Source organism: Tamandua tetradactyla, chromosome 9, assembly GCF_023851605.1.
Source record: "Tamandua tetradactyla isolate mTamTet1 chromosome 9, mTamTet1.pri, whole genome shotgun sequence".
NCBI lineage: Eukaryota > Metazoa > Chordata > Mammalia > Pilosa > Myrmecophagidae > Tamandua > Tamandua tetradactyla.
Window position 1 is genome coordinate 28,621,261 of NC_135335.1, and position 135,737 is coordinate 28,756,997.

At 43.7% G+C, this 135,737-nt stretch overlaps 2 protein-coding genes and 1 non-coding gene across 15 annotated transcripts; 1 reads left to right on the forward strand and 2 right to left on the reverse strand.

Annotated features, from left to right (window-relative positions):
- Positions 1 to 4,132: 4,132 nt before the first annotated feature.
- CFAP100 (cilia and flagella associated protein 100) lies at positions 4,133 to 68,014 on the forward strand. Of its 8 annotated transcripts, none has more exons than XM_077116300.1 (17): positions 4,133 to 4,234; positions 5,223 to 5,323; positions 14,140 to 14,220; positions 22,009 to 22,109; positions 24,309 to 24,501; positions 27,239 to 27,306; positions 27,394 to 27,557; positions 27,780 to 27,860; positions 38,024 to 38,205; positions 38,579 to 38,620; positions 38,698 to 38,824; positions 47,096 to 47,147; positions 47,284 to 47,381; positions 63,616 to 63,751; positions 64,812 to 65,017; positions 66,122 to 66,215; positions 67,214 to 68,014. In XM_077116300.1, exons 2-17 carry the CDS (start codon positions 5,290 to 5,292, stop codon positions 67,325 to 67,327), a joined length of 1,773 nt encoding a protein of 590 aa, XP_076972415.1. In that variant the 5' UTR covers positions 4,133 to 4,234; positions 5,223 to 5,289; the 3' UTR covers positions 67,328 to 68,014. The 8 variants fall into 8 exon arrangements, with proteins under 8 accessions (XP_076972415.1, XP_076972414.1, XP_076972416.1 ...); XM_077116299.1 differs by having other exon boundaries at positions 38,701 to 38,824; positions 47,230 to 47,381; XM_077116301.1 differs by having other exon boundaries at positions 24,365 to 24,501; positions 47,230 to 47,381.
- ZXDC (ZXD family zinc finger C) lies at positions 64,820 to 111,949 on the reverse strand. Of its 6 annotated transcripts, XM_077116289.1 has the most exons (12): positions 110,816 to 111,948; positions 107,974 to 108,126; positions 107,795 to 107,873; positions 106,740 to 106,870; positions 101,952 to 102,122; positions 97,182 to 97,870; positions 95,853 to 95,915; positions 95,118 to 95,202; positions 91,064 to 91,189; positions 73,327 to 73,496; positions 70,797 to 70,898; positions 64,820 to 69,510 (listed from the first exon to the last, which is right to left on the reverse strand). In XM_077116289.1, the coding sequence occupies exons 1-12, from the start codon at positions 111,816 to 111,818 to the stop codon at positions 69,424 to 69,426; spliced, it is 2,859 nt and encodes a 952-aa protein (XP_076972404.1). In that variant the 5' UTR covers positions 111,819 to 111,948; the 3' UTR covers positions 64,820 to 69,423. The 6 variants fall into 6 exon arrangements, 5 of the variants coding, with proteins under 5 accessions (XP_076972404.1, XP_076972405.1, XP_076972406.1 ...); XM_077116290.1 differs by lacking the exon at positions 95,853 to 95,915 and having other exon boundaries at positions 64,821 to 69,510; XM_077116291.1 differs by lacking the exon at positions 91,064 to 91,189 and having other exon boundaries at positions 64,821 to 69,510.
- Positions 96,318 to 96,422, reverse strand: LOC143647477 (U6 spliceosomal RNA). Its single transcript, XR_013158104.1, has one exon. It is a non-coding gene; the product is annotated as a U6 spliceosomal RNA (small nuclear RNA).
- Positions 111,950 to 135,737: the final 23,788 nt, after the last annotated feature.

A 135,737-nucleotide genomic window follows, 5' to 3' on the forward strand; every position in this document is an offset into this window, starting at 1 on the left:
AACTGTTGAGCTCTGTTCAATAACCAATAGCCTTGATTCTAGAAGACAACTGTATAACTATGTAGCTTTTACAATGTGACCATGTGATTGTGACAGCCTTGTGGCTGATGTTCCCTTTATTCAGGGTATGGGCAGATGACTAAAAAAAATAAAGACAAAAAATAAAAATAATAGGGACGAGGATACCAGGTAAAAACAAAATTGGGTAGATTGAAATATTAGTGGTCATTGAGAGGGAGGGGTAAGGAGATGGGATGCATGGAGTTTTTCTTTTTTCCTTTCATTTTTTATCTGGAGTGATGCAAATGTTCTAAAAATGCCCATGAATATACAACTATGTGATGATATTGTGAGCCAATGATTGTATGCTTTGGATGGACTATAAGGTGAGTGAAGATATCTCAATAAAAATATGTAAAAATAAATAAATAAAGTGTTACTCCAGTTAAGCTGTGCCCCACCCAAATCAGGTTGCTAGTTGGGCTTTAATCGAGATGTCTGGAGTACTTTATAGGGAGAGTGAAAGTCAGACGGAAAGAGAAGCCATGGGGTAAAGCCAGGACTCAACAGTACCTGGAAGAAAAAGCATTGCCATGTGCACTGCCATGTGGTGGAAAAGCCAAGGACCAAGGATCGCCAGCACCAGCCCCTGGAATGTCACAGTCTTCTGGGAGAAAACTTCTCCTTGCTGATGCCTTGAAGTTGAACTTCTCCTAGGCTCAAAACCATGAGCCAAAAAATTCCCTTGGTTTAAGCCAACCCATTGCATGATATTTGTTTTAGCACCCAGGAAACTATAAAACATTTCAACTGGCTATAGTAGGTTTGCTTTGTGGGTTCCCAAGAACACTGACAGATGCACCTTCTTTGAGGAATGGAAAACAGGACATCGGAATATAAAACTCCCCTTTTATTGCCCTCCCCACTACATAGGACATGACATCTATGGATGAAAATCTCCCTGGCAGCATGGGAGATGACCCCCAGGGACAAGCCTGGCCTTGGCACCATGGGATCAACAATGGCATCCTGACCAAAAAGGGGGGAAAGGAGTATAACAAATAAGGTATCAGTGGCTGAGAGAGTTCAAGTAGAGTCGAGAGGCTACTCTGGAGGCCACTTTTATGCATGCTTCAGTTAGACATTGCTATCTATCATAACTTGCCAAACCCCAACCAGGACCATTCCAGCCAATCCTAAAGAACACCTAGGGCATTATATAAGAGTCTACAAAGGTTCCATGCACTAGGGTAACTTTCCAGAAAACTACAACCTCCAGATGGGTCCCTGGACCAGGTAAGTCCTGAAATGCAGAGGTGCCAGCCTCTCTAGAATATCAACTAGTTCCACCCCTTATCCCATATTATCAACAGCCCCTTCCAACATGAAAAAGTTACAGTGGGCATAGCCCAAATACCCCTAAAGAGTGAGAGAAAGTTCAAAGGTGATGTTGGAGTTATACAGAGAAGGTCAGGTTTAACAAATGAGTATGACTCATTATACTGATATTTCTTTCAGCCTCTAGTTCCTTAGAACAGCTAGAAATAAATCCATACCAAACTCTGAAATCTGAATTGTTTCGATGTGCTTTGAAATTTATTGCTTTTATGTTTATATGTTATTAAAAGAGAAGGAGGAGTCAAACAGAGAAGATAGGATTTAACAAATGAATACGACTGCTGAATCATTATATTGGTATTTCTGTTGTTCTCCAGTGTTTTGGAGTAACTAGAAAAAAATGAAAAATTGTGGAACTATAACCCATACCAAACTTTAAAATCCATTCTATAACTACTTGTTAAAATGTACATGGAAATTTGTTTTTTTGTGTGTAATATTTCACAATTTAAAAAAAGTTTAAAAAACTACCCTTTTTTATATCAAAAGATATAATTTATGGAGTCTTGTGAATTTCTATATTAATCCTTACAAAGTGATTTCTATGGGACTTTCCCCTGACATTTTAGTATAAACAATGTCAAACATACAGAAATGTTGAAAGAACTTGATAATTAACTCCCATATCCCCACAACATTGATTACATCATTAATATATGAATATGCCTGCATTATCACACATCTCTCCATCTAGTCATCCCTGTATTGACTTGTATTATTAGCTCTTTAATTACACAAGTTGGGGGTTTACAGAAAAATCATGCAGAAAACACATTGTTCCCATACGCTGCCTCCATCTGTATTATTTTGAAAATTAGCTTTTAATTGGCAAATCATTTTTCTAGTTAGATTGATTAGGCTAAGATTAAAAGTTTCAAACCAGGCCACAATTTTGCTCTAATGAACTGACAACCATAACAAAGAATGCAGAAATTTACTAGAGAACTTGACTTTATGGTAAAATGCACATGTGGACCCCTTGGGCCTTTTTTTTCAATGTTTGTGTATCACTATTTTGGATAATTGCATAAAATTAGAAAAGCAGTCTCAGTGGTGTCAGTGCGTATCATGGCAAAGAGCAAAGACAGGAGATGCAGTGCACAATTTGCAACCCCAGCTCTGCCACTCACCAGCCACATGTGGCCTCGTTTCTTAACCTCTCAGTGAATTATTCTCCTCATCTATGAATACCAGGGCAGTAACAGAACCTACTTCATAGGGTTGCTGTATGGATTAAATTAATTTATTTAAAGCACATAGAGCAGTGGGCATAGAAAATACTCTGTATGAGTAATGCAAAAATTCACAAGAGTTCATAACTTATAGCTATTGATATAAATGAATTGGCAATAGTAGGTTTTTCTCTCATCGGGTCAATTAGTTTCTAGATTCCTAAAAATCTCATTATAACTCCCAGTGTTTAAGATAAACAATTCCAAAAGGATTTGCTTTTCGACCTGGGTCTCTAGTAAACAAAGTGCTTCTCCAACATACAGCTTTATGGTCTGCTCTTCTTTGACAGTTTGTGGGGAGATAAGGCCAGATCATTCCAGACTTTGAATGACAAAGGAAGGAGCCTGGTCTCTATCCTGAGGGTAATGGGGAGCCACTCTTCTATTCAGGGTGTTAAACCCTAGCTGCTGTGACAAACATCCCACATAGACACACACACATGTGAATCACATATGTGGCTTAACACAATACAACTTTCTTTAACCTTGTACAAAGTACTCTGCAGATTGGGAAGCTGTCCTCCTAGTGATGATTCAGGGATGCGTGTTCCTTCCATCCCAGGGAGCTGCCCTCCCCACTCCTACCCCTGGCTCCACCAGACTTCCTGATGTGGAACTGGCCTCACCTCCCAGGGCCCTGACTTGCAAACCTTGCCAATCTATAAATCCCCATACAGAGTTATGAATTTCATTTGCCATGGAAATTTAAACTTCAATCTGAGAAACTCTGGTGCTCATGATCAGAACTCAAGGTGGTGTTTCCAGCTGCTTTTAGTGAGGACAGGGACACTAGGCTGGTGGCGGGAGGCTGTTCAGAAGGCAGACCCCAGGGTCCCTAGCCACCACTGCTGGTGGGTCTGGGCCATCTAAAATTGCCCCCTACCTTTTATGCCCTCCTGCCCTCCCTCTTTTTCTTTATTGATAGCACTTGTCACCATGCGTCTTTATTACATGTCTCCTTTACCCTCTGGGACAGTGAGAGAGATTGTTCCATTACAGAAAGCCCAGACACACCCCAAAGTTTCTGATTCTGCAGTGGGAAGGGAAGTCTTGCTTTTCTAATTCACTCCCAGCATTTCTGATGCTGCTGGTCCCGGAGTCACATTTGGAGAACCAGCCTTCCAGAAAGTGAAGTCCACTCCACAGGGAGAAATCAGGTCTGGCTTTGCTCCATGTCATCGGGAGCCTCCAGCTCAGTGCCCGGCACCCAGTAGGCCTTCAGGGAAATACACGAATCAGAGACTGAAGGGAAAAGAGCTGGAAGGAGTACAGAAAAGTAAAGACCTAAAAGGAAACTCCTGTTTCCCGGAGCACCCACCCCGAGCAAGCCCGGCCCATGGGGCACCAAGGCGGACACTGTGCTGGGCGTCCTTGGGCGGGGCGGTGGGGAGCGCCGCGGGACCGGAGACCCTCTCTCCTCCGCCCTAGATCCCGCCGCCCTCAGGCCCCCGCAGTGTGAGCAGCCCCACGACTTTGCTGAGCCTTGGGGCCCTCTATGCCGTCACAGTCCCGGCGGGGACAATGGTTGCCATAGTGACGTAAACTGAGGGCCTGGACGCTTAGAGCTGAGAGCTTCTCGGAGCAAGCCGCTGAGCGCGGGGCGGGTGGGTGCACGCGGGGTCTGGATGCGCGCGGGACCGGTGGGTGCGCGCCGGGCCGGGGTGCGCGCGGGGCCGGTGGGTGCACGCCGGTGGGTGCACGCAGGGCCGGGGGTGCGTGTGGTAGGGGGTGCGCGCGGGGTCGCGGGCAGGCCCCTTCGTACCACCTTCGCAAGGTCCCCTTGTAACGCTCCCCGCCCTTCTTTACTCTTCATTGTACATCATTACATATATTTGTATGTCCCAGGCGCTCGGGGATCAGGCGCTAGTTAGGAGGCGAGTCCCTCCTCACCCGCGGCTCTCCCGGTGCCCTGATTTTTCCCAGCAGCCGGCTGCAGCCCCCAGGAGATTAAAAGGCAGGAAAGTCTCAAGCTTTAGAATCGAGGAAGCCTCGGCTTGAATCCTGCTCCTGTCCTTCCTGGCTGTGGGACCTTAGCACCTCGCTTGAATATCTATTTTGCTTTCCCCTCTGCAAAGTGAAAATTCGCTCGATGACTAGTTAAGGAAGCGCCAGGTACATGCCAGGCTCTCTGATGGGCACCACCTCTGCAAACCAGAAAAGGACCCTGCTCCGGTGGCGCTTACATTCTAGGGGGGAAATAGGCGATAAACGGAAGCTTTGAAGTGCTAAATCAGATGGTGGTAATCGCACAGAAGATAAAGCGCATATGGGGGTGGGAAGAAAGAAACCAGTTTGGACTGGGAGGTAGATAAGGCCTCTCTGAAGGCGCCCTCTTGACTTCACATCTGCCGGGAGAGGAGGACCCACCCCCAACCCCATCTCCCAGGCTGTGTGTGGGAAGAACCTATTTTGGTCGAAAAGGTGGCAAATGCAAAGGTCCTGCTGCAGGAACAGAATGCTCAGGCCAGAGGGGAGCGGGGAGGGGCCAGCGAGGAGCTCAGCAAGCCCTGGGGCTTGGCCCGGCCACGGGGGGAGGGGCCTGTGGGCCTGCGCAGTCACCGTCACCCGTTCAAGCACCATGTCGCTTCCCAGGTGGTGATCTCCTCTAAGTCAAGGCCAAGCTTTGCAGCGACCCTTTCGTCCTCAGCCACTGTCCAAGATGTCTACCATGGTCAAGGACATAAACCCTGATAGTAAGTACCCGGATGGGGGTGGCCGGTGGCTCGAAGCAGCTTTCTCCTGTCCACCTTGGAGCCTGGGGCGGTGGGGTCCAGGCTTGAGCTGGTTCTAATGCCAGGCCATGAGGCACAAATCAAGTTTCCAGAAGAGGCCCTGGGAAAGGTGGCACAGTGTAGTTCAGCATCTCAATTTCCCTCCAGTAATGGCTACGGGGTGAAGCCATCAGCTGGGAACAAGTCCTTTTGTGAAACACCCTCTTTACCAGAATTACTACATGGGGTCACGCCAGGTGCTGGCACAGTGATGCATGGAGCTTAGGTACAGCTGAGGCCACATTTGCTGAGCGATGGGGTGGACGAGGGGGCAATATCATCCACCTGTCCATCTATGTCCATCTATGTGTGTATGTGTTTACTTTTGACCATAGTAACAAATGTACAACCCCAAATTTCCTATTTTAACCACTTTCAAACATAAATTCAGTGATATTTATTACAGTCTCAATGTTGTGCTACCAACACCAGTATCCATTACCCCAACTTTTCCATCACCCCAAAGAGAAACTCTGCACCCATTAAGCAATAACTCCCCCCATTCTATCACCCCACCACCGAGCCCCTGACAACCAATAATCTACTTTCCACCTCAATGAAGTTGTTTATTCTAGGTATTTTTTATCAGTGAGATCACAAAATATCTTTTTGTGTCTGTCTTATTTCAGTTAACCTGATGTCTTCAGGGTTTGTCCATGTTGTAGCATAGACCAGTACTTCACTTTTTTTTGTAGCTGAATATTCCATTGTATATATATTCATATATCTCACATTTTTTTACCCATTCATCTATCAATAGTCTCTCGGGTTGCTCCTACCTTCTGGCTTGTGTGAATAATGCTGTGTCCAACATTGGCGTGCAAATATCTGTTTAAGTTCCTGCTTCCAGTTCTTCGGGGGTATATACTTAGGAGTGGGACTGTCAGGTCATATGGTACTTTCTGAGGAACGCCAAATTGGCTTCCCCAGTGGCCGCAGCATTTTTACATTCCTACCAGGAATGTATAAGGGTTAGCAATTTCTTTACATTCTTGCCAGTGCTGGTTATACCCCCCCACCCCCTTTTTTTTGTATGCTGTATGGCGGGGATCACATTTCATTCTTTTTCCGTGTGAGTATCCCATTATTGCAGCGCCATTTGTTGAATTTTTGTTTGTTTGTTTTGTTTTGGGGAGGTGCATGGGCCCGGAATCAAACCTGGGTCCCCAGCAGGCTGGGCAAGAATTCTACCACTGAACTACCCTTACACCTCCTATTTGCCACTTTTTTTAAAAGCACCCATTCTAGTGGCTGTGAAATGGTATCTCACTGTGGTTTTGATCTGCATTTTTCCGATGACCAGTGACAGCATCTTTTCATGTGCTTATCAGCCATTTGTATATCTTCTTTGGAGAAATGACTATTCCAGACTTTTGTTCTGCTTTTAATTGGATTATTTGTCTTTTTATTGTTGAGTTGCAGCCATTCTTTATTTATATTCTGGATATTAAACCTTTATATATTTTATATATTTTTGGATACTAAACCCTTACCAGATACAGTTAGCAATCAATTGTGTTTTTAATTCTCTTAGTTCTGAATAGATAATTTAAATGCGAATAGGCATTCTTATGGTTCAAAATTCAAGAGCATATTCAAAGTGTCCCCACACTGTCCTCAGACACCAGTGTCGAGAGGACACAGAGGCAGCCAGGGCATCAGGCTCTTCTGTAACCTTCCAAGTGTGTTCTGTGCACAAGCAAGTACATATGTATAGATATAGGTTTTCTTTTTCTGTGATAGATGGTCGCTCACTGCATACACTGCTCTTCACCTCACTTTTCTCATTTCACCTGTATATTGTGGAGATGGTGTCTCCCTAAGGCAAACAGAGTTTCCTTATACTCTTTGTGTTTTTGATCGGAACAGCAATGCCACAGTCTGGATGTGTCATAATTTAACCAGTACACTACTAATGGGTATCAAGCTTATTCCCATCTATTACATTTGCCCTCTTTCTCTTTGTGCTTTGCCATAAATTGAAAAATGAAGAAAAGCTGAAACAGGTTTACAGGAAAGTGGTAGTTTGGAAATGTTTACAGATAACAAATGAACTCTTTGTGCATGCATGCAAACCCATGTGGGATAATTGGGCTAGCATAAGGCAACTGAAGGATTTACACAATACATCAATTCACCCTGTAGCACAAGGTGAGTGGCTGGATGGAGGGAACCCTGGGACGCCGTGGGTTTGGGTGGTCCCTTGAGACTGGTGTATAACCTCTCAGGAGATGATATGTCAATAGGAGGCTGCCCTGGGCCGAGTGTTGGGTTGGGCCCGGGGTCCCACTGGGCTAAGGATCTGTGTGTTTGTAAGGAAAACCAGGCCAGGTGGGCATGGCTGACCAGTCAGAGCTGGGGGTCCGTCAGGCCCAGGCAGGACAGTGGAGTCAGCCTGGCTGGGGTGCATGCACAGGGCCCTCAGGCCAGGAGGACAGCGGAGATCAATGTCCTGGGGTCACCTGCAGGAGCTGTGGGACAAACGATGGGGAGCTGAGCTCCAAGTCTGAACCCCCGTCCCAACTAGAGGGCAGTTTGTTTATCAAGGCTAGAGCAGGACTCTGGAGCATTCCTTGGCTGGCCCATCTAGTCAAGTCACATCACCGCTCTGAGCCTCAACTTCTTCACTCGTGAAATGGGAAGAATCCCTATTCAGGGCTAGAGTGAGGATTAATGAGAGTTCAACACCTTGCCAGAGACGTGATAAATGCTCTATAATATGAATATTGATCGGACTACCAACCTGCTCCTCCCATCCCCACAGGCTGGTCTTCAGTGTGTGAAGCCTGTGATGGAGGGAGGGAGAGAGATGCTGAAAGAGGAGTGGGGGTGGTCTGGACGCAGGGCTGGGGGTGCTGAGATGGGGACACAGCTGAGGGCTTGCCTTCACAGTGCATCCTCTGATGTTTCATACCATGATCTTAAAGACCTTTGTGCCATTATACCGAAATAATATGGGAAGGACATCTCTGGGGAGCTTTTTCTTTCCCTACTCAGGGTCTAGGACCTCTAGGGGGGATCATACAGTTATGCCCTTGGACAGCTCAGAGCTTTTTTCCCCTCCCTTGGCACAGCTCCTCTGTGTCCCTTCTCTCCTCATTCCAATATCTTCACACCAAGTTTATCCTTTAGGACCTGGCCCAGGCCCAGCTCCTCCAGGAAACCCTCCCTGTATCCCTGTCACTCTCTTCATCATCACCTGGCTCAGGTCCACTTGCCTGGGTTTCTGAGGAACCGTCTTCCTTAAAAGGTTGGCAGCTCCTGGAGGCGGTGCATGCCCATCTGCACCCAGCAGGAGGTGCTCCAAGGTGCACGTGCTGGCTGTGCGATGGACACGAGGGGCACGAGAGGGGCGCTCCGGTGGGCTGCCCTGGCTACACAGTAGGAGCTCAAGATGCTGGGAGTGTTCCGTGCATGCCTGCTGGCTGTGCAGTGAACATGGGAGGTGCTCTCCAGTGTACACCCACTGACTGTGCCGCTGTGAACATGGGGTGCCCTCGGTGTGACCCCGCCGACTGCGCCCCGGGCGCATGAGACTGGGAGATGGAGAGCTTGTCCTTTCATTCACAAACATTTATTAAGTGCACCAGGGATCTAGGATTGAGTAAAACCAGTGGAGTTACCCACTCATGGGCCTTACATTGTGATGAGGGGGCCAGACACGGGAAAATAAACAACCAGTCTTTATTGACAAAGGGCAATAAATGGTATGAAGGAAAGAACTGGCTGCTTTGAGCAAGTTTTGGGTGAAGGGAATAATTCAAATGGAAGAAGCAGTCAGCGGAGGAGTCTTTGAGAAGATGGTATTTCAGTATCAATGCAATCCTGAAGGATGAATGGGAGCAAAGCAGGACATTCTTGGCCGTGGGAACAGTCCAGACAGGTCTCCCTGAGGTGGGAATGAGCTTGAAGCATTCAAAGAAGAGACAGAAGGCCAGTGTGGACACTGTGCACCAGAGGTAGGACTGACTGTTCAGTTCTATTCCAGTGATGGGAAGGGTTCAGGCAGGGAGATTGCCCAGCTTCTGGCTTCTATGTCTAGGACTCCATCCCTATGACATAGGCAGGGGGCCTCCTGGAGCAGAGCCCGGAAGGACAGGACTCTTGACAGGAGAACTTGGACCACACAAAGAGCCAGGGAAAGCTCAGAGGAGACCATAAGGGATCCCAGTCACGCTCCCATACCCCCACTCTGCAGCCAGCCCCAGTGCCCTGAAGCTGGGTCCCCTCCATCTCTGGGGGTCCTGATGTCAGAGATGGAACCCAGCCTTCTGGGGCTGGAGGTGGGAGGTGTCCATTCAGTGAACCAATTTATTTCCTAAGAGGTCAGGCTATGGGTACAAGTCCTCCAGGAAAGGAAGTTTGAGCGAGGAGCCTCCCAGCTGCAAGAGCCTTGCTCTGCCAGGCTGAGGGCGCCTGAGTGCTTACTGCCCTTTCCGAACAAATTTCCCACACTGGGAAGAGGAAAGAAGGACGTGGGGGTCCAGAAAGCCTTGTCAGACATACAGATTGCCAGACCTTTTCCTACTGCTTCTGACCATGTAGGGATGGGGCGGGGGGAGGAATGGGAATGCTGGATTCAGTACTTATTTTGACAATTTGGGGAAATGTGTTAAGTGACCCAACTTTCATCTTGGGAACTGCAAAACTGAGCAGGCTGGAGCGCTGCCCAGTGGCCCGGGGTGAGAAGGGGCCATCTGACTGCCCATCAGGCTATTCTGGGGGCCACACTAATTCAGGCACTCACCAACATTTATGGGATCCGGCAGTCTGCTTGGTTGGGGATACAGGGGGCCAATGGACAGAGGTAGCCCCTACTTTCAGAGAGTTTGGGGGAGACAAGTAAACAGATCTCCCTCTTGGCTCACTGTACTCACGCACGCCAGCACGCCTCCCCTCAGGCCCCTCTCACTTAGAATGCTCTACCCCGGATTCCCTTGTGGCTCCCTCTTTCATGTCCTTTGGGAATTTATTCGAAGGTCACCACCCACCATCCAGCCCCACCTCTCCAACCTTCGCGTTCTCCCGGACACTTCCCACGTCTTTAACTGTCCCTCTCTCCCTGGGGAATGTATCAGCTCTGGATGCTCAGAAGTATTTGTCTATCTCGTGAATGGTGTCTTCTCCCAAAAGCCTGGCACAAATGGTTACTCAATTAAAAATTTGTTTACTAAATGAACAACAAGTAGCAGAAAAAGGGTCCAATAGTGATAAGTAAGGACTATGTCAAAAATAACCTGGCTACACCCGCTCAGGGGCTCAGATCCCTCTCCCCGGGCAGCCCAAGGGTGTGGACAGGGAGATGGACTGTGAAGGCTTAGAGCTACGAACCCCGGGAAAGCAGGTTCTTAATCTTCATCCATTCTTGTGGGTGTGAATGCATTATAAGTAGGACCTTTAGAAGACATCATTTTTAGTTAAGGTGCGATCCAGCCGAATCAGGATGGGTCTTAATCCTGGTACTGGAGGGCCTAGAGACGAGGCCAGGGAGAGGGAAACGCCATGGGGAGCAGAAGCTGGGAGTCAGGGGAGGGCCCGAGGGGTGGCTGTCTCGGCAGCCGCCTGGCAGCCTCCTTGCCTCCCGGCACTGATCCTTCAATGGAGGTGGCACAGATGCTCTGATGCTTGGAACTCATCCCTGCAGCACCAGCCTGCCTCCCCCAGGGCCCCCTCCGGTCCTCTACGTGAGGGCCCCTGGCTGCTCCTGAATGGTGGAAGGCTGCCTCCTTTCTCCTCCATTCGGTCCCCCGGAGGCTTACGGGCTCTCCCAGTGCCTTCTCAGACACAGAATCAGGCCACTCTTTGGGCCAGTGGTCATAGTCCAGGTGCTAAGGACTCATAACCTCATTCTTAAAACCAACATTTGATTTCCTTCCTTCCTTCCTCCTCAAGAAAATGGCTTCATTTTAATACAATGTTAATATCCTTTTAAAACATTTCCCAGGGCATATATATTTTATTGCTTTTCATGAAGACATTGTATAGCAGCTCAGTCTAACCCGTTTCTCCAGGAGAATTTTTCTAAAAGTAGGCTTAAGTTTTCAAAATCGAAAAAAATAATAAATTTTGTAAAAGTAGCAAAAGAAAATGGATATTTTAACATTTTTATGTTAATGTATTTAATGTTAATGTTGAAGTTTAATGTATTTAACCTTCAGAGGCAGAATGCAAGACACAAAACCCCAACCCCTTTTTCACTAAGCAAAAATTAAAGTGTGCTGTAAGGAAAACACATGATCGAGTCAAAAATTAATTGGTGGGTGGGCAATGGTGGCTCAGTGGCAGAGTTCTCGCCTGCTGTGCTGGAGACCCAGCTTCGATTCCTGGAGCCTGCCCATGCCAAAAAAAAGTAATTGGCAAGTCACCTGGAGGAAAAATATCTCAGTAGCTCTGGCAAAAAAAAAAAAAAAAAAAAAAAAGAGCCAGTGTCCTACAGAGAGAAGTGAATGGATCATAATCTCATTCACTGGTTGAATTAATAAATTCAGTTAAACTGGTTGCTTCTGTCCCTATCAAGTTGGTAGAGTTCCAGGCATATGGGGATGCAACCCAGCTAACTGTGGTGACAGCAGCGTTTTTAAGTGTTTGGAAATTGCAAAAGACTAGGAAAAACCTCAAGACCCATCGAGAAGACTTGCCTAACCAACAATGAGCTGGGCACTGGCGCAGATGTGTTTCTGTGAACAGTCACGGTGCATGAGTGTGTGTGTGCAAATAATACCTCTGTTTGTTGCAGGGCTTGGGGCGAGGCCCTAGCTACCTGTGTTTGTTTGAAAAGTTAGCAATGTATGGTTAATGCTTTTTTAATTTTAGAAAAGGTTCATTTTTAATGGAATTTTGACTTCTTTGTTTTGGGGTTTGGTCTGCTTAAAGAAGTGGTACCTTCTGATGTTTAGAATGTGTATTAGTTTCCTTGGGCTGCTGTAACAAAATAGCACAACCAGGTGGCTTAAAACAACAGAAGTGTGTTGTCTTAGGGTTCTGAAAGTCAGAAGTCTGAAATCCAGGTGCCAGCAGGGCCATGCTCCCTCTGAAACCTGGAGGGGAGGATACTTCCCTGCCTCTTCCAGCTTCTGGTGTCTGTTGGCGTTCTCTACCTCTGTCGCCCTGTGTTCTCTCCCCTTCTTATAAGAACGCCAGTTATGCGAGATTAATGTTCCCCCACCCTAGTCCAGTAGGACTTTATTTTAACTTGACTAATTCCATCCGTAAGGACCCCATTTCCAAATACAGTCACATTCTATGGTTAGACTTCAACACATCTTTTGTTATGGTTAATTAAATTTTACAACCTGGAAGCTTAACCATATACCTGCTAAAAAAAGAGAAAATTAGAAAACAATAATATAATCAACCCACTCCAGCTTCTTCACACTTTTTTTTTTAATACAATCTACCTGTGGTTAGAGTGGGAGGCTGTAACTGCCTCTGGCTGCGAGGTCTCCATGAGGGCTCCCCACAGCCCTTCAACTCACCCAGAGGAGTCTCTCGAGGCTGCTGGCAATTTGAAGGGAGGCTGGTCTGGGCCTGTTCCACTGTGCATCTAACACACACAGACACAGAGCTTGAGAGGTGGGAAAGGAGCAACAGGGCAAAAGACTGGGCCATTCATGGGCAAATCCACGTTTCCAGTTCTTCCTGAAAAATCAGAAGGGCTGGCAACCTGAACCACAGTTAGCAGCTGACATTCCCGACTTCTCTGCAAGCCTCACCACTCCCTACTGCCTCCCCCAATCCTTAGAGCATTACCATTGTATATTCTGCTGGGCCCTGAAGGCATCTGAGTTTTCGGCCCCATGTCCCTCCCTCCTTCTCACTCTTCCCTCCTGCCATCTCCCATCTTTTGTGGGTCTGAGGCTTTGCATCATATTCCCACCTCTCTGGCCCTCCCTTTTCCCCAGCATCCCATGATCACCATCCCTGAAACCTCCTCAGCAACCTGAGACCGCCCACCAGAACACACCTCTGGCTGCTCCTGCCCCCTGTGCTCTTCTGAACTGGCTTGACTGGAGTCTCCAAACTACAAATCTTCCCTGGGGTGATATGGGAGGAGGTCTCAGGTCAAATGGCTCCTTCCCTACAAGCACCAGTGGGAGAGAGAACAACATGGAAACAGGAAGGCTGAGATGGAATGTCACTAAGGAAGTAGGAGTGACCCTCTGGGAAAGAAGTCAGGGGCGTGGTTTCCAGGCCAGCCTCTTTGATTTTCTGAGGTTGATCATAAAGGTCAGGAAGGCTAGAGCAGCTTCTCCAGTGGAGCTCCATGAGCTGCCGCTGGGGTGGGGGTGGGGGGCAGGGGGGCTCTCTGTGAGTCCTTCATCTAAGCCCCAAAGGAAGCCCTGGAGGCTCAGTAGCAAAGGAGCTGGCCAGACCAGGATCCTCCCCTCCCTGGGTCTTGGAATGTTCATCTATACAATAATCCCACTCTCTTCAAATGGAAGTGTATGCAAAGAAAGGCACAAAAACACCTTCTGTACACCAGGCATATGTGCCAGGAGCATTCTCGGCTATTTTCTTACACCTTTTTCACAACTTCTGAGCAAGGGCAATACAAGTGTCTCAGGTGAGATCATGCCTCAGAGAAGCCAGGTGACTTGTCCCAGCTCAGCAGGTAGGTGATGAAGCAGGGGCTGGAACCCTCTATTTTTGTGGAGCCTCTATCTGTACTCACACTGTGTCCACAGTTCTCTTGTGTCTGTCAGATTCATTGCTGTGCCCTCAAATTTGTGTCTCTCCAGAGGGCAAGCTGGAATCCATGGAAAATAGCTCTTCTTCAATCATTGAAGAAAAATTGAAGAAACGGGTGAACAAAGGCAAAGGTAATCCTGAAACTGGTAGATTAAAGTCTGAGTTCGTGGGAGGTACACCCTTTCCCTTCTGCCTCTTAGACCTAGTTTCCAATTCTAAGGGCAGAGATGAAATGCTTCCTGTTTGTATTAGGAACTGGGTTACTGACCAGAAAAAAATAGGAACATTAGCAAGTATGATTTAATTTTCCCTCCAGTAATGGGAAGGCATTCCAGGGCTGGAATAGCAGTTCCACAAAGTCCTCCACGTGACTTCCAAATCCCTCTGCTCCGTTTTCTTTAGCCTCAGGGCTTTCACTCTCAAGGTTGTCTCACAGTCACAAAATAGCTGCTGCAGCTCCAGCCACCACATCTGATTCCAGGCAGAAAGAAGGAGCACAGAAAAAGGCACAACTGCCCAGCCACCAACTCAACCCTTCCTGGGAAAGGATTCTTTCTAGAAGCCTCACCCAGCAATTTCTGCTTACATTCCATTAGTGAGAAATCTGTTACATGGCCATTGGTCTCTGTAAGGGAAGTTGAAAGATGTAGCTTTTCAGCTAGGCACATTGCTACTGCCTGTTAGGAATGAAGAAGGGTGGGCAGCTAGATGCATGTGCCTCATCCTTTTAACCCGACCCACATGGGGCATACTGGGAAAAGTAAGTTCTTCAGCTCCAGTGGCTTTAGGGAAATATGTTTTGGGTCCCTCCAGTAAGACCAATGTTGGGCCAAATATTCCCCAGCATAACAGCTTTCAGTGGGGGGAAGAAAAAGGATTTCTTCTTTTGTGGGTTGGCACTGGGGTTGTCCAGGGGCTGGCACAGACAGCTGGAGTCTGGACAGGCCAGTGTGGGTGTCCCAGAAGATAAGGGACCAGCTATCCTGGGGGCACTCAGAATCAGGTGTCTTTGGATTTTGCTTTTGGCAGCAGTCCCATGGAACACTGCAGTCTGCAGACATCCATGCTACTGGAGCAGAATCCCCTTCACTTACATACCTCTCTACACAGGGAGCTTACTTCCTCCTGTAGCATCAGCTCTGTGCCTTGGCTTACCTGGACTCCTGTCCCCTGGACCTATAACATATTCCCCAAGTCTGCTCTTCACCCAAGCAGACCCCCACATTTCCCTTCCAGGCACAGGTGGCTGGTAGCCTCCCTCACCTTTGTTCCTGCCCCACCAGGAGCCAAGCTGTCCTGGCAGGTTGGGGAACACCCCTCTCTCCTGCCTTCACACCCTCTGAGCCCACGGCCTTTTTCACACAGATTCATACCTATTGTGTCTTGTCCAAAGACTCAGTGGAAGAAGAAAATGTGACTTTATTTCTTCTGGTGCCAACTATTCAGCCTATCTATTGAGGCTCTGTGTGGGTGGTGATCAAAATAGCTTTTAATACTCTCAAAGTAACCAAATGCCAAGCAAGTGCCAAGTCTTCAAGATCCTAAACTTACTACCATTAGGGACCTCTTTATTATTATTATCATTATTATTATATTATTATTATACATGCACAAAAGTAATGTCTGGTGAACCCTCGTTTCTAGCATCAGATTCAACGGCAAAGCAGATTTGCCACATGTGCTCCCTCTGTCCTTTTCTCTTTTTGTCTTTGCCAGAAGATTTTAGTGAAAAATCCAGATATGCCGTCTCATCCCTACATAGCTCATTATGCATGTCTCAAAAGTAGAAACATCTTCTTAAAAGCCCACAATGCCGTCATGAGCCCTAACAAAATTAACCAGTGCATTTAATACCTGGCCCCTAACCAAATTTACCCAATGAGCTTAGAAATGTCTTCCTATAGAAGGTTTGTTCTCAATAAGATTCAATGAGATCTGAACATTTGGCCATTATATCTCTGCCATCTCTTTTATTATAACAATACACCTCCGCCTCAATCCCTGGCCATATCTTTTTCATGCTTTTAATTAGTTAAGAAATCATGTCAATTATCCTGTATAGTGCCCCCCACCACCACGTATTTGTGTGCTTCCTGGCACTGGCACGGAAACTTGTAACTCGTTTGAACGTTAACTCTTCTCTTCTCTTCTTCCTCGTCTCTCTCACTCTCTTTTTTTGACATTAATTCTTATGTTGGGTGTGGCTGACCAGAAGCCTTGCTAGGTGGGCTTTTAGTGCACCTCCCCCAGCTGCCCCTGCTGCTGATGCTATGTGTGACCAGTGCATTCAGACGGCAACTCCTTGATCCCTGCCTTGGAAAGTTTCACATCAACTTTCACCAAATAATTTCTACTGGGTTATCTGTCTTTTTATTTTTATCTTTTCTAAGAGCTCTTCAGATATTCTAGATACAAGCCATTTGCCAATTATAAGTATTGCAAAGACCGTCTCCTACCATGCGGATTACCTTTTCATCCTCCTGGTGGTATCTTTTTAATGTACAAAGTTCCTTCTTTTAATGTAATTCAGTTTCCCAATCATTTCCTTTAGGGTTAATACTTTTGGTGTCCTCTTTAAGAACTCTTTGTTGACCCCAAAGGTCATGAAGAGATACTCTTATCGTGTCTTCTAGAAGTTTTGTTTCAATTTCACAATAAGATCTATACACCACTTCTGATTGGACTAATTATAATCATTTTGTTGTATGTTCTTTTGGATTTTTTAGTCTGCAATCACGTCAGATTAAAAAAAGACTAAAAGGTCAGACTATTTGGCCTTGAATAAAACTTTTCCCCTTCCTTTTCTCCCCTTATACCTTTTATTTCTTTTTTGTGCCTTGTTGCCCCAGCAAGGACCCTCATCACAAGGCTGTGTTAAGAATGAACAACCTGGGTGGGCCACAGTGACTCAGCAGGTAGAGTTCTCGCCTGCCATGCTGGAGACCCAGGTTCGATTCCTGGTGCCTGCCCATGCAAGAAATAAAAAGAATGAACATCCTTGTCTTGGTTCTCAACCTTGAGGCAAATCATTCAATAGCTCACCATGAAATATGATGTTAGCTGTGGAATTTTTGCAGATGCCTGTGTTAGGTTCCTAGTGTTACTGTAACAGATTATGACAACCAGAGTGCTTGAAGCAACACAAGTGTATTATTGTACAGTTCTGGAAATCAGAAGTCTGAAATGAGTCTTCCAGGGCTAAAGCCAAGGTGTCAACCGGGCTACATTCCATCTGGATGCTCTGAAAGAAGAATCTTGCCTTTTCTAGATTCTAGAAGCTGCCTGCATTCTTTGGCTTGTGGACCCTTCCCCCATCTTCAAAGCCAGCAGTGCAGTATCTTCAAATCCGCAACGCAGCACTCCAACCTCAGCTTCCAGGATCACAGCTCCTTCTCTGCCTCTGGCCTTCTGCTTCCTCCCAAAAGGACTTGTGTGATTACAGAGGCTTAGCTGGATAACCCAGAATAATCTCCCCATCTCAAGATCCCTTACTTCATCACATCTGCAGAATCCATTTTACCATGTAAGGTGGCATAGTCATGGGGTCAGGGGTTAGGAAATGTCATCTTCGGGGCCATTTTTCAGACTTCCCTAGGACCCTTTATCAGACTGACGATGTTTCCTTCTATTCCTAAGTTGTTAAGACATTATAAAAACTAAGTTTTGAATGTTATCAAATGCTTTTCCTACATCTATTTAGATGATCATATGATCGTCTCCACCATTCTGTTAATGTGGTGTATCATACTGATTGGTTTATAAATGTCAAACGAACTTTGCATTTCTAGAATGATTTGCTTTGAATGTTTGTCCTCCTTGGATGTGGGCTCATCTTCTTATTAACCATTCCCCCTTCACCTGACTGTAAAAACAATTTTGTTTTCCAAAGCCTGCTTCCACTTAGCTACTTATAGTTAGCTAGGGGAGTTTCTTAACTGTTGGTGCCTCAGTTTCCTCACTGGTAAAATGAGAATGGAAATAATTCTCATTTCCTAGGGTTGTTAGAAAAATGAAACCAGATAAAATACTCAAACTGGCACATGGTAAGAACCCAGAGCTTACCTATCACAATTTGGGTTTTTATGAAAGACATGGGACATGCTGCCCAAGTGTGCTAATGGCCAGTTTTGGGGACTCGCCCTACCTCTCTGCCCCAAGCACTGGTCCTTGCCATTCCACACTCAGGGTAATGCCTCTGCCCTTGGTTGCTGACCAAGAACAGGGAGTCAAAGAAAGTAAAATCTGAGGGAAGCAAGGAGCGTGCCTGGCTGCTGCAAATTCTCCTAACTGACAGTTCATGACGGCACTTGTCCTGGCCCCCCAATCCCACTTCTGCACTCCCAAGAAGCTAGAGGCCCTATTGGGGCCACCCTAGCTTCCACAACTCTCCTTCCTGCAACTGTTGTGGGCTGTACATCCTCCTTGGCCCCATTCCATCTGCCTTCCATCCTTCAGAGACGTCTACACATTTCTGGTCTTCTAGAATCACCTCTTTCAGTTTCCAAAGTGGTCAGTCTTTCAAATTTCTTTTCACGTCATTTCTGGGGACTGGGGTAGGGCTTGTGCTGGGAAAGGCAAGCTCGTGTGCCCAGTTCACCACCTTGACCTAACTTCCCAGCTTCCCTGGGTCTGGCAGAGACCCCCTTTGGCAGTCTATTGTAGAATCTCTCTCAGGATCAATTCGTGCAGTCTTAGTTGGCCAGGACTGCTATGTCTGATACTCTGCAAAGGATTGGCTTGGACATTGAGAATTTATTGGGTCAAAACGGAGGCATGAGCAAGGCCAGCTCTCTGTTGGGGCTGCTGGCGGCCGTCCCTCAATGCGGCGCCATCTCCTCCTGTGGCCTCTCTGACTTCTGACTTCTTCCCCTTTCCGGTCTCTACTGGCTGTGTCCAAATTGTCTTTCCTCAAAAGGCTCCAGTCATATGGGATTAAGACCCACATGGATTCAAGTGGTCGCAACTTGTAATAGCATCTTCAAAAGGTCCTATTTGCAAATAGGTTCACCCCGCAGACATGCAGATTAAGATTAGAATGTGTCTTTTAGTCTGGACTTGATTCAACCAACCATGTGCAGGGGCTGGGAGTGCACCAAGAGTCCCCTCTGAAACCACGCTTTCACGAGGCCCTCCCAGGCCCCTGGTCCCTCTGACACCAGACTCCTGATGGACCACCTCTCAGCATCCTGCTGCTCTGGCCTTTCTTGGCACAGACTGCTGTCCATGGGCATCCTCCAGGGCCTGCCCCACTCCTTCCTCACAGCAGCCAGACTGAGAGCTGACCAGAGGGTCTCCACTGACCACTTCCTACCAGCACTCCCTGTCTCAGTCCAAATCCACCGACCACTTCCCACCAGCACTCCCCATCTCAGTCCAAATCCTTTGACCACCTCCCACCAGCACTTCCTGTCAGTCCAAATCCTCTGACCACTCCCACCAGCACTCCGTCTCAGTCCAAATCGCAATTCTCTTTTCTTCATGCTTCTCACTCTCAGCCTCATGACTTCTTTAAAAACTTTTTTTACTGTAAAATATAACATTCATGCAAAGCAAATAAATAAAAAAGCAATACTTTCAAAGCACACTTCAGTAAGTAGTTACAGAACAGATCCCAGAGTCTGTCATGGGCTACCATACCATCATCTCAGGTTTTCCCTTCTAACTACTACAAAACGTTGAAGGCTAGAAGCAATATTAATATGGTAATTCAGCAGTCATACTCATTTGTTAAATCCCATTTTCTCTGTTATACCTTCTCCTTTGAGCCTTCTCCCAATGTATCTTTGGACAATGTCCCTTCTGACTTTTTTCAAGTTGAGAAAGGGTGTCCACACTAAAGGATGGGGGGGATGATATTAACTGATAATCTTGGACAGGCTGGTCTCTCTAGGTTTCAGGATTTATCTGACCTAGGAACCCTCTGGGAAGTATAGGTTCTAGGAGAGTAAACCTAGCGCATGAAACCTTTATAAAGTCTCAGTTTGAGCCCTAGGCGTTCTTAAGAGTCAACAGGAACAATGTTGGTTGGGGTTTAGCAAACCATGGTAACTAACACTAGCTAACTGAAGCATGCATAAGAGCAGCCTTCAGAATAGTCTCTTGACTCTATTTGATTTCTCTTGGCCACTGATGCTTTATTTACTACACTTCTTTTTCCCCTTTTTGGTCAGAAAGGTGCTGTTGACCCCATGGTGCCAGGGCTAGACTCATCCCCAAGATTCACGTTGTCATGGAGACTTTCACCCCTGAATGTCATGTCCCATGTAGAGGGGACAGTAATGATTTTCCTTGCAGAGTTGAACTTAGAGAGAGAGGCCACATCTGAGCCATAAAGCGGCTTCCTGGAAGCAACTCTTAGGCTCACGACTTTTTTAACTTTCTACTTTGACAGGATTTAATTATTACTGGAAAGATGAAAGAATAGTATAAAGATGTTGTAGGAAAGCCCACCCATGGGACTTTTCTGCTGCTTCCTCATGATTACATTCAGATTAAGCATCGTTCAGGACTCTATCTGAGGGATCATATCTGGGGACACATCATGGTGACTTCTTTTATTCCTGGTGACGTTACCTTTGATCGCTTGGTTCAGGTGGTATCCGCCCAGCTTCTCCATTGCCAAGTTATTTTTTCTTCTTGGAAAATATATTATTATATCGGTAAATACTTCCTATGGGGAGATGTATTAAGCCCATCTGAACATTACTTTAAAAATCCCTTTTAAAAGCATTCTCTTCCTGCTGGTGATGATGCAAAATGGGGTGAGTTTCTAGGAAGCCAGATGAGTTTATGTCTCCAAAGCTTTAAAACTGCTCACAGCCCCTGGCCTCTGGGTTCTCTCCAGAAAATCATTTCTAAAGAACTAGTTGATGACAGACACAAAAATGGACCCACCAGATGTCCACTGCACCACTATTTAATTCTAAGTAGAATATGGCTAAGGATCTCTTGAAATAGTACATTTTGGCAGCCCATGATATTTGCTTAGAAGGGTCACAAAAAATTTGTAATAGCAAGGAACTGCTCATGGTTAAATGTTTGTTTTTTTTTAAAGGGAGATATGAAATCATTAAAAAATTTGTACTGAAAAACACAGTAAGAAAACACCCCAAAATAGCATCAGCAACTGTTTCACATTAGAGCTAATTCTTTATCATACTCTTTTATTTTTGAGGTTATTGTTGGAATGAACCCCACTTCTACATTAGGGCTAGGAGGGAAAAAGCAGCTCTATTTTTAAAGTTCATTTCCCCAAGGATAGGGAGCAATTTTGCTGCCTCCTAGATTCTGTCCACCCAGCGACCCTCTGAGCTTCCTTGATCTCTGCAGCAACTTCTCCCTGACCCTCTTGGGAATGGCAGAATTGAGACTCAGCCCCCAAATCCCTGCCCTGGCTCCCCAGGCCGCAGTCACTGTGCCCTCAGGTCCAGCTTTCCCTGGGAGACTCTGAGACTCCTGAAAAGACAAACTCAGATTCACCTGGAGTCCCCGCATGCCCACATCTGAAGACACAGGCAGCACCTCACTTCTGGTGTCAGGCAGGCCAGGTTCAAATCCTGACTCCATTCCTTATGAAGTGGGTTTTCCTGAGACTTCAAATTAGAGAGATGCTGGGTGAAAGGTATCGACAAAGGCCCAGGGACATCACAGATGCTCAAGAAAGATTAGTGGCCATTCCTGAGTCTCTCAGATGCCAGTGGCAGAAACCCAACTCTAATTAGTAAGGCAAGAAAGGTAAGTTATTGGCTCATATAGCTGGAAAGTCTGGCACTGCTGAACGTGGACCAGTTGTTCATGCATTCACAGCAGCCCCCTGATGCCTGCTCTGGGTCCAGTCTGGTCTGGCCTGAGATGGCACCAGGATGTCACAACTCTGAGGAGTTGGGGAGCCTCTCCAATGGAGGTTTCTCCCTCCCCAGTGTCTGTGGTTGTTCCCGACCGCTCTGCTAATCCTTTCCACATGTCTAGAGATGTGGATTTCTTCTTGCTTAGAGACCAGGAGCGGAACAAGACTCGCTCGGTGAGTGTCCACGGTGGAGCTAGGCCTTTTCCCCAACCCTCCAAAGCCTGAGCTTCTGTCCCCTCTCAGCTCCCCTGCCCCCAGCTCTTCTGTCTCTCCAACAAACAGCAGCCAGATTCTTCCTTCTCAGAACAGTTCTTTCCTCAGGACACTTCCCTATTCTAACATAATCAATGGCTCACCATTTCCCATAAAATCAACTTGAAATGGGCTGGCTCTCAAATCTCTGAACCTACACCCCTGCTTCTTGGGCCTTTGTCAGGACAGGTTCCTTGGAGCTGCCCAGCATTAGCAACTTTGGCCTCTACCTCTTCACCTCTGCTGTTCCCTGAATGTAACGCCATCCCCATCAAGGCCCAGCTCAAGACCTCAATTACCCTACCAGTCCCTCTGGGAGCTCCCCTGAAGTATCCCTATCACCTCCTCTGAGGAAACAGCTCTGGACATCACTCAGATGGCCTCACTGGAATTCCTGGATTTTTACACCTATGTGCACACAAACTCCTCTGCAATGCCCAGATGACACCAGGGCCAGCCCTAACCCAGTGAGAATGAGCCCATTCTCTGTACCCCAGCACACTGTCTCTTACTTTCCTCTCCCCAAGAGACCATGTGCCCAGAAGTCAAAGCAGCCCACATCTCCTTGGAAGCCCCCAGGCCAGCCCAGAGCAAGCCCGACTAGACTCATGGCTCAGGGAAGATGTGGGACGCAGCTCAGCCTCTTCAGTGGACCCTGGGGGAGTGAGCAGCCAGCTCTGGGCCAAAGGGATCTTTGCTTCTCCTTGCCTTGCCATTGAACACTCCCTGGGCCTCATCAGAGGGGCATGTAAGGGTTGGCACACTTGCACACACATGCATGTCCAGCCCCTTGCCCACCCCTGCCCGGGGCCTCCCCCTCCTGGGTTGGCACAGACAGCGCCCACCCCACCCCCGCCCCCCAGCTCAGCACTCGAAACCGTGGTTCTTGAGCTATCCCTGGCCCAGCAGCACAGCATCAGCTAGGCACGTGTTGGAAATGTGCATTTTTGAGCCCCACCCCAGACTCAGAGGGAGGTACCCTGCCCGTGGCATTGCCCATACACATGCCCATCAGAGGGCACTGTCCTGGAGGGCAGCACACACGAAAGCCACGCATCCACAGCAGAGGCTGGAGGGAAGTGACTACAGACAACAGACCCAACCCTTTCTTGACAGCAACCGGGAGGCCATTCTGTCTTCTCTCCAGGGCAGGTCTGGGTTTTTCTTATTCCCCCAAGCCCAGCCTTCCTCCTAGAGTCCCCCTCCCCCAACTTCAGACTCCTCCCAGCCCAGCCCCTCCCACCCCCACGCAGGGCGCTCTGCCCCCTCCCTACCCCCCAGCTTACGCAGGGAGCGGTGCCCATAGGAGTGGGGGGTTCAGCTACTGCCCAAGACCTAGCTCCAAAGCAGGAAGAAAGAGGTGCCTGGCCCCTCTCTCCCACCTCCTCCAATCTCTTACCAAAGCGGGGTACAGTCCCTGGGGGGCCCCCAGAAAGGAGGGCAGATTAGACTGGGTGGGCAAGCTTCCAGGACCCACCTGGCCAGCCAGCCAGCCCTAAAAACTGGGCTTTCAGGTCAAATCCTGGCTGTCAAGTTTCTTTTGGAAACTCCCAAGGTCTAGTGGCCCTGAAGGTAGTGTTGCCAGATTTAGCAAATCAAACCCAGGACACCCAGCTGATGTGCGTGCCAGGCGAGCATCGGATAACCTTTAAGGATAGGTAAACCCCACACAATAGTTACCTGAAATCCGAATATCACTGGGCAGCCTGTAGTTTATCTGGCAGTCCTACCTGGACTCCGATTCTCGGTTACTAAGCAGAAGCACCCGGTAACAGACACAAAAGTTTTGCTCTGGCAAGGAAGCCTGATCACTTACAAAAATAGAAATGGCTTCCAGTATGGAGGGACAGCAAACAGTTTTTATCGACATAAAAAGGAGGTTACAGACAGTTGGGCGCTTGGGCCCTGTCCTCTTCACCCTCATGTGCCCCTAGGCCTCCTGGCATTGCGGAAGCACGCAGCTTCCATAGGCTTCTCACCCCATGTCACGGATGTCATCACAACTTCATACTTGTGTGTATAAATGCGCACAGCCCTCGCAAGCCTGCCCGTGGCGCTGGCTGGTGCAGGGTGGGGGCGAGGGGCTGGGGCGCGGTGCTGACACTGTCGGACCACCCCCAGGAGCGGGAACAGAAGAAATACATGCGGGTCCACGAGAAAATGACCTACTCATCCAGGGTGCCCGCCAGGCACACCAGCCTGCGGCGGGAGCTGCGGCTAGAGGACGAAGCGCAGGACGAGGAGATGCGCGCCGAGGCAGAGCAGCTGCAGGATTTCCGTGAGCACACGGCCTGGAAGCTTGCCTTCACTAAAGGTACTGCCCACCCCTCCCCCGTTCCCTAGCCGGGAGCCCCTCCGGCCACATCAGGGAACACGTGCGCCAATCGCAGCCCTGCCCTGAGCCTTTCCCAACTTACCAGTGCTTGGAAAGGCCCCCCGTTTTCTATCGTGGAAAGACAAATCGGAGTCAAGTTTGCAGATGACAGCAATGTATTCAGGACACCAAAATTCTTGCTGCAGCAAAGGCAGCTCCGTCACCTGCAGAAATGGAAGTAGCCTGAAGTGTCTTGGCTAGCAAATGATTTTCATAAACGTAGAAAGGAAGTTAGCTTACGTTCGATTGGCTGGAGTTTGTCCACCTTATAAGAGCCGGTTTAGGGCAGGTGGGCTCTATTTTGTATTATATCCAACATAAGGAACCGGGGGCTTGATTGGTCTTCTAGGTCAGCTGCCTTGGTGGGGATTTCATATTCCAGAAGCCATCAAGGGGAAACTCAAGAGGAAGCTCTTAAAGAAGAAGAAGTTAAGGCATGGTTTTTCTGGCTGAAGGGTTCCCAGGACTTTCTCTATACAATTTTGTCACTATAGAGCTTGGACCCTAAGTGCAGGTATCAAGTGGTTTCAGGGCACTTTGAAAAGTGATAGTTGCAAAGGGAAAAGCATGGTCTTTCCTATACAAGAGGCTCTACCTGCATCAGTCCCAGATGGATTGCCAATCTAAAGTGCTTTTAGAGGAGAAAGCCATTTGAATCCACTATATCGACTATGTTCTGAATGTCGAGCATACACAATGAGTGTGGGCTTAGAATCTATAAAGTCCAGGCAATCTAGCTTGGTGAACCTCTGGGTTCAAATCTCAGCTCCACCATTCAGTAGCTGCCCCTTGGCACCTAGGGGTTGAATGTGTCAATACATTTAATGTGCTTAGAAGAGTGTCTATCACACAGAAAGAACCATATTTGTTGTTTTCATTTCCTAAGGCTGATGAAATGCAATATACCAGAAGTGGACTGGCTTTTAACAATGGGATTTATTAGCTTGCAAGTTTACTTGCTCTTAAGACAATAAAAATGTCCAGATTAAGGCATCCAGAGGACAATACCTTCTCTGAAGATGAGCTACCAGCGAGCTTGGGCTCCTCTTTCAGATAGCAAGGCACATGGCCATGGCTGCTGGTCCTTCTCGCCTAGGTTTCCTGGCTTCCAGCTTCTGGCTTCAGTGACTCCACTCTGAGCTTCTGCTTCTTTCTCTTTTTTGCTTCTGTCTCTCTTAGCCTCTGTGTCCTTCTCTCTGAACGTCTCTGGGTCTTTTTTTCTGTCTTTTATCTTCTTATAAAGGACTCCAGTAAGAGGAGGATCAAGACTCACCTTGAGTGAGGTGGGTCACATCTCAACTGAAATAACCTAATCGAAAGGTCCCACCTATTGGTCTGCACCCGCGCGGAATGGATTAAAAGAACATGATTCTTTTGGGGGGGTTCTGCATACCTGCAAGACATCCCGGGTGTGTGAGAGAGAGCTATTATTATTATCACCCAGTAGGAACTCGTAAGTACTGAGAGCACATTAATATTCTACCAACCCAGGTAACGAAGTATACAAAGCTAGAGAGGAATCACTGGGGTTGGAGAATCCTAAAACATAATAGAATTACAGTAGTAATACATGTAAATGTAAAGTGCTACAGAAGCGTCCCAGCCTCTGCTTTTGACCTGCCTGTGGCTTGTTATTTTTGTTAGCAACCCCCTGGGTTTGCTCTGATGGTGTGTGACCACGCTCGGCCACTGGGGGCGCACACGTTTCTGTTGATGGCCTTCCATGGCTAACACCATGAGAGGCAGAGGTTGCTTGGCTGGGGAGGCGTGTCTTCTGAGAAATGCATTCATGGCCCCAAGCAGAGAAGTGAAGGAGGCTTGCTGGGGACGGGAAAACAGGTGTGGTGCCTGGAAAGGTGGGGGCCTCCCTTGGGTTTGGATTTAAACACCCCTCACGTCCCAGCCTTCATGTGCCTGAGAAGCTGGAGCTCCCGGAGGTGAAGGGACTTCTGCAAGTCCTGAGGGAGGCAGGACCCAGCCAGGGTCTCTCCAGGCGTCTTGACTCCCGCATAAGCCTCTTTCCGTCACACCAGGATCTTTGTCTGTTTGTTTTGTTTTGCTGGAAAGGAAAGGATTTGAGTAAAAAGGCTAGAAAGCCAGACTTTCCTCTCCAGAAAAGCCATGGAGAGAATCCCCAGTGGCCCCTGGACACACCCGTTGCTGTCTCCTCTGCTTGCCTCAGGACATTCACTCAGATGTCCACTTTATTTTTCTCCTGCCTGGTGTAAACCCTGGCATTGTGGACTTGGCTGCCCAAATTGGGCTGTGGGATCTCATGTGCCCCAGGTAGAAATCACAGCCCCCATTTGGCTCTCCCTACCCCACTCAGTCCTGATCAATAGGTCTTTCATTATTAAGTCCATCCGTAAGGGTGCCCACAAGCTCATTCCAACTGAAAAGTGTGTTATAGCAAGAGAGGTCCAAGTCAGACATAAGGAAGGACTTCCCACTAAAGAGAATGTACTGTGTGGGATAGAGCCTTCTCTCCCTTCAGCTGGAAACAGGAGACAAGAGCACCATCTCCTATAGCCGCTGTAATAACCTGGGCATCACAGCAGAGCCCTGGGCCAGGAGCCAGCAGACGTAGCACCAGACACTTGTTTGTGGTGTGTCTTCCTCAGTCCTGAGGCTGGGCTGCTGTCTCACACTTGCCCCCACCCCTCTTCTTACATTGCAGAAAAGAAACTGGAGCCTGACACCATAAACGGCTACCTCCAACAGAAGCGACAGATGTTCCTCATCCAGGTAGAATGTGCTATGCCTACAGGGGACAGCCAGGTAAGGGTGCTGGCCTTGAGTAGTCACTGTGATCCATGCCCCCTTGTCCCTCAGTATGCCCTAGAGATGAAGCAGAACGAGATCCAGAGACTGGAGATGCTGGCAGCCATGGAAGAGGCCAAGCTGGAACGGGCGGAGAAGACTCTGGAGAATGACGCAGCCTTGTTTGATGAGTTTCTCAGGGAAAATGACCGCAGCTCGGTGCAGGCTCTGAGAGTGTGAGGCTGCAGGCGGGAGGGCCGAAGGGAGAGGGGCCAGCGGAGGGGCCAGCCGGCTGAGGCCCTGGGTCTGCACACCCCACCCAGCGTGCCCCGGCTCCAGCTGCTCCCTGCTACCTCCTGCCTCTGTCCTCCAGCCTCACCCAGCCCAGGGGTGCTGAGGGCAGTGTGGCCACTGCTCTTTGTCTGTGATTGTCTCCCTGCCCCTGCCCCACCCCCCAGGGCTGAGAACGAGACCAAAGCAAAGATGGAGAAGATCATCGAGATCAGGGAGCTCACCACGCAGATCATGAATATAAAAAGGTGAGCTGAGTGGGGTGCGGAGGGTTACTCCTCAGAGTAGCCAAAAGAGCCCCCTCAAGATGCAAGCCACATTGCGTTAGCACTCAGTCTTCCATACCTCAGGGACTCAGGACCCCAGGGGAAATAGTTGGAGGGGCAGCTAGGTCAGGAAGAAACAATCAAATAGATTACCAGCTTTAAGACATACAGTAACAAACCCAGGACCAAGTGGAAATACTATTTTATAAGGGAAGAGGAAGTATTTGGTTCCCTGTAAATGGAGTGGGGATGGGGGTGGGGAGTGATCCTAAGGCTGCAAGCCCATGCCCAGAGCAAGATGCATGCTCAGAAAAGACTGAGGAGGACCCTGTGCATTTACCTTAGGTTCCTTCTTAGGTTAGCTAAGCTCTGAAGGACAGCGAGCACCAGCCAACACAGAACTAATCTGCAAAGACTCAGAAAGAGTGTTTGTGGTTTTTTGCTGTTGTTGTTAGCTCAGAGCATACAAGGAAATCTCTCTCATAACACTAGCTGGATACAAGTTTAAGGAACAGATACATCAGAGAATAAATTTCAGCATTAACCTATTAAAATATCAAAACATCCAGTGTGCAATGAAAGGTTGCAAGGCAAAAAGAATTATGGGAAGATGACAGAGTAGGAAGCTTAAGGAATCAGTTCCTCCACCAGAACAACTAATAAACTGGTAAGAACTGTCCAAATCAACTTTTCTGAAACTCCGGAGTCTAGTGGAACACTGTTAAGCACCCGGAGAAGAGCTAGAGAAAGAGACTGGTAAATTGCCGTAAGTATCAGTAAATTTCACCCTCCCTGTAGCAGCTACCATCCTCACCCAAAACTGCATGGCAGGCAGCTGTGAAGACTGCTCCTGATTCCGTTTTCTGGTATAGGGTGGGATATAAAGACCTAGTCCTCCAAAATCTAGAGTTCTGATCCCAGATCGCTGCTTTTGACCAGTTTACTTCAGATCTCTGGGGGACCAGCTCTAAGGAGGGCCATTGTTCCAATTCCCTACCACAAAAGCAACAGTAGAGTCTTAAAGAAGCAATACCTACTCTTTTGTCCCCTTTTCTCTTCCCATTTCCCATTTGGGAGCAAAAATCACTTGGAAAAGTCACAGATAGATGACTGTAGCCTTCAACAACAATGAACACTAGCAGTATCAGAAGAGTAGAACTAGATTTCCGAGTTATGACCATACATACTCAGAATGTCCAGTTCTCAACAAAAAAAAAAATTACAAAACACTCAAAGAAACAGGAAAGTATGGCCCATTCACAAGCAATAATGAATCTGCCAGAAACCATCCCTGAGGAAACTCACACATTGGAATGATTGGTCAAAACTTAAAATCAATTGTCTTAAATATGTTCAGTGAGCTAAAGGATACCATATACAAAACACTAAAGGAAATTAAGAAAACTTTATCTGAACAAAATAAAGAGATCAAAATTTTAAAAAGTAACCAAACAGAAATGTTGACTGAATAAACATTCATTGACATGAAAAACTCAGACAGATTCAACAGCATATTTGAACAGACAGAAGAAATGATTAGGAAACTTGAAGAGAGGACAATTGAAATTATCTGGTGCAAGAATCAGGAATTAAAAATAGCAAAGAAAAATGAACAAAGCCTGAGGGGTCTGTGGGACACCTTCAAGCATACCAACATGTGCATTCCTGGAGTCCCAGAAGGATAAGAGGAAGAGAAAGGGACAGAAAAATTACTTGAGAAATAATGGCCACAAAAAAAAAAAAAATCCCAGATTTGATGGAAGACATGGATATATACACACAGGAATCTCAACCAATTCCAAGCAGAATGAACTCTAAGAGAGCTATACCAAGACACATTAGACTGAAAATGTTAAAATCCATAGACAGAGAGGATGTTGTCAAATACAAGGGATTCCCAATAAGATTAACAGTGGATTTTTCATCAGAAACCATAAAGGTCAGAAGACAATGGGATGATACATTCAAAGTTCTTAAAAGAAAAAACTGTCCACCAAAAATTTTATAGCTGAAAAAAAAAATCTTTCAAAAATGAAGGATAAGGGCCACGGTGGCTCAACAGGTAGCATTCTCGTCTGCCATGCCAGAGGACCCTGGTTCGATTCCCGGTGCCTGCCCATGTTAAAAAAAAAAAAAGAAAGAAAGAATATATATTTAAAAAAAAATGAAGGATAAAATTAAGACATTTACAGATAAACAGAAGCTGAAAGAGTCATTACCCAAAGCCTGATCTACAGGAAATGCAATGGAAACCTTTACACTAAAATAAAAGGCTGCTAGATGGCAACTTGAAGCCATAAGAAGAAAATAAAATAAAAGCATTGATAAAGCTGAAGTCACTGGAAAATAGAAGGCTGTATTATTGTACTTTTGGTTTATAACTACTTTTCCCCTCTATATGATTTAACAGGCAGATGTGCAAAATAACATTTTAAATCTATGTTAATGGGTATGTAATAGATAAAGATGTAATCTGAAACAACAATTAATATAAAGGGAATACAGAGGTATATAGGGGTAGAAAGTTTCTATACTGCTGAAACTAGGTTGGTACTAGTCAAACTAGTTTGTTGATAGATTAAAATATTAATTGTAATTACAAAGGTATCCACTAAGGAAATAACTTGAAAATATGGAGGAAAAGAAAGAAGGAAATAAAAATGATACACTATAAAAACAACTAAATACAGAAAAAGAAGGCAGCAATGAAGTTATTGAGGAACCTTATATAAATCATGTTCAGTGAATTGTCAGACATGAAAGGACAAATATTGTATGGTTTCTCTTAAATAAAATATTTAGAATTACCAAAGTCATAGAGACAGAAAGCAAAACAGTGATCACCATGGGTGGAAATGGGGAATTGTGATGTTACTGTAAAGTGAGTATGAGTTTTGGTTTGGTATGAGGAAAATAGTCTGGAAATAATGGGAAAGTTATACCATATTATTAGTGTACTTAATGTCAAAGAATTGTCCACTTAAAATGATTGAAATGATTTTTATGTTATGTATATTTTACCACAAGTAATAATAAATAAATTATTTTTTAAAAACTTACAAGGCATACAAAGAAACAAGTAATGATGACTGTTTTAGTTTGTAAAAGCTGCAAAGATGCCGTATACCAGAAACAGAATGGCTTTCAAAAAGAAGAATTTATTAAGTTGCAAGTTTATAGTTCTAAGGCCATGAAAATGTCCAAACTAAGGCATCCAGGGAAAGACACCTTGATTCAAGAAAGGCCAATGAGTCCAAAACACCTCTGTTAGCTGGAAAGGCCCATGGCAACATCTGCTAGCTTTCTCTTCGCATTTCATAAGGCTTCCCTGGGGCACCTTCCTTCCACAGGGTCTCTGGCTCTGTGGGCTCTATTGGTTCTGTTGGCTCTGAGCTTTTTTCAAAATGATTCTCTCTTATACGGCTCCAGTAAGCAACCCTGCCTTGAATGGGTGGAGGCACATCTCCATGGAAACCATCTAATCAGACATTACTACCCACAACAGGGTAGGTCACATCTCCATGGAAACAGTAAAGATCCCACCCAGCATTATCAAATGAGAATTAAAGAACTTGGCTTTTCTGGGGCACCCAACAGATTCAAACCAGCACAATAGACCATCCAAAGAAAGAAGATAAAACACCAGAAACCACCAACAAAGAAGATCAAACCTTGGGCATATCAGACAAACACATTTTTAATACAACTGGTCTTAAATATGCTCAAAGATCTGAAGGGAAACATGGACAAAGAACTAAAGGATACCAGAAGATGTATATGTACAAAATGAGTATTTCAGTGAAGAGATAGAAATCTTTAAAAGGAACCATACAGTTCGAAACCACAATAACTGAAAATTTAAAATTCAACAGCAAATTGGAGCTGAGAGAAGAAACATCCACTGAACTTGAAATTAATTGAAACTATTCAGTCTGAGAACAGAAAGAAAACATAGTGACAAAAAGTGAAGAGATCCTAAGACACCTGTAGAATGCATTCAAGTATATTAACATATGTATTATTGGATTCTGAAAAAGAGAGAAAGAAGTATAAAAATATTAAAAGACAGAATGGTGGAAATTTTTCCATATTTAGTAAAAGACAAATATATATGATCAACAAACTCAATGAACTCTAAAAAAGATAAACACAAAGTCATCCACACCCAAACACATAATCAAACTGTCAAATGCCAAAGACAAAGAGAAAATCCTGAAAGCAGCAAAAAAGAAGAAATACATCATGTACAAGGAGCTCCATTAAGATTAAATGCCAGTTTCTCATCAGAAACAATAGAGGCCAGAAGACACTGAGATAACATATTTAAAGTGCTGAAAGAAAAAACACCAACCAAGAACTCCATATCTGGCAAAACTGTATTTCAAAATTGAAGGAGAGTTTAGGACATCCCAGATAAACAACGCTGAGGGAGTTCAACAACCACTAGACCAACCCTACAAGAAATGCTAAAGAGAATCTTCAGGTTGAAAGGAAAGGATCTAGAGAGTGGATTAATGACACATGAAGTACTCAGATCTCCAGTAAAAGTAACCAAATGGTAAATATAGTTGCCAATACTATTGCCTTATAGGTTTCTAACTCCTCTTTTTACCTCTTATAAGATCTAAAATGTCAATTATGAAAACCAATGATAAATTTATGGCTTTTGACATAGAGATGTGATTTGTGACAAGAACAACTAAAAGGAGGGGAAGGAAGATTATAGAAACATAGCTTGTGCATGCTACTGAAGTTGAGCTGTTATCAAATCAAATGGCATAGATTCAGAGTTTAAGTTTTAAGCGCCATGGAAAAGAAAATATCTAAAAAGCAAGTACTGAAGGAAATGACAAGTGGTTATCTACAAAAGATCAACTAAATACAAAAATAGTAATGGAAAAATTAAGGAACAAAAAATACATAAGACTTATAAAATCAAAACAGCAAAATGGCAGAAGTAGGTACTTTAAATACAAATGGATTAAGCTATCCAGTCAAAAGGCAGAGACTGGAAGAATGGATTTTTTAAAAAGCATGGCCCAACTATATACTGTTTACAAGAGACACATCCAAAGTTACAAGCAGTTTGAAAGTAGAAGGATATAAAAAAATATATTCTATGCAAAAAAGAAACCAAAACAGAACCAGGGTGGCTATACTAATATTAGACAAAAATTGTTACAAGGGACAAAGAAGGATGCTATATTTAATTAAAGTGTAAATTCATCAAAAGATATAGCAATTATAAATAAATTTACACCTGAAAACAGAGCACCAAAATATATGAAGCAAACTGAGATATTTCAAGGAAAAAATAGACAGTTCATGCCAATGTTAGGAAACTTCAATGCACCGCTTTCAATAATGGATATAACATCTAGACAGAAAACCAATCAGAAGATGGAGGACTGGAAAAAAATACAATAAAGGAACTAGACTTAACAGGCATATATAGAACATGTCATCCAACAGCTGAATACACATTATTCTCAAGAACACACCGATCATTCTCTATGGAGACCATATGGTAGGTCAGAAAATAAGCCTCAATAAATTTTTAAAAAAGATTTAAATCATATGAAATATCTTCTCCAAACAAAATGGAATGAAGCTAAATATCAATAAAAGAGAGAGAACGAGATGTGGAAATTGAACAATACATTCTTAAATAACCATGGGTCCAAGAAGCAATACCAAAGGAAATGAGGAAATATCTTGAGGAAAATGAAAATAAACACACAACATACCAAAACGTGTAGGATGCAGGAAAGAAGGAAAATTTATAGCTGTGTGTGCTTACATTAAAGAAGAAAGATCTCAAATCAACAAACTTAACCTCACACCTGTAAGAATTACACAAAGAAGAGCAAACTAAACTCAAAGTGAGCAGGATGGTAATAATAAAGATTAAAGCAGAGAGAAATGAAATACAAAATAAAAAGACAGAGTCTTTCAAAGAACAAAAGTTTGTTCTTTGAAAGCCATCAGTAAATTTGGCAAACCTATAGATAGTCTGACAAAGAAAAAAAAGACACAAATAACTAAAATCAGAAATGAAAAGGTGGAAATTACTACCAACCATACAGAAATAAAAAGGATTATGAGGACATTTTGAACAATTGTACACCAATAAATTAATCTGTATGAAATTGACAGATTTCTAGAGACAAATTACCTTAACTGACTCATTAACAAATAGAAGTTTTCAATAGACCGATCAATAACAAGTAGAGATGGGATTTGTAACCAATAATCTCCTAAGAAAATTCCAGGACCAGATGGCTTCAATTCTTTGAAACATTAAAGAAGAATTAGCACTAGCCCTTTTCAAACTGTTCCAAAAGTTGAAGAAGAGGAAACACTTCCTAACTAATTCTTTAAGACTAGCATCAACATAATACCAAAGCTAGATAAACATATCACAAGAAAATTACAGATCAATATCTCTTGTGAATATAGATGCAAAAATACTCAACTAAATACTTGAAAATCTAATCCAATAGCACCAAGACCAAGTGTGATTTATCCTTAAGAACATGAGGGTGGTTAAAATAAGAGAATCAATAAGTGGAATACATTGTGTTAATAGAATGAAGGAAAAAAATAACATCATGATCCTCTTATTTTAACACAGAGAAGGCATTTGACAAACTCCATACCCTTTCTTGATAAAAGCACGCAGAAAGTTAGGAATAGAAGGGAAATTCCTCATCATGATAAACGACGTATATGAAAACCCACAGCTAGCATCATACTCAATGGTGAAAGACTGCAAACTTTTCCTCTAAAATTAGGACAAAGACAGGGTTGTCTGCTCTACCCACTATTATTCAGTATTGTACTGGAAATTCTAGCCAGAGCAATTAGACAAGAAAAAAAAAAAGACACCCTAATTGAAAATAAAAAACTGAATCTATCCCTGTCCACTGATAACATGATCCTATATAGAGAAAACACAGAAGAATATGCAAGAAATTAATAATAAATGAATTCAAAGTGGCTGACATGCAAAAGCCAGTTATATTTTTTAAACACCAGCAATGAATAATCTGAATAGGAAATCAAGAAATCAATTTCATTTACAAAAGTAACTAAAAGAATTAAATATCTAGGAATAAGTTAACAAAAGGATGTAAATGACTTGTACATGGTAGATTACAAAATATTGCTCAAAGAAATTAAGCTGACCTACATGAATGGAAAGATATCCTGTGTATGGACATTATCAAGATGTCAATACTACCTAAACAGATTCAGATTCAACACAATCTCAGTCAAAAGTCTAACAGCTTCTTCGCAGAAATAGAAAAGCCAATGATTAAATTCATATGGAAGGGCAAGTGGCCCTGACTAACCAAGTCCATCTTGAAAAAGAAGAATGAATTTGGAGGATGCATACTTCCCACTCTCAAAATTTATAATAAAGCTACAATAATAAAAGTACTGTGGTACTGGCACAAGGACAGACATATAGACCAATGGAATAGAGATGAAATAAACACACAAGTCATTGGCCAATTAAAATTTTTATTGTAATAGCATTTTATTTAAAACCCATATTCCAAAATATTATCAGTTTCTATATGTAATCAATATAAAATTAATAATGAGATATTTTACATTCTTTTTTGTTGTACTGAGTCCTCAAAATCTAGGGTGTGTTTTGCTCTTTTTTTATGTTTAAATGTTTGCTCCATTTTTTTTTTTATTTTTACAGACAAACATTCCTCCTTATCCCATTCTCTCGTCCCCTGGTAACCTCTATTGTACTTTCTATCTCTGCAAATTTTCCTCTTCTAGTCATCTCTTATAAGGATATTATATAATATTGTCCCTTATGTGCCTTATTTCACTGAGCATAATGGTTCTTCCATGTTGCAGAATGTCTCATAGCTTTCTTATGGTTGAAGAAATTTGAGTACGTATCATATTTTGTTTATCCATTCATTTGTTGATGGTCACTAAAGTTGTTTCGACCTTTTGGTTGTCGTGAATAATGCTGCTGTAAAAATTGATGTTTGAGACCCTGTTTTACTTTCTTTGAGTATTACTTAGAAGTGGAATTGTCACTTACTATGTTAATTCTATACTTTTTGAGGAACAGATATGACCTATTGATTTTTGACAAGGGTGCCAAATCCGCTCAATGGGGAAAGAACCATCTCTTCAACAAATCATGTGAGAAAAACAGGATATCTACATGCAAATGAATGAAAGTGGGCCCCTACATCAGACTACAAAAATATTGATTCAAAATCGATCAGTGGCCTAAATATAAGAGCTAAAACTCTTAAAAGAAAATGTAGGAAAATATCTTCAATACCTTGTTTAGGCAATTCTTAGACTTTATGCCAAAATCACGGGGAACAAAAAAAATAGATAAATTGGAATTCATCAGAGATAAAAATTTTTGTCTAAGGACATTATCAAGAATGGTTTCTTAGACTTTACACCCAAAGCACATGCAACTACAGATAAACAGGACCACCTCAAAATTAAAAACTTTTGTGCTTCAATAGACTTTATTTAAAAAGTGAGCAGACAATCTATTCAATGGAAGAAAACATTTGGAAACCATACCCAATATGGATTTAATATCCTGAATATTTAAAAAATTCCTACAATTCAGCAACAAGAAGATAAACAACCCAATTAAAAATGAGCAAAAAACTTGAACACACATTTCTCAAAAATATATATATAAATGGCTAATAAGCACATGCAAATATGTTCAACATCACTAACCATTAGGGAAATGCAAATTACAACCATAATGAGCTACCATTTTACACCCAATAGGATGGCTATTATTTAAAAAAAAAAACAAAGAACAAGTGTGTAGGAGATGTGGAGAAATAGGAACACTCACTCATTGTTGGTAAGAATGTACAATGGTACAGCCACTGTGGCAAACAGTTTAGCAGTTCCTCAAAAAATTATAAAATTATCATAAGATCCTGCAAGATCACTTCTATGTATATACCACAAAGAATTGAAGACAGGGACTCAAATATTTCATGCCAATGTTCATAGCAGTATTAGTCACAGTAACCAAAAGGTGGAAACAACCATGTGTCCATTGGCAGATGAATGGATAAACAAAATGTGATGTATCTATACAGTGGAATACTATTTAGCCATAAAAAGAAGGAAATTCTGCACATGCTATAACATTGATGACCCTTGAAGATGCTGAGTGAAATAACCCAGACACAAAAGGACATATTATATGATTCAACTTAAATGAAATATCTAGAAAAGGCAAATCCATAGAGACAGAAAGTATATTAAAAATTAAAATTAATTTTAATTAATTAAAATTGGGTATGGTTTCCAAATGTTTTAGATTGTGTCTTTTCATTTTTTTGATAAAGTCCATTGAAGCACAAAAGTGTTTAATTTTGAGGTGGTCCTGTTTATCTTTAGTTGCATGTGCTTTGGGTATAAAGTCTAAGAAACCATTCTTGAGGTGACCAAGGGCTAGAGGGAAGGGGGAATGGGGCGTTATTTCTTAATAGCAAAGAGTTTCTGTCTGGGGTGAGGAAAACGTCTTGGTAATGGATGGTGGTGATGATAGCCCAACATTGGGGCTGTAGTTAATACTGCTGAATTGAACAGATGATAGTGGTTAAAATGGGAAATTTTGTGTTGTATGTATGTATGTTACCAAATTTTAAAAACAAAACAAAACATGAGAATGTGTTGCCCATTGTACAGATGGGGTGACTGAGACCAAGAGAATTTGTGTTACTTTCCCCAGGTTACACCACGGGCCACTGGGAAACAAGGCTGACTTGGCTCAGAGGCTGCCTCTGCTCTACCCCCAGGAAGAGAGGCAAACAGAGTCCATAGGATAAACTAAAACTTGATCCATGGAAGGCTAATGGCCCATGGTGGGAATACCCTTCCCTGTAACTCTGGGAGGTCCTGACCACTTTGATGAGTGCTCTCTCCCTTCCAGGCAGCACTACTTTTGTTCTCCCAGACAATAGTACTGGGAGAAGAAAGCGCCCATCCCAGGCTCAGCCAGAGTGGAGGGCAGGATGATTGAGTCCAGGTTACCAGAAGAGGAAGGGGCATCTCTGCTGGAGAGGCCTTGCTGTGGGCAGGAGCCTGACCTCACACTTCCCCTCCTCTGAGTCTAGCGAAATCTCCAAATTTGAAGACACTCTGCAGCATTACAAGACCTACAAGGATTTCCTGTATAAGCTGTCACCCAAGGAGTGGTTCGAAGAACGGGAGAAGAAGCGCTTGGCTCTCAAAAAGGCCACAGAGGTTGCCCAGACCCCCAGAGAGAGTACTGGGGTCTCCACACCAGGAGACAAAGGTAGCAGAAAAGAGAGGGGGCGGGTCCCCAGGGCCTCCCCTCTCCTGGCTAAATGGTAGGGGACTCGGAGGAGTCGAGGATGATGGCTGGCCCACCCATCCATAAGCCTGACTCTGAGGCTATTTGGGCAGCCCTAAGCACAGTGTCCCAGCCCCTCAGCCATCCTGTACCCAGAGCTCAGTACTACATGCTACCAACATGGGGAAGCTGGAGCTGCTGGCCAACTCAAATCCTGGGGCTTTCCTCCCAAGCTTCTCTCTCCTCCTGAGGCCAACAAACCTAGTCCAAAAGGCCTGGGGAGTACGAGGGCCTCAAGCACCTGAAGCCTGGTTCCAGCCAAGGCTATCTAGGATTTTTTCTTTGCTTCCTGTAGAAGTGAAGGCCAAGGGCAAGATGAGCTCTCCAAGGGGCAGAGGTACGTGGCGGCCTGAGGCTGGAGGAGCACCCCGCATCCAGCAGGGCATGCAGAAACCATCTCTCTGCTTCCTCCAGAAGGGCAGGGCCCCAAGAAGCTCCCGAAGTTTCTCCAGGCAGTACGGCTGGGGCAGACCGTGTCAAGCAGCAGCAGCCTCCAGCAGAGCAGTCATCCCAGTGTGTCCAGTGAGCTGGTATCCAAACAGTGAGTGGACGTGGATGGGCTGATGAGGGGGCTGAGGGCCAGTGGGGAGCAGCTGGAGAAGTTACAGTGGGACCCCAGCCAGGGACCCCAGATGCAGGGCCCAGCCTGCCGCAGGACATTGTATGTGTCTAATGAAACCCATAAATCGGCATGTTTTGTAAACAAGGTGAACTTAATCCTGGAGTGGCACTTGTACAGAGTACACGTCCATGTCAGCCAACCACAACCTTGGGGAAAGGCCGGCCAGAGAGGCCAGAGCTTATGATTTTTTTCAGGACAAGCTGACAATCTAGATTTTTTATGTAAAGTTACCCAGACCTTTAAAATGTCTTTATTGGGCTTATATTTTAAAATGTTTTATTGTGAGATAGATATTGTTTTAATTTGTTAATGCTGCCAGAAATGCAATGTACCAGAAATGGGTTGGCTTTTATAAAGGAAATGTATTGTTACAAGTTTACAGTTCTAAGGCCATAAATGTCCAAACTAAGGCATCCATAAAAAAATACCTTGACTCAAGAAAGGGTTGATGAAGTTCAGGGTTTCTCTGTCAGCTGGGAAAGCACATGGAAACGTATGCTAGCTTTCTCTCCTGACTTCTCATTTCTAATGGCTTCCCCAGGGATCTTCTTTCTGCATCTCGAAGGGTCTCTGGCTATGTTAGTGCTGAAGCAATTTCCAAAATGGTTCCCTCTTCAAAGACTCTAGTAAATGACCCCACCTTGACTGGGTGGAGACACATCTCTATGTGGCCCACAACTGGGTTGGTTAAATCTCCATGGAAGAAACTTTATCAAAAAGATTCCAACCAATAATATTGAATTTGGGTTAAAGAATTATGGCTTTTCTGGGGTACAAAACAGCTTCAAAATGGCACATTCCACCCTCTGGACCCTCAGAAGATATGTTCTTTCCATAAACAGAATACATTCATTCCATTACAATATCACAAAGCCTTAAACCATTTCAGTAACAATACAAATACAATATAAAGTCTAAACCAGTACAAAATCTCATCAAGGTCAGCTACAGGCATGGTCTGTCCTAAGGTAAAATTCTCTTCTGGCTCTGGCCCTGTAAACTCAGAACAGATTATCTGCTGCCAATACAAAGGAGGTACAGTCATACAATAAATGTTCCTATTTCCATACAGAGAAATTGGAAGAAACAGAGGGATCACTGGACCCAAACAGTTCCAAAAATCTGCAGGGCAAACTCCATTAGATTTCAAAGTCTGAGAGTCATTTATGTTCATGGCTGTAGAAAGCATCAGTCCCACCATTCCAAGAACCTATGCAGTGGCCCTGCTCTCTCCAAACACTGCGGTGAGGGTTGCAACCTTGGAGGGATATTGGGGAAACCACTTTTTTCCCAGCTCCATCCTCTCCACCACTGGTGCTGCATCCAGGCTCTCTGCCATCTCTGAGGCACACGCTCAACCCCCTCACAACAGTGTGGTGGCAGAAGGCTCTCCCCAGTCCCCAAGGAGTGTGCGCCACCCTCTCCAAAGTCTGGGGCACCAAAACTCTTCCTGAACATTGAGACAGAAAGCCTGCCTTCTGCCTTTGGGGCTAACTCACCCTCGCCAAGTGCAGTGGGTCCACTCTCCTGGTCTGAGGTTTCTTGGCTTCACCCCTTAGCTTCCATGGTTCTGCCTCTGAAGTTACTTTTCCTTCAATTTGTCCTTTTTCTGTCCCTTTTAGCCCAGACTGGCAGTGGTTCTGTTTATACAGATCCCGTAACACTCTTGTTGGTTTTCTATGCAGGAGGCAAGGATCATAGCCATCGGACAATAGGACTTTCCACAAATCTTTCCTGAATAACTTCATTTCCAATTCTAGTTTTTCTGAAATGGCTGAAAGCTTCCATGTTTGGTTAAATCTTCACTTGGAGCACAATTCTCTAGGTTCTCCCTTCCTGGAAGCCAACAGTTTTCCAGACCATCAATTTCTAGTTTCTTTGTACCCAAGAGTTCAGTTTTCAGCTAACCTCTTTCCTATCACATTTTACTATAAGTTGCAAGGAGAAATCAAGCTGCATTTTCCACATTTAGTTTGGAAATTTTTTCTGCTATGTATCCAAGATAATGGCTTTTTATATCTGCCCTCCATCCAAAACCAGTAGTCAATTTTGCAAAATTTTCTGCCTCTTTAAAACAAGGATCACCTTCCTTCGTTTTCAGTACCACATGCATCATTTCTGTCCCTTTAAGGCCTCCTCATAAGTATGTTTAGAGTCCACATCTCTACCAACAGTTTCTCCAAAGCATTCTAAGCCTTCTCTATCAAGCTCCTTACAACCCTTCCAGAATCTTCCTCTTATCCATTTAAAAAGTCATTCTAACATGTTTGATAATTGCAAGCCACTGCACCCCACTTCTCTGGTACCAAAATCTGTTCTGGTTTGTTAATGCTGCCAGAAATCTAATATACCAGAAATGGGTTGGCTTTTATAAAAGGAATTTATTAAGTTACAAGTTGATAGTTCTAAGGGCATAAAATGTCCAAACCAAGGCATCTAGAGAAAGATACCTTGATTCAGGAAAGGGCCAATGATATGCAGGGTTTCTCTGTCAGCTGGGAAGACACATGGTGTCTGCTATCTTTCTCTCCTGGCTTTGCATTTCAAATGGCTTCCCCAGGGGCATTTTCTTTCTGCATCTCCAAATGTCTCTGGCTATGTCAGCTCTGAAGCTTTTTCCAAAATCACTCCTTATTAAAGGACTCTAGTAAGTGACCCCACCTTGAATGGGTGGAACCAATCTCCATGGAAACCACCTAATCAAAAGGTCCCATCCAGAATTGGGTGGGTCACATCTTCATGGAAAAAACTTAATCAAAAAGATCCCACCCAACAATATTGAGTAAAGATTACAGAACTTGGCTTTTCTGAGGGTACACAACAGTTTCAAACTGGTATATATATATATCAGCAAATTTATAATTTTAAATATTTTTAGTGTATAGCTTAGTGGCATTAATTACATTTACAGTTTTGTGCTACCATCACCACCGCTGATTACCAAAACTTTTCTACTACCCCAAATAGAAACTCTGCACCCATTAAGTAATAATAAACCATCCCTCCCTTCCCTGGCTCCTGGTAACTTCTACTTTCCACCTCTATGAATTTGCTTATTCTAATTATTTTCTTTAAGTACAATCATGCAATATTTGTCCTTTAGTGTCTGGCCTATTTCACTTTGTATTGTCTTCAAGTTATAACCACACTGTAGCATGTACTAGAACTTCATCCCCTTTTAGGGCTGAATAATATTCCACAGTATGTATTTACCACATTTTGTTTATCCATTAATCCACTGATGGACATGTGAGTTGCTTCCACCTCTTGACAATTGTGAATAATGCTACTAGGAACATGAGTGTGTGTCAGTTTGCATCCCTGCTGTCAATGCATTTGGGTATATGTCTTGAAGTGGGATTATCACGTCATGTGGTAATTCCAGGACTAATTCCCACAGCAGCTGTGCCATTTAGTTTAGTTTGGTTTTGCTTTGAATGTAGGTAGATTTGCCAGTCTTTCTCTGGGACGTCTGGTTTTATACCATGATTTGATATACATTTTATATAAATCTTCTCTCCAGTTTTAGAGGATGTTTGCTGCTTGCTCACAGTCCTGCTCTGACCCTCAAACCCTTCTCAAGTAGGGTTTCAGTGCCCTTGACAATGGCACGCCCACCTCTCTGCTTCATGGTGCTGGCAGGGTCGATAATCACATTATGTGGCCTGGTGAGGGTGGCTCCACTGGAGCACTGGCTCTGACAAATGGCTGCAGCCTCAGATGGGCACCAGGCATTGTCCTGTAGAGTACTGGGATGCTGCCAGGGGCTGGCCTGCCCATGGGGTCTGGACCCTCTTGGCCAGAGGATCAGGTTTGTCCTGTAGAGTACTGGGATGCTGCCAGGGGCTGGCCTGCCCATGGGGTCTGGACCCTCTTGGCCAGAGGATCAGGTGGTCTGGAGAGCAGAATGAGGTGCAGGTGGCTGGTAGGCATTGGTGTGGGAGGTGGTATCTCCCAGGGCCAAAGCATCAGGGGAGAGGGTGTTTGGGAAAGTCAAGGCTGGATCTGTTGGCCAAATGGAATCATTTAATGCACATTCCAGCTGAAGGCCAAACCTCATTCTTGGGTCTCCTTTCCCTTCCAGTAACTCTAGATCCATTCCACCTTTTGCCACCAACTTCCTGGGACTGCCTCAAACCTCCTGGCAATCTCCTGGAATTCTTTCTGCAGCTGGAGCTGATGTCCCCCACACACCCTTTGCTCTCCAGCCACCATAAGTGATTCAGCTCCCACGCTGACCTCACTCCTCAGACAGCCATGCCGAGTGGCCTCACACTCTCTGCTGTTCTTACATCACTAGAATGCTGTGAGACTAGGGCCTGAGGTGATTCTAACAGCACCCTCTCTGAGTTCATGGGAGATACATTCCCAGAGAATAAGGCCCTGTGCCAGGTGTGGCTGAATAACTCTTTGCTAAAGAGGGTGTGGCTGGATAGCTGTTCACTAAGGAGATTAGGTGACTGACACATGGAACCAGTTGACCATCTCAGAGGATGTCAGGATTGGAAATGCAGCTATCCAGGAGGGATATGTGGAAGATCCTTTTGTCTCATGGCCTGGGTCCTTTTAAATTGCATGGAAAACCAACAAGGTTTTTGAGAATCTGTATGAGCAGTAGCACTGCCACAGAACCAGGGCAAAATGAAGAATAACTTCAAGAGCAGAGCCATGGAAGAAGAGGTCTAGGCTGAAAAGATCTCATCAGGACAAGAGAGAGGAACTTCTGCCCTGGTGTTTGGAGTGAGTGGGCCACCTGCCCTGGAGTTCGGGGAAAATGACGACCACACTACTCTGGGACTCAAGAGGCAGTGGGGGGCATATGCCCTGAGTTTGGGGAGAATGTGGCTACTGCCCCAGTGCTTGGAAAGGGCAGGATGGTCACTCCATCAGACCTGGAGGACAAAGCATCGATCCACAGCTGACTCTCAAACCTTGGATAGAGTTTGCCCTTAATGGGTTTTGGACTTACTTGGGATCTCTGACCAGTTTTCTTTCCAGTTTCTCCCTTCTGGAATGGGAATGTCTGGCCTATGCCAGTCCCACCATTGAATTTTGGAAGCAGATAATTGTTCTCTAAGTTTAACAGGTCTACAAACAGAGAAGAATTTTGCCCCAGGACAGGCCACTCCCCTTACTAATTTTGATGAGATTTTGGATTTAGAGTTGTTTTGGCTTTTGGGGTTTTGGGATAGGATAAAGGTATTTTGCATATGGGAAGAACATGCTTTGGGAGGGGGGTTGTCCATAGGACAGCCTGTGATAGATTACATCATGTCCCCCAACAAGGACATGTTTTGGAGCCTCCACTTCTTCAGCACTAAGCTGGAGGTCATGGCCTGCATCGCAGGTGGTTGCAGGATAAGAATTCACATATGGAATGTGCCTTGCCCAGAGCTGATGCCACTGATGGCAGTCAGTCTTCTCAACAAGGAAGGGAAAATGCTGCTTAAAAATTACAGCATGGGTGGGCCGCGGTGGCTCAGCGGGCAAAGTGCTTGCCTGCTATGCCGGAGGACCTCGGTTCGATTCCCGGCCCCAGCCCATGTAACAAAAAACGGAGAAACAAAATACAATAAAACAAGAAAGTGTTTAAAGATGTTTCCCTTTCTTCCTTCCTTCCTTCCTTCTATCCTTCCTTCCTTCTCTCTGTCTTTCCTTTAAAAAAAAAAAAAAAAAAAAAAAAAAAAAAAAAAAAAAAAAAAATTACAGCATGGATGGATGAAAGCTACTTTGGAAATTAAGAAAGTCCAGCTCCTCATCCAGACCAAGAAGCTTCAGCTTGGGACATGGGAGGTTGAAGGTGGAGAACACATAAGAGAAGCTGTTTCCTCTGCCTAGATGGACTCTTATCTCTGGAATGCTCACCATGCAGCACACCCACCCCATGTTGGAAAAGACTTTGAAAGCAGAGCTTTGGAATGACCCACCTGGGTTTGAATCTGACCCTCCCATCTATGACTCATGTGCCCAAAGCTGCTGAGTACAGTTCGGCAGGTCGTAGACTGCATAAAGGTACTCAACTGAGAAGGTGGGGGAGGCTGAAATAGCCCATGCCCCACCCATCAAGCCAGGCAACCTCACCCAATCTGCAGCAGGGTGGCTTTTCAGAAGGATGCCTTATGTATTATCAGGGCCCCGCAGGAGAGCTTGGGCAAGGTGGTCACATCTTTAATCCAACATTCTTCTCTATAAAAAAAAAGCACAAGTATATGGCTGGTCTGCATTTGTGAATTTGACTAATCACTAAAATTTGCTCATGACCCCTACAGCAATACTCACAGCCCTTTTATGGTCATTCACGGACGTGTAACAAAACACTTAAAAATTTTGAGTCACCTGATGCACGACATTCCCTCCTGAAGTCAAACAAGGCCATGCTGTGCCTTCTTGTTTCAGTCCCATTACTGCCAAAAATGTCCTTTTCATGGCCTATTTACTGCTGCAGCCTTTTGCATTCTTGTGCTTTCTGTGGGTGATTTCACTGTTTAAAATGCTCTCCAAGCATAGCGTTGAAGTGCCGTCTAGTGTTCCGAAGTGCAAGAAGGCTGGGATGTGCCCTTCCACAAAAACATCAATGCAAGATAAGCTTTGTTCAGTCTTATCTAAGGTATTAATATTAATATATCAGTGTTACTGAGAAAACCATATATATAATAATGCAAATACAAGTGCAAGGTAAGCTTCATTCAGGCTTATCTAAGGTATTAATATTAAAATCATCAATATTACTGAAAAAAACATATATATAATAATGCAAGTGTGCATTGATGGGTTGATGAAAAGGTGGCCTGAGTCACACAGGAACCTAACCCTGTATTCCTCACCAGTAATGGTTCAACATTCATAAATTCAGCGTTGGCAACTACTTTATAGAACCTAACTGCCTCAGATAATGAGACTCAAACATCAAAACAGTGTGAGGGACATACCACAAGTTTGGAAAGTGGCTTAGTTATGACCATGGCCCCTCCTCCAGGAAGCCCTCCTTGATTCCCCCCACCCTTTGGGGACTTACACTGATCATCTCTATGGGATTCTTTGTCCCCACTTCAGTCTCATCGCCCCAGAGTCTCATGCAGCCTGGGCCTGTGCATCCAGCCTGTGGTCTGCCCTGAGGGAACGCCCTACCCCAGGTTCTTGGGGTCTTGCCTTGCTAACCCAGGCCTTGAAGTCCTCTTTGGTAGACTAAGAATCAGGAGCCATGCTTGGAAAGAACTTTGAAGAGACACAGCTGTGGGGGGTTCTTGCCAGCCGGACAGCTGCCTATTGTGAGCATAAACCAGGTGCTGGGCCTCTGGTTGGATCCAGCCCCCTAACTCCCAGCCAGCAGAACCTGCACCGTCACAGGCTCCGGCCGGAGCAGGCGAGGAAGGGATGAGATGAAAGCTAATTAGGAAATCGGTCGTAGTGGGTCCGCATCCAGAGGGAAAAGCCCCCAGCTGTCCACTGTCCCCGGGTGCCTTCGAGGGCTCCGTCAGCAAGCTAAGGGATCAGTGCACATGCTATCTTTCTCAGCCCCTCTCTGGGCTGGCTTGGGACACAGCAGCAAACACAGCCATCCCTGCCCCTGTGGGGCACCAATCACAAGGGGCCAACAAGAAGTGCCAGGACCTGGCTGCAGAGGTAGCAGGAAGGCATCTTAAGGTAGCTCTCCCAACTCTGCCACCCTAGTAAAGGGAAACAGCAGGTATAAAGGCCCTGAGGTAGGGCTGAGTACCTGGAGAGAGGAAAGAAAGCTGGTAAAGCAGGGATCAGAGTGAACCAGGAGGGGAGGGGAAAATGAGGGGTGGGAAGGCAGGATAAGGAGGGGACCCCGTCAGGCCCAGAACGGAGGTCAAGTGTTATTCTAAAGAGCCATTCTTGAGGTGGGTCATGAGATGAGCTAGTTGAAAATTTGAAAATATCCCTTTGGTGACAGCTGCAGGGGCGGGGGTAGGCGGCTGGGGGTGCGTGTGTCATGAGGAGGTGCTGTTGCCTCGGGAACTCATGGACACGCACGGCTGGAGCGGGGAGAGGAGCAGGGGTAAGGGGAAAAGGGGAACAAGTGGGGAGCCAAGGTTCCTGCGCTCCTCGGGCCACCGACAGTGCCTGAGCCGGCTGTCGCTTTGCGCATGCGCCTCTGCTTGCCCCGCTCCCACCTGAGAGACTGTGGCTGCTCTGAGAATCCCTGACGCTGCGGTTTCTCTGCAGGTCGAGTAGTGCCTTCCTCTCCGCCCCAGAGGACCCAGACAGCGACGGCGAGGTGCGTGACTGCAGGGCCGGCGGGGCCTGGGGTCCGGGTTCCGGCCCCTCGGGACCCAGCAGACCCCGCGTTCCGGCTGCAGGAGCTGGAGCTGTACTTCACCGAGCCCCAGCAGCTCCTGGACGTCTTCACGCAGCTGGAGGAGCAGAACCTCTCCCTGATCCAGAACACGCAGGAGATGGATGAGACCCTGGAGGACCTGAGCTTCACGCTGAAGAACACCCAGAACCGCATGTAGGTGCTGCCGGCCGGCTCGGCCTGAGGCTGGGCTTCCCGGGCTGGCAGCAGGCTGGGCAGGTTTCCCCATCCAGGGCCAGGAGGCCTCACCCTGGGGAGAGGGAGCATCCCCTGGGAGAGGGGAGCTGCACGTGGCCCAGAGCCCGGCTGGGAGCCACAGTGGCTGGTACTGACCACGCCCTGGAACATTCTGTGGCCCCAAGCACAGCATCTCCAGGACCTCTTCTTCATCCAAGTCCCTTTGTGCCGACTCCAGGCTCCTGGAAGGCTGGTGAGGCCCCTGCTGGGATGGGGGCAGGAGCAGGCCTGGTGGGGGAACAAGGGTTAGAGAGAATCAGGCTGGTCAGACAGGCATGCTGGGACCCGTGTGGCGCCGCGGTGGGGATGGGTAGATGGAGCTGTGATCCACCTACCAGTGATGGGTGGGTGGAGCTCTACAACCTGAGCTGAAAAAACCTTACTGAAGGAGGGGAGGCAAACCCGCTTACCCAGGGCAGGATGGCTGCCAGGACTGGGGAGACCCTTGGAGGACAACTCCAGCTGGAGTTGGGAAGAAGGTCACCAGGCCAGAGGGGCTGCAGGTGAAGGGGGGCTGCTGCCCAGCTCTGACATGGAGCCCAGGGCCCTTAGGATATCCCTCCTGCTGGGTGTGGTCATTGGCCATTTCCAGTCTCCTGCTTGGGCCCAGCAAAGTGGGATGGGGCAGGGCCAGGCTGGGCCACCAGGTCAGGCCTTTCAGGAGCAGAGTTATCCACACACTCAACAATTACTGGGCACCTCTCCTGGGTGAGGCTGGGTTCTCTACCAGGTTCTAGGACCTGTGAGGACAAAGATAGGGCAGCTCGTGGAGCTGACAGCTGATGGGGGAAAGAGACAACAACCAGGCCAACAGATATGACTTCTAGATGCTGGCACATGCTAAGAGAAAAAGCGCAGTTATTTGAGAAAGGGTGACTGGAGTGGAGGAATGACAGCAGATCAAAGAGACAGGAGGGCTTCCAGAAGAAGGCATCATTTGAGCCACGTGAAGACCTGAGGTGGAGAGCACAGCCAGTGCAAAGACCCTGAGGTGGGGAACAGCCTGATGGTCTTGATACCCCTTGGGTGAGCCATGCTCCTGTATTCACTTCCCATTGGCCTGTGGCCAGCAGTCTCCAGAATGATGCGAAGCCACGAGCTCTCAAAGTTTTATTTCCTGGAAATCTGAGAGCTGGCAGAGATAACAGAGATGAGCCAGGAACAGCAGGCAGCCTCCCGGTTTCCCAGAGAACCTGGCAAGAGCAGAAGCTCCACTTCTGACACACAAACTCACCCACACACTTACACACATACACTCACTCACACACACATTCACTCACACATGCACATTTGCATTCACTTACACACACACATACACTCACACACATACACTCAATCCTCACTCTCACATTTACTTACACATGCATGTGCCCTCACACACACTCACACTCATATTCCTCTCAAAGCACAATCCTGGAGGTACTATCCTGTAGTTGGTCTTCAGCAGGACAAGCCACCTCAACAGCTGGGATCACTGACACTTTATTTCCAGGGGAGTCACAGCCCACATGCTTTTAACCTTTATGAACGCAACCACCCTTTCTCAGCAAAAAACAAAATGCAGATTTTAAGCACTGTGAAGGAGTAATCTCTCCAATATTGGAAGGAGTGGCTGTGTTAGAGACACTGTAGAAAAAATACTGCAATAACCTTCAGAATAGAGTTATTCATAACAGCCAAGAAGGAAACAGCCGAGTCCATCAGCAGGTGCATGGATCAACATGTCCTATATCCACACCGTGTGCATTTGGTTCTTATTGCTGCCGAAGCAAATTACTACCAACTGTGTGGCTTAAAACAGAGCAAATTTATTATCTCAAATTCCTGGAGGCCAGAAGTCAGTCATGAACCTCACTGGGCTAAAATCAGGATGTTGGCAGGACTGTGTTCCTTTCCGGAGGCTCCAGGGGAGAAACCATTTCCTTGACTTTTCCAGCTTATAGACGCTGCCCGCATTCCTTGGCCCCTTCCATCTTCAAAGTAGCAAGGTCCAGTTGTGTCTTTCTGACATTGCATGACTCTGACTCTCTTCTGCCTCCCTCTCTCACTTAAAAGGACATCTGTGATTATATTGGGCCCACCTGGATAATCCTGGATAATCTCTTCCACTTCAAGCCTCCCTGATAAGCAAGCTTAATTCTTAATTCCATCTGCAACTTAACTCCACTCTAGCTATGTAAGGGAGCATATTCACAGATTCCACTGATTAGAACATGACATTTTGGGAGGTGGGCATTGCACACCATGAACTATTACTCAGCAACGAAAAAGAACAAATTATTAATACAACATGCAACAACATGGATCAGTCTTGCAGGCATTTTGCCAATGGAAAGGATCCAGACACAAAAGGGTACAAACTATATTATTAATTTGAGCTTCTATAACCAGCTCATTTAATTATCTATTCTACATAACAAATTATCCCCCAATTTAGCAGCTTAAGATCATCCATGTGCATTTTATCATCTTATGATTCCTGCAGAGCAGGACTACAGGCACAGCTTCACTGGGTCCTCTCTTCAGGGCCTCTCACAGATTGCCACTGGGGGCCACCTGAACTGTGGTCTCATCTCAAGCTCCCCTGGGGAAGGGCCTACTTCCAAGTTCACTTACGTGGTTGTTGGCAGGATTCAGTTCCTTAGGGGTTGTGGGATGGTTGCCCAGGGGTGACCCTCAGTCCCTTGCTTCATGGCTCTCTCCATCACAACAGCTTGTTTCATCAGTTTGCAAGCCAAGAAGGCAACAGAGTCTGCAGGAAAGATGGAAGTCACATTCGTTTGTATCCCAGTCACAAAAGTGACATCCATTCCCTATTCCATTGGTTGGAAGCTGCTACATTTGGCCTGCATTCCAGGGGAATTACACAGAAGTGTGAGCGCCAGGAGGCATGGATCAGTGGGCGCCATCTTGGAGGTCTCCCTTCTACCTGCGCAAAACTAACCTGTGGTGAAGAAACTTCAGATCATTGGCTGCCCATGGCTGGGGATGGGGAAGGAGTTAACTACAAAGATACTTGAGGAAATGTGGGGATGATGTTCTATATCTTCATTGTGCAGATGCTTACTCAGAGATATAAACTTGGTAAAACCTATTGAGCTGTACATCATAAATGGGTGCGTTTTATCCTATGTAAATTATACCTACATACCAAAATATGCAAGGGCAAATGTTCTGAACTGGATCGAGTGCCCCACAAAGACATGTTCAAGTCCTAACCCCAGTCCTGTGGGTATAACCCTCCTGTAAGTTGAGTCTTTGAAGATCCCTCTTAAGACAGGACTGGACTAAATCAGGGTTGACCTTAATCCAATATGACTGTAATCCTTCATTTGGATGCAGTTGTAGGAGTGAGGAGGGGACAGAAAGAGACAAGGCAGCCATGTGATGGAGGCAAAGACTGAATTATAGATTGCTAGCAAGTCACCACTAGAATGCTACCTTATTTTGTACTTTTAGCCTCCAAAACTGTAAATCAATAAATTCCTGTTGTTTAACCTAACCAGTCTGTGATATTTATTTTAGCAGCACTAGCTAAGACAGTGAATTCAGGACATTTTAAGGCTGACTTTGTTCATTGTCTTTAGGAGCCTTAGGGTTTTAGGATGTCAGTTCTCCTAACCTTCATGGATGAGAAGACAGAGCATCATTTATTCTCTGCCAGGGGCAGCACTAGAGGGAGGCAAGTGAGACACCCAAGGCACAAAATTCAAGGAGGTATGTACATGACCCGAGAGTGACTGCTTCCTTATGTGTCATGCCCTGGGTCCCTCACTTGCTTCCTTCTAGTCCCAGCCCTGTTCTATGCCTACCTTGCCATGATTTTGTTGAGATGTTCACTCACCAGTCCCTTCCAGGAGAAACCAAGAACCCAGACTCAGGAAGATGGTGCCTCAGACACAAAAGAGAAAACACAGGTGTCCCAGAACATGGTGGAGGTAAACAACAGAACTTGAAAACAAGTTAGTTCTGCACCTCCTGGCAGCCAGAGAGAACATGGAAGTAGTGGGCTATGCATTGCTTATGAATCAATGTGAGGAAGCTGAACAGAGGAATTCAAATGAGATGGAAACCTGAATGTGGGCATCTGACCCCCTGCATGGTATAAGGGAATAGAAAAGAGAAAACAATGCCTGAATCCCTTCCTGGAAATCATGCAAAACTAGTTGGCTTCCTCCAGGAAGGGACAGATCAACAAATAAATCAGAAAATTAACAGAATGGAATCCAGCAGAACCCTACACACCCCATAGCTCTGAGGGGCCAGGGTTGGCGGTGAGAGGCCAGAAGAATTCTCAGAGCCCATCTTTCTGGGCCACCACTGAAGCACCGTACGCAGCAGAAGTCACTGGACTGCACCAAACTTGGTCCAAGGGAAAGGCACTGGGTTGGCTGAGTCTTGGGCAGCCATGCAAGATACCTGCTACCGACAGCTACCACCCACATGTGGACATGGAATTCCATGGCTCAGGGGAAAACCATCCTTCCACATCACCCAACAGCCCAGGCACCATCTTGACACCCAGTGAAAAGGGCACAGTTCATCTTAAGCTCTGGTACTGGACTAGTGTTGACTTCCAGCTCTAAGGACAAGCAAATAGAAAAATGTCACTGAGGACACAACAAAACACATTCAATAAAGGGACAAGTTGGAGACATCAAAGCAAGTGTTTTCTTACAATATGGATACTGTAAGATTAGGGAAAAATTTTCCTAAGTCCTCTTCTTTAGAGGCATTGCATCCGTGTCACCAGAGAAATCCATCTGGGAGCAGGAATGAACATGGAGGTAGGGGGGTGGTTTAAGATTGTGAGGAAGATGGAAAAACAGGCAATCAGATCAACCAGGTTGGCAATGACAAACTAGAGATGCCTTCCAGGACTCAAAGGAAAAGGTAAAAAGATGAACATGTGGAGAAAGGTAAGTATGCCACAGGAGTATGTAGGGAATTCCTGGAGACAAAAACCCAATGGAAGAGAAGCAAAGACCAACAAGTCAATGGATGTAAACCTTCCTGAACTGCAAAGAAGGGTGACAGCACGTGCTCCAGGCTTGCATTCAGACATATTCCAGGGAAATTTTAGATTGAGAAGAAAACCGTACAACTGTCAAAGCAGACAAGAAGAACAAACAAGCCTATAAAGGAACCAAAAATTTTACATACCTCACCTGTTTCCTCCAGAATCCTAAACACTAAGATCTAACATGATTCTGGAGTTTGGGTGGGTGGAGGGGGGCCTCCCTTTTTTCCCTTGTTGCTACTGATGTTTTTGCAGGAATATGATACATCTTGCTATTCTGCCTGGTCGTTTGAATGACCTTTATTAATGTTTGGTGTTACTTGCTGCTTTTATAAAAAATCAGTATAAAATTTATGATTAGGTGTCCCCGAAGTAGTTCTGAAGAGATCTTCTTTCTTGTTACCTTAAAAAACAGCAAAACTTCTCCAGTTCAGCCCAGTAGCTCTAAAAGAATTTCAAACATATAAACGTATCCACCAAAAGTGGACAGAAGAGTATAACAAGCTCCTAAATTCACATTATCCAGCTTCAACAGTTAACGATTTAGAGCCAATCTTGTTTCATCTACAGTCCATCCACCTCCCCATCTCACATATTACTTTGAAGCAAATTCTGGATATTGTATAATTTCATCTGAAAATATTTCAGGAGGTATTTCTAAAGCAACAAGGACTCTAACATAATCACAGTGCCATCATCACAGCTAAAAAAAATAACTGTTAATATCAAATATCTGTTTTCACATTTCTTATGTCTCATAAATACCATAAAAGGTTAGGTTACTGTTTTAAAAGCTGTTTAGATTAACATCCAAATAGGGCCCACATTTTACTTGTAATTGTTTTTATTGGGGGAGGAAGAAGTGTAACTTTATTGGAAATTTAGAGAGGTAGAAAACAAAGCAGGTTTGTCCTCCCTTCTCCCTCTTTATAAAAATTTTTATTATACTAATATATATGTATATTTGCCACTGTAATTGTTGCATTGATTACATTTACAATTTGTGCTACCATCACCACCATCTATTACCAAAATTTTTTTATCACTCAAAACAGAAATTCTGTAGCTTTTCAGCAATAACTCCATATTCTGCCTCAATCCAGCCCGTTAAGCTCTAATCTGTATTTTTCTTCCTATGATTTTGCATATTCTAGATATTTTACATAATGGAACTATATATTGGTCCTTTAGTGTATGAATATTTTACTCAACATAGTGTTTTCAAATTTCCTACATGTTGCTTAATATTTCATTGTACATATTTTTTATCCATTCATTTGTTGGTGTACATTTGGCTTGCTTCCACCTTTTGGCTTTTGTGCATAATGCTGCTATGAACAGTGGTGCACAAGTATCTGTACAACTTTCTGTTTTCAGTTATTTTGAGTATATACCTAGGAGTGGATTCTAATTTTTCCCACTCTTCACCAACACTTATCTTGCTTTTTTTTTTTTTTAATAATAGCCACTCTGGTGGTTATAAAGTGATATCTCATTGTGCTTTTGCTTTGTATTTCCCCAGTGACTAACAGTGTTGAACATATTTTCATGTGCTTATTGGCCATTCTTATATATTCTTTGGAGAAGTATCTATTCAAGGCCTTTGCCCATTTTTAAAATTGGGTTGACTTGTAGGAGTTCTTTATGCATTCTGGATATTAAACCTTACCAGATATATGACGGCCAAATATTTTCTCATCTTCTGTAGGTCATCTTTTCACCTTCTTGATAATGTCCTTAGATGCAGAAATGCTTAAAATTTTCATGAAATCAAATGTCTCTATTTTTTCTTTTCTGGCTCATTCTTTTGGTACCAGTTCTAAAAATCTACTCTCAAGTAGTGGCTATTATTTTTTAAAATGCAAAATGAGTGTTGGTGAGGAGAGGGGGGGAAATTAGAATCCACTCCTAGGTATATACTCAAAATAACTGAAAACAGAAAGTTGTACAGATACTTGTTAATGTAGATTTTCCCTATGTTATCTTCTGAGCCTTTTGTGTTTTTTAGCTCTTAGGTCATTGATCCAGTCTTAATTAAAATTTGCATATGGTGTGAGGGGGGAGGGGGTCCAACATCATTCTTTCACATGTGGAAATCCTGACTTCCCAACATCATTTGTTAAAGAGACTTTCTTTCCCTGTTTAATGGACTTGGCAGCCTTGTGAAAAATCAGCTGATCATAGATGTGTGGGTTTATTTTTAGACTCTCAATTCTGTACCAATGCTCTATATGTCTATCCTTAATACCAGTACCAAACTCTTTCATTTCTTTAGTTTCATAGAAGGTTTTAAAATCAGAAAGTGTGAAACCTCCAAATTTTGACTATTCAGAGCCCAATATGAATTTGAGGATTGGCTTTTCCATTTCTGCAAGTAAGAGGGATTGTGTTGCATCTGTAAATGAGTAGTATTGACATCTTAACAATGATAAGTCTTCTAATCCATGAAGAATACAGGATTTATTTTCATTTTATGGGATCCTAGTTTCTTGCAGTAATGTTTTATAGTTTTCAGTACACAAATCTTTCACCTCCTTGATTAACTTTATTCCTAGGCATTTTACTCTTTTAGATGCTGTTTTAGTTTCCTCATTGCTAAAACAAGTACAAGCAATGAGTTTGCTTAAACAATAGAATTTACTGGCTTATGGTTTTGATGCTAGGAAAAGTCCAGATTAAGGCATTGCTGCCTGCTGGTCATCCTTGGTCCTTGGCTCTTCTGTTACAGTGCATCTGGCAGCCTCTTCTTGCCTCTTTCTTTTCTTCTGGGTTCTGTTGACCTTCAGCTTCTTGTTTCCTGTGGCTTCTCTCTCTCTCTCCGACTTTCACTCTGCTTATAAAGGACTCCAGCAATCCAGATCAAAGCTCTCCCTGATTCATTTCAGCCATACTTTAACCAAAGTGACATCTTAAGGAGATCTTATATACAATGATTTCACATGCACAGGAGTAGATTAAGTTTAAGCACATGTTTTTCTGGGGTGTATAGCTCCAAACTACCACAGTTTGCCCTCTGGGCCCCCAAAAGACGTGTTCTTTCTATATGCAAAATACGTTCATTCCATCACAACATCCCCAAAGCCTTAAGTCATTTCAGAAGCAATGCTAAGTAGAAAATCTCACCACCATTGGTTATGGGTGTGTTCCTTCCTGGGACAGAATTCGCCCTCTGTCTGTGGACCTGTGACTCATAGAGAACAAGTTATCTGATTCCAGTGTACAATGGAGGGACAGGCATAGGATGGACATTCCTTTCCAAAGGGGAGAAATTGGAAGGGTACAGGAATAACAGGTCCCAAACTATTCTGAAACCCAGCAGGAAAAGCACCATTAGAATTCAAGGTCTGAGAGTCATCTATGGATTGATGTTCTGTCCTCCAGGCCTATGCACTGGCAGCTCCACCCCTTCCAAGTGCAGGGAAGGAACTGCCTTTCCACATATGTGGCTGGGCCCCCTCTCTTGGCCCAAAGATATCTCTTCCATGTAGACCTCAGCTTCCATGTTCTGCACTTGAAGTCGTTATTCTTTCAGTTCATTCCTTCTCTGTTAATTTCAGCCCAGGCTGGCAGTGGTTCTGCTCAGACAGATGTCACAAGAACCTTGCTGGCTTTGTGTGCCATTCACAGCAATCCAAACAATCAGTCAGAAGAGTTTCCATAGATCCTTCCTGCACAACTGCATTTCCAATGCCGACTTCCACTGAAATGGCTGGTTGGATCCATGTTCATTTAAACCCACACATGGAGCCCTAATCTCTGGGAACTCACTTCCCAAAAGCTCAGAGATCCACCTCTAGCCCTAGTCTCAAAGCACACTATCTGGAGAGGCCCAGGATTTTCCAAACCATCAATCTCTGCTTTCTTTGTGCTTAGTTCAGTTCTCAGTTAATCCCTTTCCTCTCTCATTTCACTATAAGCTACAAGGAGAAATCAGGCTGCACCTTCCACACTTAGCTTGGCAATTTCCTCTGCTAAATATCCAAGCTCTGCCTTCCATCCAACAACAGAATTCAACTTTGCCAAGTTCTTTGCCATTTTAAGGCAAGGATGATCTTTTCTCCACTTTCCAGTGGTACATATCTCATTTATTCTAAGGCCTCGTTGGAAATACCTTTAGCATCCAAATGTACCAACAATCTCTTCAAAGAAATCTAGGCTTTTTCTGTCAAGCTCCTTACAATTCTTCTACCCTCTACCCATTACCCAATTCCAAAGCTGTTTCCACATTTTTTGGTATTTGCAAATTTGCAAAATTTGGTATTTGCAGCACCGCACTTTCCAGTACCAAAAACGGTTTTAATTTCCTCATTGCTAAAGCAAATACTATTCAATGGGTTTACTTAAACAATCGGAATTTATTGGCTCATGGTTTTGAGGCTAAGAGAAATCCAAATCAAGGCATCACCAAGGTGGTGTTTTCTTCTCAAAGACTGGTGTTCTGGGGCTGGTGATCCTTTGTCCTTGGCTCCTCTGTCCCATGGCAATGATCATGGCAGTCTCTCCTGACTTCTCCCTTCTCTTCTGGGTTCCACTGGCCTTCAGCTTCTCACTTCCTGTGGCTTTCTCTCTCTGATGTTCACGCTGCTTGTAAAGGACGCCAGCAATCCAGATTAAAGCCCATCCTCATTCATTTGGGCCACACCTTAAATGAACTAGCATCTTGAAGAGATCTTATTTATAAGGGTCTATACCCACAGGAGTGGATTAAGTTTAAGAACATGTTTTTCTAGGGTACGTAGTTTAAATTCCCACAGATGCTATTATAAATGTAATTGACTTCTTGATTTTGCTTTTGGACTGTTCATTGTTAGTGCATAGAAGCACACCTGATCTTTTCCGTGTTGATGTAAACCCTGACACTGTTGAAATTTTTAATTAGATCTATCAGGTTTCTTGTGAATTCTTTTGGATTTTCTATATGTAGGATCATGTCTTCTGCAAATAGAGATAGTTTTACTTCTGCCTGTCCTATTTGGATGCCCCTTACTTCCATTTGTCTAATAGCTCTGCCCAGAATGTCCAGTACAGTGTTGAAAAATGAACATCCTTGTGTTGTTTTTTACCTTAGAGGGGAAGTTTTCTTTTTCATCGAGTACGATGTTATTCCTTAGTTTTTCATAAATACCTTTTATTATTTTGAGAAAGTTCCCTTCTATTCCTAGTTTTTTGAGTATTTTTATTTTTTTGTCAACTGCCTTTTCTGCATCAATTGAGATGGTCATCTGATTTTTATGTCATTCTATTAATGTGGTATATTACACTGATTGATTTTCTTTTGTTGAAATGCCATTATATTTCTAGGATAATTCCCTTGGTCATGGGGTACAATCCTTTTAATATCCTGTTACATTCAGTTTGCTGATATTTCTGTTGAGGAATTTTGCATCTATATTCATAAAAGATATTGTTTTGTAACTTTTCCTTTTCTTGTGATGTCTTTATCTAGCTTTGGGATATGGGTAATGCTGGCCTCATTGAAATAGATGGAAAGTGTTCCCTGTTTTTTTAATATTTTGAATAGAAGATTTGGTGCTAATTCTTTGAATGTCTGGGAGAATTCACCAATGATTACAGTCATCTGATCTTGTAATTTTCTTTGTTGGAAGGTTTCTGATTACTGATTTCATCTCTTTACTTGTTATAAGTCTGTTGAGATTTTCTATTTCTTCTCAGTTCTACTTAGGTAATTTGGGTGTTGCTCGGAATCTACCCATTTCATCTAAATTATCTAATTTGCTATCATACAATTCAAAGTATTCTCTTATGACCCCTCTTATTTCTGTAAGGTCAGTAGTAATTTCCTGATTTAAATAATTTTCATATTCTCTTTTTTTCTTTGTTAGTCTAGATAAAGGCTTGTCATTTTTGTAGATCTCAAAAAAACAAGTTTTGACTTTGTGGATCTATTGTTTTTCTATTCTCTATTTCATTTATTTATCTGCTCTAATATTTCTTACTTTCTAAGTATTTTCTACTTTCCCTTGTGATTTCTTCTTTGATCCATTGGTTTTTTAAGGGTGGTTGTTTAATTTCCACCTATTTTTGAATTTTTCTATTTTCCTTTTATTATTGACTTCCTTCCAGCTGCATTCCATCGTGTTCACAGAACATGCTTTCTATTATTTCAGTCTTTTAAAATGCAATCTACAGGTCTTTCCTGTAGATTCTCAAGTACCCATGTGTACTTGAGAAGAATGTGTATTTTGTTCTCCATTGATATTGTGTTCTATATATGTCTTATGGGTTTATAGTGTTGTTCAAGTCCTCTGTTTCCTAGTTGATCTTATGTCTGAATGTTCTACCCATTATTGCAAGTGGTGTTTTGAAGTCTGTAGCTATTATTGTGGAACTATTTCTCCCTTCAACTCTGTCAATGTTTGTTTCATTTATCTGAGTGTTCTGTTATTTTGTGCCTATTTCTTTATAATATTTTATCTTTTTAATGAATTGAAACTTTTATCAAGACATAATGTCCTTCTTTGTCTCATAAAAATTTTTATCTAAAGACTCTTTCTAACCAATCCATTTTTTAATTTTTAAATTCTTGACAGTACAAAACTAAACTGAAATATATTAACATTCCACTCTTACATTTCTTATAGACAAAGTCTATTTTGTCTAATATTAATACAGGCACTCCACCTCTCTCCTGGTTATTATTTACATGGAATTTTTTTTATCCTATCATTTTCAACCTATTTGTGTCATTGTAGTTAATGTAAACAGTGTATATAGTTGGTTCATCCTTTTTTTTTAATCCATTCTAGAAATCTCTGCCTTTTAAATGGAAATTTTAAACCATTTACATTTAAAGTAATTACAGATAAGGTAGGATTAATTTCTGCCATTTTGCTATTTGTTTTTTTCTATGTCTTATGCCTTTTTTGTCCCTATTTTCTCCATTACTATTTTTGTGTTTAGTTTACCTTATGTAGTGAATCATTTTCTCATTTCCTTTTCTGCATTTATTTTTAGATATTTTCCTTGTGGCTACCATGGGGATTACACTTAAAATTCTAAACCTTCACAATCTAGTTTGATACTATATCAACTCAACTTCAATAGCATACACAACCTTTCATTCTCTACCTGTCTGATTCCCTCTCCTTTATGTTCTTGTTACAATTACATCTTCATAGTTTTTTGTGCCCCATAACATAGTTTCATATTTATTTTGTATGCATTTGTGTTTTAAATCATATAACAGATAAAAAGTGGATTTACAAAGCAAAAATACAATAATACTTGCATTTACATTTACCCAGGTATTTATGCTTAATGGACATCTTTATTTCTTCTTTATACAGCTTTGGGTTACAGTTTAGTGTCCTTTCCTTTCAACCTGAAGGACTCTCTTAAACAATTCTTTAGAGCCGGTGTAGTAGTAACAAACTCCCTGAGCTTTTGTTTGTCAGGGAATGTCTTGATTTCTCCCCTAATTTTTGAAGGAGAGTTTTGTCAGACATAGAAATGTTCATTGATAGGGTCTTTCTCCCCCCAACCCCAGCATTTTAAATGTGTCATTTCCACTGCCTACTGGCCTCCATGGTTTCTGATGAGAAATAGGCCATAATGTTACTGGATGTGATGAGTTACTTCTCTTTTTCCACTTTCAGGATATTCTCTCTTTGTCTTTCCATTCAAAAGTTTGATTATAATGGATTTCAGTGGGTATCTCTGAGTTTGTCGAGCTTCTTGGATGTATATATCCATATTTTTTTTATCAAACTTGTGAAGTTTGTAGCCATTTTTCTTTAAACATTCTTTCTGCTCCTTTTTTTTCTCTCTTCTCCATCTGGAATTCCCATAATGTGTATGTTGCTACACTTAATGGTTTCCTACAGGACCCTTAGGCTGTGTTCACATTTCTTTATTCTTTTTTGCTTTCTGCTCCTTAGACTGAATAATTTCAAATGTCCTATTTTCAAGTTTACTGATTCTTCTGCTTGCTCAAATCTCCTGTTTAATTCATGTTGTGAATTTTTATTTTAGTTATTGTAATTTTCACTGCTAGGATTTATGTTAGGCAGCTGTTTATAATTTCTACCTCTTTATTGAAATTCTTATTGTTCATATATTGTTTTCCTGATTTTCTTTCATTTTTTTTTGTCCATGTTTTCCTTAAGTTCATTGAGCATATTTAAGAGAGCTGATGTGATGCCTTTGGTTAGCAATCCCAATGTCTGTATTAACTCAGAGATTATTTCTGTCACTTTATTTTGATTCTCTGAGTGGACTATCATTTCCTGTTTTTTTGTAGTCTTGTGGTTTTTTGCAAAAACTTGGACAAGGGAATAATGTGTTAACTCAGGAAATCAGATTCTCCACTCCAGCACGGTTTGTTTGTTTTTAAATTGTTGAAGGCTGTAGTAGTCTATTTGTTTAGTGAATTTTCCAGACTTTTTTGTTTTGTAAAGACTGTTCTTGCTGTTCTGTGCAGCACTGATGTCTGTGTTCCTTCGGCTTGTATTAAGTTGTGGTTAAGACAGATTTCCCAGAATTCTAGGAGAAAGAAAAAGACATCTACCCAAGTCTTTGCAGACTGGCTTCCTGCTGGAGCTCTTCTTCATTACCTAGTCAGGGCTGCCTCGAGCCTACAGACCGATGTGAGGTGAAAGACTGGGGTCTTCTAGGATGTTTTCTGAGCATGTGTCTTTCCCTGGCCATAAATATGGCTTTCCAAATTTCCCCATATATATGGCTGCTCTGAAATCCCAAATTTCCCAAGGATATTCTTCACAGCCTTCCTTCCTGGGCCCCAGGTTCTCTGTGTGTGTCCCAACCATCATCTTTCACCCCAAGTTGCTATGGTTTGACCATTCTCTAACAGTGTTTTCATGGTAATACCAGCTACTTCTTCACCCCAAGTGATTCCAGAATTAGTGAAAGAGACAGGTTCCTTGGATCAGTCCTTTTGCTAGGCACTAGATGGGTTGGTACAGACATTCCCACACTAATTTGTGGATAAGGTGAGTTCTGCTTCTCCAGGTCCAGAATAGGAGCATGGTTCGCTGCCTTGTAGACTGCTCCCAAGCTAGAGGGGGCGGGTGGGTGGCTAGTGAGGGCTAATGAAAGTACCAGGGGTCTTTCCAACATTTTTGAGGTCTTTCTCTTTATTCAGTGTTTGCTCAGTTGCAGTAAACCTTTGAATGCTTTCCAGAGTTCTGAGAAAGTTTGTGCAGACAGTTTATGCATGCTTTTTTTTTTTTTTTTTTTTTTTGATATTTCTTTTGGGGGCTGGAGTTTAGAGCTTCTAGCTCCACCATCTTGCTGTCATCAGTCTTCCTCAATCTCTTTTAGTCTGTATATTTCCTCTCCATCCTTCCCCCTCCCCCTTACAGCATAATTGAAACCAGGTTATTTTTCTTGTAGTAAAGAGCTTCTCAAACGTTAATGTGCATTCAACCCCCCTAGGAATCTTGTAAACATGAAGTTATGACTCAATAGGTCTGGGGCAAGGCCTGAACCTCTGCATGTCTGGTAGATTCCAGGTGCTACTCACGCAGCTGGGTCAAGGACCACACTTAGAGGAGCATTTCCATGGCTTTGTCATTCCACTATATTTCTTATATATTGGTGGTTGGATCTACTCTGCGGAGCAAAGATTGTGACCCAAGAATTTTAGATTTAAAGATAACTAGAAGAAAAAGAAGTATTTTTCACCACTCAGAGAAGAGACAGAGCACAAACAAACCATAATCCATATAATAAAAAGCAAGAGAGCAAAAGGCAGAAGCATAAAAAAGCTGTCAGATCAAATTTACCTCTATGGCAAAGGAAGTGAATGAGTTAAAGACCTCTATGTAAAAATGGTTTAAAAACAGAATGCAGTTGTATACTATTTACAAGAAGTACCACGAAACCAAAATGCACTCATGTCCTATAGGTGAGGCGTGCGGTTAGAGGGGAAGTAGGTCTGTCCCTCATAGATACTCATTATTTGTTTTCCCACACGTGCCACCGCTAGCACCCAGGCATGAAGTGGGCTTTGCATTTGAACTTCCGTCTATCAGCACAGAACAGCTGGCCAGACCAGCTCTGGCCTCCTTGCCTATGCCCTCTGTCTCCTCAACCCACGTCAGCTCTATCCCTGGCCCCCACCTTTGGAAGATGCTGGGAGGAAAAGGGGGTACAGCAGGGTCTGTGGCCTCCACTCATGTGGCTGATGGGTCCTCAGATGCTCCAGCCTGTGGAACTTTATGTAAGATCAAGAAAATGTCAGTAGGTTCTATCAACAAATGTGGGGAGAATCTGATGGATAGTATAGGAGGAGGGGAACCCATAAGCCACCCCTGAGACCCCCAGACTCTGCTGGCTAAGCAGCTGAATGTAGACGCACTCACTTTGTCTGGGATTTGTATGCGATGGTCATGTTCAGGGTTTGAGCCATGTTGTTAAAAGTTTTTAATAATTTCTGATTCTTTGATTGAAAAATTGACTGTTCAACTTCACTCCTAAATATAGACCCAAGAGAAATGCAAACATATGTCCATGCAAAAACCCAGACACTCATCTTCATAGCATTGTTATTCTTAATAGTCCAAAAGTGGAAACAACCAAGTGTCCATCAACCAAAGAATGGGTAAACACAATGTACTAAGGCCATTCGATGGGATATTATTCAGCCATAAAAAGGAATGAGGTTCTGATTCTTTTGACAACATGGATAAACCTTGGATTTGTTATGTTGAGTAAAATAAGCCAGACACAAAAGCCACATATTGTATGATTCCATTTATATGAAATGCCCAGAAGAGGCAATCCACAGAGACAGAAAGTAGATTGGTTAGTGATTGTGTGGATCTAGGAAGGGTGGAGGGAATGAGGAATGACTGCTAATGCCTACAGGGTTTCTTTTGGGGGTGACGGGAATGGTCTAAGATTGTGGATGGTTGTGCAACTTTGAGACCATAAGGACACTGCCTGCTTTGTGGGTTTTTGTTACGGGTAAAGCTATACTTAAGATTTTCCGAATCACCCCTGCATCTCCCCCGCATTTTTTGACCCTACCATGCATGACCCCATGTAAATACTGTGCCCTCCTGACCTCGGTGAACCCTTGGGACAGCCGGCAAGGGGGCAGTTTTCACCCGCTGGGTGCGAGGCACCCCTGCCGGTCCCTCCCCGCTCCAGGGACAGGGAGGTCAATCAGCTGAAGCAGTGGATCACCACACTGTTGATGTCCATCGCCAAGGAGGAGGAGACAGCCGCTGAGCTGGAGCTCAAAGCCCGGGTCTTCCACTTTGGGGAGTACCAGGGCGATCAGCAGGTAGGCCGGTCCTGAGCGAGGGGGCCTGAGTGGGGGCAGAGCGGGGGCAGGGGTGGCAGGAGGAGATGCAGTGGGGTCCAGGAGGCTGTCAGCCCCTCATGGACCCCTGTGTGTGCTGGCCTGGGGATGGCAGTCCCGTGCAGCCCCCTCACCAGCTTCCGGGAGCATGCACACCGTCCCCTGAGCACCTCAGCGAGACTGGGGAAGGCTGCCTGGTCTGGACGCAGAGCCTGCCACTTTTCTCACTCCACGCCACGCCACACTATGCCACACCACGCCAATTCAGTGGCCCGGCAGGCATTGTTCTTTCCTTCCTTCTTCCACTCAGCAAAGGTGTGTCTCTAAGACACATACCAGGTGGCCCTTGGGGAGGAAGAGAGGAGAGTCCTAAGCCAGGCTAAGAGGGTGAAAGGTGGTATTGGGGCCTTGGGAATGGGGTCGGCCCAGGTTGGGGCTCGGCGCACCCCTCCCCCACCCCGAGGGCACCGCCCAGGCCATCACCCAGATGTTAATTAAGGGCCCACTAGGCACCAGGCAAGGGGGGAGGGCATGGCAATGAGTGCGATGCTTGCCTCATGGGATTGCGCGCCCCGCTGACCTTCAGTGGGTGCCTGCTGTATACCAGGCCTGACACCGAGCTTTCTGTCTGCTGTTTCTCACTTGCTCAAGTGAGAAAAGTAACGCCGGTAGGAATGTATATTTTCTAAGTGTCGACCCAGGCTCAGAGAGGGGAGTTCATTTGGCCAAATTCACACAGAAAGCAGGTGAGAAGGAAGTGATCCTGCAAGGGAAGCCGAGGTCAGGGCAGGGGGTGGAGCCTGAGCCTCAGTGGACCGCTGGAGATGGGCCAGGCTGGAGGAACCTGGGACTGGCCGACTATGGAAGGGGTCAGCAGCTCAGGCTGAGAAAAGCCCAGGTTTCCAAGTTGCACCTCCTGAGCACCGACTCTGGCCCAGGCAGACCCTGGCACACGCTCAGTCACCCCCACCTTGGGATGCTGGTCGGGTTGCCGGGTCCGCGGACGCCCACCCCCACCCCACCCCGACCCCCACCCCCGCAGGACAAGCTGCTGGAGAACCTGAACCACAAGGTGCTGGATGTATACCGGCACTGCGTCGGGACCCAACAGGACAGCAACCTGGGCACCGTGCAGATGCTGACCATCATCGAACACCAGCTGGACGAGCTGATCGAGAGCCTGGAGCGAGTGCCCCCGGCCAAGATCGAGCAGGCTGAGAAGGCCAAGGAGAAGGAACGGCGGATGAGGTGAGCTGCAGCCCACGGGAACAGGAGAGTGGAAGACTACCCCAACCCCCCACGCCGCTTCCACACAGTCCCTAGGCAAACACTGTCCGCCACTCAAAGAGGGCCACGCTGCCAGAGACGGAAGCCCAGGGCTCCTGGGCGGACACCAGAGGGGACATCAAACCCAGTCTGGAGGATCAGGGAAGGCTTTCTGGAGGAGGTGACATCGAGGCTGACATTTGAGCTGCAGGGAAGGGAGGGGGTTCATGTGGTCAGCATGGACTCAATTGAGAGAACAAGGGATACAACACTGCCAGATGTGACCCTGATTAGTTTTTTTTTCTGGCTGGATTGGAGAGGGAGAGGCTGCCAGGTCTCAGAGGCAGGAAGGTATGGCCTATAGCACAGTGTTTGCAAGAGGAGAGGAGAGGACAACATGGGACACAGATTGAGAAAGTTGCTGATGGGACGTGGGGATGAGGGGGAGCCTTTGGTAACTCCCAGACTTGGCTCAGTGGCCAGAGCAGGCGGGTTCCAGCTTGTGGTCTGTCTGACGCTGGGCAGTCCCTCCGTGGGGAGCCCAGGCAATCTCCAGAGGGATTTGACTTCACCTTAACTGCTCGGGTGTGCTCAGGGATGTGTCCCATCTCCACCTGGTGGGCTGCCTCATTCACTCTGCACCATCTGTACATGGCCACTAGCCTCTCCAAGCAGGGGGCTTGTTCTCAGGCCCTGGTACCCTGCTCGGGGTAGGCCCTGGGCAAATGACCGCAGTCTGGAAGCAGAGTTGGATGAGGCTGGCCTGAGCATGCTCGGACGTGAAGGGCCAGAATGAGGAGGCATGCGGGCACACCAGCAAGTGAGGCAGCCCAGCCTCCACGAGGTGGGCCAGAGCCAGGAGGAGGAATGAAGAGCCAGCGGGATTGTGTCCCTCTCCTCTGCGCACATGCTCTCCTTGCCAGAGAACCTTGTTCTTTGGCTGGGGGCAGGGGGCAGGGAAGAGTAAGCCAGGGAGTTCCAGGGCCTGATTTTGAGGACTGTGTGGCTGGGCAAGAGGCTGGGCAGTGCCTCCCCAGAACAACCCACCCAGCCGTAACGCTGGCTCTTGCTATCACTGCCTCCCAGGCTGCGGGAAGAGAAGGTCAGGCTGCAGAAGCAGCTGCAAGAGGAGCGTCTGCAGCGCGCCCAGGCCCGGGCCCAGGCAGAGGTCAAGAAGAAGGTAGGCAGGTTGTCCTGATGGTCACCCTGGCCACTGCTGAGGAGGGGCATCCAAGGAAGGACCTGGCCATCCTGGAAGGGCTCAGAGATGCCAGGACCCCTGCTCACCCTGCTTTGCAGCCTCACTGAGGGGGGCTCAGGAGGCCTTTGGAGCAAGACCACAGTAGAGGCAGGGTCACCGGTGCCCACATCCACTCACTTCCCCTAGTGCCATGTGGGGTCCCCCCTCCTCTCCCAGGACAAGCTTCCTCCTGGGATGCCCTCACCTCCTGGAAGGTCGCCCCTCTCCATACCTGGTCAGAGTGTGCCTGGTCAGGGCCTGGCCATTAGGCCCAGTCCTCCCATCCCCAGATGCTGCCCTGCAGCCTAGTCAGGCCCCCAGTCAAGCTGCTGACCTGTCCCAAAGAACTCCCCTTAATGCCATGACCCAAGCCCCATGTCAAGTGAGCTGCTGCAGCCACCGACAGAGCTTCTGGACTGTCGAGGGATTCTGGTCTAAGACAGCCCTGGCCACAGAAGAGTGGCCCCTTTAAAACAGGCCCAGAACCTGAATGTGGTCACCCAATAGCCAAATAAAGGAGATAGCTTTTTATGTCCAGGCCAGGACTTCTCACCTGTGGGAACCCCTGGTCTCTGGGGCACGGCAAAGACTGCAGGATGGCTCCCCACATAGGGAAGAGGATTAATTCCATGTGGTCAGGCCACTCCCTGCCCTCTGCTTCCCCCCAGGTCTAGGAGTTAGTGTTCATAAAAGAGACTTCAGTAAACACTGGTGCAAACATTCTGCATTCCCAAGTCATTCTGGAATCAATCCAGTCCTTAGTCCTGCTGGGCTGACCTAGTCAGGGTCTGAGGGATCGTGTAAAGTCCATAGGCCAAGTACCTGCCTCCACACTCCAGGGGGACGGGGCATCGGAAACCCCGTCCGGCCTGGGCCTCAAGGGGTTTGCACAGGACTTGCACAGACCAGATGCTGATGCGTTCATTTCCTCTCTGCAGAGAGGAAGGAGGCTGGTGTGCCGCTCCCGACCTCCACCTACCAAAGCGAAGGTGGCGTCAGAGCACGCGTTCCTGGACAAGGATAAGGAAGACCTGGTGTTCTTCTTCACCTAGCCTTCCCGTGGCCCTCCCGGGGGTTTGGCTGAGCTCATGAAGGACACTAGCAGTGGAAGAGACTGGGCTGGGTTTTACTCGGATCATGATTTTAACTGGCACCCGTGGTTTTGGTTTCTTCCTGTGTATTTCCTTCCTCATACAGAAATAAACCCTGTGTCTCTTCGTGTCCTGAAGGCCTGTCTGAGGAAGCGGATGCTATCGCTAAATCTCAGCATCCCTGCTGTCATTTGTCCTCTGGCCTGAGCACATGGGGGATGAGGGGCATCTTGGTTCTCACCAGAAACAGAAGCTTTAAAAGGGACAAACGCCTTAGGCAGAAACCCAAATTTCCTGTCAAGACACAGTGTAGGGTTAGCCCCACTAGAAAGGCAAATGAAAAGAAAGCAGCAAGCTGGGCAGATGACAAGGTTATCACTACTAACTGAAGAGAAAAATCCCTTTAACACTACAGACGCAGCCCCTCGAATTAAGCCATATGAAACCTCGGCTGGGTTGACCATACAAAAACACTTTTATTCATTTGCCCTGGAGGTCAGGCCGTCACCAGCAGCCTTGCCCAGAAAACCCTGACAGCCAGGACCCATCATCTCAAGGTGGACATTCACTGAGGGATGCGTGAGAGGCAGCAACCTGCCTCAGAGAAAGACGGTCCCGCGGGGGCACCTGGGCTCCAAGGCCGCACCGGGGTGGGCCCAGCTCCCGCAGGCTGCATGGCAGTCCTGGGCCCTCTGGCAGGTGAGATGCCAAGTAGACGAGGGCAGCCCTGGACTCGGGGCTGTGGGGCAGCACAGAATTCTATGGAAAACCAGACACAAATGTGGCTTGAATTCTTCCCGGCCGACTGCACCTCCAAGCATGACAGAGAGAGAAGGATCACAACAGAATGCCAGAGTCCTCCTCAAAAGCCAAGGTCTCCAAATCCAAGAAATGGAGACAGAGGACGGGCAAGGCCTAGAGGATCCCAAGCTGGACAATCAAGTGTCTAAACACACACACTTTGAAAGGCACAAGGCAAGAGGAAAGCATTGCTGAACGACCCTGTGTCCCTCCTGTTAACTGTAATTAACAAATAAATATGTGCAAGCTTGTCAACTTGTCCCCTTTCATGAGATATATCTTACTCTGTAAAAATATAAGTTGACATATTATATGCACACTTCCAACTATAAAAGTAAAACATATATACACTTACACTTATTACTGTCCTATAAATAATTTATAGGATTCAGAACATCACTTTATAAACTGTTGTCAAATGACTATTACACATAATACTCAAATACAGAATTCAAAAAAATTATTTTTAAGGTTTTGACTCTCCTACCCCCAAACTCCGAGCTGCAAGTGGGAGTCCATGAAGAGGGCTCACTAACGGATCCCCCAACATGCCCCACCCCACTCAACACTGCTTTCCCCTAAAACACGCTGCCAGCTGGCACTGCCCACTCTGCCCCCATGAGAACACAGATGAGAACTGGGCTTTGCCCTGTCAAGGCCAACTTTGCCCTGTCAAGGCCAACTTTGCCCTAATGAGGCAAAACTGACTTCAGCACAGATACCACCTGAGCATTGCGAAGTGGCCATCATGAAGCCCTCAGAAAGGAACAAGGCATTTCTAGTCACCTCTTGAGCAAAAGGCTCAAACACGGAACCTAGAAGACCCCCTTGTGGCTTTACTACTGATCAGACTGTAGTCTACTCTATTTCCTGCAGATGTCCATCTTTTTTTTTTTTTTAATGGAACCAGCCCTCCATGGCCCAGGCCATATCCAACAAGGACACCAGCCTGCGCAGGCCCAGGGGATATGGAGAGAGTGTGCTTCTGGCCGAAGGCAGTGCTCATGGCATGGAAGCAATTCACTCAGACGAGACAGTTTCAAAACATAGCCACTAATGGGCTCCTGATAAAATGTAAGAGAAGCATCTTCCGTAAAGGTACCAAAACGTCTTCTGTGGAAGGAGTATAGCTTTCGAGCAGAAACTGAGTGAGAGTCTCACCCAGGCCCTCGAGACCATCTAACCCACATCTTCAGGGGAGAAAAAACGAAGTGGAGAAGCTGGTCCTCGGGTCTGCGGAAGCAGAGTGGATGCGTTCACTGCAGATCCCGCATGTTGATGGTGCTTCCTGGGAACCGGGCAGTTTCAGGGCCAGCAGCACTGACAGGGGCAGGAAGTACTTCCTATGGGAACAAGCAGAGCATGTCAGGTAAAGGGGGAGGGCAGGAGCCAGGGCCAGACACAGCGTCTGGGCTCTGAGGACCAAGGCTCGAATGAAACTAGGGGACACAATGCCACTCAGAAGGCCATGATTCTACTTTCCCACCAAAACGCCCATGGACAATATAAGCCCACGCAGCTGGCCAGGGAGGACTTCTGATTTTTCTTAATAAGAACTTGTTTTCCCCTTATTTTAAGCAAATATTTTAAAAGTAGATCAACAGAAACAAGGAAGAATGGACCCAATACTGTGTTGTAGGTTTCTCAAGATTTTTTTTTCTTTGCACACTGATACATATCCACACATATTCAAGCACTCAAATCTTTTTGCAAAAAACTAAGATGCTTCTTTATTTCGTCACACTTTTTTCCTGCTTCATATGTAGTAAACAGCTTTTCAAGTTATGAGGTTTTTATCTACATCATTTCTAGTGGCCAAACAGCATGCCAACCTCATGGCTACACGTAACTCAGCGAATCCGTCTTCTCTTATCAGAAGACGAGTCTCTACTTTTCACCATCAGACTTGACGCTGCACTGAGCCTCCTTTGGCCGTATGCACACCACTTCATTTCTTAGCAATAGAGTCTTGCCAAAGTGGAACAGACGTTGCTGGCCCCATACAGTCTGAGCACCCACTTCTCTGCCTCTTCCCAACCCCCTATTCGATAGTTACTTTTTTTTTTTAATTCAACATACTAATACACAAACACAAACATTCTTACTTTGATGTTAAGAAAAACGCTGAATTGCCCAATTTGAATGTGACAGAACTAAAATGACAGTGTGGATTTAATAATGCATTTATTAAATAACATAGATTAATATATATCTATGTAAACCATATTGCTAGACATTAGTTAAGCTACATACTTCTATTATTTTATATCCAGATCTGAATTACCCACTGCCACCTGTTCTTATTAACCACTTAAGCAAACAAGTAAATTAAAAATTGGCCTACCTACTTCCCAAAGGAGAAAGTATGTAGAATTTTGAAGTAAAACTAGTCCAAGATTATATGAGATTTTCCTTGTTGCCAAGTATGAGCTACGCCACAAGCAAATCTGAGCTAGACCATTGTCATCTACCCACCTTTTTTCCTAGAGCACCAAATATCCATGGAAACCACTCAAGTCTCACAGTGAGGTCTACCTCGGGAACTAACCTCCTATAGTCAAAGCCCTCATAAAGCTGCGAAGCTTCATGGTTTTAATAATAAAAATAAAGAGCTGTGAGGCATCCAGACCTGGAGGATGTAGACGGGCACGTCAACGGTGAAGAAGGGGTGGACTGTGGAAGGCGATGAACTGGCTGCAAACGGCAAGACTCCTTCACCAGAGGGATCGTCCTGGGGAGGAGAAAACAGGAAAAACCTTTCACACCTAACACTAAACAGAGCACAGAAGCTTTGGTCATGTTTGCCTAAGAATCTTCTTTACTGTAAGACTTGGAAGAACGAGTTCTGCCATTATATGCTAGGTGAGAAAGAACCTGAGGACCCAGCAGTGCCAGGCACCAGGGACTGGGGGCTACTCTCCTCCCACCCCAATCCTCCCACCTTGATCCCAGTGGGTCCCTGAACCTTTCACTGTCTGGCTTGTCCTCCCCTCCGCAGGCTCCTCTCTTGGAACTCACCTGTGCTCCCAAGTGGCTCCCACATTCAAGACACCTGCCCTGAGTCCAAATGCCAATGTCCTTCCTGTGGATTGTTCCTGAACTCATTGCAGAGGGCACTGATGCACCCCAAGTGCTTTTGCTCCCCAACAGCCTTCTCAGGATCACACCACAAGGCCTTATTTGTACTGCCCTGTCCCACCTCTGCCCTTGCCCCAACCCAGAGAGAACGAGAAGGAACCAGAGCAGATGAGGGGTCTCCCTGAGAGTGAGGCTACCAAGCCCCTGGTCATATAGATCAGAAAATGGACACTATCTAAAGCTCCACTGTCTAGATTCTGCACGTCCAGCCCCACTGTTCAGCACCATCACTGCACATCATCACCACCGCCACCTGAGAGAAGGAGGCCCCTCGGGCCCACACTCCCATTCCTCCATGGCCCCGAGAACCTTCTACGTAGCACTGAATGCTACTCCCATTTTATAGCCAACAGCACTGAAGTCCAGGGTGTTGATTAACTTGTCCAGGATTACACTAGCTGGTGTGAGAAGACACATGAAGGGCTCAAAGCCAGATTCCCCCCACCTCGGGGCCTCCATCTTTAATTGGCTGTCTCTTAAGAAAAATCTCCTGCTCTCTTTCCCACTTTCTTCCAATCTCTATTTCAAAACCCATAATCTTACTCCCCACTTCTGATCTGCAAGCGGCGAGCATGCTCAGAAGTCCCATGTCCAGAGGGTCTCGGATTGGTCATTCTCCCTATTTGTTCACTACTATTATCTTGTCACAAGATGTTGCCACACCCCTGGTCCCAAGCCTGGAAGGGACATGTTTTCTTGCTCGTCCCTAAGGCCTCACCCCACCCAAATGCCCATACGGGTTTCCTGTTGCTATATGAGCAACCACATGTATTACCTATTCTCCAAGGCCCCCTCCAGAGCTCCCCCAGCCTCCTCATTCCCCACCCCACCCCCAAGATGCCCCGTGCTTCCTGCATCCATCCAAATCCTAGGAATTCCTCATGGCCACTCAGTCTTACTTCCTTCAGGAACCTCTTCCAGGACCACAGATCCCACGCATCTCGTCTCCCTAAGCCCTTCTTCCAAGCAACAGAAGCATAGCTGGCTCAGCACTAGATGTTCTATGGTGCCTGTAATTTTGCTTCCCCAGCTACATGACAATCTCTAGCCTGCACAGTGTCAATACAGAAGATGTTCAGTAAAGAGGTGCTCTATAACTGGGCCAGGCCAAAGCTATCCATCCTTGGCTTTTAAATCTCCTCTCCCCCAAAATTCTGCCCAACGCTCTTACATCTCTGTCCCAGCCGCTCACAATGAGCCTAGCACTAAGGTGCGTGGAGCTGTGGCTTTGGCGCATCTGGTGAGCAGGCACAGATAAGGGAAGGACCTACTAGGCCCAGGCCTGACAAGATCTGTCCTTGAGGGGCTCATGTATTTGACAGGCAAGAAAATGGCAGAGGAAAACCAGACATCACCTTCAACATACCACAACAAAGGCTATAGCAGTCTCCGGGACCCAGAGAAAGGAATGACAGGTGCTGTCTGAGGAGGTAAGTCAGAGGAATCTGACTGGCCCATCCTCATAGGAGCAGCAGGGCCTGGGAAGGGCAGAAGGGCCAGGTACACCAGCTGGGGCCTGACCTCAGGCAGACTCGGGTAGCGCCCTGTCCTGATGCCATATGCAGGGAGGACCACGGGCCCATTCACATTTGAGAGAGAACCCTAAGAGAAGTGTGGAAGATAGACTGATTAGGGAAACTGGGCACACACAGACCATTACAGAGCTGTTGCATAAATCCAAATAAAGGTGAAATCGTGAACCAATGAGATATACAACTGGATGGGAAGAAGGGAGAGTCTGGGGTTCGATGGAGACTTTAGGACATAAAATAGGCCTTGCAGCCTACCTGGATATGGGATGGGGTGAAAAGGAGGTAACCTAAGATGAAGGAGCAGGAAGGGACAACAGTTTGGAATGAGCTGAGCTGGCTGCCATGAACAGCGAGGGGAGGGGAGGCTGCCCAGGGGCTGTCCTACCTGCCACACATCCCTAAGCCATTTTCTGACACCTTTACCACCTCAGGCTGGCCCTACCCTGACTCCAGCCCCCACTGCCTGGCTCCTGGATCCCTGGCTCTTACCTGCAGTAACTGGATGTGAACACACTGTGCCCCGGCTGCTGGATCTGGGACTGGCAGGCTTCCACTGGGCACCACAAGATTCCCACACAACCAACGGCTCTGGCTTGCATGGAAGTGAGGAGGGCTGACTTTGCCACCTTTTATTTTTCTCTGAGTAGACCCTGAGGATCCTACAATAAAATAAACCAACACATCCAATATGCAACTCACTGGACAGGCCCCTTGCCCTCACCAAGGTCCCACAGGGGAAACAGCCTTTCCACTCTCACTTGGCACAGCCCTGCAGAAATATTTAGAATGACTCAAAAGGTATAACCATGAGGTACAAGGTAAAGAAAAAAGAGGATTTTGGTTAGATAGTTTAAAAAATTTATTAGACATATCTGTTGGACCCAAAGTAATGAGACCCCAGTTGTTCATTTCTTGAGAGCAGAGGCTTATCTTATCCATCTGTGCCAGTTTGAATCTTTTGTAGACACCAGAAAAGCCAAGTTCTTCAATCCTCATTCAGTATTACTGGGTGGGAGCTTTTTGATTGTTTCCATGGAGACGTAACACACCCAATTGTGGGTGGTAACTTCTGATTAGATGGCTTCCCTAGAGATATGTCGCCACCCTTTCAAGGTGGGGTTGCTTACTGGAGCCCTTTAAGAGGAAATCAGTTTGGAAAAAGCTATAGAGCCACCAGAGCCCACACAGCCAAAGGCCACAGGAGATGAAGAAGGAAAACACTCCCAGGGAAGCCAATGGAGAAGCCTGGAGAGAAAGTTAACAGTTCACCATGTGCCTTTCCAGCTGAGAGAGAAACCCTGAACTTCGTCGACCTTCTTGAACCAAGGTATCTTTCCCTGGATGCCTTCTTTGGACACTCATAGCCTTGCCTTAATTTGGACATTTTCATGGCCTTAGAACTGTAGATTTGCAATTTATTAAAATTCCCCTCTTAAAAGCCATTCCATTTTTGGCATATTGCATTCTGGCAGCTTTTGCAAACTAGAACATTGTCTAACTCCCAGCTCCTGGCAGCCAGTAGACTCACTGACTACAACTAACCACACCAAGCAATAGACTCATGGAAGGGAAAGGAGAACAAAAAGCTTTAGGTCATTGCATCCCACTCTTGTTCAACTCAGGATTGTGCTAAATAGCTCCCAAATCCTCCTGTTCAGCTTCCTTTCTAAAAAATAATCATTTCATTGGTTTTATAAAATATGTATCCATATATGAAGTACAAAGAAGAAACCACCCAGAAATAACCACATTAGAATTGGGAAACACTGGAAGCAGCCTAGAGGAGCAGGTAAGAACATATCCTGTGGAGACTGGTAGCCTAAGTTCAAATCCTGGCTCCACCACCTATTTTGCAAAGTGTCCTGGAACAGGCAATTTAACCTCAGCCTCAGTGTTCTCTACCTACAAAATGGGAATACTTGTCTCTACCTGTCATATGACATTTTGGGAGGATTAAATTAATAAATACGTGATAAAAACTCAGAATGGTTCCTGTCTAATAGCAGCACCAGAGAAATTTAGCTAATGTTAGTGATATGTTCAGACATCCCTGGGTATATATATATGAACAGACTGACAAAAGCCATTTAACAACAAGTATCAAGCATGTTACGTTTAATGAAAGTACCTAATTCTGTTGATTTAACAAAAGTTAAACAAGTCAACTGAAGGACATGCTAAACTTCTGAAAAATACTTCAAGAGAATTTATAATCTAAAGTTAAAGAAAATAACCAAACACATGAAGAGATTAGATTGTTTGCTTAGGTTTTTTTTCAGTACCATGTTTCATTTGAACAGGATGAACTGACTTTGCTACAAAGGGTGAGCTGGAATGGGGACAGTTTTCTTGAAAGTTTAAACTTGATGCTGACATCAGTTTTGAGGCCCTAATTCTCCGCAGTTATTTACAGTGAGATTTACACTACTTAAGGACTGTCTTTGCTCCATCTCTGATCCAGTCTTCCCATGGGTAGCTGGGTTTAGTTCCCTAGCACCTCTCAGAATCTGTGCGTCTTGAGAGCTTTCCTGTTGGCTTCATATTGGCTGAGTAGAAAACCCTTGGGCCACTTCCCTTATCTTCAGGACTTTTAGACACAGATCTGAAACTGCACTTTCCTGTGGGAAGTGGAACATCTCTTCCTGTGCAGACAAATGGCTTGCTTTTCTACCTGGATGCCTGGGGAATTCTCTCTTATCTTTAGAGTTCAATTACTAACCAAGATGTCTAACATTAAGTTTCAGTTTCCTAAGGACAAATTTCAGTTCCCTTTTCACTGCAGGGAAATGTGGTTCCATGACATCTCTGAATACCCGGGAACCAAACAACCCTCATGTTGGCTGACTCTGACCATTTTCCGCATCTAGTCCTTCCTCTCCAATTGCTGTTGTCATTCTCAATGGCAGAGCAGGGCTCGGTGAGGCAAGCAAGGTGAGGTAAGCAAGGTGTATGAGGCCCAAAGCCTCCTCACTCTTGTTTAACAGTTACAAGTTCCACCTCACGTCCTCTGCTCTGCTAACTTCTATACTATTCCATTCAACTTCAGAATTTTATCTTAATATATTTTTGCTTTGTTTTTTGCCATGGGCAGGCTCTGGCCATTGAACCTGGGTCTCTGGCATGGCAGGTGAGAATTATGCCACTGAGCCACCACTGCACCACCCCTTTAATAGGTTTCTATGCTTCCAACTCTTTTATCACTCTAGCACATGTCCATGCAGTAAAAATACGTACCTACATTGAGATCAATTTCTTAGATGCTAAGTTCTTAGGAGTTAGATTTTTCTTCTGAGTTGAGGCCTCCATGGCAATTATTAGTGATGCAAAACCAGTGGGAACAAGAAAATATCTTAGATGCTTTCATACTTATGAAATATTAAAAGCAAAATTATATTGAAAATGCATCTCAAGATGAGTGGGACTGGCTCATTTTTTCCCTTCGTTAATGTATCTGTGTAAATGTTACTTATTGCAAGAATTAGACTTGGTCAGCATGCACTTTTGCTAATTAAAAACATTTTTTAAAACCAAAATGCTCATCTTAATGAAATTTAAATATAATTTAAAAACTTGGAGCTGCAAATGTAACTCATTTAATTTAGGGACAATGCTTGCCACAAAATCTAACTGGTAAAAACAGTCAGTCACGTTATGCTGATTTTCTCTAAAATATCTGACTTCATTTTTTAATTCATATAAACATACTGAGACATGTTTCAAGGAAAATTATAAAAACCACTGAGGAATAAAATTAAGAAAGGCATCAAATAAAGTATCTTTTTAGGTTAGTTTGAAAAGCAGTCAAGATTTAAATGATGTTTATCTCATGCTGATCATCTATTTTTAAAACATATAAAAGATAAATCACCGTGCCATTTATTTTCACTATTTTACAATGATGCAATGCCAACTATGTAGGTTAAGCTGTAAGTTATCTATGAAGACATACAATAAAAGCTTTGCATTCCTTCACTAAAGGTGTACAAGCCAGTATGCTTTTCAACTTACAGGCAAAAATAAGAATAAAATCATGTGAGAAATCAGAAATAATTCCACTAATTTTGCTAGACATCATGATTTCACTTTTCCTTTATATTTAATGAAAATGCTAAAAATAATGACTTTGTAACAAGAATATGATTCTGCTTTTGTTAATTTTATAATAGGAAATAGGAATAACTCTAGAGTAAATATTTTGATAAATAAGATAAACTGGCTTTAATTATTAGCACACATCTGAAAAAACAGTTTTTTTTTTCATTTTTATTTGCAGTTTTTATAATCAATGTCTCTGAAAAATCTGGAGTTACATTTAAAAGCACCATTGGTACTAATTTGTATTGTGCTTTAGTGTTAGGGTGTATTTTTCTTTCCAGTTAATAACTCATCCTAGGAATGAGTAACTCATCCCAGGAATGAAAAGTTAATGGCTGAAAATTCAAAGACAGAAAGTTGATCAGAGGTAACAGGGGTTGGTAGGAGGAGAATGGGGGTTATTACATAAAGTGTGTGGATATGCTGTTGGTGTGATGGAAAAGTAGGTAATTGGATGTTTGAAGGCCGCACAACATTGTGAATGCAATGCCAATGAACTGTACACTTAAAATTACTCAAAATGCCAAATTTGGTGTTATGTGTTCCATATATATTACCATGATAAAATGTTTAAAAAAAATAAAAATCAAAAACTGAAAGGAACTACTTGTGTTCATATATATGAATGCTTTTGTTTCATGTCCTCAAAAGCACTGTATTCTTCAACAACAGCTGAGGGTTAGAAAGAGGTGAAGACTTTAAATGAAAGCTGTCAACACCCCCATGGCCTCCTCTACATTACTATATATTCATCAGAACATCTCAACATTCACTCTTAGGAAAAACTCTGCATGAGAAAGGGAAAGTCAGCTACCAGGCCAGGAGAATGCTTAAATAGCAAAGTGATCAAAACCCCAAGTTCTAGAGCTGGACTGTCTGGGTTGAAAGTGCTACTCCACTTCTGGTAGCCTCATGACTGAGGGTTTCACTTGCCAGAGCGCTACAGAGTAGTGGGGAGGCTAAGGGCACACAGCCTGGCTCACACTGAGTGCCCAACAAAGCCCACAGCCCTGCCACAACGACCTCTTGAGGATGGCACTAAGGTGGCAGCTGCAGAAGGAGAGCTCAGCTCTTTGCCTCTGGGAAAGGATCCAAACTAAAGATGGCCCAGACCTCAAGGCCCAAACACCCTGGGGGAACGAGAGTTCCAGGATCCCAAATATTCTAGCCTTCAGCCTCATGCCACTACCACAGAAGCCTCCACAGTTCTGACTGGTGTGCAGAAAATGATCAAAGTCACCATCTGTATTAGTTACGGTTCTCTAGAGAAACAGAATCAACAGGGAACACTTGCAAATATAAAATTTATAAAAGTGTCTCACGTGACCGCGGGAATACAGAGTCCAAAATCCGCAGGGCAGGCTGTGAAGCCGACGACTCCGATGGAAGGTCTGGATGAACTCCACAGGAGGCTCACCAGCCGAAGCAGGAATGGAACCTGTCTCCTCTGAGTCCTCCTTAAAAGGCTTCCGGTGATTAGATTTAGCATCACTCATTGCAGAAGACATTCCCCTTTGGCTGATTACAAATGGAATCAGCTGTGGATGCAGCTGACATGATCATGATCTAATTCTATGAAATGTCCTCATTGCAACAGACAGGCCAGCCAGATAAACAGGTATCACAACTTGGCCAAGTTGACACATGTCCCTGACCATGATACCATCTTTGTGATTCTCCCGTGGATGAGACTTGACTTATTACACAGAGGGGATCCCAGAGGGTACTGGGCTTCTATTCTCTCAAAGAACCCCAAAAATTCCTTATGTAGTCCTATTAAAAAGATGGAATAAAAATATCCTTTACAAGGAAAAATCTTCATATTATTGATAGCAAAAAGTAGATAAAATTCTATTTGTATCATTTAAAGAGGCTTATACATACAGACAGGAAAATGTTCATCAAAATATCAAAAGTGGTTCTCTCTGAATGGTGCAATTGCAGGCAAAAATGCATAAGGAATCCAAATTTATTTTTTCCAAGGAGTAAACCAGTATTACCTTCCTTAATGGTCTGAAAACCAGTCTTCTATATTCCGTGCTTAGGATACTGGTGTTCTCCTTTGTTCTGCTGCTCCAGCTCTCCTCTGGTGCCACATGCATACCACTAAATCATTAATGCATCACAGCAGTCTCGGTAACCAACGGAATAAGTCTCCCCACCCGCATTACTTCTCTTCTTCAAAGCCTTCTTGGACAATCCCACTCCATTATTCTTTCAGATCAATTTAAAACTGACAGCTGTTTTTAAGTTCCCTTCAGACTTTAAAGGAACTGAGTAAACTATGTAAATTACGGAGAAATAAGTATTTCCAGCCAAGTGTCCAGTAGGCATCTGTCTTATACCAGTGCAGCATACTTGCCATCAGTGACCCTGAGATATTTTACTACTTATGGCTACCACAAAGAAATTTTTTTTTCATTATTTTTTTCTGGAGAATCTAATACAAAGGCTACTAATTTAGCACACGCAAATATTAGCTACCTCATGAATCTTATTTCTAATTAAGTCAATTCCCTTGGGTTTTCTCAGTCTAATGATCACATTATCTATAAATAAATCATCACTTCCTCATATCTGCTTGCTTCTTTTTCTCTAATCCTTCATTAAAGTGTTAAATATTTTTGCATGGTTTGGCTTTTCCCCTGATTTTACGGGGAATGCTTTGTGTCTCCCCACTGAAAATGTTGACTGTTAGTCCGACTTGCTATCATTAGGAAAATATTTTTGGTTCCTAGTTGATAAAGGTTTACAATTGTTTTTAAACCAGCAGTGGTGATGGATTAACTTCCTTTTTGGCATCTTTGAAAATAATCTGGTTCTCTGATCTACTGATGTGGTAAATTATGCTTAACCACCCTAAACCTGGATAAACCCTACCTGTCTTGAAGTCCACCTGCTGGTGCTTTACTTGGGATTTTCACATCCCTTGCCCCAAATAGAGGAGGAACAGTTGTCTTATATACTGTGGAGCCATTAGGCCTAGTAATGGCTCTGGAAGCAGTGTGCCTTGGGTTCAACCCCTGCCTCTGTCACACAGTGGCTAGGCAGCCCAGTCAAATGACTCTCTCTTCACTTCAGGTTCCTCATCCGGAAAATAAAGATACCGGTACCTACACCTCACAGAGTTGTCACAAGGACTAAATGAGGTGGTAGATCTGGGTACATGATAAGCCTTAAAATGTAAGACATCACACTTCTGTCAGGTTTTAGTACCAGGCTTATACTAGCTAAGTTCTACAGCTTTTATTTGAAACTTGTTTAATGAGGGTGGTCTGGTCATGTCTTATAGATCACCCAACAAATATTTCCCAAATCCTAATTACTATTAAACACTGTGCTATAATTGTGGACAAAAACCCCACACCCTTATCACGGAGCTTACAGTTCACATTGCTGGCTTCTGTTCCAAGTAAAGGTATGTGTTTTTTCAGGGACCCACAAACTACAATCAAACTGCACTGTGATACCTGCTAGGATAAGAGGAGTACAGGGGAATACAGAGGGGGCACTGACAAGAGGCCCTGGGCAAGGTTTAGGGTCAATGAAGTAGCCCTAACAGCCCCTGCCTCTGAGATGTTGTTTATGGTTGGGGGTATCAGTCAAGGTCCAATCAGGAATACTGGGACACCCTAAGTATTTCAAACAGATGGGATTCCATGCAGAAATTGGTTACATAAGTGACGGTGCATCAAGAAGGCAAACATCGGGCGGGCCACGGTAGCTCAGCAGGCAAAGACACTTGCCTGCCATGCCAGAGGACCCGGGTTTGATTCCTGGTGCCTGCCCATGTAAAAAAAAAAAAGAAGGCAAACATCCAGAGATTAGTACACCAGGAAACCACTACCACCCTCAGGGCTGAAAGGGACAAAGGGGTGAGCCAGTGCCACCAGAGTCAGAGCAGAGACAATGTACAGGAGCAAGAAGCACATCGGATCTTCCCAGCAAGAACTAGGACCACAGAGGAGATACAGCTACTGTCACAAAACTCCCACCAAAGCATAGAGAAAGAGAGAGACTGATTTTGGTTTCCCCAGTCCTCCCTTCCCCAATCTCCATGGGCCAAACCTCGGTTGGAAAACTGCTGACAGGGAGCCTCAGAAATAACTCTACAAGGATGTGAAAGTAAAACGGTAATGACTGGCCCAGCTGGGAAGAACAAATCTGGTAACTCATATAAAGGATGAACAGGAATGCCCAGAGTAGCAGAGAAATTGAGGGCAGCATGCAACACCAAGTGAGGGCAACAGGACCAGAGCTGTGCACCAAAGCAATGCATGGGGCAGAGAGTGACAGGACCCAAGGCACCAGCAGATTCCATCCTACAGGGGTTCTGTCACTATTTTCTTTGGTTTGCTCCAATAAAATGCTATGTGAATGTAAGAAGCAGATGGCATGGTGAACAAAGTAGGGTCAGTTAAACACACCACAGAATCTCCAGCTAAGAATTTTACCAAAATTGTGTGTGTAATCCTCAGTGCAACTCTTTAATAGCTCTAAATAGTTCCCATTTTAAAGGACACTGAAGATCCAAGAGGTTAAACTTGCCCAAGGTCATACGACTACAGGAGTCAACCACACTGTCTCTCAGAAACTTTCTCACTATGAATTTTCTCACTAAATACTAAAAGCACAGCTATCATATGTGTGGAGAATTAGAGGTTTTTGTATTAAAGGTCCTCATCTAGGAATCGGTAAAGAAGTTTTAAGGGTTGCCTTGATCAGACTTTCATCTTCAACCACTCAACACAAATGTGGGAGACTGGAAGAGGACCCAAGACAAGCTGGAGCTACAGAAAGAAGTTTGCCAAGTAAAGAAGCAGAGAAAACACCATAAAAAAACAACACAAAATCTTATAAAAATAGGAAAAAAAGTATCAATTTGGTAATTAGCCCAAAAGAGGCCTGAATGTATGACTGTGAGACTTGAGAAAATCCTTGATGTTTGCTCATGAAGTGCAGACCGTGAACTAAATGTGGAATTAGAAGTCTCCAGAGCTGCAGGAGGAAATTGCTGCCAAGTACCCTTTATCCCACCTCAGAAGATCTCTGCCTGTCCCAGCACAGACCAAAATCAAAGCTTTAATTAAGGAGCTAAAACAAATCTCAGCTAAGTAAGAGATGACCTGGCACCAAGTATTCCCAAATCCCATCAAACTGGGTGTGGAGTCTTGGAAGTTAGATACCCTGGAAAGTAGTCTTAAATTTAATCCATTCCTCCAAATCAACTAATAGGTGAACAGAAACAGTACAGAACAGCTCCCGGGGCTACAGCAGGGAATGGACACACAGCGTAACCCAGTCTGGGCTGGTTAGTCTGACTGCGAAACTCGGCTGCGGTGAGTGAGATCCCCGAGCGGCGGGCGATTTCCCGAGCAGCCGCAGCTGCGGCGGTCCGAGCTAATCCCTCCCTCCTTCCCAGGCTGGCTGAGGGACACGGAGAGACAAGCTTCCCAGCCAAGGCGGCCGGCGCCACACTTTTGCGGGCGGCTTCGAGTCTCGGCTTCGAGTCCGCGACTACGAGTCTCGCATCAGAGGGCTATCCAAAGTCTGGGCTGGCAAGTCTGATTGCGAGACTTGGCGGCGGCGAGACCCCCGAGCAGCCGCAGCTGCGGCGGTCCCAGCTAATCCCTCCCTCCTCCCCGGGCTGGCTGAGAGACTCGGAGAGACAAGCTTCCCAGCCAAGGCGGCCGGCGCCACACTTTTGAGGGCGGCTTCGAGTCTCGGCTTCGAGTCCGCAGCTACGAGTCTCGGATCAGAGGGCTATACAAAGTCTGGGCTGGCAAGTCTGACTGCGACTCTTGGCTGCAGCCAGACCCCCGAGCAGCGCGTGATTTGCCGAGCAGCCGCAGCTGCAGCGGTCCGAGCTAATCCCTCCCTCCTTCCCGGGCCGGCTGAGAGTATCGGAGAAGCAAGTTTCCCAAGCCGAGGCAGGCGGCGCCCTTCTTCTGCGGGCGGCTTCGAGTCTCGGCTTTGAGTCCGCGGCTACGAATCCCAGATCAGAGGGCTATCCAAAGTCTGGGCTGGCTAGACTGACTGCAAGACTCGGCTGTGGTGAGACCCCCGAGCGGCGCGTGATTTCCCGATCAGCGGCAGCTGCGGTGGTCCGAGCTACTCCCTCCCTCCTTTCCGGGCCGGCTGAGAGTATTGGAGAAGCAAGTTTCCCAAGCCGACGCAGGCGGCACCCCTCTTTTGCGGGCGGCTTCGAGTCTCTGCTTCGAGTCCGCGGATACGAGTCTCGGATAGGAGGGCTATCCAAGCAGCGGTAGCCCCCCCCCACGGGAGGCTTCCTGGTCCGGTGGGGAATCCCCCAGGCCCGCTGCGGCCCGCAACCAGCCACAGGGTCCCCTCAAGCCGCGGCAGCTGACGCCCCCACCACGCGCGGCCCCTGAACCAACGGAGAGAATTGGATCCGAAATCCCCAGGCCACGGAGATCGGTGACTGGGGGAGACCCATTCCAAACACTTGAGACAAACGTGTGCCACGTGCGCCACATACTGGGCAAGATAAGAAAAACAGATCCCAGAGATTTCACAGAAAAATATTACAACCTTGCTGGGTCCAACACCAAGAGAAATCTGAATAAATGCCCAGACGCCAGCAGCAGAAGATAACTGTCCACGCTCAAAAGATTGAGAATATGGCTCAGTCAAAGGAACAAACCAATAGCTCAAATGAGACACAAGAGCTGAGACAACTAATGCTGAATATACGAACAGAAATGGAAAACCTCTTCAAAAATGAAATCGATAAATTGAGGGAGGACATGAAGAGGACATGGGCTGAACATTAAGAAGAAATAGAAAAACTGAAAAAACAAATCGCAGAACTTATGGAAGTGAAGGATAAAGTAGCAAACATAGAAAAAATAATGGATAGCTACAATGATAGATTTAAAGAGACAGAAGATAGAATTAGTGATTTGGAGGATGGAACATCTGAATTCCAAAAAGAAACAGAAACTATAGGGAAAAGAATGGAAAAATTTGAACAGGGTATCAGGGAACTCAAGGACAATATGAACCGCACAAATATACGTGTTGTGGGTGTCCCAGAAGGAGAAGAGAAGGGAAAAGGAGGAGAAAAACTAATGGAAGAAATTATCACTGAAAATTTCCCAACTCTTATGAAAGACCTAAAATTACAGATCCAAGAAGGGCAGCGCACCCCAAAGAGATTAGACCCAAATAGGCATTCTCCAAGACACTTACTAGTTAGAATGTCAGAGGTCAAAGAGAAAGAGAAGATCTTGAAAGCAGCAAGAGAAAAACAATCCATTACATACAAGGGAAACCCAATAAGACTTTGTGTAGATTTCTCAGCAGAAACCATGGAAGCTAGAAGACAGTGGGATGATATATTTAAAATACTAAAAGAGAAAAACTGCCAACCAAGACTCCTATATCCAGCAAAATTATCCTTCAAAAATGAGGGAGAAATTAAAACATTCTCAGACAAAAAGTCACTGAAAGAATTTGTGACCAAGAGACCAGCTCTGCAAGAAATACTAAAGGGAGCACTAGAGTCAGATACAAAAAGACAGAAGAGAGAGATATGGAAAAGAGTGTAGAAAGAAGGAAAATCAGATATGATATATATAATACAAAAGGCAAAATGTTAGAGGAAAATATTATCCAAACAGTAATAACACTAAATGTCAATGGACTGAATTCCCCAATCAAAAGACATAGATTGGCAGAATGGATTAAAAAACAGGATCCTTCTATATGCTGTCTACAGGAAACACATCTTAGACCCAAAGATAAACATAGGTTGAAAGTGAAAGGTTGGGAAAAGATATTTCATGCAAATAACAACCAGAAAAGAGCAGGAGTGGCTATACTAATATCCAACAAATTAGACTTCAAATGTAAAACAGTTAAAAGAGACAAAGAAGGACACTATATACTAATAAAAGGAACAATTAAACAAGAAGACATAACAATCATAAATATTTACGCACCGAATCAGAATGCCCCAAAATACGTGAGGAATATACTGCAAACACTGAAAAGGGAAATAGACTCATATACCATAATAGTTGGAGACTTCAACTCACCACTCTCATCAATGGACAGAACATCTAGACAGAGGATCAACAAAGAAATAGAGAATCTGAATATTACTATAAATGAACTAGACTTAATAGACATTTATAGGACATTACATCCCACAACAGCAGGATACACCTTTTTCTCAAGTGCTCATGGATCATTCTCAAAGATAGACCATATGCTGGGTCACAAAGCAAGTCTTAACAAATTTAAAAAGATTGAAATCTTACACAACACTTTCTCGGACCATAAAGGAATGATGTTGGAAATCAATAACAGGCAGAGTGCCAGAAAATTCACAAATACGTGGAGGCTCAACAACACACTCCTAAACAACGACTGGGTCAAAGAAGAAATTGCGAGAGAAATTAGCAAATACCTCGAGGCGAATGAAAATGAAAACACAACATATCAAAACCTATGGGACGCAGCAAAGGCAGTGCTAAGAGGGAAATTTATTGCTCTAAATGCCTATATCAGAAAAGAAGAAAAGGCAAAAATTCAGGAATTAACTATCCATTTGGAAGAACTGGAGAAAGAACAGCAAGCTAACCCCAAAGCAAGCAAAAGGAAAGAAATAACAAAGATTAGAGCACAAATAAATGAAATTGAAAACATGAAAACAATAGAGAAAATCAATAAGGCCAGAAGTTGGTTCTATGAGAAAATCAATAAGATTGATGGGCCCTTAGCAAGATTGACAAAAAGAAGAAGAGAGACGATGCAAATAAATAAGATCAGAAATGGAAGAGGAGACATAACTACTGACCTCACAGAAATAAAGGAGGTAATAACAGGATACTATGAACAACTTTACGCTAATAAATACAACAATTTAGAGGAAATGGACGGGTTCCTGGAAAGACATGAACAACCAACTTTGACTCAAGAAGACATAGATGACCTCAACAAACCAATCACAAGTAAAGAAATTGAAGCAGTCATTCAAAAGCTTCCTAAAAAGAAAAGTCCAGGACCAGACGGCTTCACATGTGAATTCTATCAAACATTCCAGAAAGAATTAGTACCAACTCTCCTCAAACTCTTCAAAAAAATCGAAGTGGAGGGAAAACTACCTAATTCATTCTATGACGCCAACATTACCCTCATACCAAAACCAGGCAAAGATATTACAAGAAAAGAAAACTACAGGCCGATCTCTCTAATGAATATAGATGCAAAAATACTCAATAAAATTCTAGCAAATCGTATCCAACAACACATTAAAAGAATTATTCATCATGACCAAGTAGGATTCATCCCAGGTATGCAACGATGGTTCAACATAAGAAAATCAATTAATGTAATACACCATATCAACAAATCAAAGCAGAAAAATCACATGATCATCTCAATTGATGCAGAGAAGGCATTTGACAAGATTCAACATCCTTTCCTGTTGAAAACACTTCAAAGGATAGGAATACAAGGGAACTTCCTTAAAATGATAGAGGGAATATATGAAAAACCCACAGCTAATATCATCCTCAATGGGGAAAAATTGAAAACTTTCCCCCTAAGATCAGGAACAAGACAAGGATGTCCACTATCACCACTATTATTCAACATTGTGTTGGAGGTTCTAGCCAGAGCAATTAGACAAGAAAAAGAAATACAAGGCATCAAAATTGGAAAGGAAGAAGTAAAACTATCACTGTTTGCAGATGATATGATACTATACGTCGAAAACCCGGAAAAATCCACAACAAAACTACTAGAGCTAATAAATGAGTACAGCAAAGTAGCAGGTTACAAGATCAACATTCAAAAATCTGTAGCATTTCTATACACTAGCAATGAACAAGCAGAGGGGGAAATCAAGAAACGAATCCCATTTACAATTGCAACTAAAAGAATAAAATACCTAGGAATAAATTTAACTAAAGAGACAAAAAACCTATATAAAGAAAACTACAAAAAACTGCTAAAAGAAACCACAGAAGACCTAAACAGATGGAAGGGCATACCGTGTTCATGGATTGGAAGACTAAATATAGTTAAGATGTCAATCCTACCTAAATTGATTTACAGATTCAATGCAATACCAATCAAAATCCCAACAACGTATTTTTCAGAAATAGAAAAACCAATAAGCAAATTTATCTGGAAGGGCAGGGTGCCCCGAATTGCTAAAAACATCTTGAGGAAAAAAAACGAAGCTGGAGGTCTTGCACTGCCTGACTTTAAGGCATATTATGAAGCCACAGTGGTCAAAACAGCATGGTATTGGCATAAAGATAGATATATCGACCAATGGAATCGAATAGAGTGCTCAGATATAGACCCTCTCATCTATGGACATTTGATCTTTGATAAGGCAGTCAAGCCAACTCACCTGGGACAGAACAGTCTCTTCAATAAATGGTGCCTAGAGAACTGGATATCCATATGCAAAAGAATGAAAGAAGACCCGTATCTCACACCCTACACAAAAGCTAACTCAAAATGGATCAAAGATCTAAACATTAGGTCTAAGACCATAGAACAGTTAGAGGAAAATGTCGGGAGATATCTTATGAATCTTACAATTGGAGGCGGTTTTATGGACCTTACACCTAAAGCAAGAGCACTGAAGAAGGAAATAAATAAATGGGAACTCCTCAAAATTAAACACTTTTGTGCATCAAAGAACTTCATCAAGAAAGTAGAAAGACAGCCTACACAATGGGAGACAATATTTGGAAACGACCTATCAGATAAAGGTCTAGTATCCAGAATTTATAATGAGATTGTTCAACTCAACAACAAAAAGATAGCCAACCCAATTACAAAATGGGAAAAAGACTTGAATAGACACCTCTCAGAGGAGGAAATACAAATGGCCAAAAGACACATGAAGAGATGCTCAATGTCCCTGGCCATTAGAGAAATGCAAATCAAAACCACAATGAGATATCATCTCACACCCACCAGAATGGCCATTATCAACAAAACAGAAAATGACAAGTGCTGGAGAGGATGCGGTGAAAGAAGCACACTTATCCACTGTTGGTGGGAATGCCAAATGGTGCAACCACTGTGGAAAACAGTTTGGCGGTTCCTCAAAAAGCTGAATATAGAATTGCCATACGACCCAGCAATACCATTGCTGGGAATCTACTCAAAGGAATTAAGGGCAAAAACTCAAACAGACATTTGCACACCAATGTTTATAGCAGCGTTATTTACAATTGCAAAGAGATGGAAACAGCCAAAATGTCCATCAACAGACGAGTGGCTAAACAAACTGTGGTATATACATACGATGGAATATTATGCAGCTTTAAGGCAGGATAAACTTATGAAGCATGTAATAACATGGATGGACCTAGAGAACATTATGCTGAGTGAGTCTAGCCAAAAACTAAAAGACAAATACTGTATGGTCCCAATGATGTGAATCGACACTCGAGAATAAACTTGGAATATGTCATTGGTAACAGAGTTCAGCAGGAGTTAGAAACAGGGTAAGATAATGGGTAATTGGAGCTGATGGAATACAGACTGTGCAATAGGACTAGATACAAAAACTCAAAAATGGACAGCACAATAATACCTAATTGTAAAGTAATCATGTTAAAATACTGAACGAAGCTGCATCCGAGCGATAGGTTCTTGTTTTGTTTTGTTTTGTTTGTTTTGTTCTTATTATTATTACTTTTTTTTTCTCTATATTAACATTCTATATTTTTTTCTGTTATACTGCTAGTTCTTCTAAACCGATGCAAATGTACTAAGAAACGATGATCATGCATCTATGTGATGATGTTAAGAATTACTGATTGCATATGTAGAATGGTATGATGTCTAAAAAAAAAATGGTCAGCACAATACTGCCTAACTGTAATGTAATTATGTTGGAACGCTGAATGAAGCTGCATCTGATCTATAGTTTTTTTTTGTTTTTTTTTTCTTTCTCTTATATATTTTTGTACTTTTTATTTTTATTTGTTTTCCCTGTGTTATCACTTTATTTCTTTTTCTGTTGTCATGCTATTTCTTTCTCTAAATCGATGCATATGTACTGAGAAATGATGACCATACACCTATGTGATGATATTAAGAATTACTGATTGCATATGTAGAATGGATTGATTTCTAATGTTGTGTTAGTTAATTTTTTTTAATTAATAAAAAAAAAAAACTGGAAAAAAAAAAATTTAATCCATTCCTGCAGGATACTGTAAATAGGACCTTTTGATGAGGTGGCTTCAGTTAAGCCCACCTCAATTAGGTTGGGCTTTAATCCTATTACTGGACTCCTTTATAAACAGAGTGAAACCCCTAAAGAGAAGCCACAGGCAAAAGCTGGAAGTCAACAGAACCGAAGTCAACTGACATGTGCATTGCCACATGATGGAAGCTCAAGGACCAAGAATCACCAGCAGCCAGCCCCAGAATATCAGTCATCAGGGGGAAAGCATTGCCTTGCCAACACCTCGATTTTGGAATTCTTCTAGCCTCCAAACCATAACCCAATAAATTTCCATTGTTTAAGCCAAACCCCTGTATGTTATTTGTTTTAGCAGGTGGGAAACCAGACACTCTGCATCCACCAAGAAGTGTGTTGCAAAGAGGTGCCCACTCATGAAGTGTTAATTAACAGCATTTCACAAGCAACTGCTCTTTTTACCCTTAACCTTCAAGGGTTCTAATCTAATCTTGATTAAATGACGTTCAGGAGTACAGGGAGAAATAATGGAGGTTATCATGGACCACTAAAGCAAAATCATCCCAGTTTATGGAAAAGGACAAGACATCTCCCCTCTCCAGGAATTATCTGCAAGAACCCACCTCACACACATATACGGCTGAGAACTCATGTGCACTATCACCTACCACAGGCTGCCCAGGACAGCTATCAGAATGGGCAAGGGCCCAGGTCATATGCAAAGCCCCTTATGCAATTCTGAGACATTTCCCTCCACCTTTGGGAGGTTCACAAACCACTAGTAGGGTCTATTGTCCTTAAAATAAATAGGAACCTTTTTTTTTTCCCCAAGGTTTGGGTGTGCACATCACTAGACTTCTTTCTGGAAAGAATATGCTAAAACTGCTATATACGCACCCCCAACCCCATCCCCAGTCAACTAATGGTCTCCCCTCCACCTGCCCAGTCTCCCAACACCACTTAGCCAGGCCTTCCACTTCCCGGTCCCGTCATGGAATCACTCTTCCTCTTGTCTTGGTCGCCACAGGGAGAAACATGAGGAACCGGTGGATTCAGAACCCAAAGTTTACTTTAAAGTGGAAAAATAAAATATTATAAACATCAGACACTGACTTAATTTTAGGGTTCACTTCGACCCAACTAGTCACTAAAATGTTTAAGCTCTGCTCAACTATAACAATCCCCATAAGCCAGTGGCACCAAGCACAGCAGACAGCCTCATCCCCCTGCTCCACCCACAAGGGCTGATCTGAAAAGTTGGTTCCAGCTCTGCAAGCTGGAGTTGCACTGGGGCCATCCAGGGCTACAAGTCAATGTGGAGACTTCTAATTCCACATTGAGTTCATAGTCTTCACTCATCCCATGAGCAAACACCAAGGATTTTCTCAAGTCTCAAACTCATACATTCTGGCCTCTTCTGTGCTGATTACCAAACTGATACTTTGTGTGTGTGTGTGTGTGTGTGTTGTTTTTATGTTGTTTCCTCTGCATTCCATGAGAGGACAAGCTCTCCCTTCCTACTCCTCCCCATTCCCAGCCTCTGGGAATGGAGACTGATTCTAGACAGAAGTCCCTGGTTTACAAAAGAGGACAAGTGAGGACCCTCATCACAAATCTTATAAGGCTGTCTCAAATGCCCAGGTACAACTTTGGCTGACATCTTCTATCCCAGGGGAACAGCTTCTCTATTGCTCATTACTTAAATGGGGGCTTTAAGATAAATTTTTCTTAATGTTACATAATTAAGGTATCTCCAAATATAAAAACAGAAATGAGTATAAACAACAACAAAAATCCATAATCTTAACACTGAGGGAAAAATCCACTATCCATTCACTGGTACACATTCTACGAGTTTTGCTCCTATGCAACTGCATTCAAAAAGGTGTCTATCAATATACCCAGCTGTTCTTACAACAGACTTACCTCCAGAACAATGTGAAGTGACAGGAGAGCAGTGGCTGTAAAAGTAACTCTTGTGTGACTCCTGGAATGCACCTGTAGAATGCCTCTGCCAGGTCACCCTTAAGTATGACAGTAGCCAGCTGTTGGCTGTTGGAGGGTCACAGAGTCTTTATTACATTCATGGGGTGTCTTTCCATTCCTACTTTGATCAGCAAGGAATATCATATTTTTAAATCAAATACCAGCTGTGTTTACAAAATGAAGTTCTTTACTGACCTATTATTGTGATAAAACCACATTTAAATGTATTTCCTAACACTAAGTCAAGTATCTGAGTAAACCCCATCTGAGAAATTATTATACTGAATATATTACCAGAACCTAACTATACTTTTTTTAGAGAATTTCTGTAAATCATCAATCTGCAGCTTTTTTGGGGGGTGACCTTCTCATATCCTTGTCAGGTTTTGGCACCCAAATTATGGGAAATTTCCTATTTCCTATGGGTCTGGAACAATGTTTACTGTACAAATTCCACAAAGCAGTAGAAAAATTTGTCTAGGTAATCATCTAGGCAAGTGGGAGCCTCTGATATTTTCAATTTTCTTCACGGTTATTGTTCATATTCTTATTCTTAAATAATGGTGATTTTTGTTCTCCTGGAAAACTATGCATTTTTGGCAAGTACTCTTTCATTTGTACCACAGTTTACATAGTATCTGTTTACATCTTGGTTTTCTGTGGAATTTTATGCTTTTTCTTTTATTTTCTTGGTAAAATTGCTCAGACAGAGGTAGGAAATGACAGCCTAGGGACTATAACCACTAAAAGATATATATTGTTTGGCCTATGCAGGATGGTTCTTAAAATCTGAGGTTGTGACACTTTAACACTAAAAATTTCACATTAAAATCTGACTTCTGACTCTTCTTTAAACGTGTGCAGATCCAGCCATACTGTATCCCCATGAATGCCTGGCAAGGAGGGCCCAGGAGTGAGGGGCATCCTAACTCTCTGATTCGCAGGACCACACAGCACTCCTGGCCACAGCAAGCACACACACCCACTCACATTACCAGACCACTGCCCTTCAGGGTTTTGTTTGCATTTGTGACCCCTGAGCTAGGCAGTGGTCCCCATTTTATTGGTCTGGTCATTGAGTCAGTTATTCAACTTTAGGATTTATTCATTCTATAATTTTCTGTTTCAATTCAATTTCTGATTTTATTATTTCTTAAGATTTGTTCTTTTTCTGTCAATGGGCCTGTGAAGCCTAAGAAGTCTAGTTATTTATTTCCAAAATCCAGTAGTGGGATAGGCATATGATTGACATTCTAAATCCAGAAGGAAGAAATGAGATAGAAAACGTGTCTATTGGGTCACAGGTCCATTAGACACCAAGGTTTGAGAGTCATCTGTGGTTCGATGCTTTGTCCTCTGGGCCTGCTAGAGCAGCAGCCCTACCCTCTTCAAGTGTCACCTTCTCTCCAATTCTCTTCAGCTCCAAGCACTAGAGTAGTAGCCCCCATCCGCTTTCTTGTGTTTCCATGACTCTGCTCTTGGTCATTCTTTCCTCATTTGACCCATCTCTGTCCCTTTCCATCCAGGCTTACAGTGTTTCTTCTCATACAAAATTCGCAAATCCTTGCTGCCTTCTTTGTGCAACTGAAAGGGATCCAAGCCATCAGACAAAAGGATCTTCCAGAGATCCTTCCTGGACAATTCTATCTCCCATTGTAACTTCAGCTGAGATGGCTAATGGAATCCATGACTTATACCACTAATCTTCTTAGCAAACAACTGTCCAGCCATGTTTCCACATGCAGCCCCTTTCTGTGAACTCACTTCCTAGAAACTCAGGGAAGACCCTACTTGAGTGCTCTAGCCCTAGTTTCAGAGCACACCGTCTGCATAGGCTGGGAATTCTCAAATGCTTGTTCCTTTTTGCTTAGCAGTTCCACTTGCAGTTTATCTCTTTTTCCTCTCACATTTAGTGTTAAGTGACAAGGAGAAATCAAACAGTGCCTTCCACACTTTGTTTGGGAATCTCCTCAGCTAAATATTCAAGTTCATCACTTTCAAGTTGTGCCTTCCATCTGACATCAGAAGTCAATATTGCCAAGTTCTCTGTCACTTTCAAACAAGAAGCGCCTTTCCTCCAGTTCCCAATAACGCATTGTCATTTCCTCCTAAGGCCTCACTGGAAACACCTTTAACATCCCTATTCCTACCAACATTCTATTTGTGATGAGGTCTGTAATCTCTAAGATGAGGGGGACTTTCTCTACAGCTCTTCTCGCTTTTTTCTGAGGCTCACTAGAATTGCCTTTAATGTCCATAGCTCCATCAACAGTCATTTCAAACCAATCTAGGCTTTTTCTATCAAGCACTTCAGAATTCTTCCAGCATCTATGCACTTACCCAATTACAAAGCCATTTCCACATTTTTTAGGTATTTGTCACAGCAGCCCCCCATTCTTGGTACCAAAACATTTTAGCTTATTAGGGCTGCTATGACAAAATACTACTGACACGTTGGCTTAACCAATTGGAATTTGTTGTTGCAGTTTGGGATGCTAGATGTCCAAGGTACTGGCAGGCCATGCTTTCTGTGAAGACTCTGGCGTTCTTGTGGTGGCTTGAGAGCAATCTCTGTCCCCATCACAGTCATCTGTCTCTAGTCTCCTCCTACGGCTTACTTTCCTATGCAAATTTCTTTCGTATTTACAAGCACTACAGTCATACTGGATTAAGCCTACCCTGTTTCTATTTGACCTCATCTTAAAGGATCTTCAAAGATCCCATTTATAAACTGGGTCACACTCCAGGACCTAGGGTTAGGACTTGAACATTCGTCTTGTTAAGTGACATGATTCAATCCCTGACAGTGTCCTTATTTTTTAAAGATAATGTCGAAGTATTTACAAAAACAATTTTTTAAAAACAGAACCACTTCTATATATGTTACACTGATGCATGTGCATTTTATATACCCAAATATTTTTAGTATTTTTTCCTAAAAATTCAAAACTATCTACCAAGATAAATAAACTCATATGGCATCTTTTACTGGTTCTGCCTGATGTTTGGTGAATTCTTGAACTTATGGATTTCCACCAACACCACCACATATTTTCTCCAACCTTCCCTATAAGCTCCATTTTGATATTTTATGAATAGTGAAGGTTTTAACTCTTTCTAACTCACAAGTAACACTGACATGTACAATATTCATTTTGGGGAAATATTTGCTTCAAGAAAACTGATTAACAGATAAGAAGTATTTATTTTAAATAAGAAGCCACAATATTAAGAATGAAGAGCAAGATTTAAGAGTAAATTGCTGAGTCTATAGACACCTTATATTTTTAAAATAAATAGACAAGTGAAGTACACAAATATATATATGGAGGGAGTGTTAAAAGAAGAATTCACTGTTACCTTTACAAAAGGATTCAATCGTTTCCTTTAAGCACTGCATCCCACTATTACATTTTCAAGATTTACACAAGAGGTGACAAACTGGCAGGTCTTATTTGCTCTGCACAGTGTTTCTTTTAAAAATTCAAATAGACTGCTGGCATTTTAAAATAAGAAGATTTTGACACAACTCTTGAAAATGGGGCCTATAATGCCACATGACGACCATAAGCAGGTGCCATGGATTGGCTGCCACTGCCCCAGGGATGGTTCTCGATACCAAAGGCAAAGGCCAAAGCCAATTACCTTCAGATCCCATCTCTGCTTTTTTGGCACCTGGCCTGCTTTGCTTCTTTACTTTAGAAGTCTTCCAAGCAACAGACGTATGAACTAGCAAGCCCTAAATTTCATACAGCTCTTTTAGGTTAAGAAAACATGTCCATTCTGGTGCTGGGAATTGTGCCATTAATTTTTTTAAATTCACTTAAAATGAAGGAGTTGATAAAAGATAAAATGGAATTTTGAATGTGAAAGTACTAAAAAAGAACACAGAATTTCCCACTCTATGTCTCTTCTGTACATAACTCAGATCTCTATTTCCATCAGAAGAAAGCATGACCTTAAAAACCAGCCACTGTAGCACACACATCCTCACCTGAATTGTTCTCAGTTCCTTTCTGCTTTTTTTCCTTGACTAGTTGAATGGCTCGGTAATCAGTTCTTGCTGAGCCCCCACTTTCCTGAGACCAAAGAAAAGTGTGTCAGTCACTCGAGCTAAACAGCAAAGGAAGGGTAGCATGTGAACTACTGACATTTAATATACTGCTTCTTGAACATATTAAGGCTCCAATAATCATTTTAGGATCTCCAGCAAAGGCATATGAAACCAAATGCTACATCCAATTATAGCTAAACAAAATCAGACTTGGAACAATGTACATAGTTTTATTATTCAGAGAAGTTTATTCCTCCAAAGTTTAAAACATATCAAAATATTTTACACAGAAATTTTTATAAAATGAGTTACACACTTCTCTGCGTTTTGAAAGTAATAACCAGCCTTTCCTTGGTGACTCAGGATTAATTTACTGGAGCACTTCCTAATATTTTCATAATATGCCACATAATATTTCTATGACCAACCTGGGGGAGGGCCTATTTCATATAACCACCACAGAGGCCTCCCTGGCAGCAGGTACTTTACTAAAAGTCTTATATACCAAGGCAATACTTGTTACTGAATTTGGAATTTTACTGAGGGAGCCAAACAGTACTCAAACAGGACTTCAACTGCTGTACATTTATGAGTGTTTTATAAGAAAAACGGTTTGATATTTATCACTACAAAAGAAGAAGAGGAAAGAACACCCCTCAACAGCTCGTGGCATACCTGTAACCCATTCACCAAACACCATTTGTACTCAGAGAAGCGAGGATGCCCAAGGTCACAAAGCTAGCAAGAAAACGAACAAGGGGTTAGGATGAAGACCCTGCTAGCTTCTCCTGCCTCCACCCAGTTATGTTCTGGAAATGCAGTGGGGCACAAGAGACCTACAGCTTCCTAGGCTACCAAGGCACCAGTCCTTGCACATGGGGACTGACTTCCCACCTCGCTCTCAACTGCAACCCATCTCCCAGCCCTTGCCCATTTACCTGTCCACTTGGCAGCTGCTGTGGCAACCTAGGCAAATGTTAAGAGGTGTAGCCATGACAGTGACAAAATGAGACACCAGAAGAGGAGACAGAGACTACACGTCTTGCAGACTAAGAATAGCAAAAGCAAGCGCCACGGTAGATCAGTTACTGTGTTCCCTCATAAGGAATTCTAATGCAAGATTTAACATTTTTCTTTTTTTTAAATATGGAACGCTTCACCAATTTGCATGTCATCCTTGTGCTAATCATGCTAATCATCTCTGCATCGTTCCAATTTTAGTATATGTGCTACCAAAACGAGCATAGATTTAACATTTTTGAACAATATAAATATTGCCATAAATTTAACCTGTACCACAAAGAAAAAAGCTCTTTGATCATTCCCATCTGAGACTGGAGAAAAAGTCATTTGAACTCTTTCCCAATAGTCTTTAAATTACTTAAATTAAATTATAGTAAATGTTTAATTGACAGAAATATAATTAGAAGTATATTAAATGTCCAGACTTAAAACTGGAGAACTTTTATAACCCTGCAGGAATGAAGGCTCACAAACCACTCCTTTTTAGTTTTGTCAATTCTAATTTTTAAAAAATATTCTGGCATGGTTTTAAAGTTTCCATTAAACCTTTAGAGATGGTTTATGTCATGATTACCCCTCCTCTGGTCAATAGTAACTCTAGGACTTTTTATTACGTGAGAAGCACGAAGGCCACACAGTCCAACACAAATAAATATCCCAATGTTTTTTAAGAAAAGAAACACATTATCACAGAATTACAGAACAGGAGCTTAGAAATTGTCTAGCCAAAACCCCTTATTTTGGAAATAAAAGAGAATTCAAGACTCTGATAAATTAAGTGATTTGCTCCAAGGCCGTAAAAACTAGTCAGGTCCAGAATCAAGAGCAGAATTCAGATATCCAGACTTGTAGTCCAGGGCTCTGTCCTTTTGCAAAACAGTAAGAAAGTCTGCATGTGAATGATTATTCCAGAATATCCTCAAATTTGAGTATAATACAAGTGAGCTATGTGGTGGTGACGGAATATAGTACCCTTCATACCAAATATAGGTTGCCGGTCACTGTACTGAGATCTGTATCTTTCTGAGTATTGTAGTTTTCTGCTGGATTGGAGAACACAAACTGGGTCACCACTTTGTTTCCTTCCTGCTGCCCAACATCGGAGCCAGGAGTCAAGTTCTGTTCCACTTTGACTGGAGTCAGCAGTTCTGGGACATTGCTGTTTCCACGGGGGCTGCTTGAAGGGGTCAGTGTGCTTAGGTTCAATGCTAAATTACTGCCAGAAGTCAAAGCCTGTGGATCTTGACTCAAGTTCTTTGCTGGTAGAGATACCAGACAACCTAATGCTTCTGCACTTACAGTCTGCACATCATCGATATTTAAGTTGTTCTGCTGAAGAACCGCAGCTGTTGTCCCAAGAACAAGGGGACTATCCAGACTTGGAGGAAGGTCACTGTTGGCGACCAACACCAGTGGGTCCATCTGCCCCAAAGAGTTACTATTAACAGGGACACTCCCTCCCAGAGAAGAGTTCACAGAAGTTACATCAATAGTCAGGATTCCAGAGTTCACCAATGCCATGTCTGACGCACCTGCCGAACTACTACCATTACCGGATGCGTGAGAAAAGAGAGATACTAGGTCTATGTTATTGAGCTCACTTTGTCCTGGGCTGGTAAGTTCACTGCTGGGCGTAAGAGAGCTTGTAGCTTCTAGCTGTGTTAGAAGATCTGAAAAAAGAATGAATTTTCCAGTTACTTTATGAACTCAGAAGACCAAGAAATTTTGTTTATGCTCAAGATGCTATCAAGTGACCCTCAAGGTCTTCTTCATGCATCTTGTGGCCTAGGTACCACTGACTGGGGCCCCTGCCTGGTACACCAAAGGTGGCCAACAGACACAGCTAAAGGAAGGGACTGCTTGATGACATACCACATTTCTCATACACCATCTCAAATCCTCAAGCTAACAGGGATTTTTCCAGAGACAACTTAGGAGAGATTAATAACTTTCCCTACGTCCCACTAACTAATAGAGGCAAGATGTGAATCCAGGTCTTTCTGGCTTCAAAGCCTGTACTATTTCTTCTTACCATAGTACCTACCCTGGAGAAGAATGTAACTTCTCCACAGAACCCAACCCCTCAAAGGAAGTCACTTACAAGGTGAGCTCTGGCTCTGGGAATCTGTGCAATCAGCTCACATCAGCTTATGTCTCATTGAATTCTCTATCCCTCTCCACAGCCACCTGCTACCCCCCAAAGTTGACTTGAGTCATCTGGGGGTGATCAATGGAAATAAGAGTGACCTGCTTGGCCTGGCTCTGGGGTAGACATAAGGCTCCAGCTCAAGGCACAGGACTTGGGCACCAGGCCCAGCCTCATGCTCTGGAGATGTATCCCTGGAAATATGCCCACCAGCTGAAGTTTTTCCTGGTGGGCATGCCACCCCAGGGGCCAACGTCTCCACTCTCTATAGCCTCCCCTCCCCTCTCCTTCCTCCTTCCCAACTCCTGGGTTCTATTACACTGACCCATCTCTGCACCCTCAGTATCTAGCCTAGCACCTGGCCCAAAAGCAGCACTTAGCCATTATGTACAACTAATTCTAACAGATCCCTTCCTCTTCATTTGGAGTCTTCACTTTTGGTCCTAACGCTTTTCAGATATTTGATGATTATCTGCCATTCACTTACGGGAATAATAAACACCAACACCTTTCCAAAAACATTCAGTGAATATTCAAGTTGGGGGTTTGCAGGCAAGGACATAGCAATCATAGACCTTTCAAGTACCAAACAAACAGGAGGATGGGATAATAAGGGAAAGAGCCAATGAGGCTCAGGGCTGTACTTCCCAACAACTCTCTGACTATAAAAAGAATGCACAGGGTGGGCAACCGTGGCTCAGTGGCAGAGTTCTCGCCTGCCTTGACGGAGACCCAGGTTCATTTCCTAGAGTCTGCCCATGCAAAAAAAAAAAAAAAAAGAAATGCACAAAAATCAGAGGGGAAGGTTCTCTCAGTTCTATGGTTCCATTCCTCTACACCAATTGTCAGCTAACCGCAAATCCACACTTTAAAGTTGCAAAAGTCCAGGTGGAACGCCTATCATTTTTAATGCAAACCTGTGAAAGAAGCCAAAAAGGACAACCAAACTCAGAATATATCTTCTTTAGTGATTATTACTTCAAAGTTTAAAAAAAATGATCCATTTATTAGCACTTCTTGAATAAACATCTCTTCGTCTCGATAAAACATTTTGAAAGAAAATGGTAGACACTCCTTTGAGAAACTAAAAATGTAAAACTACGTCTTTCTCAAATTTTTTTTAAAAACTCCCTTGGCTATTTTAAGGACTCTGCTCCTTGCCAAAGATTAAGAATGATAATTTTCATACAAAGAAATACCAATAAATTTATAAATTTCCTATTCAGCATTTTGCAATTTCACAAATATATACTGGAGGCCCAATATGTGCAAGGGACAGACATTCAAAAAAACATTAAGTAAATATTACCAGAAAACACAACATAATGGTTAAGATAGCAATCTTGGCAGGGAACCAAACCCAAATTCAAATTCTGGCTCCAGGACTTCCTTGCCTGTTTGACTTTGGGCAAGTTACTCAACCTTAAACCTCAATTTCTTCATCAGTAACAAAAGAGTTAAGAACCCTTACCCGGCAGACCCAGTGTGAGGGTAAATTGCCAGAACAATCAAGTGCCTGGAAGAACCTAAGGCGCAGGGCTGGCAGCATGCCAACGGAAGTTACTAAATGCCTATTTTCATCTGCTCTTGATATCTGGTACAGGAGGTCAATGCAGAGAGAGCAATACTAAGCCCCTGAGATGGTCCCACATGCCACATTTCCTTCAGGACTGAAAGAAAGCTCACCTGAGAGAAATGATGCCAATGCTGACTTCTGAACTAGCTGAGTGGGAAAACAGGCCATGAGAGGGAACAGCACAAGCAAACTGAGAGGCCGGACTTATTGGGGAAACAGCAAAGAATTTGGCCTGGGAGCATAAACCAAGGAGGACAGTGGTGGGAGATGAGGTCAGAGACAGAGATAGGATCTGATTATAGAGGGCCTCTGTGAGCAAAGAGGCTGCCTCCGACAGGAATTAGGTAACACACTACACCCCGTGCCCTCAAGACACTTAAGAATCAAGAAGAAAGGGTAACATCTCTCAGTACAAAGCAGAGTATCAATTCCTATGAAGTGACTGTGGTCCCAGGGGTCAAGATTCCAAGGTGGGAGTAAGTAGGATGAGAGGAGCAGGAGGAAGGACAGGCACACTCGTAGAACACTTCCTCTCACCGAGCTCTGTCCCAGGCACGTGAGCAAGTCACTTCATTCTGGGAACCACTCTAGTCACCTTCCTTATTTTAAAGAGGACACTGGGGCAGAGAGATGTTATCTGCCAGGATCACAGAGCTGAAAGTCACTAAGACCAAAGGCCGGTGCTCTGCCTACACCAGGATGTGCCTGTCAAACAAGGGGCAAGCAAAAGGGCCTGGTTGGTGACACACACAGGCCTCCCCTGCACTCGGAGAAGCAGAGGTAACTCCACAGCTGTTGAAATTTCCCCAGCCACACCAGCTGTTGTATCCCACCACGCACCCAAAGAGCATGGTAAGGGTGAGTGCTCCAGCCCGAGCCTAGAAAAAGTTGGGCAAAGGCAGCTGGGCAACTGCCCAGCCTCACTCAAGGTCCTGCCCATAGAACAGTGGATAAGGTCCTAGAGAGGTGGCTTTCTGGATCTCATGCCTCAGTGTGGCCAAACACCCATGGTAACCAGGCACTCATCCAACCGGTTTCAGGTGCTCAGAAACCTCTACTTCACCCCATCTGGACTGGCAGAATTTTTTCCTCTCTCATCACTTCCAGTCCTTACTTCCCCCTAACGGTATGTCCTTATACAAAATTCTCTCTGATCATCAATGGCTTCCTACCTCCTAGAGGAAATCACTTTCCTTTGCACTTGGAAATCAACTTCACAGTGCAACTTTCCTTTGCACTTGGAAATCAACTTCACAGTGAGTTAGTAACTTCCGTTGGCATGCTGCCAGCCCTGTGCCTTAGGTTCTTCCAGGCACTTGATTGTTCTGGCAATTTACCCTCACACTGGGTCTGCCGGGTAAGGGTTCTTAACTCTTTTGTTACTGATGAAGAAATTGAGGTTTAAGGTTGAGTAACTTGCCCAAAGTCAAACAGGCAAGGAAGTCCTGGAGCCAGAATTTGAATTTGGGTTTGGTTCCCTGCCAAGATTGCTATCTTAACCATTATGTTGTGTTTTCTGGTAATATTTACTTAATGTTTTTTTGAATGTCTGTCCCTTGCACATATTGGGCCTCCAGTATATATTTGTGAAATTGCAAAATGCTGAATAGCAATGGACTTGAGTGTCACTGCTTAGAACGAACATGACTTGTAAAGAGATGGAAATATCAGAGGTGCAGGCTCAGAATTCAGGACAAAGGTCACAGTGGAAGACAGATTCAGGAGATGTGAGCTAGGAAAGCCTCATGGAGTGAAAGGCTGAAAATCCTTCCAGGGAAGCCCTTCAATGAGAAAGGAGGGGTTAGAGGGTCAGAGGCTCGAAAGTCTAAAAGAGCTGGGCAAGCATGGCCCATGGACCATCAAGACCCCCTGGATAAGATCCATTTAACCTGAAAGCCAGGTAATTTCTAAAACCTGAAGAGGAAGGAATGACCCTGTTTTTGCTGCTCTTCTCCCAGGGGCAGCTTCTGACATATGCCGAGCACACACAGCAGGGAAGCTCCCCAAGAGACAATGAAAGTGGCAAGACCTTGGCGCAGGTTGTGCTGCTTGACCACGTGAGTCTTCATGCTGTGCTTGGATGTGAAGAGTCTGTTACAGCTGGAGACAGGGCAACGGCTCTTCGTAGCATCCACATCATGAAGGTGTTTCTTAGAGTGAATGTACAGACTACTACGAGCGGAGAATCTAGCACAGCATCCTAGAAAAAAAAGAGTAACATGTTTTAAACCTGAGGATTATCAAGAAACAGCTGTCAACATTGCCTCATCACATCAAACCAAGAGACACTGCCTTTCCATGCCAGAGCTGCTGGCAAGGAAATGTTCCTAAGAGTAGCATCACAAAGAATTCAAATAGAGGACAAACTCAGTTCTTAAAAGGCAAGAGATAGAGTAAACAAAGGATTGAGTCCTGCATCAGCCAAGTAAAAATGTGTGGCCTCCAATGAATTACCTCTGAGTGTGCTTCTTCACTCAATATACATAGCTATTTGGAGGATTAAGTCACATAAAGTATTCCCTAAATTGCTAAAAGCTTCTATGAGAACTCTAGTAAGCTATTACTACACAAATAACTATGAGGCTAAAATGTTTAGAGTTGAAAACTACCTTGGCAGATCACCCAAGCCAATTCCTCTCATCTCACCACTGAGAAACTAATACTCAGAAGAGCCAGGCAAATGGCCCTGAGTAGCACAAGAGGGACCCCAGGCTGGTACTCCCAGATGGACTTAACTCTTAGCCAGCATCAATAAAGCTACAGCACACTCCACACAGGTGTCTGAGGGGAACAACTCAAAACCACAATCAACCTTTCCTTCCTTCCCTCACCAATTCACAGCTTTCACATTAGGTTGGAACGCTGCGCTGTAGGGGCACAAAGAAGGAAAGCAGAGTTCCGGGTAGTTAGAAGTTTGTAATCTGATAGGGACATGAACAATCAGCTAGTATAATAAAGGGCAGAATAAAATTAGCACTGAAACAGCAGAGTTTTCCGGAAACAGAGGATACAGCATTCCTCCTGGGAGAATAGAAAAAGGGTCTCAGGAAGCAGGGAGCAAATGAAGAATGAATGAGGTGCCTCCACACAGGCTGAGTGAGCCGCAAGGCTCGGGCACAAACAGCCACCAAGGGCAGCAAGGCTTGGTGGGACAGAGCCTGACTGTGCACCAGAACGACTGGGTTTCAACTCCAGCTCAACCGTCTACTAGCTGTGTACCTTTAGACAAGGTATTTATTTTCTGGATCTTTTTCTTTTCTATAAAATGGGAATGATACCAACCCCACAGGGGTGTTATATGAGGAACAAATGAAACAATACCTGCAGACTTAGCAGCTGCCTAGGGTAGTGGCAGCTGACACCATGACCCTTATGGCAGATGGCTGGAGGGTGACAAGTCCAGGGCTGGAAGAGGTATATTTTAGGAAAAGAGTCTACAAAGATAAGAGAAAGCCTGGCCACCTCTGAGAGGAATTTTGAACTTTTTTCCTTTTCAAAGACAGCTTCAAACTTGTTTTCAGGACAGGCTTGTTACAGAGCATTTGGGAAGTACAACAGAGGGAACAAAGCCTCCAGTCTCACCACCTTCAACTAACTGCTTCCTATGTGTGCTTGGACACTGTATCAACCATGTTCTCTGACCGCTTTTTTCAGATGGCTAGGTAGTCTCAATATTACAAAGCAAAGACTGTGAATATGCACTCTATCAGGCTGCTTTCCCAGGGGACAGCAGTCAGGGTACATGATCACCCACCGTGGGAACATTCATCATGTTCTTGTCAGCAACAAGTTTTCATTTTCAAAGATATTTGCTAATTTCACAGGCAGCAAATCTATTTCTTTTTAATGAGTGTTTCCTCTGATGACCAGGCATGCAACTTTTTTTCCAGGTTTGAGAACTCTGTATTTTCTAACTGCAGCTAACATCTGCTGAGATTTTTGTCAGTTCTTTAGAGATTGAAGATAGTAGTAAATACAACCCCCTGCACCCTGCCCTCCACACTCACACCAAGTTACCCCTCCCAGGCAAGGGGTAAAAGCAGCACATCCCTGACAATGTGCCTCTAAATCCTCTGACTAGGTGAAATCTGCTCCATCCTCATTCAAGAGGACAGCTAGCCACCTACAGGGATGACCAATCAAAAATCACCCAAAACTTGGTTCCATGTAATATACTCAGCCACATACTTGAACCCCAATGACCCCACCACACAAACTCCTAAGAGTCTCCCATCACATCCCATGTGACCACTTCAAACTGAAGCCAAGCAACCAACACACACTGCAAACAGAGTGCCTCCCTCACACTCACACTCACACTCACACTCACTCACACACACACACACACACTCTCTCTCTCTCTCTCTCTCTCTCTCTCTCTCTCTCTCTCTCTCTACCAAGCCTGGCCTACCTCCTCCTCCTGTGATGATTGGAAAGGACAGCATTTTTTATTTTTTGTTTTTTAAATTTTTCATTATGGAACATTTTGAACATCTACAAAAGTAGAAAAAATAGTGAAATTTATCCCTATACCCATCACCCAGATTCAAGAATTATCAATTCACAGCAATCAGAAGAGTTTGGAGATTTGCACCCCCGCCCCGCCCCGCCCCCACATCCCGCAGCCAGGGCTCTGAGTTTCTCTGCACCTACCTCGCAAGAGACACGTGCATTCAACCACTGCTGGATAGCCCCTTCTCGCTCCTGTGGGATTCAAACTTCCTCTCAGCTCTTCTACATTCAGATTTGCTCAAAGCTCTTGAGGACATAACGTTCAGCAACTGACCTTCCCTCCTTCCTTCAGGCTCCTTCAGAAGAGGCATCCATCCCCTCTTGCACCCTCAGACCACCTCTCAGTACACCAAGGAAGGCCTGTACCCTGTTACATCACTGAGCCTTGTTCTTTAAGATGCTAACCACCATGTCCATGGAACCCATTGTACAATTCTTTTTTTTTCTGGACTCATCTCAGCACTTAAAACTAACACCTCCCTCCTTTTCCAAACTTCCTCTCCTCTCAGATTCCATGCCACCACACTCTACTGCTCTTGCTCCTCCTGCTTGTCTCCTTATGGGTGCCTCTTCTACCATTCCACCTGAATCTGCCACTCCTACAGATTTCTCCTAGGCCCTCTCTTTTATTTGCTAGCAATAATGATGATGGTAATGGATATTTATTCGTTTTTCTTCCTCCTTTATGCTTACTAACTGAGCTGTCACAACAACTCCATAAGGCTTTACTACAACTGTGCAGATGAGGAAGCGAGGCACAGAGTGCTCATGCTCCTTGTCCAAGGTCACAGAGCTAGTGACTGGCAGACTTGGGGTTAGAATCTGGGAAGTCTGACTCCAGATTCCATGCTCTCAATCACATGCTGCGCCGTCTCTCTTCCAAGAGCATTTCTCACACTTCCATGACTTGAAGGACTCCTCCCATGTTACCCACCTCACTCCTGGTTCCACCCACCAGCTCCCAGGGCAGCTCCGCCCCTCCTGCTGTGCTCTGAGGACCTGAATGCGGAAAGTCAGCAGGGCCTAAATAGAACACTTCCAAAACCAAACTCCTCTTCTTCCAAGCCAGCATTCTGGTGTCCCCACCTCAACAGAAACTGACCTCTACTGCTCGTCCCTCAACCCCCACCTGGATCCAAATCGCCCACTAAGCACTGGCAATTCTCACTCCTAACTCCCATTTACTTCACCTATGCCCTTCTGCCCCTTCCTGCTGCCAAACCTCAGGCCGGGCACCATTCTGTCTCACGGAGATGATTGTGGTACCTCCCAACAGTCCTGTCTACTCTCAGTCTTGAAACAAGACCGAGTTTACAATCAAAAGTATGATCAGATCACTTCCTTTCTTAAGCACTCAGCTTGCTGCTCAGCACCTCTGGGGGTCCCTCTACCTCCAACATCCAGAATCACATTTCTGTGACTAACTCTTCCTCATTCTTCGGCTGCCTGGGAGGCCACTCCCATCTTGAGAACAGTTATGGGACCCCTGTGCTCCCGTAGCACCCAAACACTACCTGTTTGCACCTCCCACCTGGAATTTTGATGAAAGGAGGAGCTGTGTCTTATTAAAGCCATTTGTAGTATGTTCATTATGTTCTAAGGACTCGTCCCAGCTTTCAGTAGGTGTTTATTATGCCCATTTTCCAGATAAGGAAACAGAAGCCCAGAGAAGAAACTTGCCTGAGGTTACCCACTTAGTGAGTGGGGGGTCAGGACTTGAACACACGCCCATCAGACATGCTGCCACCTGCTGCCCCAACACACAGTGTGTGGTGCCAGCACACCCCATTATAAAGAAAAACCTCCATCATATCCTTCTCAAAGACTGCTGTCCAATCACAATATGAACAGCTACTATTAAGTGAGTCCCTACTATGTGCCAAATGCAAAAACAGGCATTTTCCTCAGGTTATTTGATATAATCCTCACAACCACCAAATTAAGCAGGTTAACTTACTGTCACAGATCTAAGGCATGGCAAGGCCAGGATGCAAACCAAATCTGAGCCAGAATCTGTGCTCTTTCCAATATATTATTCCCAAAACACAGCAGTTAATTCAAAATGAGCCAGTGAAATGTAATGCTTACAACTTAAACCTACCTTGTTTCTAAGCAACTAAAACTTACCTTCAAACAACTTAAACTTATAAATGTTGATGTATTTAGTTAAAACTCTAGAAAATGTTTTAAAATCTACCTTCCAGGGTGGGCCACGGTGGCTCAGCAGGCAGAGTTTTCTCACCTGTGATGCTGGAGACCCAGGTTCAATTCCTGGTGCCTGCCCATGTAAAAACTATATATATACCTTCCACAGGACACTCGAATGGTTTTGTGCCCAGGTGGGTGATGCTGTGGCCTTTCAAATGCTCTGCTCTAGTGAATGATTTCCCACAACCTTCCACAGAGCAGGTGAATCTCCGGTCATCATCATGTTTCCTGACAAAAGGGAAATGTGAATTACTGACCCAAAACAAGACATAAGATCTCAAAGATGATTCTTCATTGAAAATTCTGCAAAGTATTCCAGGCTACAAATTCTCTGCATTACCAAAAAATCATCAGTTCATTTTAGAAAATCTTAATTTTGTCTCTAATCCATGTGGCATATTTGCAATTTAGCCATCCCAAATACAAATTCTACTTCAATGCCGAGGCTGATCCCAGAGTCAGCCAACAATTAGTGCTGCTTCAATGTGGGAACAGCTGAGTCCCATATGTACTGAGGAGGTTGTTTTCATTGTTTAGAAATCACCATAATAAACAAGTTTGTCAGCGAGGATTGCACAGAGCCTTGTCTGTAATTCTTAAAGGGCTCAACAAAGCCAACATGTTAAAGAGTTGTCTTTTCTTAAAGAACACTTTTATTTTTCAATCCCTCACACGCAGTTGTGTAAGGCTGGACACACCATCCAAACTGAGTATCCATGTAAAACAGGGTGAATACGTACATCAGTATCAGAGAGCCGTTGTAAAGATTAAATAAGATGCCTGTGCAAAGTGCTTAGTGTTAGATGGACACAGGCCAACTGCTTCAGGGTAGTCATCAGAACAGTGCAAAGTTTGTAGTAACACCAGGAAAGCTTATTTTACAATTACTGGTTAAAAAAATACAGATCTGCATATAAAGTATAGCAATTAAGTTTTTTAAAAAAGCCATTTTTTAGAAAAAAAAATATTTAGATGATGAGATTCTAGTGATTTTCTTTTAATAATTTTTATTTTTCCCAATTGTCTGCGATGAGCTCTTATTTTTAAAACTTAAAAAAAAATCTGCAGATATTTCATCCACCGGTTTCTACTACTGACCAACAAATCATTCATTTTCAAAACTGGTAATGTATCCCATAATGTAAAAACTACCTCTTGTGCCTTAAGAGTTTGGACATGCTGGTGAACGTCCAGCCACAGCTGTCAGAGTCACAAATAAAAGGTCTTTCACCTGATAAAAGAAAAAACATACATAACATAATTATAAATACCACAGCTAACACCAAGACAAATCCTGTGTTCAAATGATGTGGCATTCCCTAGTTCATTACCTGTATGACTTCTCAGGTGAATCTTCAGTCGACACGCTTTGTCATATTGTTTGCTGCATCCAGGAAAGGAGCAAGAAAAGAGTTCTTGTTCCCTGAAATGAGCTCGATTATGGGAAAACAGAGCACTCACTGTGATAAATGTCTTCTCGCAACCTGAACAAAGAAAAAAGCAAACCCTCATCATTGGTGTAACAAAAATTAGACCACACAGAAAATGCTAGTCACAATTCCAGGACATTGTTTACACTAAAGTAGACAAGGGGAAAAGATGATGCAGAAGCACCTCTAAAAAAAATATATAAGCATTAAAGTTGGCTTTGTGATAGCTAAAATCAAGGTGGCCAATGGGAACCAAAGGACACCAGGTGGCCACCTCTTGCAATATGACTTTGAGATGGATTGAGAGGATGTCTTCCAATCACAGCCACCTGTCAGTTTTGTAGCACTGATCTTGCAGACATGTGTGTCTCTTCCATGAACTCAAATTCCAATGCTGCCTGTGTGATACCCAAGAGCACCTGAGAGAATGTAAATATAAAGAACAAGATTTTGTGTGCGGAGGTAGAGCTCTGGAGGACAACAAAACAGTCATAAGACTTTTTCGCCCCTCTACATTTATAAATTTCCTCCCTGACATTCTCTGAAGATGCCAACCTCCAACCCTCTTTTTCTTTCTGCCAATTTCCTGTTTCGTCAAAGAAGCTAAGACTGTAATCTTCACTCACATGGCTTTCACCATCACCCCGCCTAGGGCCCACCCCAAGTCAAATGAGCCTCTCTCTGTAACTCCCAAACTCTCCACATCCATGTCCTCCTTTGACAAAAACCTTCACTGCTCGGATATGGTGGAGAACATGAAGTTGAAAGTTGTTTAACAGGTTTCTTTGTTGTAGCTCTTGACAGAGCCTTTAACTTGTACCACGGTCATACCTGCGAATCACCAAGCAGAGACACTACACAGCACTGGGTAAAAGGATCAGGCCCAAGAATTCCACTTTACCCAGTCACACATTCCTGGGAAGTGCCCATCTTCCCTCCTAAACCACCCTGAAGTCCTCCTCTTTGGCCTGAATCTGCTCCCTGCCCCTGCTCTGGTGTAATCACTGGCCCAGCTGGGAAAATCTGAATACTATGAATCTCTTTGCCACAAAAAGAACCACTCCCTATGCTTCAGGCAGTATCAGCCCCTTTGACTCTGCCTCAGCACCAGTCTTCCCTCCCGAGTCTCCTTGCCTCTCCCACTGTCAAAGTCAGATTCAGGCTCTCAGTAAACTCACATCTGGCCCTTTTCATGGTGTTTTACTGGCTTCTCCCAATTCTATCAACCTCACAGACAGATGTACCCACTAATCATCCAACTCAAAACCCTCAGGGGGACACCTCATGCCTTAAACCAGGCTGGACAGAATGATGCTCTTTGTGCATTTTACAAGCTTGAGGCCTAAGCCACCATCTGATTTCCACCAGAATAAATGATTAAAAAGGTTTCAAACAGTGGCCTGAAGCATGCTGTCTACACAGAGGCTTGCATAAGACAGTCCATTGCCAGATGGAAGAAAAACATTAGAGCCTGCTAATGTATCTGTCGTGTATCTCACTCTTTCAAACTTTCAGTATGTGCATATTTCATACTGTATACATTATTAGAATAGGGCATATACATAATATGTACATCCACACAGGACATGCTAGGAGTATGCTAGGTGCGTGTTACAGGTTTCCTTCTATTTTAATAAGTGAGGCATGGAAGGCCCTCCACCCTCTCTTTGGCCCTCCTACAATCTCCCAATTTCCCTTCACCTGCCACCACCCCTCCCATGCCCTAACCACAGCCAGCCCACATCTCCCAGCCGTGGCTCAGCAGGTTCATCCACCTGTACAGCCTTCTACCTATTCCCCCAGGGAACAGCCCATTCTTACCAGCTCAAAGAGCTATATGTTTACAACCAGCAATCTCTTCTCCTCGTGAGCACTGTCCCTTTTGATATCTGCCTAATAGTAGGCTGAGAAGGAAGGAGTCTTTCTTTAACATTCCCTTTAACTGCAAGCAGACACAGTGGGGAAGGAGCCCACACTGGATCTCGTCAGCATTGCTTGGTCTAGGTTTCGTAATGGGTAAAATGAGGACAATTTTTAAAACTTCACGAAACCGGGAAGTTCAAAGAAAATAAAAGTATAAAAGGCACATAAATGCTGTGAAGCTCGAAGGAAATGAAAGGATAAGAGGCCAAAACCCACGAAGCCCCACAGACTCAGGATTATTCCTCCCGTGCATTAAAATCTGGCATCTGGCCATATTCATCTTTGTTCCTTCTGCCCGGTGTTTGTCCTGTTTACTCAGTAATCAATAACTGAATATTTTTAAGTGATGAGACTGAGGAAAACAAAGATCTGACTCATCACTCAGTGCAAGTGTCTGCGAAGATGCTTGAACAACATCGTTAACCAAAAGCATCATAACAGAAATCTGTCCCTTTCACCACTGGAAAGGAGAGCTGCGATTACCGCTCGCTAACCCACGGTCATATCCCCGCAGCGGAGCGGGGGTCGAGACGCCAAACGGAAGCACTTGAAATGAACAAGCATGCAAACCCAGGCGCGCTTGAGATTCCCGCCCCTCCCACTCCGACTCAGGAGCCCAGCGATTTTAAATTCTGCTAGAATAGGCCGCAAGCGGCTGCGTGATGCCGCACCAGCTCCATGGCTCGGAATTTGGTATCCTGGGTCTGCTCGGCTATTTCCAATCGCCATCGGGGCCTCGCACCCCTGGCTTCATTAACAGGGTCCTGGGAACCCCGCGAAGCACCCGGCCCTCCCCCATAGGCATTCGGCGCGCGGTTACCAGGAAAATCACACTTGTAAGGCCTTTCGGGCTCGAAGTGGCTGCGCTGATGGGAACTGAGCTTGGCGTGCGTGGGGAAGCGCTCCGCGCACACCTCGCACTTGAACAGGTTCTGTTCGTGGCCCTTCATATGCGCCTTGAGATTGTAGACGGTGGTAAACTTCTTGCCGCAGCCGCCCACGGGGCAGCTGAAGGGCCGCAGCTTGTCGTGCGACTGCAGGTGCCTCTTGAGCTTGTAGGAGGTGGTGAAGGCCCAGCCGCAGCCGTCCAGGGGGCACTTAAAGGGCCGCCGACCCTGGCTGCCGCCGTGCGTCAGCAGGTGCACCTTGAGTTGGTGCTTCTTGGCGAAGGTCTGCGCGCACTGCGGCTCGGGACAGCGGTAGCCCAGCCCGCCTGGGCCCGCGCTCGGGGCCCCGCAGCTGCCGTCGGCCATCCTCGCGGCCTCCTCGCCGGATGCCAGGGCGGCTGCGGGTTCGGAGGGCTCGACAGGCCCCCCGGGTTGTGGACCCGGTGGCGGCGCGGCCAGCGTGAAGACGCCGTTGTCGAAGCACACCAACAGGTCCTGGTTGTTGATAGTGATGGTGCCCGCAAAGGCCGCGGCTGGGCCAGGGCTGGCGGCCGCACCACCCGAGCCCGGCCCAGGGCGACCCGCGGGACTCCCAATGCGCCCGCCCCGCGCCGGCCCAGGACCGGGCTCGGCCTCCCGCCGCCCGGGGGCCTCGCTGGGGGCGCCGCGCGCTACTTCCAGGAGCACCACGAAGGAGTCGCCGGCGCCGCCGTCCTCCACGGGCGGCGGGCCCAGTTCGGGGGCCGCCAGGGCCTCCTCGCGCCGCGGCCCGGACCCGCCATCTTCGGCGCCCCGTAGCAGCAGCAGCCGACGGCGCGCGGGGCCCGGGCTGCCGGGACGCCCTGGTCCTCGCCGGAGCCGGCCGGGGCCGGGGCCATCGCCGCCATGTTGGCCCCCGCGCGGGGTCCGGGCGGCCAGCGGCCCAGGGAGTTCCATCTTGGTGGCCCCGAAGCTGCCGCGGATACCCGGGCGGCGGAGGAAGCGCCGGCCAGCCCCGCCCAGGGTGTGAGCCAAAGCCCGGCGCGGAGTAAGGCCCGGAGCCGCGGGCCTGCGCCCGGGGAGGGGAACGCGCGAGGCCTCCTGGGTCCCGAATGACGTCACCCCGCAGGGGACGGCGGGGCGGGGTGTGGGCGGGGCGCCGTGGGCGGAGCCCCTCTAGAACCTTGGGATGGTCGGCAGTTCTCCCAGCTGATGTTGGCTTCACTTTCCGGGAGATGAGGTTCCTCTGGTTCATCAGAGTGAAGTTTGCATCCGTGTAGGGCAGACAAAGGGATTGAAAATCACAGCCAGCATCTCAGAAACCTTTCCTGTGTCCCGAATACTTTATACATATTTGTTTACTCATTCACACAAACGTTTTACAGATGAGAAAACCAAGGCACAGAGAGCTAGAATAACTTGTCCGAGGTCACACAGCCTGGAAATTGGGAGTTAGGATTGGAACACAGAGTTCAGCTCTTGACCACCAAGCTGCCCACCTCTAAGGAGTTCGCTAAACTGCAAACAAGGTGGTCTACAAACCTCACCTCCATTGCCCCTGGACCTTTACCTGGCACTCAGGTCTTCCTACTCTGATCCTTGCATACATGTTCAAGTGTACTGAACGTCACACAGCCTCACACTACTGCAGTGAGCAGATGGGCCGGTTTGAATCTGTTGTGTACCCCAGAAAAGCCGTGTCTCTTTATCCTCATTCAATATCGCTGGTTGGGAGCTTTTTGATTGTTCCCGTGGAGATGTGATTCACCCATTTGAGGGTGGAACTTTTGATTAGATGTCTTCCGTGGAGTTGTGACTCCACTCATTCCAGGTGGGTCTTGATTAATTTAGTGGAATCCTATTTAAAAGAGGAAGTATTTAGGATTCTCTTTTTTAGAGCCACGTGAGAGCCTCAAGAACCACAGAGCCCAGAGATCTTTGGAGATAAAGAAGGATTTGTCCCCGTGGGGATCATCATGAAACAAGAAACTTGCAGAGAAAGTTAGCAGAAGCTGTTTTCACCATGTACCTTCTCAGTTGTGAGAGAAACCCTGAACTTCATAGGCCTTTCTTGAGTGAAAGTAACCTCTTCTTGGTGCCTTAATTTGGATATTTTTATAGACTTGCTTTAATTGGAACATTTTCAGGGCCTTAGAACTGTAAACTTGTAACTTATTAAATTCCCCTTTTTTAAAGCCATACCATTTCTGGTATATTGCATTCTGGCAACTTGCAAACTAGAATAGCAGACTTATTCCATGTTCCTGAACTCAGCCACTCCTCTGCCTCCCTCAAGCCCCCCATTTCCACACCTCCAGAATCAGTCTGGAGTACCTTCACTTCTCTGCATCCTCCATTTCACTCCTAGGTTCTTACAAAAATAACTCCAAAGCTAATCTTCTGCCTCCATCCTGTCGCACACTTCTGTTCATCACAGGGCAGGTGTATTCATTTCTCAGGTGCTGACAAATAATTACCATGCAATAGGTTGGCTTAATAAGAATTTATTGGCTTATGGTTTCAGAGACAAGAAGGCTTGTTTCCTCCCAGGGATAGTATCTTCTGACAGGTGAGCAATCTTTAGAGTTCTTTGGCTTTGCTGAAGCTTGACAATGCACATGGCAACCTCATCTCCTTTCTCTTCAGCATTCCCTTGACTTACAGCTTTTGGCTGCTCATCATGGCTTTTTCCTTCTGTGGCCAATTTCCTTTGCTTCTAAGGACTTGGGCCCCATTAGGTTAAACACACCTTCATTCAGTTTGGGCACTCCTTAACTAATAACATCTTCAAAGGTCCTGTGTACAGATGGATTCACACCCACAGGACATAGGGTTTGGACCTGAACATGCCTTTTCTGGAGACCATGATTGAACCCATGATTCAACCCCCAACAGCAGACTTTTTGTGATCTTCCAAAATGCAAATCTAATTATACATTCTTAACCCCCCCCCCCAATTGCTCCCCATTGCTCTAGTTGCCTCGCATGTCTCCTCATACCCATTCTGATTCAGTTGGGCCATACCATAACTGAAGTAACTTCATCAAAAAGTCCTATTTATAAGAGTTCACATACACAGGAATGGGTTAAGTTTAAAAATATATTTTGCCTAGGTCACTTATCTCCAAACCACCACACACAGCAACAATATTAAAAAGAAAGGGTGCAAAGAACCAACAAAGACCCAGAGGCCGTCTTCCCAGAGGTCAGCAATACATAGATCTGACAAAAACTAAAAGTTATGATGGTAGATTTAAGAACTGATTTCATAGTAATCACTTCGAATATTAATGGACTAACCTCGCCAATTAAAAGACACAGATTGGCAGAATGGATCAAAATATCCATCTATATGCTGTTGGCAAGAGATGCATCTTAGACCCAAGGACACAATGAGATTGAAAGTGAAAAGATGTTCTATGCAAGCTGTAATCAAAAGAAAGCAGGAGCAGCTATATTATATCAGATAAAATAGACTTTAAATGTAAAGACATCATAAAAGACAAAGGAGGACACTACATATGAATAAAAGGGACAATTCACCAGGAGGAAATAACAATCATAAATGTTTACATTACTAATCAGGGAGCTCCAAAGTACATGAGGCAAACAATGGTAAAATGGAAAGGAGCTATAGACGTTTCATCAATAATAATTGGAGTCTTCAATACATCACTCTCCTCTGTAGATAGAATAATGAGACAGAGGATCAACTAGGAAATAGAGAACTTACACAATTTGATAAATGAATTAGACCTAATAGACATATATAGATCATTACACCCCAAACACCAGTGCACATGAAACGTTCTCCAGGATAGGTCATATTATGGGATACAAACTGAGTCTTTGTACATTTAATAAGATTGAAATTAACCAAAGCACTTTCTCTGACCACAATGGAATGAAGCCAGAAATCAATAATCACCAAAGAACCCAAGGTTTCACAAATATATGGAGACTAAACAATACCCTCTTATAGACAAGAAAAAGAAATACAAGGCATCAAAATTGGAAAGGAAGAAGTAAAACTATCACTGTTTGCAGACGATATGATACTATACGTCAAAAACCCGGAAAAATCCACAACAAAACTACTAGAGCTAATAAATGAGTACAGCAAAGTAGCAGGTTACAAGATCAACATTCAAAAATCTGTAGCATTTCTATACACTAGTAATGAACAAGCTGAGGGGGAAATCAAGAAACGAATCCCATTTACAATTGCAACTAAAAGAATAAAATACCTAGGAATAAATTTAACTAAAGAGACAAAAAACCTATATAAAGAAAACTACAAAAAACTGCTAAAAGAAATCACAGAAGACCTAAATAGATGGAAAGGCATACCGTGTTCATGGATTGGAAGACTAAATATAGTTAAGATGTCAATCCTACCTAAATTGATTTACAGATTCAATGCAATACCAATCAAAATCCCAACAACTTATTTTTCAGAAATAGAAAAACCAATAAGCAAATTTATCTGGAAGGGCAGGGTGCCCCGAATTGCTAAAAACATCTTGGGGAAAAAAAATGAAGCTGGAGGTCTCGCGCTGCCTGACTTTAAGGCATATTATGAAGCCACAGTGGTCAAAACAGCATGGTATTGGCATAAAGATAGATATATCGACCAATGGAATCGAATAGAGTGCTCAGATATAGACCCTCTCATCTATGGACATTTGATCTTTGATAAGGCAGTCAAGCCAACTCACCTGGGACAGAACAGTCTCTTCAATAAATGGTGCCTAGAGAACTGGATATCCATATGCAAAAGAATGAAAGAAGACCCATCTCTCACACCCTATACAAAAGTTAACTCAAAATGGATCAAAGATCTAAACATTAGGTCTAAGACCATAAAACAGTTAGAGGAAAATGTTGGGAGATATCTTATGGATCTTACAACTGGAGGCGGTTTTATGGACCTTAAACCTAAAGCAAGAGCACTGAAGAAGGAAATAAATAAATGGGAACTCCTCAAAATTAAACACTTTTGTGCATCAAAGAACTTCATCAAGAAAGTAGAAAGACAGCCTACACAATGGGAGACAATATTTGGAAACGACCTATCAGATAAAGATCTAGTATCCAGAATTTATAAAGAGATTGTTCATCTCAACAACAAAAAGACAGCCAACCCAATTACAAAATGGGAAAAAGACTTGAACAGACACCTCTCAGAAGAGGAAATACAAATGGCCAAAAGGCACATGAAGAGATGCTCAATGTCCCTGGCCATTAGAGAAATGCAAATCAAAACCACAATGAGATATCATCTCACACCCACCAGAATGGCCATTATCAACAAAACAGAAAATGACAAGTGCTGGAGAGGATGCGGAGAAAGAGGCACACTTATTCACTGTTGGTGGGAATGTCAAATGGTGCAACCACTGTGGAAGGCAGTTTGGCGGTTCCTCAAAAAGCTGAATATAGAATTGCCATACGACCCAGCAATACCATTGCTGGGAATATACTCAAAGGACTTAAGGGCAAAGACACAAACGGACATTTGCACACCAATGTTTATAGCAGCGTTATTTACAATTGCAAAGAGATGGAAACAGCCGAAATCTCCATCAACAGAAGAGTGGCTAAACAAACTGTGGTATATACATATGATGGAATACTATGCAGCTTTAAGACAGGATAAACTTATGAAGCATGTAATAACATGGATGGACCTAGAGAACATTATGCTGAGTGAGTCTAGCCAAAAACTAAAGGACAAATACTGTATGGTCCCACTGATGTGAACAGACATTCGAGAATAAATTTGGAATATGTACTTGATAACAGAGTCCAGCAGGAGGTAGAAACAGGGTAAGATAATGGCCAATTGGAGTTGAAGGGATACAGACGGTGTAACAGGACTAGATACAAAAACTCAAAAATGGACAGCACAATAATACCTAATTGTAAAGTAATCATGTTAAAACACTGAATGAAGCTGCATCTGAGCTATAGGTTTTTGTTTTGTTTTGTTTTGTTTTGTTTTGATTTTACTATTATTACTTTTATTTTTTCTCTATATTAACATTCTATATCTTTTTCGGTTATGTTGCTAGTTCTTCTAAACCAATGCATATGTACTAAGAAATGATGATCATGCATCTATGTGATGATGTTAAGAATTAATGATTGCATATGTAGAATGGTATGATCTCTAAATGTTGGGTTAATTTCTTTTTTTCCGTTAATTAAAAAAAAAAAAGAAGGGATAATTGGAGCTGAAGAGATACAGACTGTACAACGGGACTGGATATAAAAACTCAGAAATGGACAGCACAATACTACCCAATTGTAATGCAATTATGTTAAAACACTGAATGAAGCTGCATGTGAGGTATAGGTTTTTTGTTTTTGTTTTTTTTTTTCTTTCTATTATTGTTTTAATTCTTATTCTGTTGTCTTTTTATTTCTTTTTCTAAATCGATGCAAATGTACTAAGAAATGCCTCTAAATAATCAAAGAAGAAACTGCTAGAGAAATCTGTAAATATTTTGGAGATGAATGTTAATGAGAATACAACATATCAGAATTTATGGGATGTTGCAAAGGCAGTGCTGAAAGGGAAATTTATTGCCCTAAATAAATGCCTATATTTAAGAAAAAGAATGAGAAAAAAATCAAGGACTGCATTGCTCATCTGGAGAATTTAGGGAAAGAACAGCAAACTAACCCCAAAGCAAATAAAATAAGAGAAATAACAAAGATTAAAGAAGAAATCAACAAACTTGAAAGCAATAAAACAATAGAGAGAATCAATAAAACCAAAAGTTGGTTCTTTGAGAAAATAACATTGATGGACCACTAGCTGGACTAATAAACAAAAAAAGAGAAAGGACACAAATGAACAAAATCAGAAATGGGAAGGCGTCATGGATCCTGAATAAATTTTTGAAATCATAGGGGAATACCATGAACAACTATATGCCAACAAACTAGGCAACTTAGATGAAGTGGACACATTCCTAGAAACACATGAATTACCTACACTGACTCAAGAAGAAATAGAATGTCTCAACAAACCAATTACGAGAAAAGAGATTCAATCGGTCATCAAAAATCTTCCCACAAAGAAAAACCCAGGGCGAGATGGCTTCACAGGGGAATTTTATCAAGCATTCCAAAAAGAACTAACACCAATCCTGCTCAAACTCTCCAAAATATTGAGGAAAAAGGAATGCTATCTAACTAATTTTATGTAGCTAACATCACTCTACTACCAAAACCAGATAAAGACGATACAAGAAGAGGAAAATTATAGACCAATCTCCCAAATGAGCACAGGGGTAAAATTTTTCAACAAAGTACTAGCAAATTGAACCCAAGAACACATTAAAAGACCAAGCAGGGTTTATTCCAAAATGCAAGGGTGGTTCAACACAAGAAAATCAATCAACGTAATACAGCACATTAACAAATTGAAAGGGAAAAAAATCACATGACTGTATCAATTGATGCTGAAAAAGCATGTGACAAAATTCAGTATCCTTTCTTAATAAAAACACTCAAAAGATAGTAATTGAAGGAAACTTTCTCAGTATTGTTAAAGGCATATATGAAAAACCCATAGCCAGCATCATACTCAATGGTGAGAGATTGAAAGCATTCTCCCTAATGTGCAGGAACAAGACAAGGATGCCCCAGTGTTACCACTATTTTCAACATTGTACTAGAAGTCCTAGCTAGAGCAATTAGGCAGAAAAAAGAAATAAAAGACATCCAAATAGGAAAGGAGGAAGTAAAACTTTCATTATTTGCAAATGACATGATCCTATACTTAGAAAACCCTGAGAAATCTATGACAAGGCTACTCAAGCTAATAAACAAATTCAGCAAAGTGGCAGGATACAAGATTAATATACCAAAATCAGTAATGTTTTTATACACAAACAGTGACCTATCTGAGGTGACAATAGATGAAAAAATTCCATTTGAAATAGCGACCAAAAGAATCAGGTATCTGGGAATAAGCCTAACCAGGGATGTCAAGGACTTGTACACAGAATATTGCAAAATATTGCTAAAAGAAACAAAAATGACCTCAATAGATGGAAAAACATTCCATGCTAATGCATAGGAAGATTGAATGTCCTTAAAATGTCAATTCCACACAAATTTATCTACTGATTCAATGCAGTACTGATCTGAATCTCAACAATCTATTTTGAAGACTTGGAAAAATGTGTTATCAAATTTATTTGGAAGGGAAAGAGACCCCAAATAGCTAAAGATATCCTTAAAAAGAAGAGCAAAGTGGGCTGACTATCACTTCCTGACTTCAAAACTTACTATAAAGCTACAGTGGTCAAAAGAGCATGGGACTGGCGCAAAGATAGAAGTATTGACCAATGTAATCAAATTGAGAGTGTGGAAATAGACCACCAAATTTATGGACAATTTATCTTCAATAAGGCCCCCAAATCCACCTGTGACAGAATAGTCTTTTCAATAAATGGGTGTGCTGGTTTGAAAGGATGTATGTACCCTAGAAAAGCCATGTTTTAATCCTAATCCCATTTTGTAAAGGCAGCCATTTCCTATAATCCCTATTCAGCACTGTATGTTTGAGATTATAATTAGATCATCTCCTTGGAGATGTGACTCAATCAAGAGTGATTGTTAAACTGGACCCGCCATTTGGGTGGGTCTTGATTAGTTTATGGGAATCCTATAAAAGAGGAAACATTTTGGAGAAATCTAGAGATTCAGAGAGAGCAGAGTATAACATAGCCATGAAAAGCAGAGAGTCCACCAGCCAGTGGCCTTTGGAGATGAAGAAGGAAAACTCCTCCTGGGGAGCTTCATGAAAAGGGAAGCCAGGAGAGAAAGCTAGCAGATGATGCCATGTTCGTCATGTGCCCTTCCAGATGAGAGAGGAACCCTGACTGTGTTTGCCATGTGCCTTCTCACTAGAGAGAAAATCTGAACTTCATTGGCCTTCTTAAACCAAGGTATCTTTCCCCGGATACCTTAGATTGGACATTTCTATAGACTTGTTTTAATTGGGACATTTTCTTGGCCTTAAAACTGTAAACTAGCAACTTATTAAATTCCCATTTTAAAAGCCATTCTGTTTCTGGTATATTGCATTCCAGCAGCTAGCAAACTAGAACAATGGGTTTGCAAGAATTGAATATCAATAGCTGAAAGAATGAAAGAGGGCCACTATCTTACACCCTATACAAAAATTAATTTCAAAACGGTTTAAAGAGCTAAATGTCAGAGCCAGTACCATTAAACTTCTAAAAAAAATGCAGGGAAACATCTTCAAGATCTAGTAACAGGAAGTAGCTTCTTAAACTTTATACCTAAAGCACAAGCCATGAAAGATAAAATAAACAACTTCTACCCTGGCGCTGAGCGGTCCTGAGCGCTAGCAGCCCCTGGATCTGCAGTGGGCGAACTGCCGGCGCTGGACGCCTCCAGGAAGCAGGTTCTGTTGGGTGCGCTGTTCCAGGAGCACCGAGCCATCGTGGTCTTTGTGCGGCGTCCTGTTCCACATTGCCAGGGAGATATGCACCCCAAGGAGTCATGTCCCACACAGGGGTGAGGGCAGTGAGTTCATCCAATTGAGCTTTGTGTGAAGGGACTGGCAGTGTTTCTGAATCTAAGATCTGTGTCCAACAGAAGATGTCAACTGGAATGTAAAAGAAGAAAGGAAATGTCGCCCTTATAGTGATTGAAGTCATCCTGCCACTATACTGAGCCTGTCTGCAAACTGACTGGATATTCTCAAGAAATCTATGTTGATCCTGAGAGAGGAATTTATAAACAAGTGGGAATGAAAAGAGGTGAAGAAATTGCCTCCTCAGGAAGAGTGAACTTGGACACAGTAGGAGTGAAATAGAGAGACAGCAATGTGATGGAGTCAGAGATTGAATCAGACTGCCACAAGCAAAGGAATTTCATTGTCATCCATTAGAAGCCAAGAGAGAGGTATGCGACTAGACAAGATGTCAGCTTAGTAAGGTGCGCGTGTCTTAGTTCCTCCTCCAGAACAACTACTAAATAACCAGAAACAGTACAGAACAGCTCCCGGAGCCTCGACAGAGACTGGACAGAGCATACCCCAATCTAGACTGGCTGGACCAACTGTGAGACTCCGCTGCGGTGAGATCCCCAAGTGGCACGCACTTCCCCAGGCTGCGGCAGCTGGCGGCCGGTGCCCCTCCCTCCCTCCTTCCCAGGCCGGCTGAGAGTCTCGGAGAGGCAAGTTCCCCAAGCCGCGGCAGCTGGCACCCCTCCCTCGTGGGCGGCTTCCCGTACCGGATATGAGTCTCGGATCAGCGAGATCCCCAAGCCGCGGCGGCCGGCGGCCAGCGCCTCTCCCCCACAGGCAGCTAGCCGGAGGGAAAAGAAAGAGTCTTCAACAGTAGTAGGGACTGAGTCGAACCAAACACCAATAGTGGCATTAATAAACAAATTCTGACTACTAAAAATAGGCCCCCAGCTCAGGCGAAACTGATCAAGGCGGAAGTCACCTATTGGGCTAACTGAAAAAGAGGAAAGGGGGAGAAACACAGCCTTCTGCGGCTGTTTCTACGGAGGCTTGGTGCCTCTGGGCTCAGCACCAGGATTACACAGGTTGCAACTGCCCCAAACACAGAAACAGGCTGCTTTCAGGGCTCTCTACCACCTGAACCTTCCCCATGGGAGGGGTGAAACGCATCTCAGGTGGAATCCCTCTCTCAAGGAATTCAGATCCCAGGACTTCGCAATTTGAAGCCATTAAAACCGGCCTACAACCTTTCCTCTGTCTCCACCACACACACATCAGGGAGAGCCTTCCAAAGTTAAAGGAGCCACAACATCTTTTGCTGGTGGGACACGCAGACAGACAAGCACCACATACTGGGCAGGATAAGAAAAACAGAGCCCAGAGACTTCACAGGAAAGTCTTTCAATCTGCTGGGTCTCACACTCAGGGAAATCTGATTAAATGTCCAGACGCCAGCAAAAAATAACAAATCACACCAGGAAAATTGAAGATATGGCCCAGTCAAAGGAACAAACCAATAGTTCAAATGAGATACAGGAGCTGAGACAACTAATTCTGAATATACGAATAGAAATGGAAAACCTCTTCAAAAACCAAATCAATAAATTGAGGGAGGACATAAAGAAGGCAAGGGATGAACAAAAAGAAGAAATAGAAAAACTGAAAAAACAAATCACAGAACTTATCAGAATGAAAGATACAGTAGAAGAGATGAAAAAAACAATGGAAACCTACAATGGTAGATTTCAAGAGACAGAGGTTAGAATTAGTGAACTGGAGGATGGAACATCTGAAATCCAAAAAGAAACAGAAACTGTAGGAAAAAGAATGGAAAAATTTGAGCAGGGGCTTAGGGAATTGAATGATAATATGAAGCACACAAATATACGTGTTGTGGGTGTCCCAGAAGGAGAAGAGAAGGGAAAAGGAGGAGAAAAATTAATGGAAGAAATTATCACTGAAAATTTCCCAACTCTTATGAAAGACCTAAAATTACAGATCCAAGAAGTGCAGCGCACCACAAAGAGAATAATCCAAGAAGGCATTCTCCAAGACACTTACTAGTGAGAATGTCAGAGGTAAAAGAGAGAGAGAGGATCTTGAAAGCAGCAAGAGAAAAACAATCCATCACATACAAGGGAAACCCAATAAGACTGTGTGTAGATTTCTCAGCAGAAACCATGGAAGCTAGAAGGCAGTGGGATGATATATTTAAATTACTAAAACAGAAAAACTGCCAAACCAAGAATTCTATATCCAGCAAAATTGTCCTTCAAAATTGAGGGAGAAATTAAAACATTTTCAGACAAAAAGTCACTGAGAGAATTTGTGACCAAGAGACCAGCTCTGCAAGAAATACTAAAGGGAGCACTAGAGTCAGATATGAAAAGACAGAAGAGAGAGGTGTGGAGAAGAGTGTAGAAAGAAGGAAAATTAGATATGATATATATAATACAAAAGGCAAAATGGTAGAGGAAAGTATTACCCAAACAGTAATAACACTAAATGTTAATGGACTGAATTGCCCAATCAAAAGACATAGACTGGCAGAATGGATTAAAAAACAGGATCCTTCTATATGCTGTCTACAGGAAACACATCTTAGACACAAAGATAAACATAGGTTGAAAGTGAAAGTTTGGGAAAAGATATTTCATGCTAATAACAACCAGAAAAGAGCAGGAGTAGCTATACTAGTAACCAACAAATTAGACTTCAAATGTAAAACAGTTAAAAGAGATGAAGAAGGGTACTATCTACTAATAAAAGGAACAATTAAACAAGAAGACATAACAATCATAAATATTTACGCACCGAATCAGAATGCCCCAATATATGTGAGGAACACACTGCAATCACTGAAAAGGGAAATAGACACATCTACCATAATAGTTGGAGACTTCAATTCCCCACTCTCATCAATGGACAGAACATCTAGAAAGAGGATCAATAAAGAAACAGAGAATTTGAATATTACAATAAATGAGCCAGACTTAACAGACATTTATAGGACATTACACCCCACAACAGAAGGATACACCTTTTTCTCAAGTGCTCATGGATCATTCTCAAAGATAGACCATATGCTGGGTCACAAAGCAAGTCTCAACAAATTTAAAAAGATTGAAATCATACACAACACTTTCTCAGATCATAAAGGAATGAAGTTGGAAATCAATAATAGGCAGAGTGCCAGAAAATTCACAAATACGTGGAGGCTCAACAACACACTCTTAAACAACCAGTGGGTCAAGGAAGAAATTACAAGAGAAATTAGTAACTATCTCGAGGCGAATGAAAATGAAAACACAACATATCAAAACCTATGGGACACAGCAAAGGCAGTGCTAAGAGGGAAATTTATTGCCCTAAATGCCTATATCAAAAAAGAAGAAAGGGCAAAAATTTGGGAATTAACTGTTCACTTGGAAGAACTGGAGAAAGAACAGCAAACTAATCCCAAAGCAAGCAAAAGGAAAGAAATAACAAAGATTAGAGCAGAAATAAATGAATTGAGAACATGAAAACAATAGAGAAAATCAATAAGACCAGAAGTTGGTTCTATGAGAAAATCAACAAGATTGATGGGCCCTTAGCAAGACTGACAAAAAGAAGAAGAGAGACGACGCAAATAAATAAGATCAGAAATGGAAGAGGAGACATAACCACTGACCTCACAGAAATAAAGGAGGTAATAACAGGATACTATGAACAACTTTATGCTAATAAATACAACAATGTAGATGAAATGGACAAGTTCCTAGAAAGGCATGAACAACCAACTTTGACTCAAGAAGAAATAGACGACCTCAACAAACCAATCACAAGTAAAGAAATTGAATCTGTCATTCAAAAGCTTCCCAAAAAGAAAAGTCCAGGACCAGATGGCTTCACATGTGAATTCTACCAAACATTCCAGAAAGAATTAGTACCAACCCTGCTCAAACTCTTCAAAAAAATTGAAGTGGAGGGAAAGCTACCTAATTCATTCTATGAAGCCAACATCACCCTCATACCAAAACCAGGCAAAGATATTACAAAAAAAGAAAACTACAGACCAATCTCTCTAATGAATAGAGATGCAAAAATCCTCAACAAAATTCTAGCAAATCGAATCCAGCAACACATTAAAAGAATTATACATCATGACCATGTAGGATTCATCCCAGGTATGCAAGGATGGTTCAACATAAGAAAATCAATTAATGTAATACACCATATCAACAAATCAAAGCAGAAAAATCACATGATCATCTCAATTGATGCAGAGAAGGCATTTGACAAGATTCAACATCCTTTCCTGTTGAAAACACTTCAAAGGATAGGAATACAAGGGAACCTCTTTAAAATGATAGAGGGAATATATGAAAAACCCACAGCTAATATCATTCTCAATGGGGAAAAATTGAAAACTTTCCCCCTAAGATCAGGAACAAGACAAGGATGTCCATTATCACCACTGTTATTCAACATCGTGTTGGAGGTTCTAGCCAGAGCAATTAGACAAGAAAAAGAAATACAAGGCATCAAAATTGGAAAGGAAGAAGTAAAACTATCACTGTTTGCAGATGATATGATACTATACGTCGAAAACCCTGAAAAATCCACAGCAAAACTACTAGAGCTAATAAATGAGTACAGCAAAGTGGCAGGTTACAAGATCAACATTCAAAAATCTGTAGTGTTTCTATACACTAGCAATGAACAAGCGGAGGGGGAAATCAAGAAATGAATTCCATTTACAACTGCAATTAAAAGAATAAAATACCTAGGAATAAATTTAACTAAAGAGACAAAAGACCTATACAAAGAAAACTACAAAATACTGTTAAAAGAAATCACAGAAGACCTAAATAGATGGAAGGGCATACCGTGTTCATGGATTGGAAGACTAAATATAGTTAAGATGTCAATTCTACCTAAACTGATTTACAGATTCAACGCAATACCAATCAAAATCCCAACAACTTATTTTTCAGAAATAGAAAAAACAATAAGTAAATTTATCTGGAAGGGCAGGGTGCCCCGAATTGCTAAAAGTATCTTGAGGAAAAAAACGAAGCTGGAGGTCTCGTGCTGCCTGACTTTAAGGCATATTATGAAGCCACAGTGGTCAAAACAGCATGGTACTGGCATAAAGATAGATATATCAACCAGTGGAATCGAATAGAGTGCTCAGATATAGACCCTCTCATCTATGGACATTTGATCTTTGATAAGACAGTCAAGGCAACTCACCTGGGACAGAACAGTCTCTTCAATAAATGGTGCCTAGAGAACTGGATATCCATATGCAAAAGAATGAAAGAGGACCCGTATCTCACACCCTATACAAAAGTTAACTCAAAATGGATCAAAGATCTAAGCATTAGGTCTAAGACCATAAAACAGTTAGAGGAAAATGTAGGGAGATATCTTATGAATCTTACAATTGGAGGTAGTTTTATGGACCTTACACCTAAAGCAAGAGCACTGAAGAAAGAAAGAAATAAATGGGAGCTCCTCAAAATTAAACACTTTTGTGCATCAAAGAACTTCATCAAGAAAGTAGAAAGACAGCCTACACAATGGGAGACAATATTTGGAAACGACCTATCAGATAAAGGTCTAGTATCCAGAATTTATAAAGAGATTGTTCAACTCAACAACAAAAAGACAGTCAATCCAATTACAAAATGGGAAAAAGACTTGAACAGACGCTTCTCAGAAGAGGAAATACAAATGGCCAAAAGGCACATGAAGAGATGCTCAATGTCCCTGGCCATTAGAGAAATGCAAATCAAAACCACAATGAGATATCATCTCACACCCACCAGAATGGTCATTATCAACAAAACAGAAAATGACAAGTGCTGGAGAGGATGCGGAGAAAGAGGCACACTTATTCACTGTTGGTGGGAATGTCAAATGGTGCAACCACTGTGGAAGGCAGTTTGGCGGTTCCTCAAAAAGCTGAATATAGAATTGCCATACGACCCAGCAATACCATTGCTAGGTATCTACTCAGAGGACTTAAGGGCAAAGACACAAATAGACATTTGCACACCAATGTTTATAACAGCATTATTTACAATTGCAAAGAGATGGAAACAGCCAAAATGTTCATCAACAGACGAGTGGCTAAACAAACTGTGGTATATACATACGATGGAATATTATGCAGCTTTAAGACAGAATAAACTTATGAAGCATGTAATAACATGGATGGGCCTAGAGAACATTATGCTGAGTGAGACTAGCCAAAAACTAAAGGACAAATACTGTATGGTCCCACTGATGTGAACCGACATTAGAGAATAATCTTGGAATATGTCATTGGTAACAGAGACCATCAGGAGATAGAAATAGGGTAAGATAATGGGTAATTGGAGCTGAAGGGATACAGACTGTGCAACAGGACTGGATACAAAAACTCAGAAATGGACAGCACAATACTACCTAACTGTAATGTAATTATGTTAAAACACTGAATGAAGCTGCATCTGAGGTATAGTTTTTTTTATTTTATTTTATTTTTTATTTTTATTTATTTATTTATTTATTTATTATTTTTATTTTTTTCTCTCTATTATCGTTTTATTTCTTTTTCTGTTGTCTTTCTATATCTTTTTCTGAATCGATGCAAATGTACTAAGAAATGATGAATATGCATCTATGTGATGATATTAAGAATTACTGATTGTACATGTAGAATGGAATGATTTCTAAATGTTGTGTTAGTTAATTTTTTTAATTAATAAAAAAATTGAAAAAAAATAAACAACTTCTTAAGGTCAAGAGTTTCTGTGCCTCAAAGGACTGTGTCAAAAAGGTGAAAAGGCAGCCAACCTAATGGGAGAAAATATTTGGAAACGACCTATCAGATAAAGGCTCAATATCCTGTGTACATAAAGAAATTATACACCTCAACAACAGAAGAACGAACAACCCAATTATAAAATGGACAGAGAATATGAGTAGACACTTTTCTAAAGAGCAAATACAATGTCTAAAATGCACACAAAGACGTGCTTATTTTCATTAGCCGCAAGGGAAATGTAAATCACAACAACAATGAGCTATCACTTCACATCTACAAGAATAGCTGCTATTAAACAAACAGGAAATTACAAATGTTAGAGAGGATGTAGAGAAATTGGAACATTTATTCATGTTGGTGGGAATATATAATGGTGCAGCTGCTGTAGGAGACCATTTGGCAATTCCTCAGAAAACTAAATATTGAGTTGCCCTGGGACCTGGCAATACCAACACTCTGTATATAACCAGAAAAGCTGAAAGCAGTGGCACGAACAGACATTTTTTCATAGCACTATTCACAATTGCCGAAAGATGGAAACAATCCAAGCACACATCAGCAGACGAATACATAAACAAAATGTGGTATATACATAGGATGGAATATTATGCAGCAGTAAGACAAAATGAGGTCACAAAGCATTTGACAACATGGACAAACCTAAAGGACATAATACTGAGTGAAGTAAGTCAGACACAAAAGGATAGATAGATACTGCCTAATTCTGCTATTATGACTCTGGTACAGACCAATGAAAATCATCTAAAATTCAGAGTGCTGCTGATTGTATAGTCAAACAAGGATACTGTAAGACACAATTTGTTTATTTTGGGCACTATCCATGATGCCCAATAGATAGAAGGAGCCGAAGGGTACAATGACTGAGAAGCAGAATGTCAAACTGTGATATACTTATATGATGGAATATGATGCAGCTACAAAAAGGAAGGATGTCAAGAGGCATGTAACAAACTGAATAAACCCTAGGCACGATGAATTGTGCAAAATAAGCCAGAAGCAAAAGAAAAAACATGCTAAGATCTCTTTCAGAAAATATTTGTAAGAAAATTGGAGTCTAGATTGTAAACCCTTACAGCAGCCATGCTGAGTCTGAAGTTGTTAAGATATTACTATATATGTGTCAGCTGGTATTTCCCTAGGACCTTGAGTAACTCTGTGGCAGCTGGGACCCAGAGATGAAGGGCTGCAGCTCTGAAACACAGCTATGTATACTAACAGTTACAGTAACCAAAAGGAAGATCAGGCTTCAATTAGTGTTAAAAATGAAGCCAGTCTGGCTGGGTCTAAAGTAAATCAGAAAACAGGGTAAAAGACGATAATGTGTGCATTCTAGGCTTTCAACTACAGTATGGGTCCAAAGGCAGAAAGTTTCATTATGTCTGGAACATAAATTTTCCTAAATATAATTAAATCAACCTGTCTGGATAGCTGATTTGAACACCCAAACTTCTGTGGTCTGGAGTGGGAATGAGGGCTTGTAGTTCTGTGTAGCTTGGTGTGATGCCAGGATACATCTCAGAGTATGGTGAACTGATAATTGTGAGGTGTTGATGGAGTACCTCGAGGGTCCGAAGGAAAATACATATATGTATGTATGTATATATGGAACTATTGAACTTTCCCATCTGGGAAGCCCCAGGTACATTCTCAACCTTTGGGGACTCCCAGGAAAATGGGTCAAGCTGTTGATTTTGAGGCTTGCCCTTATAAAACTTGTTTCTGCTGGGGAGAAGCTAGGACTGCCCATGGTGAGGCTTGGGAGTTCTTTCTAAGTAGCTTCTTTGTTGCCCAGATGTGGCCTCTCTTTCTCTCTCTAGACCCAACTCTGCAAGGAAAGTCGCTGCCCTCCTCCCTTGCTTGGGACATGACAGTTCGGGGTGAAGGTCTCCGTGACAGTGTGGGGTGCGGTTCCTGGGGATGAGTATGAATCTGGCACCGTGTACTCGACAACACCCTCCAGACCAAGGGGAAGAAAAGACACATTAAAAGATGCCTAATAAAATAAGGCATCAGTGGCCAAGAGAGATCACATGGAGTCGAGAGGCTACTCTGGAAGTAACTCTTATGCAAGCTTCAGGTCGACAGTGCTGACTGCCATGGTTTGCTAAACTCCAACGAGCATCACTCTGGTAGACTCTTGAGAATACTTTGGGATCGAGCTGAGGCTCTATAAGGGTTTCATGTAATAAATTTGCTTTCCTGGAACCTATAATTCCTTCAGGGTTCCTAGGTCAGATTCCCTCTGAAACCCAGAGGGACCAACTTCTCCACGATTATCAGTTAATTGCATCCCTCTATCCTTTAGTGTCTGCACCCCTTCCTAATATCAAAAAGTCAGCATGGGTGTTGTCCAGGGATCCCTATAGATTGGGAGAGGGGTCAGGGGAGAAGGAGGAGGGATTACAGAGAGAATAGGCTTTAACAGACAAGTATGACTGCTGAATCAGTATATTGATATGCCATCTAGCCTCTAGTGTTTGGGAGCAGTAGAAGAAAAAATTTAAGATGGTGCAATGGTAGCCCATGACAACTCTGTTCTGTAACTACTTGTTGAAGAGTGCTTTGAAAATTATTGCTTTTTTCTTTCTTCACTTTGTATATATATTATATTTTACAATGAAAATGTAAAATATATATATATTGTTAGGAAAAATTAAACTACAGAACATTATATAGGTGTAAGATAGGTATACAAATATAGTTGCAAGAAGAGTCTTTGTTTCTTATTTTGTGTAAGAAGAAAAATTATGCATAATCAGCACATGCTTGCATATGCCTAGAAAATTTCTAGAAAGATACACAAGAAATTGTTGGTGTCTATGACTACTTCTGCCCTGAGCTGGTGAAAGGGTTCTTTCACTTTACACATTACTCCCTTTGGCAGTATTTGATTTTGTTTAAAATCATGAACAGGTGTTTGGTTTCCTTTAATAATTAAAAATAGGTGGTGCACGGGTAGTTCAGTGGTAGAATTCTCACCTGCATGCGGGAGACCTGAGTTCAATTCCCAAGCAAAGAAACCAGCAAACAAACAAAAAAAATTCAACAAATGGTGCTACAATAACAAGATACTCACATGAAAAAAGAATGAAATGTAACCCTGCCATATAGCATACAATACATATATATATGGTTTTTGGGGGGTATTTATATATATATGGGTTTTTTTCAGGTATTTATATGTGTTTTTTTCAGGTATTTATATGTTTTTTTTTCAGGTATTTATATATATGTGGGGTTTTTTCCAGGTATTTATATATATATATATATATATGTTTTGGGGGGGTATTTATATATATATGGTTTTTTCGGGTATTTATGTGACACTTGAGACTCAGAGTTAGAGCTCTAAGGATATGAAAGTCAGCTGTACCCCATATAGCAACTGTTAAAAAAAGTTGAAAAAGTGATCAGACTTTGACTGGAGATATAAATGAAGCTGATTCTGGATAGGACTAAGGTCAATCAGAATACAGGGTAAAGGCTGATATAGTCTATATATTAGAACTTCAACTTCTGTGTGAGACCAAACGGAGAGATATTTATTTGGTGCAAAATTTATATTTTTGGGTAGCACATTTCCTAATTTAATTTGTGTGGTCAGTTTAGTCAAATATCCTAAGTACATGGACTTTTGACTGGGACAGGAGATTTGTTGGTTTCTACAAGTTAATGCAAGATGCTCTGATATATCCCAGAGTAATCTGGGCAGAGAATAAAAAAGAATTTGCAAAGTCCCCTTGGGGCACTGGGGAGAAAGAAAGAAATATTCAACTTCCCCATTTGGGGTATTCCTGATATTCTCACAAGTAGTGGGAACAACAAATTCAACAGGCTGAGCCCTCCATCTTGGGTCTTGCCCCTAAGAAACTTATTCCTGCAAGGAGAAGCTAAGCCTACTTATAATTATGCCTAAGAGTCACCTCCAGAGAACCTCTTTTGTTGCTCAGATGTGGCTTCTCTCCCTAAGCCAGCTAGTCCAGTGAACTCACCGCTCTCCCCCTTATGTGGGATATGACTTCCAGGGGTGTAAATCTCCCTGGCAATGTGGGACAGAAATCCTAGAATGAGCCAGCATAATGGGACTGAGAAAGCCTTGGCAAAAAGGGGGAAAAGAGAAATGAGACAAAATAAAGTTTCAGTGCCTGAGAGATTTTAAACAGAGTCGAGAAGTTATCCTGGAGGTTATTCCTATGTATTATATAGGTATCCTTTTTTAGTTTATGGTGTTTTGGAGTGGCTGGAGGGAAGTACCTGAAACTGTTGAGCTGTGTTCCAGTGGCCTCGATTCTTGAAGATGATTGTGTAACAACATGACTTTTACAGTCTAATACAAAAAACCTTGTATCTGATGCTCCTTTTATCCAGGGTATGGCAGATGAGTAAAAAAAAAGATGGATAAAATAAATAAATAATGGGGGGGATAAAGCGTAAAAAATTGGGTAGATTAAAATACTCATGGTCAATGGAAAGAGAAGTAAGAATATGAGATGTATGAGTTTTTTCTTTTTATTTCTTTTTCTGGAGAGATGCAAATGTTCTAAAAATGATTATAGTGATGAATACACACCTATGTAATGATATTGTGAGCCATTGATCGTATACCATGTATGGAATGTATGTGTTTAAAGATTTCTCAATAAAAACATATTTTTTAAAATATGTTTTCATGAGAAAAAAAAGTTGGTGGCAGTATGGATGAGCTGCCCCTCTGCTTTTTCCAGAATGACTTATGGTATTTTTACATGATTTTTAAATGGGTAGAATAAACCTTATTAAGCATTTGGGAAGGACTTTTCTTGGTCCATTAAAACCATCTTCAATGTCACCCCTGCTGTGGGGCCTTCCAGATGGGACCTGCCCCAGGTTTTCCTCCCACCTTCCTGTCTGCTTCTCCATCTCTAAGGGGCCCTGCTTCCTCTGCAGTCCCTTCCCATCAGGGCCCTGGGCCCTGAGGGCTCCGCCCCTGCTCCCTGCCCTCCTGGTCCTTGCTGCTGACATGGCCCCTCCTCCCTGGTCTCAGGGCCATCCACAAAGACACGGGCTCTTCAAAGGTAACTCATTCAAGCCCAACTCGCCTTCTCCAAACCCTTCTTCCCTGACTGCCCTTTAATATGGATGCCTCCCCAGAAGCCTGGACGTCATCCCAACTCCTCTCTCTCCCTCCTCCCAAATATCCAACCACCCCCAAGTCCTCAAGAGTGTCGCTCCCAGATCTTTCCCACATCCATCCCTGTTTTACCGTCTCCATCTCTGCTGACAGCAAGCCCCCTGGGGCAGCGGCAATGGCAGTAACTTCCAGCTATGGCTGCTTCCACTCTCCTCTCCAACCTGTTCTCTATGCAGCATCCAGTTCATGTTTCTAAAATCTAAAAAGCTCAGCGCTCATCCACAAATAAAGTCCCCAATCCATAACCTGGCACATTGGACCCTTCCTGATCTGTCCCTTGCTCCCTCTCCTTCTGATTCAACGTTCTACCTGCTCGTTTTACGGATGGGAATTGGGCCTCATTCCAGCCCGTCTGTAGTCGAGTCGAGCCGAGCCTCGAACCCAGGCCTGCTGCTCCCCAGGCCCCCTTCCCACTGTCAAATGGGACTTTGACCACCCCAAATGAAGAAACAACAACGAAGTTGGCTCAGGCTCTGGGGTTACTGTAGTTTATCACATTTCTCCATGTAAGTCTTTACTCCTGTGAATGTGTCATTTCTTTGGGCCGGAGAGACCAACTTTCCCACCTCATGGTTCTCCCCCTTCTTCAGTTCTGCAGAAGGGAGCAAGTGGGGTGTCTGCCCCGCTGAAGTGGAACTGTCTGACCATAGTCTGGAGCAGGGGGGAGGGAGGGGAGGTGGAGGAGAGGAAGGGCCTGGGGAAGGCGGCAGGGGTACAGCCAGCAAGGTGCCTTGCACACAGCCTCTGAGGGATGGAGAGCAGCCAGGGTGTGTTCTTAGGCAGAGGAGGGACATGATCGCGTTGCATTCTAGAATGATCTCCCTGAGTTCAGAGTGGCCAACAGATAGAATCAGGATGAGAATGGAGGCAGAGAGACCAGACAGGAGCACACTGCAGGAGTCTAAGCAGGACCAGCCTCGTCTTTAATGATACAGCAGATGCCAACTGGAGTGTAGCTTATTCCGTGCCGTCCAGGGCAGAAGCCACTGGCCACATACATGTAAGGCTATTTACATTTAAATTAATTAAAATTTAAAGTTCTGTCCTTCTCTCCCCACCCCCCAACACACACCACCAGCATTAGCCACATGGCCAGTGCCAAATCCTTCATGTGCAGCCAGTGGTTGTCACAATGGACAGGGCAGATATAGGACAGAAATTCCCATGATTGGCCTTGGTGCTGCTGGCTGAACAGTCAGCTTGATCCTCCCCCTCGTGGATTTCTTGGGCTTTCCCAGACGGGCTCCAAGAGGGAGCATGGTGAGTGCACAGCTGGAGAAGATGCTTCTTTCTTAAGGTCTAGCCTGGAAAATTGCATGGCATCACTTCTCCACTTCTGCCCATCTGATCCATCCAAGCAAGGCACAAGCAAAGCAAAGCAGATCCAAAGGGAAGGGAAAAAGACTCTACCTCCTGATAGGAGGCATTGGAAAGGATTTGCAGCCATGTTTAATCTACCCTGAATTCTCTGTGCCTCAGTTACCTCTTTGGTAAAATGAAAGGGGCTGAGAAAGAACAAGAGTGACCCTGACATCTGCAATCTAGACTGCCGCTCACAGCTGAGTCACGTTATTCTCCTGTCGGACACCAACAGTCTCACCAAACGCCAACCTCGGCCAAGGTCACTCTGAGAGCAGGATAAAGTGAGACAAAGCAAGGCTGCTTCATAATTTTGCCTAAGCACAAACAAAACCAGAGGGTGTCTGGCTGAAAGGCATCCACGTGGACTTTGAGATGTCAACCTAAGGGCACAGGATTTCCCAAATTTCTGGATGAGTGTGGGTGGGCTGGAGTGGGCTGGGATGGAGAGTAAAGAGAAACTTCTACAGCATGGGTCACAAATTCAAATCATATCACAGGCCAGGCAGCTAAAACAAATGTGTGATGTAGGCAAGTATTAGAAAAACAGCAGCTCACACCCATCAAAGACAAACACCCTTGGTCTCAGTCCTGGGGGGCAATAGGGATCGGTAGGGACTGCGGCACAATGAACAGAACAAGCCCTGCCTAAAGGGGGCACCAGCTGCCTGCTGCCCCAGAGGCAACAATGGCACAATGTTGCCTAATCTTTCAATTTCTCGAAGTAAACTCAAGAGTCATTTCTCTTTTTTTTTTTTTAAGTGAAAACCTTCCTTTGTAAAAATTGGTAAGTCAAAAAAATTTAAAACAGAGCAGGCCAAACGTGACATGATTGCAGGTCGATCTGGCCTCCCGTTTGGGAACCTACTCTGGGGAAACTAAGGATGCGAGGGCAGATTTCTCAGCCAGAGACTCTCTTCACTGGACCTTGCTTGCCAGCAAGGACAGAATCTGGATACCAGTGAGCTCCAGTTTAAGGAGAGCAGAGGCTGCCAACAGAGGGGCTGCCAAGACTGGAATACTGGGGCCTGAGACATTTCACAACCTTGAGTTTCAAAGGCAACAGACCCTTATACTCTTAGTGATTAATTGTTTTCTATTTTAATCATTTTGATGAAAACATTTCTAAGTGGACTACACATCCCGACCTTCTGAAACTGAAGGCTGAACACACACATCAGGAGCCATGCTGCCCCACCAGTAGCTACCAAAGCCATGGCCAGGTTTTCAACTCCCCAGTGGTCCTTTTGGTGGCCTTCCTTTCGATGCCAGCCGTCTCTTCTCCCTGCTGGCAGCAGGCTGATGTGCCGTGGCTCAGGGATGCTGTCATGCTTACAGCATTCTAGAACCAAGAGGGGACCTGGGGACCTTGTGTGTGGCCAGAAGCCACCCGAGACTTGCCTGAAACTGGTCATCAAGCCCTACCTGTCCTTGATATGGAAAAGATGCTGGAAGAGCCTGGTCTCCCTAAGGAAAGGGGATGTTCATGCAGATACGTGCACCAGCTTTCATGGAGACTTGCTGACAAACTGTCACTTAGACATTGTGCTTGTTGTATAGAACAGAAGCCCAGTGTGATGATTTGAAGCTGTATGTACCCCAGAAAGACATGTTGTTAAAGTTTATCTGTTCCCGTGGGTGTAGATCTATTGTAAGTAGAACCTTTTGAGGAGGTTGCTTCAGTTAAGGGGTGTCCCACCTCATTCAAGATGGGTCTTGATCCTCTTACTGGAGTCTTTTATAAATGGAATGAATACAGAGAAGGAGAAAGCCACAGAATCAAGAAGCTGAAATCAATGAAACCCAGAAGAGAAGGGAGAGGCCAGCAGATGCCACCATGTGCTTTGCCATGTGACAGACATGTCAAGGTTCGCCAACAGCTGTTCTTTGGGAAGAAAGCATTGCCTTGATGATGGCTTGATTTGGACATTTTCACAGCCTTGAAACTGTAAGCATGTAAGCTAATGAATTCCCATTGTTTAAGTCAAAACCATATCATGGTATCTGCTTTAA

Excerpts from the sequence above, each read along its gene's own strand:
- CFAP100 (XM_077116294.1), top strand. The coding sequence starts at position 5,290 with ATGTCTACCATGGTCAAGGACATAAACCCTGATA. Across the intron at positions 14,221-22,008 it reads ACGGGTGAACAAAGGCAAAG|TGTCTGTGGTTGTTCCCGAC; the intron begins GTAATCCTGAAA and ends CTCCCTCCCCAG. Across the intron at positions 24,502-27,238 it reads GAAGCTTGCCTTCACTAAAG|AAAAGAAACTGGAGCCTGAC; the intron begins GTACTGCCCACC and ends CTTACATTGCAG.
- ZXDC (XM_077116289.1), bottom strand. The coding sequence starts at position 111,818 with ATGGAACTCCCTGGGCCGCTGGCCGCCCGGACCCCGCGCGGGGGCCAA. Across the intron at positions 95,916-97,181 it reads TGACCGGCAACCTATATTTG|CTTTGTGACCTTGGGCATCC; the intron begins GTATGAAGGGTA and ends TTTTCTTGCTAG. Across the intron at positions 69,511-70,796 it reads TGCCCGTCTACATCCTCCAG|GAAGTACTTCCTGCCCCTGT; the intron begins GTCTGGATGCCT and ends TTGTTCCCATAG.